Source organism: Cynocephalus volans, chromosome 8, assembly GCF_027409185.1.
Source record: "Cynocephalus volans isolate mCynVol1 chromosome 8, mCynVol1.pri, whole genome shotgun sequence".
Taxonomy (NCBI): Eukaryota; Metazoa; Chordata; class Mammalia; order Dermoptera; family Cynocephalidae; genus Cynocephalus; species Cynocephalus volans.
In genome coordinates, this window is record NC_084467.1 from 106,580,686 (window position 1) to 106,724,864 (window position 144,179).

Sequence of the window (144,179 nt, forward strand, 5' to 3'; positions counted from 1 at the left end):
CCCAAGTGGGAAACCTGTGGTATGTGTCAGTATGGCCTAAGCTATGGCACCAAACTGAAACAAAAAAGTAGATCTTCTGCATGCTGCCTTTCTTATAAGGCTGAGTGATATTTTTTTTAGTAGAAGTTAAAACAAGCAGTAACAAAGTGACCTGGGCCTGTGCTAGGCTGAAAAGGAGATCTACTGGCAGCCTTAGTCTCTGAAGTGGGACAGGTCTCACACAACTTTTCAGAAGGGTCACTTACCCATTGAGTTTCATGTTAGAGAGGGGTGAGGTATGGGATCTGAAGGAGGCTGTTAAAGGAAGAATGTGAAAGAGAGGAAAAAAGGATTCTTGTGGGGTATCTAGTATCATAAAAATCACAGATTGTGTCACATATTCTGGGAATACAGAAACCATGCAAAAAAAAAGCTGCCCCTGCAATGAGGCAGCTGTATGAAGGGCAGCAGTCTAGCACAAGTCCATCCCTTGGAAAGCCAAGGTAGCAGTGACTCTCTGCCCAACAAGGATCCTAAGAGTATGCTGTTCTTTCATTTTAGGAAAAAAGTTTCCTGTATAGTTATTCCTGCAACATCCTAAAACAGGTCTTGGTGAGTACCCACAGGCAGAGAGAATACATCTAGCTGGGGTTAGGAGGCTTCCATTAACCTTCCTCTTATATGTAGATATATATTTTTTTTTTCTTAAAATAAATTCCACAAACTCATAAAGCTCTCATCTGCAATCAATTGCAAAAGCAGAGCATCCTACTCAGAGGCTCTGAAACACACATATCAGCCTCAAAGCAAATCAGCCTTCCAGTCTCAGATAAGACTGGTTTAGTCCAGAAAGGCAAGAAAGATACTTCTCCTGAATCCTTGGAGGCAAGAAGGGATCCCTTCAGATGGGCTTGTACAGCAGAGTAGTGACATACTTCTTCTTGTAGCGATGGGTTGCACTAAGGACCATCACACTGTCCTGCAAGGGAAAACAACATATGCAGCTAATTCATGAGTTCAAGCAGTAGGCAGTTCTCCCCAGCCATCAGTCCTTCACAGTCACTCACTTTGGACAGAGACAGTTTGACAGAATAGAAAGAGGTTGCTTTGGGGGTCAAATCAGCTTCAGTTCCTATCCTGACTCCTATCATTATTCTATCTGTGGCATTGGGTAATCTACTTAATGTCTCTAATTTTATTTTTCTCATCATTACAAAAGGATAACACCTATCATTAAGGCGGCTCTGATGATCGCATGAGAATATCTGGCACAGTCAGTCCCTGACACATAAAAGGTGCTGAAGAAATATTTAGTCTCCTTCCTCACTTTCTTCCCCATTTTAAATTCTAATATTGGGCTTAAAACTAGTAAAGAAAAAAATAAAGAAATATATCCTGGCATCCATTTCTAAAAGGAAGTCTTAAATGCAATGAGAGAAAAGGGAAGTGATCCTTCTAAAAAACCATTTCCAAGCCTCGATGCAGGTCTAATTTCCATGTAATGGCAGAGATGAATTCAAAAAGTCCTCTCTGATCCACAGGGAACCTAGGAATCCCCCTCTATCCTTGAACACAGTGGAGCCCTAGATCCTCCTTAGAAAGACACTCAATCCAATGGATCAATTCCAAACAGCCTGAACAATCTGAAAGAACCGTGAACGGGTCAAAGCCAGGCTGAACCAATATAACCAAGACCTTCACCTGGGTCAGAACCAGTGAGAGCAGAGTAAGAGCTACTGTTTCCCAAGCTTTGTTACAGATCACAGATGTACCGTAGGAAGAGATAACAGCCTTGTGGGCATCAGCTGACAGCCAAGGAGCAGCTGTAGGACACAAAATTCAACCAGATCCCAAAGAACCCGAGAAAATCCAATTTAGAAACCAGTGTATCTTCCTACTTTCCCCTTTACCGTATTATCCACAATGAATGTTTCTCAGGTTAACATTTTGTGACCAGAGTACACTGATAAATGGAGACAAGGCAGATAAAAAAAATTAAACTCCAAGAAAGGTTTTATAGAAATGAAGAGCAGATGAGAGAAAGATCTACTTTGAAAAACCCAGTACAAAGATATATAGGAAAGAACATGGAATTAGGATAAGAGGACTGAACCTCCGGCCTGTGTCTGGTACTTACTGGCAATTTGACCTTCTCTGAGCCTTAGTTTCTTTATCTATAAGATAGGGATTAAAAATAATACTTATCTCACAAGGTTATTATAAAAATTAATACTATATTCTTAAATTTTATATGCTACCACATAATCTGTTAAAGTCAGCTGTATCAGTAATTTCCCTAATCTAGCTGCAGATCTAAGGAATATAAGTAGCTTAAAAAAAAATTACTGGGGCCCATTCTCGATGCACTTATTCAGAATCTCTGGGGAAGAAGCCGCTGAATCTGTATGTTCACAATCTTCCTGATCAGCCTAGTTTGATAACCACAGAGCTATGTAACTTTATTCCAATAGCCAAACCACAAAGACATGACAAAACAGAACAGAACAGACATTTTCAACCCAGAAACTGAAGCAGCACAAAAACCAAGGAGGACTCTAGAGTTGGAGGGGACAGGGCAGATCTTGTCACATTTCTCATTTACCTAATGTATAGGAAAGATGCAAGCCCTTGGCTATATATGAATGAGACGCCTGAAAGTAGCTCGATTCCACATTTAAAAAAATAGAAAGCTTAAATCACATTTAAGCATTCTTTGAACTGGAAGCTAACCCTGCTTTTTCCGCAAATGAAAACTGCTGCTATGAACTCAAACTTAAGTGGTATAAAGGTTCTATCCACCCAAAAAGAAACTGGGAAGCAAAAAAGTCCATTCAATCACAGGGCAATTGAGCTAGCCAGAACACAGATATAGAGACTGAGATTTAAAAACAGACAACCCACTAGTTAAAAAAGAAAGTTCTACAATTTGAGCATTACTCCCAGCTTCCGTTTCAATGAAATAGCATAGTAAGTAATCACTGGAGAACATCTGTCACCCTTGTCCTCTCACTTTGTGGAGTTCTGGGAAGAGTCAAGGCCATCACTTACCTTAATGGACAATGCATAGAGATGGTTCAGCATAACATGGTTGGGCTCAGGGAGTAAGGCTGGGTCACACTAAGAAAGAAAAAAAAATCACTAAACAGGATCAGATGCACAGACAGATAAGACAGTTTACTCTTCCTCAGAGCTCTTTGAGACTATGGAGAAACTCTAAACTAAAACACATTATCTCTTTTAAATAATGCACCCACCTTGGTATATTTTAAAAATACATTCACATTACAAAAAATTAGAAAAATTTTCAGTCCAAAGCAGAAACCCTAAGCCTCAAAATCTACTAATCTTCCTTAGTAGGGCTAAACAAAAATCTTGCCCATGACACATATGGAAGATTTGTGTTAAGAGGCAAAAACAATCTTAGAATTATTAACATTATTTATTATTAGACTGAATAAAAATATAAGTTGCATGCAAAAAAAACTTTTTATAATTATTTTATATATCCCCAATAATAAGTATTCCTTATCTTGTATTGGAATAGAAGTCCCAGAAATTGGTTCTAGCAATTCATAGATGGTCCTGATTTTATTAAGACCAGGAGACAACTATAAATTTTGTTATCAGCACTTGAAGAAGCCACAACTCAGCCTGGAAAAAAAAATCTGTAATGTCACTGATATGTTGTATATGTTTTATAAACTCAATATATCTTTACAATAATCCCAAACCTCTAGAATTACTGAACTTTGGCCTGAATGGTACTAGAGATCCACAGATGTCCCAGCAATACTCTCAGGATACTCACAGAAATATTAGTGTCCTTGTTAAGAATAACTTGGAGTAGGTGAGGAGGAAGGATGGGTGGAGATTTGAATCTCTCCTCAGATCGAAACACATACATTTCTTGACCATAAGGCCCTGGGGGTGAGCTGGAAAGGTCTGAAAGATATTTATGCAAATATGAGGGAAAATTGAAGAATTAGTAAGAATGTGTTGCTTTGTGTTGCTTCGCCCCCTGCAGATTTGTCACCCCACTTCCCCTGGTTGACGGAGACGCAAAGGATTACTCAAAGCCCATCTCTTCAGAGCAGTGAGAAGCCCAGAAGTGGTTAACTTCCCTCGGACCCTCCAGCAAGAGGCAACCCTTCCTTGGGAAATTAACGCCGAATTGGGGTTCTCTTCCTGCATATATTTTCCAGACCAGGAAGTTACAGGAAGAGACTTGGTGGGGTTATAGTTTAACAGCATTAGCTGGTAACTTTCAGTAAAACAAGCCAGATGACATTCCAGTAAGGCAATTAACAAAAGCTTGATTTTAGCAAACATTCCTTCACCCTCTAGCAATTTTCCAGCAAGTTAGATATCAGTCAGTAACTAATCTGTCTTTGAGCCAGCAACCTTGCTGTGCCACAATTCTTTATCTTACACCAGAGACTTATAGCCTGAGGAAAATTTCCAGTCCTCCGCAAGGTCCATATTTGAAACTGCAAGACTTTGGAAAACCAGGCCCTGTGAGGTACATTTGCTTTTTAGTATATTCCACAAGAATGCATGGGAAAATCTAGCAATACTTGGCAGTTAATATTAAATATGATAGAAGTCATAGATCATAAACTTGTGACATGTTGGGTCTACAACTGTATGGTTACCAAAGGAAAAATCCAAGTCATCCTGGACACAAGCCATGAAGTTCTTCAACATGGCAACATGATTTGGGGGACAGAAGAAGAGATGAAGGGTCAAAGACCCAGGCTCAAGGAGGAGCTACTCCATTTATCAGTTGTAAGAACTTGGACAAATCCCTTCACTATGGTCAGTTTCCTCATCCATAAAACAAAATTAATAATCTTTGCCCTATTTCACAATGATTGCAGCAAGAACAACAAAATGTACACAGTAGTCATTAGAGAAATGCAAATCAAAACCACAGTAAGACACCACTTCATACTAGGATGGCTATAATCAAAAAGACAGACAATAACGAGTGTTTGCAAAGACGTGGAGAAACTGGAACCTTCATACTATCCCCATTGCTAGCAGTAATGTAAAATAGTTCAGCCACTTTGGAAAAGTTGGAAGTTCCTCAAAAAGTTAAACATAAAGTTACCCTATGACTCAGCAATTACACTCCTGGATATATACCCAAGAGAAATGAAAACATATGTCCACACAAAAACTTGTACAGGAATTTTTATAACAGCACTATTCATAATAGCCAAAGGGTGGAAACAATTCAAATGTCTATCAACTAATGAATGAATAAACAAAATGGTATGCCCATACAATGGAATTCTATTCAGCCATAAAAAAAGCAAAGTATGATACATGTTACATATAACATGGGTTAACCCTAAAAACATGCTGAATTAAAGCCAGACACAAAAGACCACATATTATATGATTCTATTTAGATGAAATGTCTAGAATACTGAAATCCAAAAAGACAGAAAGTAGATTTGTGGTTGCCAGGAGTTGAGGGGATGAGGGAATGGAAATTGCTAATGGGTACAGGATTTCTTTTTAGGGTGATTAACACACTCTGGAATTAGATAGTGATGGTTGTACAACTCTGAATATACTAAAAATTACTGAATTGTACACTTTAAAAGGGTAAACTTTATGGTATGTAAATTATATCTCGAAAAAATGTATGCAGACAAGAACAGAAGGAAAAATACAAAAATGAAAAGAACTATATTATGATATCACTTTTTTAATTAAAAAATGTTTTTATAGTCTCTGGTAAAAAAGATTTCGATAATCAGTTTGCTATAAGAACTCAGGTTTCAGCTAAATATATGCAGCAAGAGGAAAAAAAGTAACAATAGTACTATGATATTAAACAATATCTTAAAAATATGTAGAACTTGAAACTTTTCAAAGTACTTTTGGTTATTTTGTCACGTGATCAACAAAACATCCTTGATAAGAACATAGAACAGTTTTTATTTCCTTTTCGCCAGAGAAAAATAAATACTAATTTGTTAAATGATTTGCCCAAAGTCACACACACAGCTAGATGTTAAATAAGTGCAGATTAAAACCCATCATCTGAAGATTCCTAATAAAATGTATTCTAAGCCTTACTTCAGTGGACTGGGAAACTGGGTGAAAAAGGGAAGACAGAAATATCAAAGGTATGCTAATCTCTCTTTATAATTTATGATTACATGTCTATTAGTCATTGGTTGCTTTGTCAGAATCATATAATGCAAAAATTTAGTAAAAAGTAGCCTCATAATTTAATTCAGTATTTTTAAACCTTTTAAAATCACTGCCCAGCCTCCAGTCAAGAAGAATGTCCAGCTTAACTTTCTGAGCTTATATAATGAATAATATTTTCAAAATTTTCCTAAACAGGTAATTATTATACTATTGATAATTCTTTTAGAAACTGCACAAGCCACCCTTGTGCTCTGAGATTCTAATATGCTCCACTTAAAGAACTGCACCTCCTCAGCTGATAATCACTGACTGTCTAAGCATCTGATTTTACTGTTAGGAACTCTGAATCTCAAATGTTGAGGAACTTGTCCATGACGGCAAAATTAGCTAGCAGAGTCAGGTTTTGAACTCACAAGAGAGAAGTGTGCTAACCCGTAATACAGTGCATAGTTCTTTAGACAGTCATAGCTCTTACTATAAAGTAACAAAAGAAAATAAAATATAGTAACAAAACAGTAACTATGAATGTGGTTAACAAAACATTCTTCTGGTTCTATAGCAAATGTAAGTAGAGATGAAGTCCTTGGAAAAAATAATAAGGAAACAAAAATGTACAGGTCTTCTCCTCTACCAAGGAATTTTTTCTTTTAACCAAAACCTTGCAAAATTTAAATTACATACAAAACAATTGTGGGTTTTGTTTTGTTTTGTTTTGTTTTAAACTCCTTTTCCCTCAAGGACTGCCCCACTTTTAGGGCCTCATAAAACTGTAGAAATGCCATCTGAGTTCTCAAACTGGCAGGATTAAGCTGAAGCAGCTTAACAAGACAAAGCAGGCACCACTAGTCTACACTGGGTGATACCACCAAAGGTCAATGGAAAACCTGAAATATTACTAAAAATAGCTTTTCAAACTACAGGCTGTAGCTCATTAGTGGATTACAAAAGGTAAAATAGAAAAGAGAGTGCATCACACATGTAATAAAGGCAAATATTGTACCATGAGGCCTGTGTTACTGGTGTGTGTGTGTGTGTGTGTGTGTGTGTGTGTGTGTGTGTGTGTGTGTGTGTGTGTGTGTGTGTGTGTGTGTGTGTGTGTGTGTGTGTGTGTGTGTGTGTGTGTGTGTGTGTGTGTGTGTGTGTGTGTGTGTGTGTGTGTGTGTGTGTGTGTGTGTGTGTGTGTGTGTGTGTGTCTGGTTAAAAAAATTTGAAATAGAATACACCAGACTGAGATGTTTTTTGCCCAAAGAAGTTAAACTAAATGTTTACATTAGAAATATATATAGGATTCAGAAGGAACAAGCATTATAAGAAAGATAGCAAGAAAGAGCAAATACTATAAAATGACCTCGATAAGATGTCTCAGAGCTCTCCATAGAATCCAGCTTTAAAGCATCAAACACCTCAAAATCAGATTTCTTGACATGGATCAAATTGTTAATCGTGCCAAGCTGACTGGTAACCACAGGCTGAAACAGAGAATAGAAAAAATTACTGAATCCCCTTTTCAAATCTGTCTCTTCCATCCAACCCTATTCTTTTTGTAAAAGTTAAAAATGATCATACTCCATCTTTTATCAAGAGAAAAATTCAGTGTGGGGGAGCTGCTGCCCATCAATCCTGACAGCAATGACAGCTAAAATGAATCTGCTAAGTCAGTGGCTACCCTCGGAGATCAAGGCCTTACCTCTGAGGGATCATGAACCCACTGTCCATCCACAAAGAACTTGTATTGGTGCTCTCCCTCAGGGAGGTCCAGGATGGCAACAAAGTCATTATGGCTACAGAAGAAAACAGAAAGTCAAACAGCAAATTCCCTTTAGAGGACAGAATGTAAAAACCAAGTGGCAATTGCAGTATCATACCAATGATCTCCCATATTCCTAAGCCACTTTATCCCTTAACATAAAAAATAATTTATAAATCCATTCTCCTTTCCTATATCACCTTAGACATGTATTTGCAAACCCGTCCCAACAACTTTAATTCTTAACCAATATCTGTAAAAGAATAATGAAGACATTAATCTCCCAAAATGATTCACCTTAGTACAACTATTTTGCTCACAGAATAGATTCCTCACAAGTATAAATAAGATAACAGGTAGGTTCAGGATACAGAAGTGCCTCGAGGTACTCTTTCCATATTTTGGTGAGCCATTTCTGGGAAATGACCTACCATACAAAGGGCATTCTGACAACCAGTTAAATAATTCATTATTCCTTTGCATGCAACAAATAACATTGCCATCTAGAACTTTACATATCTTTTGCTTTTAGCGCAGAAATCAGAGCAATAGGACTCAGCCAGTTACAGAAAACTTCCCACCAGCATAGAAGGACTTGTATAACACAGTCCTAAAGAATGCACCCACAAAGCTGTTGTAAGTCCCTCTGAGGCAGTGATAGTCTAAATGGGAAAATATCTCTGAGTTGCAATGAAGTTTAAAAATAAGTCACAGATATGGTAAGTGGTCACAGAAAAGTAAACCAGCCTGTTCTAGACAGAGTCCCTAGCAGGCACAAAAAAGTAAACCAGCCTGGTCTCTCTTCTGAGAAGGGAAATCAGGTCTCTATTCCTGGACTCTGAAGACCCAACCAAGTCACTTGTCTTCACCTCTTAATCAGTGGAATCTTGGTGCTCCAATTGTTGAAGGACCCAGAGATGAAGACCTCCTTGCCTCCTTCAGACCAGCGGATAACAGTGGGCCGGGCCTGTTGTGTGGGCTTTACAGAGTCCTCCAAATCCTGCTGCCATGATACAAACTCCTTGTCCCCAGGGAGCTGTAAGAAGGAGTAGGTCATCCCTAGAATAAATTGTGACCCAAGAATTCTTAAAAGGTCACTCTCCTCCCTAGGGTAAAGAGAGGTGCTTAGGCTTGGGCTAAGGACATAAACCCTAAAATTAGCAACTAAATCAGATTTTGAACAAACTGCAGAAACAGAACTCATGTAGGACTAAAAATGTTCAAATGGCTTATGCTTACGTGCTGACTAAATCACAGCCTAACTGCTGAGTCTGTGTACATTACTCACTTGCTCAGAGCCTTAGGACCTCCCTTAAAATTAAAAAATAAAAAAAACCTAACTTCCTACTACCAGATTAACTCAAAGGCAAGCAATTATAATACACTTGTGAGTGCCTCTTAAAAGAAAAATGTGAAAATAAAGTATGGTATAAAAGATAAGTTAGCCATATATTTTTCCACAGGCAAATACGAACAACTCTCAATCATCAGCTGTAATCAAAGTTAGAGATAACAAAATCCATACATAATTCATAAACTCTATTTTAGGTAATAGGTTACAAACATAAGGGACATTAAAAATTCAAAAACCAGATCAATGATTTCTTAAAATTTGAGAAGTGGTTATAAAATCTTACTTGCTTATCTATGCCAGGTTATAATTATTATTTCAGGAGTAGGGATGAAAATACTGGATCCTCAAAGAGAAAGAGACCAAAAACACAGCTTCCTTGAACAAGAGCAGTTCCATTATCAAAGGAGGTTTGTAAGATTCTGAAAAAATTAACTCCTTAGTTAAGTTTCTTTTCATCTCCATCCTTTAGACCAGAAGTTGGCAAACTACAGCCAGTGGGTCAGATGCTTTTATAAAGTTTTATTGGAAAATAGTTACGCTTATTTGTTTATCTTTTACAGCTGCTTTCATGCTACCATGGCAGAAATGAGTAATTGCGCAGTCCACAAAATCTAAAATATTTACCTGACCATTTACAGAAAAAGTTTGCTGACCCCTGCTTTAGATTAGCTTGTGACTTCGGTAAATAGGTAAATAAGAAAGTACAGTATTAAGTGAAAATATTGCCAAATAAAATAATGTGAGTTAAAAACAAACAAGAAAACGTATTCATTTGGGCTTTCTTTTCAAAATGATTGAGGTAGTTTGCCTTCCATACTGTCTCTCAATTATTTTTCAAAACTACAGCATGAGACATCAGTAGCAGCAAAATCCAAAGTAAATGGAGAAAGAATTGAAGAGACTTTCACATTATATAAAGAATTGGCTTAAGAGAAAAGCTTGGTCTCCATATTCTCAAGGCAATGCACTCCTGCCTGACTGGCTACATTAGAATTACAGGACTTTTCACATATGCCTAAGAATAACCCTCAAATTCTGATTCAGACATAGGGTTCAGGAATCTATTTTTGAAAAGCTTCCCAGGTGATAATACTGTGTAATACTGTGATTATGTTAAAATAAACACAGAAACAAACAAACAAACAAACAAAAAACCTCATCTTTAGAAGTACATCATAAAATGTTACAGATAAAATAATATTTAACATAATGTCTGGAATTTGCTTCAAAATAATTGGAGTGGGGAGCCATGGGTCAGGATATAGATGACACATGTTCATTCATGATTTGATCGTTGTTTAAACTGGGTGACAGGTACATAGAGTTCATTATACTGTTCTCTCTACTTTGTAAATATTTCCAATTTTCCATAAAATAAACAAATCCCAGGTGATTCTAATGTGCAAATAGGATTGAGAACCTTTGAACTAGTCCACTGATGAAGGCTAGCATTGGAAGCAATGTAGGCCCCACGGTCACTGTTTCTATTAGTCACTGTTATGACTTAGGATTTTCAGTTTAGAATTTGAAAGCTATAAACTATTAATATGCCTAGCTTTGGAGGAAAGCCCTTCTGATTATGACATGTCATTTCTGTGGTAGGAATGAACACAGCTGAGTAGCAGAAAGACTGTTTACTCCAAGTTAAATAGTCAGCCAAACCCCTAGGACAAGAGGCAAAACAAGAATTAGAACTACAGTTTGAAGATGTTTAAATAAAATATTGAGGGAAGAGAAAGAAGATAGATTGGAAGCTATAAATTTTCAGATTTGAATAAGACTAAGAATTATCTGCACCAATTTTCTTATTTCACAAATGGCAAAATTGAGATGAGGGAAAGAATGATTCAAAATAGGTCCTGTTCAGACAGAGCAACCTGACTTTTACTCAGGACACCAATTACTGCAAGTCACAGTTTGACAAATACTCTTAAATCCTGAGTCATCAATGTAGGAGAAGGGTAAAAATACAATGAGGCAGATCACCTTCAGACAGCTTTGAAGAACTAAATTCAGATGGCTGGGTAGACAGCCCAAATGATGAGGAAGAAGTCCTGAAGTAGGAGAAGGAAGAAAGGAATGGAGAAGAAACCCCGAGAAATGCTCCTTTCGATCACTTTCACTTCTCTCTCTGTGATCACTTTCTAAGGTAGGAGTCAAGAAAATAAACAAACCATGGAATTCAAATTTCATGTGCTACGAATGTGTCAAATAATTATCTGCTCTTCTAATGTCTCAGTTTAGTGGGCAGTAATGAAGTGATAAGAAACATCAAACACACCCCAATCTCCTCAATCCCTCCATTTTTCAATTTCACCTCAGTCAGCCTACAATGGAGGAATTAAATGTATTTAATGCTGACAGCTCTAAAAGGGATAAGAAACATTAGGATGGTAATCACATTGCTGTCAGCTCCATCTGTCTTTTCTGTCTAGTGAACACAAATTGCCATATTCTTGAAAGTCCTTGAAATGGAGAGCAAGGTCTTCAGGGCATCTGTGGGTGGTTGTTTTCAGCCACGGCAACATTTTGAAGTAACCACTGAGAAGTGTAGAAATTCTGGAATCATTTGCTCTCCCACGGGAGAAGCAGCTGGGCGTGAAAGAAGCACAGCCTCAACCACCACAACTATCAAGTACGGGACAAAAACTGAGCAGCCCACCAAAATGATGTCCTGCATTAATCCTCAAGACTAGGAGCAAGTATTCAAGTAAGCAAGTGGTCGCTGCTCACAGCTATGACAAAGGGGAAAACGATCCTGGAAGGGCAAAAATGATACTGAAATACATATAAATTTTCAGGAAAAAGAAATTATTTTAGTCACCTCTGGACAAATGTGAGAAACTGCCGCCTACAGCCAGCGCCTCAGGCAAACTACCCTCTGAAGTTTACCACCAGGGCTTACAACCTATAAATTCAGCAAGTCTTTAGAAGAGCGCAGCTGGGCGCGTTAGGAGAACGGGGTACGAATAAGGTGTCTACTGTTCCCACCCTAAAAATGTGGGCAACAGATTAATCAGAACACCAGGAAAACAAGAACTTCGCCTCTTTCTCCTATTTTGAGGCAGCGCCGCAAGAAGAATTAACATCCAACACCTCCATCCCCGGAAAATCGCTTTAATTCAAAAAACCGTAACCCAGTTCGCTGCGATGAGAAAGCCAAGCAAAGAAGGAGGAGCCGGGAAACCAAGCCCGCCGCAGCATCGCCAACAACCGGGGGCGTGCGGACGCCTACCTTGGAGTCGGGCAGGCTGAAGACGCTGGGGTCGTCGGTGCTCCCCACCATGATCTTGTGCTCCTTGCCCGGGGCATGGCCTCCAGCGCCCTCGGCGCGGGCAGCCTTGCCGCCGTGCCGCTCCCCGGACACCCGGTCGCTGGTGGTGTTTCCCATGGCTGCAGCTCGAGTCGGGGGCCACCTGTCGCGGGGAACGACAGCGGGTGGGGAACACCCCAGCGACCACGTCAGCGGCGCCTCCGGCCCCGCCCCTGCGCTTGGGAAGGGAATCCCGGCACCAGGGAAGCCGAGCCCCGGGGAGACCCCCCAGTCCCCCCTGGCCCGCAGGAACGCCCGCAAATCTCCAGGCCCCCTCGCCGTCCCCTGCCCAGGAAACCCGCAGGCGGGAACTCCCGCGCATCCCCGCCCTCCCTGCCCGGGGGCGCCCCCGCCCCAGTCACCTCTGGCAATAGGTTTCCTCCTCCCCGGGCCCCTGGCGGTAGGGCTGTTCTGCGGATAAAGTTACTAATAAAGTTGTTGAAATTGAAGCCTCGCCCCAGGCGAGCAATCCGGGTTTCCTCCTAAAATGGCTACGAGGCCTGGGGCACGGGTCCCGCCCTGTGCACGTTCCCTGCGGCCGCCGGCCTCTCTAGCCGCCGCGCCGCCTCGATGGTGAGCAGTCGCGCGCGGCCTCCAGCGCCAGGCGGGGGCGCTCGGCAGGGCCCAGTCGTTGGAACGTTGAGTTCCTGATCTTTCCCTGCGGAGGGGGATCGGAGCCGCCTGTCTGGGCTCCGTACTCGGTCCCCGGAGGAAGGCATCGCTTTCTTCCCGGCCTCCTCGCCCGCTCTCAGGTGCTTGAAAACTTTCTCTGGGCGGCGTCATTGTGATTGGCCACCCAGAGAATGGGTTCCTATGGGGAATAAAAAAGGGACTTCCAACTCAGGGCGGACGGAAATAGTGTAATTGCTGGAGGCCAAAACTCTGCTGTGCGGAGCGTCAAGGAAAGAGCAGTCGGCCCCACTGGGGTCCCGAGGAATGGAGTGATTAGGGGATAGACCTTGACAAGTTAGTAAAATGTAGCCTAGGAGAAGAAGAATGCTCTCTAGGCCAAGAGACAGCATGTGCAATGAGTATCCCCAGAAGAAATAAAATTCAAGAAACAGCAACAACAAAAACATCTAAAGGAACACTAAAGGTATAAAAAGGGCAAAGACAGCCCTAGGGTTGGGAGGAATCCAGGTTTTTGTTATATTAATGGGACTTCTAAGGTATTTATGAATTCTTATATGCCTGTCTCGTTCTCTGCTGTCACTCAAATGTGTTACACAGACTAGCAGCATTGGCATCGGCTGGGAGCTTGTTAGAAATGCAGAATCTGAGGCCCCGTCCCCGAGGTACAGAATCAGAATCTGCATTTTAACAAGGTCACATTCAAGTATGAGAATGTGATCTGTGACAGCTGGCAGAGAGCAGATGCAGATTTGATTCCTTTTCATATTCTGTACCTTGTACAGAGTAAGTTTTCAATAAACATATGGAGGAATGAAGGGTACGTGAATACTATTTACTACGTGAATGCTGTTTACTACGTTTCTAACAAGGTATGCTACTTAGGCTTAAACGCATCCAGTGATGGGGAACCCTAAGTCACACAGGCCACTCTTTCTGAGTGAGCAACTCTATTTGTTGAAAAGTTCGTTTTATATTATGAAGTTGAAAATTAAATTTAAAAATTTAAATTAAATTAAGAGTTTAAAATTTAAACTCTTAAATTTAAAAAATCCACTGCTCCCCTGTTCGTTGCTGTACTCCTTATAAATTCATTCTCTGGCTCTTAACCAAAGACAATATACAAAAAAAAGGTAAAATTTTATGGCAACCTCTAGCTCAATCCTCCAAAATCTTGACTGCCTGGGTACCTCCTCTTTGGTTATCCCTTCCTTTTCCCCTCCACCCCAACAACCAGTTCCAACCTCCTTGCAATAAGATTCTGAAGCAAGGCCCTTGAAGGAATAATACATTAAACCCTGACATATATACTGTTCAGTTTTGTGATCCCAGGGTGATTTCTCCGTGCCGTATAATATGTCCTTTGTAAGTATCTCCTTGCAGTAGTCTAAATAGCTTCGGGGAAGCAAACTGAGTATTATATTAACCAGTAGAAAACTTGACTAGGAGAGAAATAAACTGTTTTTGTAAAGCTAAGTGGAAATGACTTTTGAATTATCTGCTTTGGGAGATTATCCATGACACTGTTCTGCTCTAACAGATATATAAGTCACTCAACAGTTAATAATAAAAGTCAACTTTAAATATTGAACTTTTTAGACACAGAACAAAAGTATTTTGACACTGTAGTTCCAATTTGTTTTTTCTTTTCTTAGATTCAGGTAAAGAAACAAGATCCTCTTTACCCGATACCAATATAATTGTTCCCTTCAGTTTTATTGCTGTCACCCCAATGCTCTATCTTTCCTTCCAGAGGGAAGGAAAAGAAGAAGGTAATAGGCAAAGTAATTGGGCGGGGGGGGGGGTTCTCCTCCTGTTACTGTATCTGCGATGTCCCTGTCACTGGTCTCAACCATTCCTCCTGATAAACAGGAAACAGTAGAAAGCATGAGAGGCCTCAGATGCAAACTTCTGTACACACTGGTAAAGGTGTCTCATTTTCTTTTAGGTGAGGATGTGGGAATGGGGGAAGAATATATTGATTTTACAGAACTGGATGACAGGTCAGATTTGGCATCTGGAGGCATATTCCCATGCCCCCTCACCAGGTTCCATTTCTCCATTTATAGTCAAGAATGGGTATAACATCTAATCTTGGTGGTTTCCATTACAGAAAACAATCTGATCTGGTTTATAAAGTTAAAAATTCATTTAACCATGTAGCCTAGTATTTCCACTCCTAGGTATTTTTATCCAAGTGATGTAAAAACAGGTTCACAAAAAAACCCATACACAAATATTTACTTGTACAAACATGTGGCTTTATTCAGATTCACCCCAATAAGGAAAAAATACAAATGTTCTTCACCTGGTGAAGCAATAATCAAAATGTGGTATAGCAATCCAGCAATCCCACTACTGAGTATATACCCAAGGGAACGGAAATTATCTCAGAGGGATAACTGCACTCCCATGTTTATGACAGCTCTACTTAAAATAGCCAGATAAGGAACCAATCTAAATGTCCATCGACAGATGATTAGATAAGGAAAATGTGGTATATATACACAATGGAACGCTACTCAGTCATAAAAAATAATGAAATTCTACCATTCCCAGCAGCATGTATGAACTTGGAGAAAATTATGTTAAGTGAAATAAGCCAGGCACAGAAAAAGAAATACTACATGTCCTCACTCATAGGCAAGAGCTAATAAATAAATAAATAACAAAGAAAAAGGAAGAACAATGACAATAATACACTGAACTTTTGGAAGGAGAGAACAGAACTGTGGGTACTAGAGGTGGGAAAGCGAGAGGGGAGATTAGCAAGAAGTTGGGTCTGGACACAAAGAATGATTATGTTTTGTAATGATGAATCTGCTAATTATCCTGATTTCATCATCACACATTGCACACAGGTATTGATATTCAACTCTGTACTCCACAAATATGTATAATCAATTATGTTTCAATAAACAAAAAAGTTAAAAGTCATCACCCTATCTGATTTTAAGTTAAATACAAAAAATACAAAAATACTTAAAATACAAAAATAACTTCCATAGCCTGATTCAATAAATCTTATATTTTCAAAAAATTAACCATGTAATTCTCTATACATGTTATCAAGACAAAAGAAATAAAAACATGATTTTGATATATGCAGAAAAGCACTTGCAAAATTGAAAACTTTTTCATGATTGAAAAAAAACCCCACAAAACACTCAGCATGCTAAGAATAGAAGGCAGCACTTTCTACCATATTAAAGCAGGTAACATTATCCTGAATGGTAAAAGATGAAATGCTTTTCAATTAAAACAGGGAAAAAGGAAGAATGTCTGCTGTCACTCCTTTCTTCAGCATGTTCAAGTTAAAAATTATGGAGTTTAATCTCTAAGAAAGTTTTATTTGGGAATAGGACATTGCAATGGAAATACATGTGCCATATTAAACTGTGTGCATATTCAGGTAGATGAAGGAAGACAAAGGATTTTAAAGGCAAAAGAGAAAAGTATATATAATTAGTTTTGAGACAAAGTAAGCATTAGTTACAGGGGCTTATCACAGGAGTTGATGCCAGTTCATTAGTGGGAATGGTGTCAGGCAAATGTACACCATTCTTGCACATCTGGCTACCTGTCCTTATGACTCATGTAGCAAACTGCAGTTTGGAAAGTTCTTGACAAAAGTTTTTGTTAACAATCATTTGTACATAAGAGAGTCTTTGTAATAGTTTCATATCACAGGCATGTATGCATGAGTGCCCTCCCTTCTCGGCCTCCTGGCTTTACTTATTTTTTTGTTAAGAGTTTATGCACATGACTCTATTTTGATTCTGACAACTTTCAGATTTCCCTCTTTTGACCAAGTTCTCATTTCTAAAAGCATCACTAATCAATCATTTTGTAATTAGGTTTTAATTATCCCTCAGTGCCAGAATGGACTTGTACTGGTTGTCAATCTGTTCCATTGGTGGGGATGGCCAGCAATTTTGATTCAGTGTAAAAACTACTTTTAGGACACATGCCAGGAGCACACCAGAGGACCTCAGCAGCTGTGAGCAGTCCCTACCTGACAGACAAAAAGAGTGTGACCAGGGACCTCAGGAGCTGAGGACAGCCCCACCACAACTGAACAATAAATGCTGGAGTGGTTGCAGAGAAAAAGGAACTCTCATACATTGTTGGTGGGACTGCAAAATGGTGCAGCCTCTATGGAAAATGGTATGGAGGTTCCTCAAACAATTGCAGATAGATCTACCATATGACCCAGCTATCCCACTGCTGGGAATATACCTAGAGGAATGGAAATCATCAAGTCAAAGGTATACCTGTTCCCCAATGTTCATCGCAGCACTCTTTACAATAGCCAAGAGTTGGAACCAGCCCAAATGTCCATCATCAGATGAGTGGATACAGAAAATGTGGTATATCTACACAATGGAATACTACTCAGCTATAAAAAAGAATGAAATACTGCCATTTGCAACAACATGGATGGACCTCGAGAGAATTATATTAAGTGAAACAAGTCAGGCACAGAAAGAGAAATACCACATGTTCTCACTTATTGGTGGAGCTAAAAATAAATAAGTAAATTCACACACACACACACAAAACCGGGGGGGGAGAAGACACAACAATTACAATTCCTTGAAGTTGACATGACAAGCATACAGAAAGGACATTGTTGGGTGGGAGAGGGGAGAGGGAGGAGAGAAGGAGGTTTCGGTAATGGGCCACAATAATCAACCACATTGTATATCAACAAAATAAAATTTATAATCATTAAAAATAAAAAAAGAAACCACTGCTGTGTGGGTGGCCTACCACAACCACCATTACAGCCACTGCTGCCACAAGGGAGCTCAAAGCCACAGTAGCAGCCAAAATGACCATATCAGCTACTGCCACAGTGCAAGTGGCTTGCCGACCACTCGACTGTGTTGATTCAAGGAGGGTCACTAGCAGAGCTTGGGGAAAGAGGTGAGCAATTGTAGACCCTCGGCCAAGTGGTCCAAGCCACAGGGGAAATATGCTGACAAACAGAGTAGCACACCTGGGGTGGGAGGTACATGTGCAGCCCACACAATGACATTGATCATGGGAGAGACATACTTGGAACCCCCAAGAGTGCAGAAACCCAGGATACTCAAATAGAGTAAGGAAGAAAATTCCCAGTCATCACCAAACCATCCCCCAACCGGGGGAAGCAAGGATATAGGAGGAACATTGGCATGTAGGAAAGAAGAAAGAAAAATCCCACCCAGTGTCACCCCATTCAAACTAAGGAGCTCAGGTACACCCCAGTGCACCCATCAGGGTCACAGGATGCTAGACAGGTTGACAACAAGCTTACCCAGGGTCACCCACCCCAGCCAAAGTGCAACATGGCACACAGGTGCTTCTTCCAAGAACTCAAGAGCTCACCAACATCCTTGATGAACCAACAGAGTGTAACTAACGTCAGCTGAAAAACACTAAGTGCCCCAGTGCCTAGACCACAGAGGCACTCACATACAACTCTGACACTGAATACCATGGAAGAACCCACATGGAGACTGCACTACTGTGTGTACCAGAACCAATACTAAAACCTATTCAATGGTCAGTATAAAATACATCTACAGGAAGAAGTCTCTATCCTCAAAGCCCACTCCAGAGTAATAGAAGCAGCAATTGCTCTACCAGATGACCAGATATCAATGTAGAGATAATAGAAATTCAAAAACAAACAAAAAAAACACAAAAATATGACACAACCAATGGAATACAATAATTCTCATATACAAGACCCCATGGAGCAGGAAACCCTTGTAATGACTGAAAAGGAATTCTGAGCAACAATCTTAAGGAAACTCAATGAGATACAGGAAGACTCAGACAACACACACACACACACACACAAAAAAAAAAAAAAAAAAAAAATGAGGAAAACTACCCAGGATATGAAGGAAGAAATTTACAAAGAGAATAGTAACATTAAAAAAGAATGTAGCAGAATTCCTTGAACTGAAGGATTCATTCAGTGAATTGAAAAACATAACCAGGAGCTTAAGCAGCATGTTAGAACTAGTAGAAGAAAGAATTTCTGATCTTGAAGACAGTCTTTTGAAATACCCTAAGATGGAAAAAAAATAAAAATAAAAAAATGAAGAAAATCTGAGAGAACTAGCAGATTACCTTAAGCATGCAAACATCCAAATCAGGGGTGGTCTGGAAGGGGAGGAGAAAGGAAAAGGCATTGAAAACCTATTCAGTGAAATAATAGCAGAAAACTTCTCATGTATAGGGAGAGACAACAACCTTCAGATCAAGAAGGCTCAAAGATCCCCAAACAAATTTAATCTAAGAAGATCTTATCTGAGACACATTATAATCTAACTGGCAAAACTCAAAGACAAAGAGAGAATCTTAAAAACAGCAAAAGAACAGTGTCAAGTCAAATATATGGGAGTCCTGACCAGACTAACAGCAGATTTCTCAACAGAAGCTGTACAGGTCAGCGAGAATGAGATGATGTATTCAAAATACTAAAAGACAAAACTGCCAGGCAAGAATATTATACCCAGCAAGTCTATCCTTCAGAAATGAGGGAGACATAGTGTATTTCCCACACAAACAAAAACTGCAGGAGTTCACCACAACATGACGAGCCCTACAAGAAATCCTCAAGGGAGTCCTACATCTGGAATTTGAAAAATGATAATCAGTTCCATGAATACACAAGAAAAAACAAAACCCACTTGTAGAAAAAAAATGCAAATGACGAAGAGAAAGAAATTATGTCTTACCACCTCAAGAAAACAACAAACACCAAAGACAAAAAGCAAAGAGGGAAGAAAGGAACAAAAGATATCTGAAACATACAAAAATTGATAAAATGTCAGGAGTAAGACAGTACCTTTCAATAACGACCCTAAATGTAAATAGATTAAATTCCCCACTCATAAGACACCAACTGACTGATTGGATTAAAAAGTCAAACTCAACTGTGTTATCTTCAAGAGAATCACCTCACCTGTAATGACACACACAGACTAATAGTGAAGGTATGGAAAAAGATATATCTCAAAAATAGAAAGAAAAAGAGCAGGAGTAGCTATTCTTATATTGGATAAAATAGACTTTAAACCAAAAACCATAAAAAGAGACAAAGAAGGCCATTATATAATGATAAAAGGATCTATCAAACAAGAAGACATAATAATCATAAATATATATGCACCCAACACCAGAGCACCAAGATATATAAAGCAAACACTATTAGACCTAAAGAAAGACATAGACCCCAATACAGTAGTAGTAGGAGACCTGAACACCTCTCTCTCACCATTGGACAGATAATCTAGGCAACAAATCAACAGAGAAACAGTATATAAACCATACTTTAGACCAAATGGACTTGGCAGATATCTACAGAACATTTCATCCAACAAGTACAGAATATACATTCTTCCCACAAGCACACAGAACATTCTCCAGAATAGATCACCTGTTAGGTAACAAATCAAATCTCAACAAATTTTTAAAAATTGAAATTATTTCAAGTATCTTTTCAGACTACAATAGAATAAAACTAGAAGTCAATAACAAGCAAAACTCTGGAAACTTTACAAATATATGGAAATTAAACAACATGCTAATGGATGATGTATGGGTCCAAGAAGAAATTAAACAGGAAATCAAACAATTTCTTCAAACTAATGAAAATAAAGGCACATCATACCAAAACTTGTAGGATACTGCAAAGGCAGTACTAAAAGGAAAGCTTATTGTACTTAAATCAAAAGAATAGAAAGACTTCAAATAAATAACCTAATGCTACACCTCAAAGAACTAGAAAAACAAGAACAATACAATCCTAAAATTAGTAGATGGAAAGAAATAATTAACATGGTATTGGAAGTACTAGCCAGAGCAACCAGGCAAGAGAAAGAAATAAAGGACATCCAGATTGGAAAAGATAAAGTCAGACTGTTCCTGTTTGCAGATGACATGATCCTATATATAGAAAAACCTAAAGACTGCACAAAAAACTCTGAGAGCTGATAAACAATTTCAGTAAAGTTGCAGAATACAAGATCAACATGCAAAAATCACTATTGTTTGTATGCTCCAACAATTAACTTGCAGAAAAAAACATTAAGAAAGTAAGCCTATTTACAATACTCACCAAAAAAAAAAAAAAAAAAAAAAAACCTTAGGAAGAAATTTAACCAGGGAGGTGAAAGATCTGAACCACACGAACTACAAATCACTGCTGAAAGAAATTATAGAGGACACAAAAAGATGGAAAGACATTCCATGTTCTTGGATTGGAAGAATTAATATTGTGAAAATGTCCATATTACCCAAGCAATCTGCAGATTCAGTGCAATCCCCACCAAAACACCAATGACATTCTTCACAGAAATAGAAAAAACAATCCTAACATTCGTGTGGAACAACAAAGACACCACATAGCCAAAGCAATCCTGAGCAAAAAAAATAAAGCCATAGGCATAACACTACCTGACTTCAAATTATACAAGAAATCTATATTAACCAAAATAGCATGGTACTAGCATAAAAACAGACCAATGGAACAGAGCAGAGAACCCTGAAATCAACCCACATACTTAAAGCCAACTGATCTTTGACAAAGGCACCAAGAACATACATCGGGGAAAAGACTGCCTCTTCAATAAATGGTGCTAGAAAAACTGGACATTCATATATAGAAGAATAAATCTAGAGCCATACCTCTCACCAGATATCAAAATCAACTCAAAATGGATTAAAGAATTAAATATAATACCTAAAACTATAAAACTCCTAAAAGAAAACATAGGGGAAACACTTCAAGAAGTAGGACTGGGCAAAGACTTTATGAATAAGACCCCAAAAGTACAAGCAACAAAAGTAAAAATTTAAAAGTGGGATTATATCAAACTAAAAAGCTTCTGAATAGCAAAAGTAACAATCGACAGAGCAAAAGGTAACCTACACAATGGGAGAAAATATTCACAAATTATGCATCTGACAAGGAATTAATATCCCGAACATACAAGAACTCAAACAACCTAATAGTTAAAAAAATAAGTAACCCAATTTTTATAAAAGGGCAAAGGAGCTGAATAGGCATTTCTCACAGGAAGATATATAAATGGCCAAAACACGTGAAAAAATGTTCACCATAATGAAGCATCAGGGGAATGCAAATCAAAACCACATTGAGATATCATCTCACCCCAGTTAGACTGGCCATTATCAAAAAGACAGAATAACAAATGTTGGTGAGGATGTCGGGACTGTAATTATTACAGCCATTATGGAAAATAGTACACAGTTTCCTCAAAAAACTACAGCTAGAACTGCCCACTGCTGGGTATATACCCAAAGGAATGGAAATCATCATGTTAAAGGGATAGCTCCACTCCCATGTTTACTGCAGCTCTATTTACAACAGACAAGAGCTGGAACCAACCTAAATGTCCACTGATGGATGACTGGATAGAGAAAATGTGGTATATATACAGAATGGAATACTACTCTGCCATAAAAAAGAATAAAATTCTACCATTCACAGCAACATGGATGAACTTAGAGAAAATTATGTTAAGTGAAATAAGTCAGGCACAAAAAGAGAAACACTGCATGTCCTCAGTCATAGATGGAAGCTAAAATAATAAACAGATAAATAAAAAAGAAAGAACAATCACATTAATTCTTTGACCTTTCAAAAGGAGAGAACAGAACTGAGGCTCTGGAGGTGGGAAAGGGGGAGGGGAGATGAGCGTTGGTGAGAAATTGGTAAAGGACCACAAAAAACGATTACATTGTAAAACGTTGAATACACTAGTTATCCAGATTTGAGTATCACATATCACACACAGGTATTGATATTCAATGCTGTACCTCACCGATATGTACAATCAATTATGTTTCAATAAATTGAAAAAATAAATATTACTTCAAACAAACAAACAAAAAACTCCTTTTAGGCATACTTTAGCAACAAGGAGTTTTTGAAGGTGTACTCCCAGGCTAAGTCTGCCTGAAATTCATTAAGTTCAATTTTGTCAGTTCTGAAGGGGTTGGCCATCACTTTGAAGCACTGGGCCAGCATTACTCTCTCAGAAGTTATACTTCTGCCAAAATTTAACAAGTGAAACATACAAAGTTTAAAAAGAAAAAAATACAAAGTAAAATTAATAGTAGTTTGACCATCTCAGTTGCTATAATGATGTTGAGTTATAAACCCAGGCTTAAGGGCAACCAATTGAATAAATTACATGAATATCCTGCCAAGTGAAAAAGGCAGACATTAAGCGGGCAAGAGTCTCTTTGTGATATGGAGTCTTGTTCTCACATCTTAGGACAAGCTGTCTGCAGAGTGAAAACATCAACTTCTTGTCCTGGATTGCAGTTTGAATGTCTCTGGTTATGGCATCCAGCAGTTTGGTAAACTTTCTGTATATCCCATACATCAGGCACAAGACTTGTCCCTTAAAATTCATCTAGTTTCTTCATATAGGGCTTTAGAAACAGAGCAGTTTCCAATTTTAGAAATTTTATAGAAGAGAGTTGAATTGGAGAAATCTAGAAAAAAATTAGGATCTAGTCCAGTGTACAGGTAGATAAAAATTTAAATACAATATGCAGAGCTACAACCTAATGGAAGATGTATTATAGCTTCTCTTTAGAAGCATGACTTTTTTTTTCCCCCCTCTATACTGATCATGTAGGGATCTTATATTAAAAAACTTCTTGAAGCTAGGAAAGCCAAACTAAAGCAGATTTTATATTTTACCTACAGTTCCCAGGCCTGCCAGCTAATGACAGTTTTATTTACTCACTGTAACAATAGGACCCTTGAAATCAGGCATTTTATACACATTTTAAAATATGATATTTCAGTCAAAGCCCTGGTAATTTAACCAATGCTTCCAATTATATCCTGTTATAAAGAGAGGGAAAATTCTTACTGAATTTATGTAAATAACCATATTGCCATAAAAAATTATGAGAATACTCTATATAAATAGTTTTTGAACTTTGAATGAATCAGGTAGGGAGAAAAAGCAAATGCTTCCATCTTTGTACGCAAAAGGATATTTTACCAAATTGCTGTAAATTGTAGATAACTTAAGAAAGAAAGTTTCCTAAAATCTGGAAATGAACATTTAAGTAAAGAACCAACAGTGTTTTAAATAAAATTCACAAAAATATTATCTTTATCAGTTATTCAACCTACTGTAATTAATTTTTGTTCTACTTTATCTTGATTAGCAGTTTTATGAACCCATCAATTTTTTTACTAGAGTTCTACAAACTGTTAATTTTCTCCTTTTAAGAGTGCTTGTCAAATTCTTTTCCATGAATGTGATTGCAGATGCCTTTAGGAAAAATCAAAACTGTGGATGACAAAAACCTAGAATAGCTGTATTTATAAGATGATAAAAGCTCATTATAATCAGCAATTAACAAGGAAATTTGATTATTTCTATTGCATACAGCATTATAACAGAACATCCAGAATCATGACTGACAGAGTCACATCAGGTCCTCAGATTTTATAAATTTTATGTCATCTTTAGAATGCTTACATTAATAACGTATCTTTACAAATATAACTTTAAAGAAGATTTAATGTAATAACCAAAATATGACTGAAAACATACTAGATTTTAAGAATTTATATAATTTTGTGCTATTCATACCAACAACATACCATAAATGTAACTGGAAGAAGATCTAGTATCATTTATCATTTGACGATATTTCCCATACATTTAGTCAGATGAGCCTAATCATTTAATATTCCTACAAGATGAGAAATACATCCTTTGAGGCTCTCCAGGGGCTCAACTGAAAAATCTTAAAGATGTAACTTAAGAATATTGATATTGGGGAAGCCTGTCGAGGATGCCAAAAGAGTTAAAATATTTGATCAAAACAGTATCATGAGTCACTGTGACATAATAGTCATTTATTTAACCAGAGTGATAATCAAAGGCTTCAAAAGCAATTCTGAAATTTACATGGATAAAAAACTTCTACCCTTTCAAAGCTCACTTTTCCCAAGTAATCAATAAAGACAAGGAAGTTATCTTGATAAAACGCAAACGCTTTGCTTATTTTAATACTAAAGCTCAATATTTAGAAAGACTTTCAAGTAATTGCCTTTTAATTGTAGCCAACTTAATCACATACAAAATTTCTTTCATAAATTTACTCCTCACAACCCTTTACGACTTACTCAGACCTTCAACAACGTGCATTAGACCTACTGCTTAGTCCTTTACTTCCTTTCCTAAATAATCAGTCATCTTACTTTAGGACAAAAATTTATTATACAAGATTCTTTCTCATACAAAATTCTTCTCTTTCTCTTTAACCTTTGTTACCAAAAATACATCTTCATACCCATAACTTTCTTCACATCTCTTTCTCTCTTACTGACTGGCTTCTTTCTATCTTGTTTTTATTTTCTTCCTAAATTTACTTTTTAAAACAACCTTAAATAACCTCTGAATTTATGCAAAATTATTCTTATTTAGAATAAAGAATGCATTTTTATGTCTGTCATAATTTTCTCATCAAAAACATCTTATTTTTTGGTATATTTTCTATACCGAATTATGTATATTAATTAGATTTTTAACTCTTAATAACCTTAATTTTTATTGAAAACCTAGGAAGCAAGCAATTTTAAACTTCTGTCACATAGCAGTATTTCATACGTGACAACCATTTCATACTTCTAAAAATATATTTTCCCATAACCTTAAATTTGTGTGGGTATTAATAGACACAAATGTATTTAGCCTTTTAATAAAATTTAAACGCCAAGAACAAACTTATATTTATGTTAAGCCCATATGTATTTCAGTTTTTTTTCTTATTTTGAAAAGACTCAGACATTTAATATGTATCTATTGTTTAACATAACTTTAAGATTTTTAATTACACGAAAAATTCGTTTATAGACATTTCTCCCATTTACATTTACCTAATTTATTTATTTTTAAAAATTATATCTAGATTACTTTAAAAAGTTGAGATATTAGAAAAGGACACTTGTCATTTTAAGTTATTTCTATGTTAACCATTTTATAGCCTGTGAATATCAGGTATTCACCTGAGTAAGAACTTTAAAGTTAAACTTGTAAGTATCCTGTCCATAACTCAGAAGATACAGTCGTTTTCATTAGACCAACAATATTAATCTCACTTATTTAAAGAATTACATAATGAAAGATACTTCTGTTTTAATCAGTTTATAGTTTTATAACCTTAAAACATCTGGCATAGACAAATATAATTGTGTGTGACTAGTAAACCCAAGTAAAAATGTACGTTGACAGTTATGAAGATGTTTCTGTTTTTATTTTATCAACAAATTAATTTTTTTTTGCAAGAAAACTGCCTCGACTTGATTCTTCCATTCTTTTATATTTTCCCCAGTCAAGTCCTATTAGCATTTAGTATTTTAGTATTTCTCAGTTCCTTTTGTTTTTATTAAGAACATTTTATTTTATTTTTATTGAAACATAATTGATTGTACATAATTGTGAGATAAAAAGTTGAATATCAAAAAAAAAAAAAAAGTTGAATATCAATACCCACATGCAAATATGATGCTTATATCAGGATAATTAGTATATTCAACATCACGCAATGTAATCATTTTTTGTGGCCTTTACCAATTTCTCACTAATCCTCCACCTCCTTTCCTGCCTCTGATGGCCTCAGTTTCATTCTCTCCTTTGAAAGTTTAGCAAATTCTTGATTGCTGTATCTTTCTTTTTTTATTTCTTTATTTTTTTTTAGCTCCATCTTAAGAGTAAAGGCATGTGGTATTTCTCTTTCTGTGCGTTGCTTATTTCATTTAACATAATTTTCTTCAAGTTCATCCATGTTGCTGAGAATGGTAGGATTTCATTCTTTTTATGGCAGAGTAGTATTCCATTGTGTAAATATACCACATTTTCTTTAGCCAGTGATCCATCAGTGGACATTTAGGTTGGTTCCAACTCTTGGATATTGTAAATAGAGCTTCAATTTTATCAACTAATTTAAAACCAGCTTATTTATGAGATATTTACATAATTCACATGAACTAAAACATTTGGGTTAATTGCTATACGTTTTACATGTGTGCTCACTTATCTAAGCCAGATTACTGAATAGAAAAAAATTTTTTAAGGGATTTTTGGTCTATTACACAAGAGTTTATGGTGTAGACACAATGCTATGGGTCAAATGTGTCCCCCAAAAGTTCATGTTTTGGAAACTGATCACCACTGTAACAGTGTTAAGAAGGTGGGAAATGCAATTATGGTATTTGAAATGTGGTACCTTTGAGAGGTGATTGGATAGTGAGGACAGTGCCCTCATGAATTGATTAATCCATTCATGAAGTAACGAATTATCATGGCTGTGGTTGTGATGGCTTTATGAAGAGAGCAAGTGACAAGATTAGCTCTCTTGCTCAGGCCATTCTTGCCACAAGACACCATGTATCACTGTAGAATCACCATCAAGAAGACCATCACCAGATGCGCCCCCTAGGCTGTGGGCTTCCCAGCCTCCAGAAATGTGTGAAATAAATTCTATTTCTTTATAAATTACCCAGTTTCAGGAATTCTTTTATAAGCAATAGAAAACAGAATAATACACAACATATTACATGTACATACGTATAAACACACCTAAACAGATACCAGTATACATACACAGAAAAGACCTCTAGCTTTTAATTTAAGTTTTTAGTCTTCAGATAGTAATGCAAACCTACCAGTTTATAGAAGACAGTTGGATCCAAATTACATTTTTGACAAAAAAGGCACCTGTTCACGTGGCTAAATATTATTTGCCAGATAGGTAATCTCATTAAGGTTGTTGGACCTTTTTGGGTAAAGCAGTTTTTATATAGATTTTTCAAATTTAGATTATTTTTTACATAGATTTATAAAGATTTTGGGTAAAGTAATTTTTATAGCAGTTTGATTTTTATTTTAAAGAAAAACTTTTTACCCTTTTTTTCTTTTTAGTTTCAAATGAGTTTAGGGTTAAATTTTTAATGTTTATATTTTATCAAATACCATGTAGTTAGGAGGTTGAGAAATAAAGATGTGGAAATCACAGTGTAGAGCTTGGCAGTAGGATCCTTTTGTCCTTGGGTAGACACTGGGTTATCCCCAGAAGGTCATGACCACAGCAGCATGTCCTGTTTCCCACTGAGGCAGGTGCGTCTATCTTTTCTCACGGTGTGAAGACTGCAAAGAAATCCTTGAGTTAGTGCTGGGGGAGAAGCCAGAGTTTGAGGAGGAGCTGGCAGAGTAGTGAATGCTAGCTGAGAAGCTCAGGTAAGGGGGCTCTGTGTGAGGCAGGCAGGTAGGAAGGTGTATCAATCTCTCAAGTAGGGCAGCTCCGCTGAGAGAACAAAGAGTGATCTTGAGCCAGAAAAATGGCAGAAATCTACATAAGAGGCACATGTCTCAAATGTTCTACAAGAACATTAATATGCAAATTATAGACTCAGTGTTATCTTCCTTTTATCTTTTTAAAGCGAATAATTTATTGAGGTGAACTGCACATAACATAAAATTAATCAAAATAAAGTGAACAGCTCAGTGGCATTTAGTATAGTCTCAATGTTGTATAATCACTCCCTCCTTAACATGTAATCACAATTACATCACGATTGACTTAGCTCGTCATCCTTCATTCAAAAGAATGCTGTCTTCTTGACCCTGTCAATATTTTATTCTTTTGTTTTTTCAGTAAACACTAGCTGCACCTGTCCATACTCCTGTGTCTTGCTTTCTGTCCAGTCACTGCACAATACACTATGTGTGATATTATATGGAAATGGCCATGGCCAAAGTGAGGAACTTACAGGGCATCTTTATAAAGATGATTTAGGAAGACACCTGGCTTTGCTTAGAAAAGAAAAAGATGAGGGGAATGTCAAGAAATCTAACAGGAGCACTTTCTGATATGGAGATCTTTGTTTTACCTTCCTTCTCTTTGGTGACCACAGGCAGGTCACCAAACGTGCTGAATTTCAGCTTGGGGAACTTCTTGGGAATATTCTAAGAACTATCTGTAAAAGCCCATACAATTTATTTTCAGCTCTTTGCATTGCTAAATTTTCTGTCTCTCCCATCCTAAGGAATATAATATCCTAATTAAAGATCAAGCCTAAGACCTGACACAGTTAAGGCAAATGTTACCAGAGGGAAGAGGCATCTCATTTCCACTCATTCAGCATCTCAAGGACCTCCTCACCCACAATGACAATGACAACTATCAGGGGCAGGGCCTCTTAGAGCAACTGGCTGATGGGCACAGGCTGGCAGAGCACCTTGCCCACAAACTGAGTGCAGGTAAGTTGGCCCCGTGCCCTGTTTACACAAAGTCCCAGGCTTATGAAAGACTCCATACTTCCACACCTCCACAAATGACAGTTTTACCAGCAGTATCCATCCAGCTTTAAAGGATAGGAAGCAACTTATTAGAGTGAAAAGAGCCCTGGACTGAGAAAGGAAGTTTCCCGGGCTCTATTTTCAAGCACTGTCTTTACTGTCTGTGGGCAAGTGATTGATTTGTCCTTCCTGAGTTTCTGTTTCATCATACATAAAATGGGTCAAATAATGTGTGTCATGGTAGATATAGCAATCAAGTTTGGGAACATATACAAATGTATTTCAAACTATGATAAAGCCCCTTACTGTGTGGTGTTGGATAAAGTACTTAACATTGTAAAACCTGGTAGTAAGAAAGTTGTTCAGACCAGAACACTTTCCATGGAGAGAATTTCCCTGGATAACACAGCACAGCAGAAGCCAACCTGGAGGGCCTGTGAAGTCCCCAATGTATGGAGGGATGTAGGACAAGGTTGTCTGTCCTCTCCTTAGATATGAAGCAGGTTCTGTGCAAGAGCTGTGAATGGTTGTATAGCCTGTGCCTAGGAATCAGATTTGTACTAGGATGGAGGATACAGCTGCAGAAGTCCAGAGAAAAGCTGGACAAGCATTCAGTCATATGGGGAACAAAAGATACTTTTAATTTTTCCCAGTTTCAGGCTGAGCCTGCCATGGTGGAGATCCACCAGATCAAAGACACATTGTCTGATACATCAGAAAACCATGCGAGGGCATTATTTTGAAGACAAAACATGAGGACACTCAGTACAGTACTGACTCACACATAGCTACTTATGTCTCCATGCACATATAGACCACCGTGTAGCAGGTGAAGTGGGAAATATCTGAGCTGACATTTCTGATTTTATTTGCATAAAATCATGAAGACAAAGAGGTTGAACAAATACCAGAAACACTTGCCTGAGGTGACAATGAATAATCAGAAACTAGTAAAGGATGGGTAAAATATGCAAAAGGTCTCATACAGAACAGAAAATGAGGGCAAGGTAGTTTCAGATTCCAGATTCAAGGATCAACAAAACTGCAGATTGTATTGATTTAATTCACTCACCCAACAATGAAATAGCCCTGCTAGCAGGTTGTGCATTGTCTTTGTGGTACGTGTAAGTACGACCTAAGCTGAACACACCAGCCTTAGGGGTTTCCTCTGCACACAGAGAACACCTGCTCCCTCCTGTAGTGAAAACCAGGAGATGCATATCTGCTTTCTACGCAGTTGTCTTAGGTTCTTGTTAGGAAAGGTAACTAGCAAAGAACTAGTAACAAGCACAGGAATTAGTTAGGAAGTAACTAGCAAAGTTAAACTTCAAGAAAAGTACCTAGACAAGAAAATATTTACTTTTCATGTCACAACGTTAAATGAAAGAGGACTAGAAGGAACAGTATCTCTGGAGTCTATAGTGACTCAAGAACGTGGATTCACTGACCGCAGTATGTGAAATTCAGCACGACTTAGACACACGGTGTAGCAGCTGTTTTGGTTCTCATGTGTGCTGTGTGTCATGACTGCACCATACAGGCATAGGTGAGTCTCCTTCCTCATCAGCTCCCATCTGGCCAGTGCAATGAGCATCAGATGCTTTATTTCCCTCCCACCCACAGGACAGCCATACTCTTCCAGAGAGAGGAGTATTGTTTGTTCCCTGTTAAAAGGGACTGCCCCTTTGCTCTCTGTGACCACTCCCTTATGCCTCCCATCAAAACTACCTAGGACTCCCTGGTGTCTAATTTCTCTTGGTTTAATCTTATGGCTTTCCTATCCCACCTGGCTCATCAGCAAGCTGCAAAAGTTTGAAGAGAAGAAAGTCCAGCAGTACTCAATAGAAGTTTTTCTTACCAGTTTAATTTGCCATGACTTAACTCCTCCTGGTATTGCCAAATCAATAGTGGAGGGAGAGGAATTTGACTCTGCTCTGAATGTAGACAGGGAACACACTCATTCTAAAGGGGACGAAGTTCTAAATATTCTCCCAGTTAGCTTCTATATTCTTTGTACCCCACTTCTCTGTCTAGGCTGAGAAAGGCCATCTCTGAAGACAGGGCCTATAGACACATATTGGACAGTTTCAATCAGGAACCAGGAAGAAGTATTAAATACAGACAAAGTGGAGCATGGAGCTTCTCTCTCTTCCTCAGCCCAGGACACACATAGGCTGTACTTGCTCTAGTGTCAGGTCAGTGTACCCAAAACAGGTGTGAAACACTTACATCCACCTCTGCAACACCTTACAGCATCTGCTTGTCAGGACTCCTGATTTAGATCAAATGTCTCTTCCTATCTACAGTGTTCTAATTTTTATACCTGAAACATATCCTTGAATTTATACTCTTTTCCAAGGTCATTGGCAGCCTTGTCTCCATCTTTGTAGCTCTTTTTTCTCTGGTTTCACATCTCTTAGACCAAGTCTCTGTCTCCTCTATGTTGCCCTTTCTTAGCCACATAGTCCACTGAAAACCAGGATGTGAACACCTCCACCATTACCTTGGAAGCAGAGCCGATCCCTGACATTCCCCCAACCAGGAATGGCCAATGTTTCTATGTAGCACCAAAAATTCTTTTGATTCAGGGGTTTATAGATTCCATCCATCAGTCTTGTCTGGTGTATAAATTCCTCTAAATCATAAACAAGCATGACTCATGATGAGACAGTCCAATATTGCAGCAACACTTGTAGGAAGTAGCTACACCAACTGTTATGGAACAGTTCTGTATCTTGATTTTAGTGGTGTTATCAAAACGCACTGAACTGTACACTAAAAAGGGTGAGTTTTACTGGATAAAATCATACTTAAATAAAAAAAGGAAAGCAATTTACTACTATTAACAAATCAGCTTTAGCAAGAGAAAAGATACAAGTTTATACGCAATCACTTCTCAGCCTGTTTGGATGAGATTAAGTGTAGTATCTGCTCTTACCAGTTTAGCACCTGGCATGCCCTCTATTTGAGGCTGCTATAGTGAGTGAATTTTGGGAACAAAGGGATGGAGTATGGAGTTCACTCTGTCCACTCCATGCAGTCATCTGGTGTTGCCCCTCAGGGGTGGCTATCAGTTACTGCCCCGAGTGCCTAAGAGAAAGGTCTCAATCCATCTCCTTGCTCCCCAAACCCACTTCCTATTTAGTCCTCAGGTAAGGGAGTGTATCAGATATTATACTGGTAAGTGCAGATACTACAATTTAAAAACAAAAACAAAAACAAGTTTATACACAAAAGAGGCTACTCAACCATAGGCAATTTAATTATTTTTAAAACAAATATCATTAATTTTATTTTTAATTTCTAATAGTTTTTATACAGGCTGAGAAGTAGTAGTGAAGGTGATACATTTTGCCCTCTCAAAGGAAGAAAAACCCAATTCAAAGATACAGAATTTTCCCCATATATTATCATAATTCTTTCATATCCAAAAGGATTTGCATATAAATTATATCATGTGATCCTCAAAACTGCCCTGTGAGGGTAGGCAGAACAGATGATAGATCACATACTATTGTATAAATGAGGCTCAGATTAAATATTTGACCAGTATTTCTTGAAATGATATGTATAGTCCATTTAGTTCAACAAACCTTGATTGAGGGCCTAATACTTGTTGGGCATATCTTAAGCAGCCCCTGCTTTAGAGGAACTCACAGTCTTGAAATCTCTAAGGAGACCACCAGGACTCTATGATCTATAGTGACACTTATGACTAAACTTTCACTGAAAATTTCATTAGTAATGTCGTTAATAGCACAAACCCTTTATGATGAAAATAGCACTTTCCGCCTATGATCTTCCTCCCCCAAACCCATAACCCCAGCCTCATCATGAGAAAAAATATCAAACAATCACAAGTTAAAGGAAATCACTTAAACTGCTTAATTAGTACTCCTCAAAACTGTCAAGGTCATCAAAACGAAGGAAAGTCTAGAGGCACCTAGTGATGATTAAATGTAATATGGTATCCTGGATGGGATCCTATGACAGAAAAAGAACATTAGGTTTAAACTAAACAAATCAGAATAAAGTATGGATCTTAATTTTTAAGAAAGTGTCAAGTTCCTGAGAGACAACAAAAGACTGAGGAACTGACAAAGATTAGAGGAGGCTAAGGAGACGTAACAACTAAATGCAATATGGGATTCTGAATTTGATCCCAAAATAGAAAAAGTAAATTAGTGGAAAAACTCGTGAGATTTGAATAAAGCCTGTTTATTTAATAGTATTGCATCAATGTTAATTTTCTTATTTTGATAATTGTCATAGTATTAAATGAATGTTATCATTAGGGAGCCTGGGTAAATGGTATATGAAAACTCTATTATCTTTGCAACTTTTCTGAAAGACTGAATCATTTCAAAATAAAAAGTTTTAAAAATTACTAAAGTAATAAAAATAATAAAGCCCATGAGGAAGTTTGGTGCCAAAAGCTACAATCAGAAGACTCTTCAAATGAAAGAATTGCCCAAGAAAATAGAGAAAAAAAGACTCTGAAAAGAGCTTTAAAATAAGTTTATTTAAAATCCTGAAGGAGGGACAGGTGCTAGTTTAAACACACCCCAGCTCCACACCACTCCTCATTCCTACCCACATAATTTTTACAAGTCAAAGCTGTTGGTACTGGAAGATACAGGAGTACAATGGAGACCTCGGGATCAGTTGGAGGCATGACAGAGCACGTACAGGTCTACCTCTCCTTTTAGGGAAATCATTGGTTCTCAGACTTTCCCTGCATCAGAATTACCTAGAAGGTCAATTATACAGATAGCTAGGCCATGTGCCAAGAGTTTCTGATTCAGTGAGTCTGGGGAGGGGCCTGAGAATTTCTATCAAGTGCCAGATAATGCTGATATTTCTGGTTCAAGGACCACATTTTGAGAAACACTGGGTTAGGCAAGAGTCTGGAGACTAGTATTGGAGATCCCTGGTAAAAAGGCATTGTGCAGAAAGGAGTTACCTGTCTCTTAGATCCATAATAATGCTTCCCATACTTGAAAAATAAAGTAATCAATCAAAACCAACCAGGATATGGGGGAACAAATTTCTCATACAAAACATTTCCAAATAATTTATGTAGATACTTCCCCCTCAAGGACGTACAGCGTAACTGCAGGCCTGTGACTACTTATCTGTAGAAAGGCCAGCTTGCAGGTTTGGCCCATGGGTGGTCTCTGGGAACTTAGATTTGGGGTGGTTTCTTACCACCCTAACTGATAAGAGTGGTTCGCTGTGTCTAAACTGTTCATGTAAACAATGTGGTTTATGCTGAACACCTGCTTTCCTTCTGGGACATTTTGTTGCTTTATCTCCCATGGATTTGTCACCCCTTTTCCCCTGGGTGACGGAGCCACAAAGGATTACTCAAAGCCCATCTCTTCTGAGCGGTGAGAAGCCCCAAAGTGGTTAATCTCCCGGAACCCTCAAGAGAGAGGCATTCCTTTCATTTGGGAAATTAACAATGAATTGGGGTTCTCTTCCCGCATTTATTCTCCAGACCAGGAAGTTACAGGAAGAGAACATAGGTGGGCTTATAGTTTAACAATATAGGCTGGTAACATTCAGTAAAACAAGCCAGATGACATTCCATAAGACAATTTAAGTGATCCACCAACGAAAGCTTGATCTTAGCAAACATTCCTTCTCTCTACAGAAGCTTCCCAGTATCTTTACATATCAATCAGTAACTTGTCTGTCTTTGAACCAGCAGCCTTGCTGTGTTACAATTCTTTATCTTACAACAGAGACTATATAGCCTGGGGAAAATTTTCTGGTTTTTGCAAGGTCAACATTTTATATGCACTTTTAAGAATTAGACCAAACCTGAAAGTACAAGAAACTAGGCCCTGTGAAATATATTTGCTTTACAGTATACTCTACATCTCCCCCATTTTATTTGTTTAAAAGAAAAAGCAAAAGCGATAGATCAGGTTTTTACAGTTAAGACAAAAAGCATTTTGCTAAAGTAAAGTTAGTATCATTTAGCAGGCAAGTCCTTTAGGTGAGGACTGATGATGTCATCGTCTCCCAGAGCTGTTGCAGCGGCATCATTCCAGGTGCTGTGAATTGAGGTGTAATTACCAGTTGTTGAAACTCTGGAGGGATACTGCTCCATAAGATTGAGTCCAGAGAGTTCGTCAGTGTTCACCTGTCCAGGACATTACTGTTTTTAAAGCATCTAGTCTTTTGTAGAATTTTTTTTTTTTGTCTTTTTCGTGACCGGCACTCAGCCAGTGAGTGCACCGGCCATTCCTATATAGGATCCGAACCCGCAGCGGGAGCGTCGTTGTGCTCCCAGCGCTGCACTCTCCTGAGTGCGCCACGGGCTCGGCCCGCCTTTTGTAAAATTTTTGATTAATTACAAATATTTTGTTTAAGAATAGGATGTTTCACCCAAGTTACAAACACCCTCCTTAAGGCCGAGAAAATTTAGAGAACTGCTTTTGTAGAGAAGATGTTATTTCCCCCTTATGATTAGTTATAGATAGCTTAAGAGAGAGAGAGAGAGTTTTCTTAAATCTGGAAAACAAAACATTTAGAGAACCAGCAGTGTTTCAAAGTAAGGAAATTGCAAAAACCCATAATTCTTTTTAATTAGTTCACTAATTAACTTTTGTTGTTTTGACCTTTATGAACAATTTTACAAACCCATCAGTTTCTTCATTAGAATTTTGGAAATTTAGTTTAAAGGTATGAACTCAAAGTTTGTCAGGAAACTACTTATCAGAGTTTTTTTATGAAATATTTGAAGGCATAACATTTTAAAATTATAATTGAACCAAGATTATGACTGGTAGCATTTATATCAAGACCCAGATTTTCAAGAACCTTACAAGATTTTGGTACACATATTAATAACATTTTAGTTCTGACAATGCTTTCTCATATAGTTCAATTTATTAAATAAGCCAATTAGTTTTTTTTTTTTTTTTTTTTTCTTTTTTGTGACCGGTAAGGGGATCACATCCCTTGGCTTGGTATCGTCCACACTGCGCTCAGCCAGTGAGTGCAGTAGCCATCCCTATGTAGGATCCGAACCTGCGGCGGGAGTGCTGCTGCGCTGCCAGCGCTGCACTCTCCCGAGTGAGCCACAGGGTCGGCCCAATAAGCCAATTAGTTTTGATATATCTTTTATAAATCCTTTGAGAAGCTCCAGGGCCCTTTGAACTCCTCAAAGTTAGTTTAAGTTAAAATGTTGAGCTTTCAGAATTTGGTTTTGGAAAGTTTTGTTAAATAATAAAAGGCTTAAAACATTTAGTTGAATAAGATCACAAATTACTACAAAAAATAAAACCAAAGTGACAAAGGGTTTTAAAGGCAGAGAGCACAAGAACTTATCATGAAATAAGTTTTATTTATTTATTTATTTTTAATGGTAAGGGGACCACAACCCTTGGCACGGTGTGGTCCGCACCACGCTAATCCAGTGAGCTCACTGGCCATCCCTATATAGGATCCGAACCCGCAGCCTCGGCGCTACCAGCGCCACACTTTCCCGAGTGAACCATGGGGCGGGCCTGAATAAGTTTTTTAAACCAATTATCTAAAGGACAAAGAAAATCTTTTAAAACTTTGTATTATGAGCAGTTAAGTGAAAAGACCCTTAGTAACCCTGTTTTATTAGCAAACCCAGTTAGCAATGTGTGCTGATAAGAACATTTTTACATATACAGATTAGTAAATAGACGTCCATTTGTCAGACCAGATTACACAAGCCCAGTTTGAGTTTTAGCTATTTTAACCAAATAAATACTTATGGTTTTTCAGCCAAAAAACTTGGTGTATTAAATTTATACCCCTATCAGTTAATGTTTACTAGGGCCTATGTGATATTGGGCAGAGGTTTTCTGTTTTTTCACTAGCCATTTTGGGTCCCAGGTTTCCACGTGGCATTTAGTACCAAGTGGAATCCATAGAGGCCAAGGGCAGTATTCACAAAGATAATGTCTAAAAGATATTGTTTCTCCCAGATGGCCAGGAGGCAGAGCTGAGATAACGAGGAGACATATTGACCTAGAGACAGATTTAGGCAAAATGTTTAAATCAAATTTTGAAAATATATTTATTTTGTCAAAACTTTAGAAAATTTAAGTCATGTGAACTTGAAAAATATGCTTATTTATTTAATGAGCACGCATTAATTATAAGCCAATTTGGTACCATGTAGACACACGAATACACACACAGACATGAACATATAGACATAACATACAGCTTACATACGCATATATGCAGACATAAACAAGAACAAACAAGGATCTTATAGGTTTTGTTTAAAATGTAATAAAAAAGCTCACTAGTAAAAAGGACAGTCAGGTTTAGATTGTGACCCTGTTTTAAAGAAAGCAAGGTAACAAATTTACATTGTAAAGCAAAGTATGCAAGCCTTTTCAAGAAGATGCAGAGAAAATTTTCTTCCTTTTAAGAAAATAGCATAGAATTTTACCATAGGATTTTGTGAAGAAATACATAGATGAGACTAGAAGAGAATTTAGAAGTCTGTTTAAGATAACCAGCTGGATGCCATAAAATTTGAGACCATCTAGTTAAACAGGTAGATTTTAGTCTAGTTTTTGTTTCTTAAACGGGTTATTGAACTTAAGAGCTGAGCCACCAATCAGAGATGAAACCATTTGACTCTTGAGGTTTTTAGGAGAAGAGCAGTAGACCCAAAAGGGGTCTGGTTGGTGCCATGACTGCTTTTCTTCATAAAACTCGAGTCTTCAGCAAAAAAGAGTAGCACATGCAGTTAAGAAAAGAACCACTGCTTTTAAGAGAGGAGAGAAGCACTGCGCAGATAAGAAAGAAAAACATTCTCAAACAATACTAACACTGTAAAGAAATATTAGCTTCTTTTACTTTAGATTGTCCAATTTAAAGTTTTCTCAGTAACTGGCAAAGATTAAGTTTTATCCTTTTGGGGCGACATAAACATGTCTTAGTTTTTTGTTAAGGTCTTGAATAGGTCTCAGAGCGACTTGACAGAGATTCCTAGTTGTTAGGTGGGAAGCCTTAACAAGACCCATTGCATAATTAACCAGTGACCAATTTGTTCCCAAATTTTTATGTTAAGGCTCCCTTCCTTGAGGTATCAAGGACATGGTTGTTTAATATCCACTAACAGTTTACAAGCTGCTGTTCAGTTACTTACAGCCTGCTGCTTTAAGGAGACATTGGAGTGGTAATGTATGTTCAGTCTCCCCTTTTGTCAACAAATTATCCATATTTTAAATGTAAAGAGAAGGGAAAAATACCTTCAGGGTTGAAAAGACCTAACTTTGACCTGCCACAGGTGTGCAATCGCTAACTGAAAGCCACCTGTGCTCCCTTACTGGGATGCATCTCCCTTTAATGGGACTTCCTTGCCGGGATGAGTCAGACGTCCTTTTCCTCTCCAGTGCCTGGCAGGTCAGTCTCTGATCCATGGAGAACTTCCTCACATGGGGCACCATTTTGTTGCTTTGCCTCCCATGGATTTGTCACCCCTTTTCCCCTCGGTGATGGAGCCACAAATGATTACTCAAAGCCCATCTCTTCTGAGCAGTGAGAAGCCCCAAGTGGTTAATCTCCCGGAACCCTCAAGAGAAGGCATTCCTTTCATTTGGGAAATTAACAACGAATTGGGGTTCTCTTCCTGCATTTATTCTCCAGACCAGGAAGTTATAGGAAGAGAACATAGGTGGGGTTATAGTTCAACAATATAGGCTGGTAGCATTCAGTAAAACAAGCCAGATGACATTCCATAAGACAATTTAAGTGATCCACCAACGAAAGCTTGATCTTAGCAAACATTCCTTCTCTCTACAGAAGCTTCCCAGTATCTTTACATATCAATCAGTAACTTGTCTGTCTTTGAACCAGCAACCTTGCAGTGTTACAATTCATTATCTTACACCAGAGACTATAGCCTGGGGAAAATTTTGTTTTTTGCAAGGTCAACATTTTATTTGTACTTTTAAGAAGTTAGACTAAACCTGAAAGTACAAGAAACTAGGCCCTGTGAAATATATTTGCTTCATAATATACTCCACAAAATTTGATATGTGCTAAACAGATGTGAGTAGCTCCCACTAAAAACTTGGGGCCCTGAATGGAGAGATGTGAATGTTTTCTGATTGCTTCCATTTTCTTAGAGAAAAAAAAGAAGCAAAGTGATTAACTAGCTGTGAGGAGAGTGGACAAAGTGTTTGAGGCTTGAGCAGGTAGGAGGTGGGAAATAATCAAGTAGGAGAGTGAGAAAGAGAACTGACTAAAAAAAATGAGTATGATTGGCAGGTAGCACTGAAGGTCCACTTATGTTTGGTGGTTACGAATTTAAGACAAGCCAAGTCACCATAGTGGTATTTTTCTCTTGCCATGTTTAGCTCTTTTGGTGCAGGCACTTAACCAAAGTGAAGTTTAGCCTAGCAAATATGGAGGAGGGCAACAAAGGAGTTGAGAGTGCATGGTAGGGTGTGATTATAGTGTTGGAATGCAGATTTTAAACCAGGTGAACTGGGAAATAAAGACAGCTGGTTGATGGAGGGCCTAGTGGATTCAAAGAACTATTGGAGTTGGAGTACCAGAGTGAATGACCTGAAAGGTAAGAGATGGTTTCGGAGAGTAGAATTCCTGAAATTGAGATCTTAGTGGTGTTGCAGTTATTAGTAATGCCAGTGTCTTAGATATGACCATGGGTGTAGGTAGATGAGGTGAGGTAGATCTTAAAATCATTGGAGTAAGAAGGTCATAGATAGCAGAGAGTATTAGAAGTCTCCCTCAACATTCATTCTCTCTTCCTCCTTAATAACAGAACCTTGATTTTTAGCTGGGCACATTGCCTCTCTATACATGTAGACACATTTCCTAGCCTCCCTGATAGCTACATATATGTGACTAAGTTCTTCCAATGAGAATTAAGTGAACATGTTATATGGAATTTCTGTTAAATCCCCTTATAATAAGAGGGATGTACCCTTCTTTTTACATTTCTCCTTCCTTCTGTGTAGAATATCCATATAATGGCTGGAGCTCCAGCAGCTATCTTGGATCATGAGGTAGAAGCCTCATGCTGATGATGATAGTGGAGCAGAAATAAGAGTAAGAGAGCTGTTTATCATCTCAGGACTGTCTACCTCCAGTTTTTTTTTTTAATATAAAAGGGAAATAAACCTTAATCTTTTTAAATCTATTGTTATTTGGGGTTTGTCTATTAGAGTAGCTGAACCTAATCCTAACTAATACATTGTATTGGTGAAAGTATTATCTACACAGATGTCAAAGTCAACTACAGGAGCAATTATGTATTGGTGAAAGTATTATCTACACAGATGTCAAAGTCAACTACAGGAGCAATTATGTATATAGCAAGAGGCAGAGAGCTTGGTGCTAAAATCTTCACTGAATAAAGGGGAGTAAACAGGTCTGTAAATAACTTCAACCAGGAGAGGTAGTAGGTGCTTCAAAGAAGATAAGGACTTAAAGAAAACAAGGAGAAACAGCAATGAGGATCAAAGTAGCATGAGGATCAAGGAAGACATATACCCCTCCTTCTTTCTGGTAAGAGCCTGCCTTTTCAAGTCCTGTGTTTGAATGAGGAAATAAGTTATAGACAGGACATACTGTTTGTGTTTCAAACCACAAAAGAACATTAGAGATAACATACTGACTCAGATCAGTGATCTATTCCAGAATATTTTCTAGAAGAACATGCTTGCCCCAAAGACATTTCAAAATATTAAGCACCCCTTAATCTCCTTTAATCACTTTTTATAAAAGTATTACTCACTATTTGATTTAATCCTTTAAAAACTCAATCATATTTTTACCTCCCATGTTGAATTTATTCATTCAATTAAGTAATCATTAATTTACTGAGGTCTTACTATGTTCCAGACACTACAGTAGGCACTAGGAACACACAGATTAATTACAAAGTGTCTTCCTCTGTGAAGTTTACTAGTTCAGTTTACTAGATGAGAGAACCAATTCTTATAGTGTGATAAGGATATTCATCAAATATAATTAAGGTACATATCAGGTATAATGAGAGCAAAGGAAGCTCACCTATTTCTTATTGGGAGTCAGGAAGATATTACTGGAAGAGATAACAGATTAACTGAATCTTGAAGATGATATAGGTATTACCCAAAGTGACTAATAGTGAGAATTTGTCAAGAGGACAGTACGAGAATGTGTACAGAACCATGAAAAAACACAGCACTTTTAGGAATTCCAAGTAGGCAGTCTGGAGGACATTTATATACTATATTACTATTAACAAAAGTAATAGAACACAGACCCAATATTAAGTAAAATAACCTTTTTTGTGAATGTATTTGCAATTAACTTACTATAAATTTTGCTAATGGGAACTGTCGGGCCTTAAAAACTAATGCCACCTTAAGTGACATTACAAGCGGCGCCATTATGGGCCCACAAAAGCGTATTAATGTGGCAGCCTAAGATGGTGCTGGGAGGAATTAGGGTGGGAGTGTCTGTGGGAACCTTGCCTTAGCCCTTATTGGCCAAATACGTGCTTCTGCGCTTGTGAACACTGCGTGATTGCAATAGCTAGGCATTGAGACAGGATGCATGCTCTCATAACATTTAAGCTGATTGGAGGATGTAAAAACCTCCCTTCCCCATTTGCCTTTAAAAGCAAGTGCTTGTGTGATAATAAACAGAACTGCTAGACAGAACCCCCACCGCGTCTGAGTGTCCTTTAACAGGCTGGTTGGGGCCCGCAGCTGTGCTCACCTCTCTTCACAGCTCTCTTCCCCTGTCTCCTTCCAACGGGGATTGGGGATCGGAGGGAAAGAGGAATCTGGGCAATTCGCTCGCCCACCAGAAGGAACATCAAGGGAGAGACTGATAGCGAGGCAAGGGCTGTTCGGGGTAGGCCGGCGGTGGACCCGACAGGGAACTACTGTCTTAATTTCTAGAAGAAAGAACTTATCTAAGTGATTTCAAGAAGTTGTGTCTTTTGACCTTATATCACCATTTCCCCCCTCTACAATTAGAGTCTATACTTATTCAGCAAAAGAAACAAAATTGCTATAGTAAGTTATATTATGCGTTATTAGAACAACTTAATTTGTAATCATGGAAAAATAGAGTAATTTAAATGAATGGCACTAGCCAATATGCTTCCTCCTCTGAGAAATTCCACTAGACCATAGCTCTGGATCAAATCCTGAACCAAAAGAACACATTTTTTGTTTTGTTTTTCTTTTTTAAATAATTTTTTATTTTAGAATAGTTTTAGATTTAAGAAAAGTCGCAAAGATAGTACAGAGTTCCCATATACTCCACACCTAATTTTCCTTATTGTTAATATCTTACTGTGGTACATTTGTTACAACTAATAAACCAATACTGGTATGTTATTATTAACCAAAATGCATACTTTATTAATATTGCCTTAATTTTTACTTACTGTTATTTTTCTACTTCAGGATCCCATCCAAGATACTACATCACATTTAGATGTCATGTCTTCTTAACCTTCTCTATATATTGGCAGTTTCTCAGATTTTCCTTGATTTTGATGACCTTGATAATTTTGAGGTGATCAGGTATTTTTTAGAATATTTCTCAACTTGGGTTTACATGAAGTTTTTCTCATGGTTAGACTGTGTTATGGTTTGGGGAGAAATACTACAGAGGTAAAGTGACGATCTCATCACATCTTATCAAGCGTACATACTATCAACATGATGTCTCACTGTTGGTGTTAACTTTGATCGCCTAGCTGAGGTAGTGTTTGTCAGATTTCTCCACTGAAAAGTTATTTCCCCCCTTTCCATACTGTACTCTGTGGAAGGAAGTCACTCTATGCAGCCCACACTTAGGAAGTAAGGAGTTATGTTCCATATCCTCAAGGAAAGAGTATATATGTAAATTATTTGGAATTCTTCTTTATAGGAGATTTGTCTATTCCATGCTATTTATTGATTATTCAGTCATTTATTTATATCATTATGGACTCATGGGTATTTTTAAAATATTTTATGTTATAATCCAATACTAGGTTGTTAATTTTATTGTTCAAATTATTCTAGCTTTGGCCATTGGGACTACTTTCAGATAACTCCTGTGTCCCTTTGACATATAAAACTTAGTTTGCTTTTTTGAGCACTTCCTTATGATATGGTGCTACAAGAATACATTTTTTTGGTAATCAAATTTAATATAATTGGGAAAATGATATAAACGTAATATAATTACAATATGGTATATCAAATATTAGAACACATCCATCAGTAACTAGGGCTTTGTGTCTTGAGTTGCTTTGAATTCAATTTCCTATTCATATCTTCCTTTTAGCTTGGTTTAGAAATTAACCAATGATTTTTTTAAATAAAAATAAGTAGAATGAGAGAGTCAATAAATTTAGAATTACAAACTTTTTATTTTAAAGAAGATACTTATTGCTGATAACTAGGAGTTATATTATCAAAGGACTGTTAATTCAACAAATTTACATGCTAAAAGAGAGGCAAATTTATATTTTAAAAGAAGAAAATCAAAAAGAAACAAGAGACCTTAATTTACTTTTGAACTAGAGTAATCTGCAGATTGAAAAATGCTAGGTCCATTTTACTAGATGACAAATCCCCAATATCACAAGGGTTAGGAAAGGAAAAAGACCTAAGAAGTAATACCAGTTCTCAATTCTCTGACTCTCAAAAGGCATTTCCACAGGTAAATTAGAGGAAATGGAAGGCAGTTGTCCATACAGTTACATGATTAGGAAGAAGTTGTAGTTCTCACCTTTCTGGCTCTCTTACACATGTTTGTATTAGGCAAGATGATAATTTCTAATGTTGTTCTTTCAGTTGTGCAAATTTGTTTATTTCGGGTGTTAAGTAAGAGGCAGCAATCCAAAAACATACCAACATATTGCACAACAGCTATTTATGAACATACACCTCACTGGTACTTCCAGTACCTCTCTTCATGAGTTGAGCATGTCTGACAGCTGACACTTAGTTAATTTTGCCATGAAACAAGAACAGAGCAAAAGTTCTACAGATAAGTAAATAGAGTCATCAGCAGCACTGAGATGTAAACCCAAGTCCCTACTTTCCATTTCATTTGCTTTGTTTTTTAGAACTATACTGTATGACATAAGAAAAACTGCTATACACAGAATGCCCCTACGTTTAGTTAATATCAATTCTAATTTAATACACAAATTACCCCTTCAAATACTTGTTGCTTAGACTCCATGTAAGGGAGGGGGAAAGGGAGAAAGTTAGAATCAGGGGAGACAAATCACATTTATAGACCACACTACCACAGTTGGCAGCTACTTATATTTTGTAAGATATTCTGTTGAATCCTAATATGGGAACTAAGAGATAAAAAATAGCAGAGCTAATTTAAAAATCCCAAACTTCTCAACCAAGGTGAAGCTATTGGCAGATGTTAGACTATTAGAATGACCTACAAAACATATAAAGTTGAAGGTAGTTTCTATACTGAGAAAATGAAGACATGTTGCTTAGGAAAATGAGTAAAAATGACCAGGTATCAGGTACACTAGTGAATAGCAAGTGAAATAAAATGTCTTAAGGATCTATATGTCTTATCTCAGATACTAATATGGATTGTGCTTCCCAAGTTTTATACATTAGTAGCTTGTTCTCCACTGTGACTGTTAAGATGGTGGGAAATTGTATTAAGGTAATTGAAAGGTGGGGCCTTGAAGAGGTGATTGGACTTGAAGAGTGTGAGGACTATGCCTAGTGACTGGATTAATCCATTCACTGAGTAATAAGTTGATGGATTAGTGGTGGTCATGGGCCTGGTTTGGGGGGTTTTAAAAGGAGAATGCATGAGGAGCTCTCTGTCTGTTCCACCAACTTCTTCCATGTGAAACTCCTGTGTTACTACCAAGGAGGACCCTCACCAGATGTGTTCCCCGGACTTTGGACTTCCCAGCCTCCAAACCTGTAAGCAATAAATTTTGTTTTCTTATAAATTACCCAGTTCCAGATATTTTGTTATAAGCCACAGAAATGGACTAATACAGATACGTACAACTACTATAAGACCATTATTTATCTTATCTCTCAGGATACATACATTTGGTTATAATATTTTTTTAAAAAATTGAACTCCTAATAGAAAACCAAATCTCATCAGAAGAAGAGTTACACAGAGTTAGCCATTTCTTATACAGATGCTAACTTATGCTCCCTACTATAATATTTGATAACAACTGCAAGCATTTATTTAGCAGATATCAAGAACTCTGCTAAGGATATGCAAAGATGACTAAAAGTGTACCTAAGCTCACAGTCTAGGGATTACTGGAAGGAAAAAGTGATGGGTCATGAGAAGAAGGACATGAGTCAATACAAACAAAAAACTGGGATTTCACTGTAGGAAAAATAGGAAAGAGGATTAATGCTTTTGAAAGACAAAAGTAGATTTCTATATGAAGCTGAGAGTCATTCAATCTTGTCAGATTCCGAAGGCATCTCCAGATCAAGCTTTCCAAGGTAAGCCATGGCAATGATAATGGGACAGCTAAAAATAAGCCATAGTTACAGCAAAGAAAACAACAGCCAGAATAAACCTGCCCATTGTCATTATTGAAGTTGTGGAATTACTTTTTTCAATTACTCTTGTCTTCAAAGGCTTCCTAATCCGATCATCTGTGGTGAGGATAGCTTTACGAGCCCCATCCCACTTTCCGGGGCCCTGCAAACGATACTGGATTGGAGTACAGGGTCCCAATAATACATGTAATGCCAACTTTGGGTCAGTGAATGCGAGAGACAGCAGATTGGGCCTGACCCCCAGCAAATCAGCAATCTCTTCCATGGTATCTATATAGTCTCCCTGAATGGTATGGCGTTGGCTGTCCACGTACCTGCAGTAGAAAAGACAGAAGTCATGGCCTCTCAACAATTTAATCAATCAATCAGTCAATCAATGCTTTCTGAGTGTCTGCTATTGGCTCAATATTGAGCTAGGTGCTATGGAAAATAGAGAAGAAAGATAAGACATTTGTCACTGTCCTTAAGGACCTTATAATCTGCTAGGGGAGTTAAGACAGATGTACATGAAGTAGGGAGAATATAAGACTTTTGGTAAATCATGTGGTTTTAGACTGCTAAGTAGAAATATAGAGAGGGGATAGTTAAAAGAAAGCTATAATAGTGAGGTCCTTGAAGGATGTGGAAGATATAGATAAGATGAAAGTCAGATGAATAGTAGAGTGAAAGAATAAAGCAGAGTGCAGGGCATGGAATATGAGCATAGACGTATGTGGAAATTACCCGTTGTGGGAAACAATGGATATAGAAAGGCAAATAGAGCAGATCCAGATACAAAGGACTCTAATGTTATGAGAAAGAGAGAACCCCCCAAAAATTCTCAAGTAATTTTCAATTATTTTATGAGGGCAGTGGTGGTGGGGTCTACAGAGCAGGACTTCCCAAGGCCAATGTTAAATTGGAATCCTGAAAGGACACAGGAGTATGACATGCCACAAGAGGAAATGGCCCTTCAAATGGGGCTGGATGGAATGATTATACCAAGTGCAGATTTGAAGAGCTAAAAGGATTTTTTAGAGGGAAAACATGGTTAACAATGATGTCCGTGGGATTTGGAGAGCTAATGGGCAACTTTCACTTTTTACTTTCTATAATGAAAATAAAAGAAAGAACAGTAGGATGGAAAGGAAGTAAGAGAAAAGCTAAGTCAAGCTAATTGAGATTGAGAAATCCAAAAACAAGGACAGGAAAAAACGACAGAAAATAAATTTGAGGTAGAACTGTTGAGATGGAGTTCCAGAGGATCCAATAGATAGTCAAGTAGGAATTTACTGAAATGGGATTAGGGTTTAGAAGAGAAGATAAGACAGGACAGAATTTGAGAGCTTGCTCTTATGAACATTATGTTGGCTCAAGGATTGGTAAGTGTGCATTTATTTATCATGAGCTATAGTATTCATGAAACCTTCACTAAGAGGTTTGCTAGTCCCTGCCTTGTCTTGTAGGATTATTATGAGGATTAAGTAAACTCAGGCATATAAAGTACTCAATATTTATACACAGTCAGCCCTCAATAAAGATTAAATTATATCCTTGGGGACTGCTCAAAGTTAGAAGGTGGTCAGACAAAAATAAGTCAAAGGAAAGAGAGGAGGAAAGTTGAAATAAGATAGTTTAGTGCCAGAAAAGAAAGGAAAGAAAGCACTCTTCCAAGAAGGAAGAGATGTTTAAAAGTGCCACATGGTGCCAGCGCCTCGGAGCCCACCCGGGGACCAGAGGTATGGAGAAGGGGACCAGACACACCCCACAACCAAGCACACCACCAGCACCAAGGAGCATGCCAAAAACATCACCTCCATGTGAGTGGCCCACCACAGCCACCATAATAACCATGGCTGCTGCTAAAGCAGCTAGATGCCACAACCACCACGCAGATGGTCCGCCAGCCACTGGAGTGCATTGACACAAGGAGAGTCACCAGCAGAGACAAAGAAAAGAATAGGATGTCTCTCTCCACAAAGCCCATTTCAGAGTGACAGAAGAAGCATCTGCTCTACGATAATATTGGGGGACCTGATCACACCTCTCAGCAATGGACAGATCATCTAGGCATCAATTAACTGAGTAACCATTATTCTTTCAGAAGGAGAGAAGAAATCTAGGGCAATTAGAGGGGGGAGGGGGGAAAGAATGGGGGAAGGAGAGAGATTGAACAAGGGGCATAAAGAATAATTATGATTTGTAACAATGTATATGCTAGTAATATTGATTTGATCAACATATCTCAATGTTCAACCCCCAAAATATGTATAATCAATTTTGATTCAATAAATAAAATAAATTAAATTAAATTAAAAATAAAAATAAAAAATAAATAAAAGTGCCAAACTTAGTAGTGAAAGGAAGGAAAAAGAAGTCATAAATAATCTTCAAGAGAGCAGTTTCAGGAGTAAGGATGGAAGTTACAATGCAGGGGGCTTTGGAGGGAGAAAAGGATGAGAATTTAGAGCATATAATGTAGAAAATTTATTGCAGAAGTTCGGCAGTGAAAGGAAGGAGGAAAAAAGGAGATCACACGGGAAGGGTAACAGGGTTAAATAAAAAGTTCTCCTCCCTGATAGGGGAGAGTTATGCTAGTATAATCAGTTGAAGAAAACCACCTCTTTTAGGCCTGGAATGATTGTGCCTCTGGCTTTTTTGCGAAAATTTAAGAACTTCGCATCAACTTCTACTTTGTCCAAATACAAACCATCCAGTGATTGAGGTCAAATTCTGAAATTCAGATTTCTAAATTATTGTGTTCACCAAAGCACCAAGAAGCTGGCTGATATTACCCCCTTCCCAAATCATGTGCGCTGTTCACACCAGGAGCCGCTGGGATCTGAGCGTGCTGTGACATGATGACAGCCAGCAAAGTGGCCACTGCAAATTTGTGATTCGACCATATCCACCTCTAATTCATTGTCACTCTTCCTTCTTCTGGCAGCTCTGCTAGGACTGCAAGTAATCCTCACAAAAATAGGACACCTGATTTTCTCCACATATGCTTTTTCCTATTCCATTTCACTTTTAAGCCCTAAACATAGGTTTTCAAACACTTTTCTTGGGCTTTTCTCTCCTTTCTGATCCATAGTTAAACTACTGGTGCTATTACTCCATTCTACTGTCACAAACTATATTAAATTCCTTTTTCCTTCAAAATATAATCTAAATCCTTAAATTAACACCAGGATACTAATTATCCTGATGTGAGCATCACATATTGCACACAGGAATTGATATTCAATGTAGTACCCCACAGATATGTACAATCAGTTATGTTTCAATTAAAAAACACACAAGGAAGCTAAAGATAGTACCATATTACTCTTACTAAGAAATTAAGTAGAAAAAGGAACCATATATCTTCCTGAGGAATTTTTTTACCTTTTTTCCATTTTCTCTTGATCCTTAGTTATTTCTTCCATCATTTTACTTTTTGAGGGCAAAGTCTTTAGTCCTAAAGAGAAAAATTTAAATTTTAAATGTAAAATTACCTCAGTAGAAATAATAATCCCATTAACAATTACTATGCTATAGAGAATTCAAAGAAATACAAGATAGTTTTCTGTACTCAAGGATGTTACAATTCACTTGATCACCTTACTGTACCACCACGACAATATAATGATATTAACATCACAGCTTACTCCAGTTTACTTTGTCTTTGGAAGATATTTTTCCTACTCTGCCTTCCAACCAATATCTGCCTCCTCTCCTCTCTAACATACATAGTCTTTCAATTGGGATGTATGTACGTATGTACATGAGAAAATGATAAATGGCTTAAAAGTATATGGAAAATGTGATACAAAAAAAAGGGCAGGGGAGTGGGGGAAAACAGCGGCACTTGTACTCTATAAAAAAGAGGCTTTATATCACAGAGAGAGAACAAAGTAAAATCACAATCTCAATCACATTTCAAGCCTCATTTTAAGTCTATGGAAGATAAGCTTCACCTTCTAAACTTTTTTATTTGGTAAGAGTGGGGAGTAAGGCTAAGGGTAACTCGTAACATACAATCTTGACAGATAAATTTAAGCACCAATGTACAAACAGTTCCAGTAGTAGGAGTTTAACACCTAAGACATGGCTAGATAAAGGTAGAATTGTATAAGTCAATATAAACAACTCTAAGCTTTAAGCAATTAATTTTATGCCCAGAAATCTAGGCACTATGCCATGTAGAAAATTTCAGCCACACTTCAAGGTGTTTCTCTACAAAATTCTCGAATACAGAAATTTGGAATGGGAATATATTTTACCTAATACAAGCCTTCTCTTTACAAATACTCTAATCAAGTGGTTCTCTCACTCCTCCTTAAACATCTCTAGTCATAGGGATCTATTACTTTCTGAGGAGATGATATTTGGCTGCTCTAGTTGCTGGAACAAATCTGCCTCTATGCAAGTTGCAGCATTGGACCTAGCTCTGCCCTCTGGAGCCACAGAGTTTAATCTTAACATATGACAGCCCTTGAAATATTTGAAAACATTGAAAACAACTTCATAACTCCATTAAGTCTTCTTGTTATCAGGCTAAACAGCACAATTTTCCTATATAACTTGTTTCACATTCTCTGCCATCTTGGTTGCCCTTCTCTGGGAACATTCTGGCAACTATGTTGGTGTGTCCCTCTTAAAATATGGAACTCAGAAATTCAACACTCAGCAATAGCCTTCTGTGTCTTTCTATATGTTTTCTCATTTTAGCCATGGGAATTATTACTCGTATTCATATATAATGAGGAAACACTGAAATGCTTCATTTGATATTAATCACAGGTCTCTTAGGATGCTCAAGAGACATATTTTGAGTGTTGATTTCCAAATTACTTCTCACAGTACAATCATCAATTTTACTTCTGTTAGCTAGAAACAGTACAGAGGAAGAAATCTATTTCTTGGCTGTGAGAGGCAGCCAATCCATTTTTTAAAAAAAGAAAAATACAGATGAGATAGATAGACAAATAGAAAAAATGTACCCTTGGTGCAGTTCTCTCTTAATTCTGTTCTTGCAATGTTTCTTTGTTTAGACACATTATTTTTTATAATATTTCTTATTTCCCTTCTTCATTTCTTGCTTCCCTTCTTATATTCCCAATTTAATGGCCACAGCACCTGAGCAGATTCTTTTCTATCTCTCATCCCCAACATGCATTCTCTCACCTAATCCTTTCAAATTTACCTGTGAAATTTCACTCAAGTTTGTCTCCTCCTGCTTCTTTACATTGTGGTTACCTTGGTTTAAAGCCTTCATGATGTCCTACTTGGACTTTTACCACAGGCTCTTAACTGACCTACTTCTTATTTCACTCCTCTCTAACACATCTTCTAAATTGCACATCTGATTTGACTCCTTCTCTCCCCGTTAAAATCCTTCCATGGCTCTCTATTGCCTACATTAAATGCAAATTTCTTGCATGGAACCCAAGGTTTTCTTGATATTGCCTCTATGAATACCTCTAGCTTCATTTTCCTTAATTCCTATAACACTTTACTTTCCAGCATTCTAAACTATTTGTAGTCCCCAGAATTCAATTTGTTCTGCCATTTTTCTCTAACTTTGCATAAATACTAGTGATTTTTTTCCCTCTGTGGTCAAGATTTCCTTGTCCTTTAGTAAACTCTTATGCAGTTGTAGGAGGAATTGGGTACTTATTGTCCACTACTCCCATAGCAGCTCTTTGCATTGCTATTGGAGCACCTGTTTATGATACAGTAAATATCTGCTGAATGAATGAACACATTAAATGTCTGTTTACTTGTCTGTCTTCTTTGCTTGACTATGAGTTCCATAAAAATAGGGATTTTCTGTTTGGTCATATTTGCATCTCCAGCACCTATCAGAGGACCTGGTACATACTAAGAGGCCTGTAAATGTAAGCTGAAGACTGTTGTTGAACAGTGAGAAACTGAAGTTCAGAGATTTTTCCCAGGGTTTCAAGACAGGATGGGAAGGAAGAGAGCCTGAATTATAGTTCTATGATTGCAGGCCTTTCAGTCTGCTCTCAGGTCTAAGGCAGGTTACATTGTGTAATCCTGACTTTCTATAATCCTGACTTGCCTCTGCACATTTCAGTGTAAAGATATATTACAAGAGAAAAGAGAGATAGCTGCCATTGTGCTCTTCCACTCCAGTCCAGCTTTTTACCATGACTGGAAATTGGCTAAGGTAGTTCACAAGCTGAGATCCTCAGGTAAGAAATTTGTACTTCAGTACAGAGTTTAGAACTTTATTTGCCTCAAGACTTAACTGCTATTCATTTGAACAAACATTTATTAGATACCACCTACATGCTAGGTGCTGGTTTAGGCTTGGAATACAAAGGCAAACAAACATGACTGCTTCATTTAAAGAGATTTCAATATACTACTAAAGGAGAGAGGAAATATGCATAGGTTTTTTCTATACAAATAGGAAGTAAAGGGAGGGTGTACTAAGAAGAGTGAACAGCGTCCAAGGGTATCTGCTGTGTTTGCTGTTTAATGGGTAAGTCATCCAGTGCATCAGAAGACTGTAGGATGTATGGTAAAAAATAGTGAAACATCGCCCTGAAAATGCAGGTTGTATCCAATTTGTATAGGAATTTGAATGCCACACTGTGACGATGTCTTCTTATGATCCAGAGAATTGGTATAAGTTCACATGATTTTCAAGGAAAGAAAGCTGCTGAATGAAAGTAGAATACCCCCAAGGGCTGCAAAAGAGCAAAGAAAAACAAGGCAAAGAAGTAGGTTTAGTGTTCTAGAAAAGGGTGGAATATTTTCCTGATGACAGAACAATACTTCTGGAGAACAGAAAATGGAAAATGGGGCTTGATAGGGGAAGGACAGGCCAGGGAAGGGGACAAGCTGAGTTGGGTGGGCATAGAAGAATGGGAGAAACTAGCTAATCCTAAGGGTTTAAAATTGTCACAGGAAGGTAGAATTCAGGGATGAGAAAGGCAAGAATTAGGTAAGTAGATAGGCAGGCCATGGATAGAACAAAAAAATGCAGAGTTCCTTTTGGAAGTTTGGTAAAGCTATAGGGATTCTTCTGAAGATTTCTTCCTTCCAAGTGTTAGAAGAAAGCTGGAGCAATTAGCACTAAGCATCTGATAGCATAGGAAGCTGGGCTTTTTGCATATTCTCCCTAATATCCCCTAATCCCATAGCCATAATAATGCATACTCTTCCAAATACTCATTTTCCCTATTCCCCTCAACTGTTCACTTGGTACTGGAAGAGTGCCAGTTGCTTAAACTGGAATACTGTGGTCAGTTTTAGTGAACCTTTCTCCCCTTACTTAATTGACCCAACTGACAGATCTATTTAGTAAGACTAGATTTTAGACAACCTAATGGGTTACTTGCATTTGGTTGCTGGTCCAGTTTTCTCAAGTAGTACCTGATCTATTGGATAAGACTAAAAAGAATTGAGAAATGATAGAAATTTGGGGAAATTTAGAAAGATTTTGATCTATCAACTCTAACACTATTGCTTTCTTTTCCTCTCTCTCTGCTACCATGAACATCTTCACTAGGGTAGAGAAGGCTGAAATTTCAACAAGAAATCTGAATAGTTTTAATTAAACATTAATAATGATGGCAAATTTTATTGTAACTACTATAGAATCAAGGAATTTCTTCTTTAGAAGCCTACAGGTCCTTTGGTTTTTCTATATTGTCAGGCTTGAATCTATTCTACCTCCCTGAACAAATGATCATCCAAATTTGGCATTTTTTTCTTATTCTGCTTGGATTCCAGAGGCAGTCCATTCCATCTTGAAATGGCACTGGCTGATAGAAAAAACAGTTTTGGGGTTTTGTTTCAATGTTAAGCTGATATTGTACAACTCTCAAGATTTCACTCCTTGGTTCTGGTTTGATCCTTCGAAACTATATCAAGTAAATCTAATCCTTGTACCATGGGCCATCTCTTCAAATATATCTCATATCTCTCCCAAATTTTATTTTCTCCAGGCTAATGCTCTCTAGCTCCTTCAGTTTTACTCCAAATGGTATGTTTTCAAATCCCTTAAGCCATTCTTATCTCTCTCCTTGTTTAATGCACTTCAGCTTCATTTTAAAAATATGTCTCTGGATGTGGTCTGACCATTGTAGAGAAGAACTGTAATATTTTAGGACATTAAAAGTTTTTAATGAGGTTACATTTAATTAAACCTTTTGGATGCTCTATCCTTCTGCTGTCTCATACTGAGCCTACTATCCCAAATCCTAAATTTTTTTTCTTATGTATTCCTAGACAAAACTGAAAAGGATTGATATGGGGGGAAGTGAGGATTTGAGAAGTTGCACATTCTACATTCTGGACTAGTCTTCAAACAGGTCTTAATTTTTGGCTGAAATCGAGTCATTACTATTTCTATTTTTGACTTTCTCTGTTTTGAAAGAAGATGAAATTCTTTTACTTTACAAATATATACCAGTTTTTAAAAGCTAGATGAGTGGACTCTACTCTGGAGTGCACACCAGAATCACCTGAAGAACATTTTTCTCAAAGATCGTATGCCTGCCCCATCTCACCTCTGACTTACTAAATCAGCATTACAATGGATGGGATCAAAGCATGCCATTTGGAAACATTTCCCAGGTGATTCTGATGTATGTCCATGGTTATAAATGACTAGACTCACTCAAAAATAAATTTTCCAGTTCTAACTTTGTACTAGGCACTCTTATCATCATACAGACTGTCTCTAGCTATTTAAAAGCAAAAACGTAAATAGAAATAAATATACCACCAAGTAATTAAGTAGTCAGTTTCCATGGTCACTTACCTTTAAATACTTGAGTGGCCCAGCGTCCTTGAAGCTCTGCAATGGGCATAATGGCTCCCAAGGGCTGAATCAAGCCTATGATGGCAAGAGTTGGCCTTTCCAGGTTAGGGGGGAAGACCTTTTTATACAGGGATACCTTGTTTTTTACTACTTTGACAGAATCTTCAAGAAAAGGAAAGGCAAAGCTATAGCCTGTGGCAAAGATAACAGCATCAATGTCATCCTCCCTGGAGCCATCCTCAAATATGACAGCTGTCTCTGTGAATTCCTTCACGTTTCCTTTCACTTTCACCATGCCAGAAATTATTCGATTTGGGAGGTCATCATTTACCATTGGATGCTGACTTAGAGCTCTGTGAGTTGTGATAAAGACCAAGAGAAGGGGAAATAAGAGTGATTTTGAGACGGTGAAAGAAAAAAATAAGTACCAACTAAGTAAAATTCTGCTTTGGTGGAGGTAGTTAAACAATATGACAGTGGTTTCCCCCTTGGTCTATCCATGAAATTCGTGAAACGTCTAATTTACATCAGCTTGGCGCAGATCAGGGTGTCAGAGCAGATGTTGGACCCTGGATGGCATTGAAAGGGAAGGTGTTGGAGGAGTGAAGAAAGAAGAATTTTATTTGAGGAGTGCATGGATGATTTCTCCACTAACAATAATGTTCTGTGACATGATAAGGCCACAGGCGATGGTTTCTATCCAAATATCAAGTCTGGCAGAACTAAACTATCAACATCATTTCCAGTTTCAAAGGCCCAAGAGCTAGACTTAGAACATCATTCCAAACTGGGTAATAAATTACATGTCTGTGGCAATTTACAGTTTATAAATTGCTTTTACATGCATTAACTATTTGACTCTCCTACGAACTCCATGAAAAAGGCAGGACAGGTATAATTATCCAGGTTTTATAGATGAGGAACCTGAGGCCTGAAGAAGTTAAGTGACCTGCCCAATGTTACACAGACTAGAATTTTAAAATTTATATCAAAATAGATTTCTATGAACTTCTTGGGATACTTTGGGCCCGTTAAGTAGTATTTCCTAGGGGTGGCATAGGATAAGGGTGAAAAAAAAAAAAAAAAAAGCAGATTTTCAGTGTCTTGGATCTTTCTAATAAACAGTATTAATTCCTGAACCCTGAATCCTAAGTTAATAAGTTCTGACAATCCTCAGCCAATCATCCGCAGATAGAACTTGCCTGGCCTGAGGAATATCATACGTTCAGACGATTATCACTGGTTTGTTGTATTTAGTTATGCTTTGACTCCAGCCTTTAGGTAGATTCTGTTCTGCATTTCAACCTTACGATTTCATCTTTCTCTCCAAAGCTACTCCTTCTCACTAACAGTACCACCATAGTTGCCCAAGCCACAAAACTGTGAGCCTCATATCTGGTCACCAAGCCTTTTTTCTTTCTCTCCTTAACATCCCCAGAATAGTTTTTTTTTAAATCTATTCCCTGTCTCACTGGGACTATTACAGTTATCTTCAAGACTTCCTGTTCCATCCTCCCTCCACACCATTTTCAGAATGGTCATTCTAAAATGTGTTTATTATTATGTCACTCACTTAAAACCTTTCAATGGCTTTGGATTGTCTTCATTCTAAACTTTTTGTTTAGCAGAGCATACAAAGGTTTTCATGCCCAGTGAACCTGAAGATGTATTCAGCCACTCTTTCACCTTTGCCATATAGTCCAGCCATACCAGATTATGTGCAGGTCCCAGAGCATAATGTATTTTTTGCTGTTCAAAGACTTTATACTTAAAATTAGAATGCTGCTTCCCTACCCTATTTATTTGGCTATCTCCTTTTATTCCATATAGCCTTAATTTATTTTGCAACCACCCAAGATATGCATGCTAAAATAATTGGGTGAAAGGTTGTTGGGGAATACAGTCTCCAAATACTACCCCACTGATTAATTTCAAAGGGAAAAATATCTTTATAATGGAGAAATCCAGTGCATACCACCTTATCTGAGTGATCAAATTTAGCATAATTTCTATGGGATAAACTGACATGTGGCTCCTAATGTGATCCACCAAGAAGATTCAACATCACCTATGTGATAGATGTGCCAAAATTATTTAACCAGAATATAATAAAGGAAAAACAACTACACAAGTCCAAATTTAGAGACTTTCTACAGAACAATGCCTTGGATTCTTTTAAAAAAAAAAAAGAATAGAGAATTATTTCCAACTTAGAAATATTAAAGAGACACAATAACCAAATGCCATGGTGTGATTGACACCTGACAGGATCCTGGATTTAAAAAAAAAAAAAAAAAAAAGCTATAAAGAATATTATTGGAACAACTGGGGAAATTTTAATATGTCAGTGTATTAGATAATGTATTTTATCTAATTAAGTTAAGTTTCCCAAGTGTGATAACTGTTTTATAGTTATGTAGGAGAATAGCCCATTCCTTAGGCAAATATGCTGAAGTATTTAGGGTAAAGGGCCTTAATGACTTCAACTCACTCTCAAATGGTTCAGGAAAAAAATGAACTTATGTATGTATGTATGTTATATATGAAGGTGCTTCAAAAAGTTCATGGAAAGATTTGTGTTATCTTTCAATTCTATTTTTCCATGAACTGTCTGAAGTACCCTCATATGTGTGGATCTATCTATCTTCATAGAGGGGGAGAGAGAGAACAAATACAGCAACTGTTAATAGGTGAACCAGGTAAAAGGAATATGGGTGCTCATTGTACTATTTTGCAACTTTTCTGTAGAACTGAACATTTTCAAAAATAAAAAATTGGAGAGAAGAAAACATTTAAAGTCAATCTCTAGAAATGCTTTCACAATCTACCACCCTGGCTATGTGGGGACCCATCCTTTATACTCTCATAGCATTCAATGTATTTCTTCATCACATTCTGTCGTTTCCTTTCATTAGAGTATTTAAGGTAAGACCCATTTCTCAAGTCTGCCATTTATTAATGTTGATCTTGGTCCACTTACTTAGTTTCTCTGAGTCTCAAGTTTTATATCTGTAAAATGAGGATAAACAGTACTAACCTATAGGGCTGTTCAGAGGATCACATGAGATAATGCATATCACTTATTTAGCACTGTGGTTGTCTTATAGAAAGCCTCCAAAAGGTAAGATGCTATTATTCGTATTAGTATTGCTATTATGTCTTTTCTCTCTATCTCATGCCCATTATGATGCCTGGCTCATAACAGGTGCTCAGTGTTTGTTGGATGAATGAACAAATGATGCACTGCCCTCTACTACCATTTTGTTGTTGTTGTTGTTGTTGGGCATCATGTAAAAAGAACTGATACTTGGGGAAACGGGAAAATTTTTAATGCCAAGGAGAGTCAGAGACTGCAAACCTGTAGATCTTGGACTTCTGTGGAGGACAAGGTTTTCCTAACGTATGGGCAGAGGTACCTCTACTTTAGCCTGTGTGAATCATCCTTATCCTTGTACTTTGGCCATTACCACCCCACTCCCATCCTGGGAACATACCTGTGTTTAGGCTTCAGGCCAAACATTTCATGGTCAAACCTTTGGTTCATCTTTCTTTCCAAAAATGTGTTTAATAATGATTGACTACAAATCTTCGTCACAAAATATTTAACTCGAGAATTGAACACCACATCAAAAGGATATCCATAGTTCCCCACACGATTCAGAATCCAACTCCCTCTCCTGGTGCTAAGGAAAACCTGGAGCACGGGAGAAATTGTTTGCTTTTGTCACTCTGGCTCATAAACCTTCAAAAATAACCCCATTTTCTTCAAGATTAAGTTCAAACTCATTAGTCAGGCTTTTTAGTACCTGCATGATTTTTTTTATTTCCTGCAATTTTCCTTCCCAAACACTAAGTTTACAATGAAATTGGTGTATTCACTTTCCAAGAACATGTCTTGCACTGATCCACCACTGTATTTGTTTAATGCCATTATGCCTTCCTGAAAAGCCCTCTTCTTAATTCTCCAAAGCCTATTCATTTTTAAGATCCAGATCAAGTCTTCCTCCTCCATGAAGACACTGCTGACCATTCAGGCTGACAATTTTCTCTCCATTCTCTGAACTTCTCTAGCACTTATCACCTGTAAAACTCGTTAAAAAGTATGAAATGGTAAAGCTGAAAGCAACTGGAGATCATTTAATCCAAAACCCTCAGGCTTTTTGCCATTGACATTGTTTGTATCACTACAAAATACTCTATTATTTATCATTTATATCAATATTAAACTTTCTACACTCTTAATGTCCCTTCCAATATGTCTTCTCAAGGGTGGGAGGTATAACCTGCACATCTTTTAGTCTCCCTAACACAGCATCATCACTTCCATTTGTTGAGATTCATGACCTGTAAGTTACTGTGCTAGGTCCTTTATCTATACTTTTATTTAATCAACACAACAACCTCTTGAGGAAGGTATTATTATCCCCATTTTATGGATGAGAGGCATGGAGAGGATGAATAACTTGCCTGAGATCATACAGGTAATAAGTGGCAGAGCTGAATTTCCAACCCAGGTCCGACTGACTCCAAAGCCTGTGCTTGAGAAATGTTCCACTGATTATTTGATGGGAGAAAAATTAAGATTGCTAGTACAACAATAGGAAGCTTGTCAGTCTTTCTTTGTCCTCTGCTGGCTAAAGTACATGTCCAGATCTGATAAAGATTTGATATTCAATTACTTGACAAAAGTATCACTTTTTTTTTTTTACTACAAAACTATCTGGAGATGGTTTCCAGAGCTGCAAGATATAAAAGCACATTGCTTCGTGGTCTTTTACCTAAGCTCTCATGTAAAAAGATTACCTGTCTACAGAAGGATAAATCTTTACTTCACACATATATTCTCACTGATGGTGACTTTAAGCACTACCATAATTAAGTACTTTTACATATCACAATTGAAAGAGTATGCATGGTCTAAGGAATCATATGGTTCTGTGTGCAGGCTATATGCTTTTGACAAGTAATGTAAAAGCTCAGAACCTTAATTAAAAGGTTTTTATTTATAAAATAGTGACAATAATACATACATCACAAGGTTGTTGTGAGAATTAAATAGTGTTTTTGTAAAAGGTGTGGTGTATAGTAAACACTTAATAAATGCTTAATGGCTGTCATATTTCTTATTTCAGTTTTCCATCTATACCTTGTTTTAAGCAAACAACATATTTAAAAATCTGGATTTATAAGAAAAAAATTAAGGAAGATTATTTAATCAATATAATCTTGTATGAAATTAATCTTGTAAGAAAGGGATGTTTTCTCTTGACAAAAGCATTATACCACAAGAATTATACCAAAATTTCCTTAATACACTGAAATTTATAAGTCCATTTAAAAATGCTGATTTACAAAAAACTTCTTATAAATACAATGTAATGTATAAAGCAAAAAGTTTAAGGGTCATTTAACAAAGTTGTACCATTACGCTTCTATTTAAAAACACAGTAATAATTTGAAGCATACTGTGGAGAAGCACAGCTTAATTAAAGTTACTGAAGAACAACCAGGCATCTACCTATTGCCAATAAAGTTATGATTTAATAAAGACATGAATAATAAAATATAATAATAACATGTCTTTTTTCAGAATTTATAGTGAAGATACTTCCTTGCCAGGTCAAAATCTATGATACAAAAACCAAAACAAACAAAATGAAAATCCAAAGAGATAGAAATTGCTTTAGAGCAAATGCCACTCTGTGTTACCTAACTGTACGCAAAGGCTGGGGCAAGAAGCTTGCATGTGCCACAGTGTGGATGCTCTTTATACTGATATCCACATTGTCTTTGGAGAGATTAGATTGCTTCTTTTTTCCATTTGGGGAGTGAGAAGGAAAATTCACCCACCATCCTATGAATGAAAATTTTTAATAACCACAGTGTGCTTTCTGTTACATAAGAACATGGCACTTCTGCTGGGCAACAGAAAATGCACGCTCTTAATACTGCATTCGAACAACCTCTCCCAGCAATTATAGTTGACCCTTGAACAACCTAGAGGGGGAGGGGAGGGGAAAGTAGGGGCACCTACTTCCCATGCAGTTGAAAATCTGGGTATAACTTTCCCCACATCACTACTTAAGCAGTTAAGTAACTTAAGCAGCTAAGTACTTAAGTTCTTAAGTAGTTGGCCCTACGAAACCCATGCATACACAAAGGTGGCCCTCTGTTTATGCAGGTTCCCCTACAGTTCAAACCTATGTTGTTCAAGGGTCAACTGTTCTAGATCTTCATCAAAGCCAGAGGCACACTCTGAGAAAATGGCTGATTGGGATTATGAGCACAGTCTGTGGTCAGGAACTAATTCCTTAGCCTCACGCTAAGGAACTATAACTAGTAACTGTGCCTCCTCCATTAGCATCAATCATAATGTTGTCAACTAAGGCAATGAAACCAAGCCCTACATTTGCCAAGGGCACTGATGGGCTATGTGCAAACATCCATACTTTCTGCTGGGTCCACCTGCAGCTCCTGGATAAGAATGAAGCTAGAGTGAAGCAAAGTAAATAATTTACTTATTCAAACCTGCTTGGCTGTGTGGCTAATCTCCACAGCCAGATCCCCTCCAGAATTCCCAATGCCAATTATAATGACTCTCTTTCCAGTGAATCCCTCTGGGTTCTTATAGTCTCGACTGTGCAAGTACTGTCCTTTGAACTTCTCAATCCCTGAAAGAGAAGGGAAAATAATTATTGGGTGATAGTTTATATGATGGATATAATTTGTCAAATCACTTGGTGTCTTCGCAGAGTTTAAAGTTTAAGCGTATATTCTACATATGGTCTTCCTTTACTTAGATAGTCTCTTGCCTTTCTGAATATTTCTGCCAATTTTCTTTTCCCATAGCCTCAGAGCAGAACCTTGTGATTTCCTTATCATAAGTAGTTTACTTAACTTAGGATCTATTTGTATTTTGGATTTGTAGACTCACAAATCCAAGCTGCCTCAGAAAACCTCCATTCTCGTTTGTCTTTTCATCCCCTTAAATGCCTACTCCCATCTCAATTAGAGTATATGTGTTTTTAAATACTCTAGAGTATATACATGGTATCATTTATTTTTCAAAGTGAAAATCCAGGACAAAGACTGAAATTAAATTCTTCAAGCTTTCATTTCTTCCTTAGAAACCCAATATTTCAATTTCCTTGATTGCTGGAAAATTCCTCATTCAACCTAATGCTGATCAAGAACTCCACATTATTTCTTTTGATCCTTAGAAAAACTGAAGTGATTATAAAATTAAATAGACCTCTAATCTTCCTCTAATCTCCAAAGTTACCATTATCTCTACCCCTAAAATGGCAATATTACAAGTTACCCCAAAATGTTTCAGGGGGAACATGAAGAATTGGGTAAGCCTTATTTCATCCCAAAGTAGAAATCACTCAGACTCTCATTTCCCAGAGGTTAGGTTACAAACATGGCTCAAGGGTCTTCTTTCCCAGTAGGTTACTCACCAGGGAAACTATCCAGGGGTAGGTAAGCATTGGTGTGATGGCCAGTGCAAACCATGACTCCATTGAAGACACCCACCTCCTTCTTCCCTTCACACTCAGTGACTACCTCCCATTGGCCTGAAGTAGAGAAATCAGGCCGCTTCTTCACACTGCACACAGTGGTCTGAAAAGAAAAGTGATAGCGATGGGGGACTGTATCCACAGTCTATACAGTGAGCATCTTCCCTGACATGACTCTCCTTGCACAATGTTTCACAAAGGGCTCATGTCACAGGCCCCATCACACAATAGAGTCCATGCAGTGATATTTGATTTTCATGCTCTACAAATAAGAACTGTTTTGTTTGGGGCTATGGTCAAAATGAGAAAACTCATATGAGGCAACTGAATAAAATAAAAATAAAACAGAGCTGGCAGGCTAATGTTGTACTCTTTTCTGCTTCTAGAAAAGTGCAAATTACTACGTCTCTTGGTCCATGCCTTAACATATTGCAATATCTGAGAAGCTTGGGCTTCTCCTGTGCTTCTATGACACTCCATGCACTAAATGCCTATTCCTCGCCTGACCTGTACACATCTCAAGCCCTCTAGTGTCTTCTACCCAAAGTCCTGTTCTCACTGGCTAGCCTTAAACATGTGACTGAGCTATAGGGCTCCCTTTTCTGGTACAGTAGAAAAACATCTCAGTGGCTTTCATTTTATTTAAATGAATCTCTCCTTGGCTCCTATAAATGCTCATTTGCAAGTAACTATAAAGAAAGAGGCTGTGAGATGAGATAGTCAATGGTATAATTTTTAGCTTTTTAAAAAAATAAATAAATAATAAATATGGTTTACTTTACCCAGTCTAAGGAAACACCAAGAATATATTTCTATATGCTTCTAGGCCTATGACCATAACATCTTGATGGACTAATACAGACACCACCCCTGTATACTTTAGCCATCCCACACTGTTTATAGTTCCTCTCTATCATGTTCTTACTTTGACACTGGCTGGTACCTTTGCCAGGATCACCCTTTTATTCCTTCCTCACTTGGCAGACTCCTACTCAGCCTTCAAGACTCAGCTTGAACATTATCTCTTCTAAGAAAACCTCCCTGGAAACTGATGCCTCTTGTCCTGATGGGCTAAACATCCTCCTCTGAGCTGCAATGTATCAATGTATAGATCTCTATAGCACTTATCACCCTGTAATTCATTTTATTTATTAATTATATTTATAATAAAAATTTTCTTCATTATTCTGTAATGTTAGACTGTGAAGTTATTGATTTTTTTTTTTTTGTCTTTGCATCTTCACTGCTTAGTACAGTAACAAAATTGTTAAGTGTTGTTTAAACAAGTGAAGAAGAAGCACCACTGGGCTGTAAATGACTTACTTTGAAAATTGTTACCAAATGTTATCATTTTATTGTTGTGGTTAAGCAGAAAAAGGCATAATTTAGCAGAATGATCAGAAGGTGGAAAATTAGGGCTTTTTGCCAGCTGTCATAAATATCTATTACTTTATAGCTACTGTTAAAACTATAGAAAAATCATAGAAGACTTTAGAGTAAGAAGGAGGTATTGAAGTGATCTAGTACAATCATCTAATTTTACAAACAAGGAAATTAAGAGAAATTGAAGTTGGGGAACTTACTTGTCTAAGGTCACAAGTTAATTAGTGGTAGAGAAAGGACCAGAATTCAGGATTTTGTTCCCCAATTCAATGTTCTTCCCTGTACACCAGTTAGCTCCTTTACTTCCTCAGTAATTTCCCAATGACTACTTCACAGAGTTATTGTGATCACATAAAACAACATATTGGAAATTCAGAAAATATGAAAAAACTAAGCAGTAGTGGACAAGTTGTGCAACCAGAAGGTTTTAAAGTTCCTGTACCTATCAGTCCATTCTATAACTGGGAAAACATTTTACCTCATCTGTTTTATTGCAATCAATAGTGTAAATGAAGGCAAAGAAAATACTCTGGCGGTGGATTCCTGTGTCTGCAGACAAAATATATGAAAGAGAGACTTCGCCATAAGTATTTTTTAGGTAAGAGAGGACAAAGAATGGAGTCTTTGCCTGGATAGGGTAGATACAAATACATATCCAGCCAATCCTTAGATGTAAGCACCAGCAAATGAAGCCATATTATTCATTTACTTGACAAACAACTTCAAACACAAAGATGCCCACAAAATTCCCTACCTTGAATTGAATATACTTCAGAAGATCAAATTCTTTGGCATACATCCTGAAATACTCCATGACCTGGGAGTTGTGCATGAAGTTAGGATAATGATCTGGGATGGGGTAGTCACTGAAGCACATCATCTCCTTAGAAGTATTGATGATCACTGATTTGTAAATACTGGCCCTTCCTTCTTCAGGATTTTCCTGCAGCAAATAAGAAGCATTCATAGCAACTTGAGAATTAACTTCATAATTTATAAATAGCCAATAAGCATTTGAAGACATTTTCTGAAATAAGTGCCCATTAAAACAAATTACACACACACACACACACACACACACACACACACGCACACGCACACACACACACACACACACACACACACACACACACCTCCACATCTCCCAGTGTTTGCGACCCTGTGTAGTCACTTCCCCTTGAATCTGAATTATCTTTATGACTTGCTTTTGATCAACAGCATAAAGTTAAAATGACACTGAGTGACTTCCAAGACTAAGGCCTTGCAGCTTCTGCCCGGGTCTCACAAAGCTCACGCTGGTAGAAGCCAGCAGCCATGTAAGAAGCCCAACTACCCCGAGACCACCACACTGTGAGAAAGCCCAACTTAATCATGTTAAGAGAATGTCTGGGATAGAAAGATGTGCAGCCAGCCCCCAGAAATTCTAGGAACCTCAGCTAAAGTTCTAAACGTGTGAACAAATAGGCCATATCAGATGTTCACTCTCAGTTGTGATTTGATTGCAATCACATGAGATTCCATGTGAGAACTGCCCAGCAGAGTAATAGTCTTTTAAATATTTAAAAGGCTAGGTAAGTTTCAAGAGAATAGGTTAGTACAACATTTTCTGGAGAGCAATGTCACAGTTTGAGAACCCTTGAAACTTTCCCAGCTTTTAAAGAAATATTCACCATTGCAGACAAAGATTTGTTAAAGAATGTTAATGCCAACATTATTCATAATATAAAAAGGAAGCAAGCTAAATGCCTAACAAAATTCATTGAAATTTGAGAGCCACTGCTCTAGATCTTTGCTATCCAAAGTGTGATCTGTAGATCAGCAGCAGGGGCATCAACTGGGAGATTGTTAGAAATGCAGAATCTCAGGCCCCACTCCAGACTTACTGAATCAGAACCTGCATTTTAGCAAAATGCTCAAGTGATTCAGAAAACACTAAAACTGAGAAGCATTGCTTTAGATGACTTAAACCCCCAAGTCAGTGTTCTTTCCCCTACAACAAACTTCTTTGCTTCCTCGAAATCTTCCTAATAACTACCTCATGGAGTTGTTGTGGTGATCACATAAAATAATACAATATCTACTCAACCTATTATTCTGTCACTGAGATGTCACAAATGATGAGTTTTCAAATCTATTAGATTTTTTCCAATTGTTTTGATTATGGAAAATCGCCTTAAACAATTTGGACCCCCTCCTCCCTTTTTATTCCAGAGGTGAACAGATATTGGAATACGGGCATTACAAAACATTGTGTCCTCAAAGGAGAGCATCAGCTTTGTCCACATTTGGGATTGCTTTTCTTCCATTTCTGTTGAAGAATTATTCAGTCTAGGAATCCTACATTGATCATTCCAATTTCTCTGCCCCATAATCCAATATCTCATTTCTTTTGACTATTAATGTTTCCACAAATCTCCTTTCAAGTTTCTTCTAATCTATCCTACCTGTTACAACCAAAATGCTCTAAGGTACAGCTGTGACTATATCTCTGCCCCATTTAACATAAAGTTCCCATTTCTCAGCTTAGGATTCAAAGATCTTCATAATGTCTTGTAGTATGCTCCTTATTTCCCCAACTAGACTGTATTCCCCTTAAGTTGTACTCATGGTTTTCCACACAGCACCTAAAATTACAAATAGCACTCAGCTTAATATTAATGTTTAATAGAGTATGTCAAATAGTATTGAGAAAGGCATGTATAGAATGAGAAATAAATTTCACATAACGCATAACAAAGTAATGAAACATCAAAATTTATTTCGAAGAGTTGGATAAGATATATCCATCTCATTTCCAAAAATTCGTTCTAAGGAGAATTGCAAAATCATATAAAAACCAAATGCATAAAGATATCCATTTTTGTATTATTTAAAATAGAAATTAATTAGAAACAACTTAAAATGTCTCCAAAATAGATGAGTGGTTTAATAAGTTATAGTATTTCAACATGATGCAGAATTTATATTCCACACCACTCCATAGGTGTCCTACTAAATACAAAGCAAGTCCCATCACTCCATTGTTGAATGGCTTCTCCTGATTCCATCTGGAAGACTAAGTGCCTTATTTGAAATTTAGCACATTTCATAGTCTAGCCCAACCTACCTTTTAATCATCACTTAGTGATCTCCTTAATAAATCTCAGGTTTCTTTGTTATTAAGTTGTTTCCAAAACATTCTAAGCTCTTTCACAACTTTTATCCTTTGCACATATAACTATTTCTTCATCTGGAAAATTCCTGTCATTCAAGAGTCACATCAAATGTCACTTCTTTGGAGAAGACTTCCCTGTTTTCCCCACATATTAGATGCCCTACTCATCCTCTAAGTTCCCAAAACTCTCTGTTCATTTTGCCATAAAGGCAACTTAAACACATGATATTGTTATACATTTGTTTCCATGACTGTGAGGGACCTGGGAGCAGGGTATATGTATTATTCTTCCTCCTGTCTCTATTATCAACACAGCACCTGAAATAAAGTGGATGTTCAATATATGCTTTGAAATGAATTAATGAATTATCAAGAATGAATTTGGAGACAACAAAAAATATGACTTTAAAGTCTACATAGGAATATTAAAAATGGCCTCTGATGTAATTCTAAGTGAAAAATTAATATTACAAAATTACATTCACATGTAATCACCAAATATATAATATCATATACCCATGTGACAATTGTATACCCTTGTTTACTCATGTTTATATAATTATACATTGTATAATCTCTCCCCTGTTAAATGTATCTCTTTTTAGGATGCTTTATTTTAAATAGATAAAACTGGAAAATGGGGAAAACCAGTTGATTTAGTAAGGAGGTAATATTTTTATTTTTTCTTTTATTTTTGTTAAAATGTTGTTTTTACAAAACCCCTTCCTGATGAAAACTCTTAGCAAACTAGGAATGGAGAGAAACTTCTCCAGTTTGATAAAGAACATCTACAAAAAACCTACGGCTAACATCATACTTAATAGTGAGAAACTAGACGCTTTTCCCCTAAGATTAGGAACAAGGTAAGGATATTTTCTCTTACCACTACTATCAACATTGTACTAGAAGTCCTAGCTAGTGCAATAAGACAAGAAAAGGAAATAAAGGGTATATAGATAGGGAAGAAAGAAATAAAACTATTTTTATTTGCAAACAACATGATTCTTTATATAGAAAATCCCAAAGAATAAATATATAAATATTTAATATACAAAGAAATCCTGGAACTAATAAGTGAATACAGCAGGGTTGCAGGATACAAGGTTAATATACAAAAGTCAGTTGCTTCCCTATATACCAGAAATGAACAACTGGAATTTGAAATTTAAAAATACTTTTATAATAACACCCCCCCAAATTAAAAACTTAGGTACAAATCTAAAAAATATGTATAGGACTCATATGCATAAACTACAAAACATAGGTGAAGAAAATCAAAGGTTTAAATAAATAGAGAGATATTCTGTGTTTATAGATTGGAAGATTCAATATTGTTAAGATGTCAGTTCTTCCCAACTTGATCTATAGATGCAAAGCAATCCCAGTCAACACTCCAGGACACTATTTTATAGACATTAACAAACTGATTCTAAAGTTTGTATGGAAAAACAGAACGCATAGAATAGCCAGCTTTGTCCTTAAGTGTGAGCTGTGCACAATGACTTTCATACAAAGAGTATAGTAAGGGAAGGGAAAAAAAAAAGAGCAACTTTACAGTGGCAAAACCTGACAAACACCACTTCAAGCCAGGATATTGAGGTTAATTAACATCAATAGTGATAAGTTGTACTGACAGTATGTACCCTTGTATGATGTGATTGGAATGGCACTTTACCTCTACAGTCTTTCTCCCCAAAATCCATAACTTCAGTCTAACTAAGAGAGAAACATCAGACAAATTGCACTTGTGGAATATTCTACAAAATACCTGACCAGTAATCCTCAAAACTGTCAAAGATATCAAAAACAAATAAAGTCTAAAGAACTGTCACAGCCAAGAGGAGCTTAAGGAGACATGACTGTTAAATGTAATGTGGTATCCTGGATGGGATCCTGGAACAGAAAAAGGCAATTAGGAAAAACTGAGTAAATCTGAATGAAGTATGGACTTCAATTAATAATAATGTATCAATATTGGTTTATTAATTATGAAAAATGTATCATACTAATATAAGATGTTAGTAATAGGGGAACTGGATGTACAGTATACAGGAACTTTCTGTAAATCTAAAACTGTTCTAAAATTAAGTTCAGTTAACATGTTGTTTGTACATAAGTACTTTTTCAAAAAAATTAAAATAAATTAATAAATGGTGAGGTCATTTTGGAATTAAGATGTTTGTGGGGGGAGGCATATTCCTAACTTTGGAATTTTATTTTACTCATTCATTTATTCAACAGATATTTCCAAAGTCTCTCTGCAATAAAATACTATATTAGGTGCTAAAAAATACAAGTCCGTTTCTGTCTTTCAAGGTTCAAAGTTTAGTACAAGGAGTAGAACCACGCTTTCCACAGCAAGTCTGTTGGGGTCACTGAGTGAAATAAAACACGGATCTTACCTCTGTGACAATACTCACATATTTCTATTCTTTTTCAAGTCACTAACAAAACAAAGCATTATCTTCTGTCAAAGAAAACTGTCAAGTCCTTCCACCCATCTGATTCTTCTCTTGCTATTTTTTGGGGGAAGACTTATATAATGTATGGATTTTAAAAACCTATTCACTCACCTAAGGGTGTTTATTATTTAGTTTTATATTTTAAATGAACATTTATTAAATATGTCAGATTTTACATTACATTGTATCCATATGGTGTCTTTTTAAATATTATATACATACTTTAGAACTTTACTACATGAATGTAGCTATCAGATCAGCAGCAGCATCAACATCACCTGGGGGCTTGTTAGAAATGCAGAATCTTAGTACTACCCAGATTAATGAATCAGAATGCACATTTTAGCAAAATCTCCAGAGTTTCATGTGCACATTAAAGTTTGAGAAGCACTGCTTTGGTATGCTTTAAGGATTTAAAAAACCCAGTTTGACTAAACAATATTAAAAATTATTTTCCAGCATTAAATACTTATTAAATCCTCAGCACTGTATAAGGAATTTGTCATTCTTTCAAGCTATTTTATTTATTAGCGTATGAAAATCAAAATAAGGGCTGGCTGGTTAGCTCAATTGGTTAGAGTGTGGTGCTGATAACACAAGGTCCAGGGTCCAATCCCTATACCAGCCAGCCACAAAAAAAAAAAAAAAAAAAAAAAAAATTATCACATTAGCACCTACTTTCTACCATAAGTCTAATGTTAGTGAGGAGATCAAGAACTGATTGAAATCAATGTCTTGAAAACTTAACATATAATTATCATTAGAAAGTACTCAGCAAAATCAAGGAGGCAAGTGGCAAATTCTAATTCCTGTTTGGCAGGTGGAAGAAAGAAAGAGGGATAGAGATAGAAAAATACAAGAGGTGGTATCTGAGAAGAAAAGAAAATATATTAAACACCAGGGACCTGTCACAAGAAAGAGAAAATGGAAGCCCTGGAGTCCTCAGTGTCTTACTGGACACCTGGCAGCAATGGTGGAACTCCAAAGTGCTTGGACCAATCCTATATCTGAAACCTCCAACGAATTATAAAAAAGTTTGGGGCAGGGGGAGAGCAGGACTCCAAATGACAAGCAAGAGGGTGGTAGAGAAGCATATCTTAGAGAAAATTCTCGAGGAAACCACCATCAGTATGTAAAACATATTTAATCTGAAATGAATTGATGTTTATAGTACCTCAGGCTCCACAAGTGTATAACTGTGGAAAATGTGAGAATGAAGATCTCTAGCTCCATAACCATTCTAAGCAGCCACTCAAGACAATCTGCTTCTCAGGGATTCATCTATTGAACACAAATATGTTGGGCACCTAATATGTGCCAGGCATCATGCTTGGCACTAGAAATATAATGGTAAACCATGCAGGTGTGGCCTGTCCCAACAGAAGTCAGAGAGCATTATGATGAAACAGCTTAGATGATATTGTAATACTGTTACTAACAAATCGAAGAGCTGGATGTGCATGTTAAAACTGAGTATATGCAAGGACAAGAAAACTCAGGTACAGGTGCCCTCTGCCCTCTTCCAAGGATAGGACTTTGAACCCCTCAGAGGAAGGAAACGTTCAAAGCAAACAAGACAGCCAGATTTAATATTCTATCCAAGGACTAGGATTGTCAAGAATAACCTAATGTGAACCAGAATTCAAAAAAATATGAAAAAAAAAATAATAAGGTTAGAGAAGATTGAAGAGGGGGACTCCTGGAAGGAGTTGTAAGGAGACAATTCTAACTTATTTACCTATATTTTCTAATTCTTGAATGTTTTCTACCGTTCATTATTTTCTTACCCCCCAGGTTGTTTCCCTCTTCTTGACAGCTACTGAAGTCATCAAATGAAAATGGTGTCCGTGCCATTTTCATAGACAACAGAAAAGGAAAAACAAGTGATATCCGTGTCCATTTTTGCTACCGGCCTAGGGAAAGAGGAACCTGCGTAAAACCTGAAGCAGAGAAGAGGTCAACAGGCTGAATTCTAGCAGGTTTAATTATTGTCAAGCTCTTCATATTCCCTGACACGAGATAAAATGTATCATGCACCTAGCTGCAGGGAGGGCTTCAAGTATTGAGGGACCAAGAGATGTACCTGAAACCTCCAGAGCCCTCCGATGTCATTGGTCCTTTCAAAGCAGACAGGTTCCAAGCCTTCATCTAGGCAGCACTTGATAGACGTGAGCCCGCACACTCCTCCCCCAATCACAGCAATTCTTTGCTTGGTCATGGTCTCCAGAGATCTTCACCTGGCTAAGTCAATGTCACTTGTCCTAAAGAAAGGATAACAAGAGAGAAAGCACACATCAGTCAAAAATTTTCAAGGAAGACCTTGGCCGTGGCATCCAAATAAACGCTGTAACAAGAGGTGCCTTTGGGGAAGCCAGATTCGGCTTTCCTCTTAGCCCTAGGGAATCGCTCTGGGTGGGGCGGGGAGCCCTACGCCTGCAAGACCCAAACTGAGAACGCTCTGCTGTGGCACCGGATCTCGCTGCCCTTCCTGAAACAGCCGGCGGATCCTTCAGGAACGATCTGGAGGCTTCTCTGACTATAGGCTGTTTTCAAAGAAATATAAACCAACAATAAACAACAGCAACAGCCAATGGGGAAGGGCTGCTCCGCTCCACCTCCTTTCGGCCAATACTCTGCCCACTCATCGGCACCCATTCTTGCACTCTTCACCGGAATAAAACCTGAGCCGAAGCTGCTTTGGGCTGGTAAAACTAGTCCTACGACTTCTCTGACTTTGACCTATAGTTGCTCGCACTCTCGACTGCTCTCTCTGGAGACGGAACGACCCTCTATCTCCATCCCACCCCGCCTCTCCGCATTCATTTTTAACTTCCTGGTTTTTGCCTTAAAGTGACAAACTCCTGCTAGTGAAGGGAAACTGCCAGTAACCCCAAAGCAAGCCTTGCTCCAAACGCTTAAGTGGGGAAAACCCACCTTTCGGGAGATCTGTTAAAACAGGTGATCCCGCCCCTCTTCCACCTCCACCTCCCCACCTCACAGAGGGGATCTTTGGTTCTACACCACTGGTAGAAATTGACTCTAAAATCCCCATGCACTGAGCTGAGTGCTGAGGTACGGTGAGCAGTGGATTATGTTTCCTACTTAGAGGAGCTTATAGCTTACAGGAGGCCAAAACATAAATAGATAATTTTAATAAAATAAAAATACTTTTTAAAAGTGCCTTCCTTAATATGAGTGGTTAAAAATACAAAGATCTGCTTCTAAAATGAAACTTAAAATTTTCAAATGTAAAATCACGTAGAGCCAGCAATGTAACAGATATACAATTTCACACACCAGGTGGGAATTGGGGCCCATCCAGCCCATGGTTCTGTTTTGACAGGTGTAAAAGATTGTAGGAGGCATGGATCATGGCTGATGGCATCCATCACTGTTCACCTTCTTCTGCTTCCTGAGCCAACATAGCTCAAGATGATTCAGCGCCAGCCAGTGTCAACTTTGGGTTTCGACTTCCTGGCCTCACCCTAAAAGTATGTATTATTGGCCAATGATTATCATTTCTCAAGGCTGTAACCTGTATAGTTCAAAAGATTGAATGGAAATCAACCCAGGTAATCCTCTCAGCAACCCCATGAGTCAAGTACTATGATTACCTCCAGTTTGCAATTGGAAAGTAGAGGCACAGAGAAGCTAAGTAAGCCTCTGAAGATCACACATCGAGTAAGTGGAAAGGCAGAATTGCAAACTAGGCAGTCTGGCTTCAGGCATAGGATCTCAAACTATTGCACTGCTCCTGCATGGAATATTTTTTCTTCTTATTTAGCCACAAGTTCCTTCTTTCATTTCTCATCTCTCTACTGCATCCTTTCCTTTTTCCTAACTCCTCTCTTTACACTTCTGCATTTTACGTGAACTGCTTACCGTTGAGCTATAGCCTTATTTCAACTACTTTAAAATATGTTTAAAAATAGGCCTTTGACTTCGGTAATCATTTGGCTCCATCAGGAAGATTTCAGCCCAATATACAGTCTGAATTATGAGAATGTAGTAAACACACACATACACACAGCAAGAAACACATGGCATCAACTTTGCCTAATGGGAGAATGAAGGGGAAGAAGAATAGGATGGAGTTTTTCATATATTTCTCAGTAATAAGAAAAAAAGAGTGTTTTTACTTTTTGATGTGATTCTGTCAAAACACTCATTTATGAAAATGTCACTAATCTCTCAATGGCCACATCAAGATGACCTAATCAAATAGATCTTATTTTTTTTAAAAAAGGCCAGACACAAAGATAAATGCCACATGTTCTCACTTACATGTGGGAGCTAAAAACATAAAAATAAGTTGAACTTTTAGAAGTAGAGAGTAGAATGTGGTTGCTCAAGGCTGGGAGGGAGAGGGGGAGGGTAAAAAGGGAGAGGTTGGTTAATGAAGACAAAATTACAGCTAGAAAGGAAAAATAAGTTCTAGTGGTGGCAGTAGTGCTAGGCATATATAATTAACAATCATTTATTGTATGTTCTCAAATAGCTAGAAGAGAGGAGTCAAATGTTCTCATCACAAGAAATGATCATTTTTTGCTATAATGAATTTGCTAACTACCCTGATTTGATCATTACACATTGTATATTACATATATTAAAATATAACTCTGTACCCCATAAGTATGGAAAATCAATGTTTCAATTAAAAAATAAATTCCTAAATTAACAAAAAAGGTGATTCTCAAAAAAAAAAAAAAAAAAAAAAAGCTGCTGATTAACTTTGCTCTGGATTCTCCTCACTTTGCTCCAGAAAACCTTTAACTAGTGTCCTCACACATTACCAGCAAATAGAATGCCTTTTGTTACCAAATATCTTTCTTTCTTTCTAATGCTACTTTCACCTAGGGGGGAAAAAAAGCAGTGTTCTTTTTTTAATTACCTAAATATATCGACTTTGAGATTTCAGAAAAATTAGCTTGCCAAGACCTGTGGTAGTGGAAGGACCAAAGGATATGTAAGAACAGGACATCTCATATACAGTGATCCTGTTTTCAATTACACCGTGGTTTACTGGTTGTTGGAGAAGGCAAAAAGGGTGTTCTTTCAGTTAACAAGTCACTAGTCCACAAGGAGCCACATCTGAATCTGAAAGAGACGATTGCATGTCACCCAGAGATCCCAGAATTTGAGCTGGGTGCAGTAGCTGGATGGGATTTGGGGTTGTCTTTCTTGGGGGTAGGAATGAGCATATAAGGAGAAGGTTGAACACAGAATTTTAGTAGCCGGAAGGATGGCAGACACTACCAGCTGTTCATTAAAATCTGTTCTCTTCCTCTTATATTATAACAGGGTTGCAGCTGGGACTGGGCTGTCTAAATAGGAACTGCATTTCCCAGTCCCTGTTCCAGCTGTGTGTAGTCAGAAGACTAAGGTCTCACTAAGGGATATAAGAGGCAATTTCACCTAAACTGTTTAGAAGGAAATGACTTGCCCTGGTATTCCACTCTATCTCCTTTCCTGTAGCCTGGAAAATTAATAACCAGAGAGACCTCTGGAAGCCATGTATTGAATTGATAGTTCCACCATCAGGTTGGGTCCCTAAACGACTGGATCATCTAACCTGGACCTGCTAATCTTAGACTTTTACATGAGAGAAAACTGCTATTCTGTTTGCACCATAAAATTTTTTATTTTGCTTATTTATAGCAATTTAGCCGACCCTAATTAATATTAATATTCTTTGGACCTATAACTTTAAAAATACTGATATCTTTTATAAAAGCTTTTAGTTATAAATTTGAAATTATACTAGAATAGTATCTTTTAAAAATGAAATTCTGAAGAGAGTGTTTTAACACAACCATTTTACATTTTGTAAGCTTAATTTATAAGTGAATTCTTTCTAAATTGGATAATTTTAAAAGTACTAGAGGAGATGCCTAGTTAAAGGAAAACGGGTAAATAGATACTTGTATAAACTGATTATTAATCTCTCCCTACTGAATTAGTTTTGCAAATTCAGAATAATGTAATGATTACTTTTAAAACTTAATTAACATTTTAATTTATAATTTTATTTTAATGTTCTCTGACTTCAATCATGTCTTGTAGTTAATTACTTTTGAATTTGGCAAATGTGTTTTGTGTTGCTTTCACACAAAATGTTTTAATCCTTGACTAAAGCTTTCTCTCTGGGCTAACTGCCAATTTTCAGGTAAGTCAATTTCTTCATTGACCTGTAATTTTAATGTGTGCAAATTAATATATAACTCAACTAAGTTATTCATGCTATTAGGGAAGAGAAATATTAGGGAAGAGAGAATGATAAGAGAAAAGAGAAGTTGATAGATAACAATTACTAACTCCAAGATAATACATATGAGGCTTTTGAAGGAGTATGTGTGTATGCGTACACAGGCATGTGTAACTGTGTTTGCAATTTCTGCAAAGGTCCAACCTGGGAGGAGCTTATGAATGCTACACTCTCACCTTTACTCAGATGCTCCCCTATCTCCTAATTCCTTCTGTTAAGTCTGCATTTTGCCCAAATTCATTCAACAAATATTCCCCTTTGGAGACCACTTCTTTTAAGATGGCAGCTTTTAAAAGATTGAATGGCCTTAAATCTTGTTTGAAGGAGAGCTATCAAGGAAAGCTTCCTGACAAGCATTGGACTGTGATATAAATGAGAAATATACTTTTGCTGAATTAACATTTGGAGAGTTATTTGTTACAGTAGTAAAACCTTAATAAATCAACCCTGACTAGTAGTGCAGGAGTCACTTACAGCACAGCATATATTCTATGCCTGCTATGTGCTAGGTACTTTGTTAGGCAGAGAAAAGAGAGGGAAAATTCATATATCTAAAGGAGATGAGATAAATCATAGACATTATGGTAGGCTAAAAACACGGTCCCCAAAGATATCCATGTCCTAATCTGCAGGACTTATGAATGTTGACTTATATGACAAAAGGAACTTCGTGGGTATGATCAAGTTAGGGATCTTGCTATGAGATTATCCTGGATTATCTGAGTGGACCCTGTATAATTACATGGATCCTTAGCAGAGGGATGGTGAGGTAGATTTGACTGTAGAGATGGAAGCCTACGTGAACAACTGAAGGAAGATGCTATGCTGCTAGCTTCGAAAATGGAGCAAGGAAGGGTCCAGGAGCCAAGGAATGCAGCTCTCGAAGCTGGGAAAAGCAAGGAAACGTTCTCCTCTAGAGCCTCTGGAGGGAGCACAGCCCTACAAATGCTATGATTTTAGCCCAAAAGAACCCATTTTGGACATTTTGGTCTTCAGAAATGTAAGAGAATAAATTTGTATCATTTTAAGCCACTAAGTTTGTGGTAATTTTCACAGCAGCCATAAGAAACTAATACAGATCCGGTAAGTACTTGCACAAGATGGAGATATAGGGATTTGTTCAGAAGTTAACCAATGTGGAAGGCACCTTCTATTGATCAGCTCATTTGAGACATTAGTCACGCAGCCATGGTGATTGTGCTTCCTGTGGAACCTGTATTGAATGCCATGCTCGCACAGAAGCAATGGAAAACCTTGCCCTTCGTGATTTTCAAGGAGGATTGGAAAGAAACACAGAATATAAACACACAAAAATGACTTAAAGATACTTAAAGATACAACATAAAAAACAAGAGGGAAACCCCCAATAAAGAAATGATTGGGTTCTAAAAAGTTAGTTTTAATCAATATTTGAAAACCAAAATACATTTTTCCATAGAAACAATATCATATTCCATGGTTAAAGCATCACAAAAGTCATAAAAACCTGTTAAATCTCTAAAATAGCACAAAGGAAAATCAGTTTAAATTAAAATCTGGGACGCATAGGAAATGAAAGTTCTGTGGTAATGGCTCCAAATTATTCACAGTAACAGAGATGATCACTCAAATCCAGTGAGTCTGGGGCACCTGTCCCCTCATTCTGTTACTGGACCCAATGGGTCCATTTCTTTCTGAGCGTAATCAATGAATGCAACTGAGGCCAGAAGTCTGGTTAGGAAAGTTTATTACTTGTTACAAGCAAGGAGAATACTGGGGATTGCTTCCAAAGCAGTGTTTCCCCGAAAGAAGGGTTACAGTTTCTTTTATTGAGGATAAATATGAATACGCATGAGCTTCATTGAAGTCATCACATGTAGAGGTGGTCATCACCATGCTTGCTCATGCATCCATGCTATGCTAATAAGTAATCATGGGTGGAGAATTCACTATTGTAATGAACAAAGTTCACTCTAGGTTCAGAATTTTAGCCCTTACTTGGTGGGTTTGGTCTTAATTGGTTTCCGCTGGTTCTTTGGTCACCAGCTTCTCTTCTCAGTTCCCTGGGACTGGCTATTCTTATAATTAACCCTTATCAGTCCCCTCCTACTCTGTTTCTTTAGGCTAACAATTCCATCCTCGTGCAAAGAATTCTTCTGGCATGCACATAAGTTGCATGGGAGGCTTGAGCTAGGGTGGTGACAGTGGAGATAAGAAGATGATTCTGATATATTTTGGAGAGAGAATGACTGCAATGATATGTGTGTGGAGGTGCCATCACAAAGTTCTCTTGTGCTGTTTCCAGCCAATACCCACCTCGAGAGGTAACCATTAGTCATTAGTCTTATTTTTATGACCATAAATTAGTTTTGTTTGTTATAGATATTCATATAAATAGAATTATACAGTAAGTACTCCCCATGCTTGGCATTATTATACAACTTAGTGTTTTTAAGGCTTATCCAAGTAGTTGCATGTATTGGTTCTTCTTTTTTATTGCATGAATACTACAATTTGTTTATCCATTCCCCTGCTGATGAACATTTGGATTATATCCTCTTTTTGGTTATTATGAATAAGGCTTTCTATTCTTGTACAAGTCTTCTTTGTGGACATATGCTCTCATTTCTCTTGGGTGCCTAGGAATAAAATTGCCAAGTCGTAGGGTAGGTGTTATGTTTAAGTTCAGTTGAAGCTGTCAAAAAGTTTTCCAAAGAGTCCGTACCATTTTTCTCTCCCATCAGCAATATATAGAAGTTTCAGTGCTCCACATACTTTCTTTTTTTTTTTATATATACTACACCACTTTTATTTTTTATTTATTTATTTTTTATTTTTACTTTTTTTCTTAATTTTATTTTGTCAACATACAATGTGGTTAATTATTGTGGCCCATTACCGAAAACACCCTCCCTCCTCGCTCTACCTCCTCCCAACCAACAATGTCCTTTCTGTTTGCTTGTCGTATCAACTTCAAGGAATTGTAGTTGTTATGTCTTCCCCCACCCTGGTTTTTTTGTGTGTGTGTGTGAATTTATTTATTTTTAGCTCCCACCAATAAGTGAGAACATGTGGTATTTCTCTTTCTGTGCCTGACTTGTTTCACTTAATATAATTCTCTCAAGGTCCATCCATGTTGTTGCAAATGGCAGTATTTCATTCGTTTTTATAGCTGAGTAGTATTCCATTGTGTAGATGTACCACATTTTCTGTATCCACTCATCTGATGATGGACATTTGGGCTGGTTCCAACTCTTGGCTATTGTAAAGAGTGCTGTGATGAACACTGGGGAACAGGTATACCTTCGACTTGATTTCCATTCCTCTGGGTATATTCCCAGCAGTGGGATAGCTGGGTCATATGGCAGATCTATCTGCAATTGTTTGAGGAACCTCCATACCATTTTCCATAGAGGCTGCACCATTTTGCAGTCCCACCAACAATGTATAAGAGTTCCTTTTTCTCCGCAACCTCACCAGCATTTATCGTTCAGAGTCTTTTGGATTTTAGCCATCCCAACTGGGGTGAGACGGTATCTCAGTGTACTTTTGATTTGCATTTCCCAGATGCTGAGTGATGTTGAGCATTTTTTCATATGTCTGTTGGCCATTTGGATATCTTCCTTAGAGAAATGCCTACTTAGCTCTTTTGCCCATTTTTTAATTGGGTTGCTTGTTTTTTTCTTGTAAAGTTGTTTGAGTTCCTTGTATATTCTGGATATTAATCCTTTGTCAGATGTATATTTTGCAAATATTTTCTCCCACTCTGTTGGTTGTCTTTTAGCTCTGTTAATTGTTTCTTTTGCTGTGCAGAAGCTTTTTAGTTTGATATAATCCCATTTGTTTATTTTTCCTTTGGTTGCCCGTGCTTTTGGGGTCATATTCATGAAGTCTGTGTCCAGTCCAATTTCCTGAAGTGTCTCTCCTATGTTTTCTTTAAGAAGTTTTATTGTTTCGGGGTGTATATTTAATTCTTTAATCCATTTTGAGTTGAGTTTAGTGTATGGTGAGAGGTATGGGTCCAGTTTCATTCGCCTGCATATTGATATCCAGTTCTCCCAGCACCATTTGCTAAAGAGGCAGTCTCTTCCCCAGTGTATAGACTTGGTGCCTTTGTCAAAGATCAGATGGCTGTAGGTGTGTGGGTTGATTTCTGGATTCTCTATTCTATTCCATTGATCAGTGTGTCTGTTTTTATGCCAGTACCATACTGTTTTGGTTATTATAGCTTTGTAGTATAGTTTAAAGTCAGGTAGTGTTATGCCTCCTGCTTTACTTTTTTTTGCTCAGCGTTGCTTTGGCTATGCGTGGTCTTTTGTTATTCCATATAAATATCTGGATAGTTCTTTCCATTTCTGAGAAAAATGTCTTTGGAATTTTGATGGGGATTGCATTGAATTTGTATATCACTTTGGGTAGTATGGACATTTTCACTATGTTGATTCTTCCAATCCAAGATCATGGGATATCTTTCAATCTTCTTGTATCCTCTCTAATTTCTCTCAGCAGTGGTTTGTAGTTCTCATTATAGAGATTTTTCACCTCCTTGGTTAACTCAATTCCTAAGTATTTTATTTTTTTGGTGGCTATTGTAAATGGGCAGGCTTTCTTGATTTCTCGTTCTGCATGTTCACTATTGGATAAAATAAATGCTACTGATTTTTGTGTGTTGATTTTGTATCCTGCTACTGTGCTGAAATCATTTATCAATTCCAACAGTTTTTTTGTAGAGGTTTTAGGCTGTTCGATATATAGGATCATGTCATCTGCAAACAGGGACAGTTTGACTTCATCTTTTCCAATCTGGATGCCCTTTATTTCCTTCTCTTCTCTGATTGCTCTGGCTAGTACTTCCAACACTATGTTGAATAGGAGTGGTGAGAGTGGGCATCCTTGTCTGGTTCCTGTTCTTAAAGGAAAAGCTTTCAGCTTTTCCCCATTCAGGATGATATTGGCGGTGGGTTTATCATATATGGCTTTAATTATTTTGAGATACTTTCTGTCTATACCTAACTTATAGAGGGTCTTTGTCATGAATGAGTGTTGAATTTTATCAAATGCTTTTTCAGCATCTATAGAGATGATCATATGGTCCTTGTGTTTGATTTTATTAATATGGTGTATCACAGTTACTGATTTGCATATGTTGAACCAACCTTGCATCCCTGGGATGAATCCCACTTGATCGTGGTGAATAATTTTACGTATGTGTTGTTGTATTCTGTTTGCTAGTATTTTAGTGAGGATTTTTGCATCTATATTCATCAAGGATATCGGCCTGTAGTTTTCTTTTTTGGTTATATCTTTACCTGGTTTTGGTATCAGGATGATGTTTGCTTCATAGAATGAGTTTGGGAGGTTTGCGTCTGTTTCAATCTTTTGGAATAGCTTGTAAAGAATAGATGTTAATTCCTCTTTGAATGTTTGGTAAAATTCTGCTGTGAATCCATCTGGTCCTGGGCTTTTCTTTGTTGGGAGCTTTCTGATAACAGCTTCAATCTCCTTTATTGTTACTGGTCTGTTCAGATTTTCTACATCTTCATGGCTCAGTTTTGGGAGCTTGTGTGTGTCCAGAAATTTATCCATTTCCTCCAGATTTTCAAATTTGTTGGCGTATAGTTGTTTATAGTAGTCTCGAATGATTCCTTGTATTTCAGATGAATCGTTGTAATATCACCTTTTTCATTTCTAATTTTTGTTATTTGAATCTACTCTCTTCTTTTTCTTGTTAGCCATGCTAATGGTTTGTCAATTTTATTTATCTTTTCAAAAAACCAACTTTTTGATTCATTGATCTTTTGTATTGTTTTTTGGGTTTCAATTTCATTCAGTTCTGCTCTGATCTTAATGATTTCTTTCCGTCTGCTGATTTTAGGTTTGGATTGTTCTTGTTTTTCTAGATCTTTAAGGTGAAGTGTTAGGTTGTTCACTTGCCGTCTTTCCATTCTTCTGAGGTGAGCATTTAATGCAATAAATTTCCCCCTTAACACTGCTTTTGCAGTATCCCACAGGTTTTGGTATGATGTATCATTATTTTCATTAGTTTCAATAAATTTTTTGATTTCCTGCTTGATTTCTTCTTGGACCCATATGTCATTAAGTAGCATGCTGTTTAATTTCCATGTGTTTGTATAGTTTTCAGAATTTCATTTGTTATTGATTTCTAATTTTAATCCATTATGGTCTGAGAAAATACATGGGATAATTCCAATTTTTTTGAATTTGTTGAGACTTGATTGGTGAACTAATATGTGATCTCTCCTGGAGAATGATCCATGTGCTGATGAGAAGAATGAATATTCTGAGGTTGTTGGATAGAATGTTCTGTAGATATCTGCCAATTCCAATTGGTCTAGAGTCTTGTTTAGATCTTGTGTTTCTCTACTGATTCTTTGCCTAGATGATCTGTCCAATATTCACAGTGAGGTGTTCAGGTCTCCTGCTATTATGGTATTAGTGTCTATTTCCTTCTTTAGGTCTAATAGGGTTTGTTTTATAAATCTGGCTGCTCCAACATTGGGCGCATACATATCTATGATTGTTATGTCTTCTTGATGGATCAGTCCTTTTATCATTAAGTAGTGTCCCTCATTGTCTCTTTTTATGGTTTTTAGTTTAAAGTCTATTTTGTCAGATATAAGAATAGCTACTCCAGCTCATTTTTCTTTTCTCTTTGCATGGTAAATCTTTTTCGATCCTTTCACTCTTAGTCTATGTGAGTCTTTATGGGTGAGGTGGGTCTCTTGAAGGCAGCATATAGTTGGGTCCTCCTTTTTAATCCAGTCAGCCAGTCTGTGTCTTTTGTTTGGGGAATTTAAGCCTTTTACATTAAGAGTTGTTATTGAAAAGTGTTGATTTATTCCTAGCATTTTATTGATTGTTGTTTGGTTGTCTTAGGTGTCTTTTGTTCCTTGCTTTCTGATTTACTGTTTGTTTTCTGTGTTTGTTGGTTCGTTAGGTAGTAGATAGCATTTTTGTATGTTTGTTTTCTCTTCCTGAGTGCCATTTTTATTATACTAGTGGGTTTAGATTTTTCTTGGGTTTTTATGGCAGTGGTAGTTATTTTTCAGGAACCAAACCCAGTTCTCCCTTGAGAATTTCTTGTAAGGGTGGTCGTGTGGTGGTGAACTCTCGCAGTTTTTGTTTGTCTGAGAAATATACTATTTGCCCTTCATTTCGGAAGGATAGCCTTGCAGGGTAGAGTATTCTTGGCTGACAATCTCTGTCTTTTAGTATTTTGAATGTATCATCCCATTCCTTTCTGGCTTTTAGGGTTTGTGATGAAAAGTCTGATGTTAGCCTGATTGGGGCTCCCTTATAGGTGATTTGACGCTTCTCTCTTGCAGCTTTTAAGATTCTCTCTTTGTCTCTGAGTTTTGCCAGTTTGACTATAACATGTCTTGGAGAAGACCTATTTGGGTTGAATACGTTTGGAGATCGTTGAGCTTCCTGGATCTGAAGATCTGTGATTTTTCCTATACCTGGGAAGTTTTCTGCCACTATTTTGTTGAATATGTTTTCAATGCAATCTCCTTTTTCCTCCCCTTCTGGAATACCCATGACTCAGATATTGGAGTGCTTAAGGTTGTCTGATATCTCTTTCACATTTTCTTCAATGCCTTTGATTATTTTTTCTTTTCTTTTGTCTGCTTGTGTTATTTCAAACAGCCCATCTTCAAGTTCAGAGGTTCTCTCTTCAACTTCGACAAGCCTGCTGGTTAAACTCTCCATTGTGTTTTTTATTTCGCTGAATAACTTCTTCAGTTCGGCAAGTTCTGCTACATTTTTTTTCTGGACATTGATTTCATTGTACATTTCCTCTTTCAGGTCCTGTATACTTTTCCTCATTTCATTATGATGTCTAGCTGAGTTTTCTTGTATCTCATTCAGTTTCCTTAGAATTACTCGAAATTCCTTGTCAGTCATTTCAAGGGCTTCTTGTTCTATAGGATCTAGAGCTTGAGATTTATTATCTTTGGGTGGTGTACTTTCTTGATTTTTCATATTTCTTTTATCTTTTCTTTGGTGTTTATTCATTGTGGCCGGGGGTTTCACAGTCCACGGGTTTGACACTATTGTCTGACTAAGATGTTGCTGGGGTTGCCAATTTGGTATGGCTACCTCAGTGACTACTCAGTTGGCCACTAGTGCCTTGTACGTGTGGTTGCCTCGGGTCTTGGGCCTCTCCAGGGAGCCACCTCTCTGGTCAGCTTGGACTCTGCCAGGCTGCTGGGTGACGGGGCAGTACTGCAGGGTGTTGCTCCTGCCGCTGCCACTTCCCCCGCTGCTGCTGCTGGCACCGCTGATTCTAGGACAGCTGCATCTGGCATGGGCCTCAGGCTGCTTCTCCTGTTCTCCTTCTCGGTGGTTCAAGGGCACCCTTCTTTCATTTCCGGAGGCTGAGAAGTCCAGAGTCCAGGGAACACATCTGATGACAGCCTTGGTGGTGGTGGCTAGCTTCAGAGTCTGGGAAGCGCAAAGTCCAGGAAACACACATGGTGAGGGCCTGGGTCTTGGTGGTGGCTAGTTTCTGAGGCTCAGAAGTCCAAAGTCCATCTGGTGGTGCAACAGTGACTCAGGGGTATACTACAATATCAGAGTTGCTGAATCACACGTTCCTACCCAGCTCTGCTTATCTCTTTAGTTAGGTGCATGCACTCCAGGAAACCAGTCTTCCCACTCCTCATTGCTGAGGTCCTTCTTTAAGGTGACCATTTTTTAAGCTAGTTTCAGAGGCTGGGAAGTCCAAAGTCCAAGGAACACATCAGGTGAGGGTCTTCTTTGGCGGTGGCTTTACAGCAGTGCAGGGGTCTCACATGGCAGAAAATGGTGGACCAGAGATAGAGAGAGTCTACATCCTTTCAACACTTGTTATTGTCAACCATTTTTGTGGATATGAAGTGTTATTTCACTGTGTTTTGATTTGGATTTATCTGATAACTAATAATGTTGAACCTCTTTCCATTTGATTTCTTGGACATTTGTATATCTTCTTTGTGAAGTGTTTGTGCTAATCTTTTGCACCCCCACCCCCCTTTTTTTAAAAGTGGTTGTCTTCTTATTATTGAATTTTAAGAGTTCTTTATATAATCTGGTTACAAGTCCTTTGCAGACATGTGTATTTTGAATATTTTGTCATAGTCTGTGACTTAACTTTTCACTTTCTTAATTGTATCTTTTGATAAGCAGTTTTAAATTTTGATGAAGTCTATTTTATCAATTTTTTCTTTTATGGTTAGTGCTTTTTTTTGATTCCTTGTAAGTAATCTTTGCCTACTTTATGTTCATATAGATAGTCTTCTGTATGTCCTTCTAGAAGATTTATAATTTTAGCTTTCACATTTAGATCTAAGATATATTTAAAATCAATTTTTAGGAATGCTGTGAGAGTAAGGGTCAATGTTCATTTTTTTTCCTTCTGGATATTGAGTTCTCTTGATATTTATTCTAAGACTTGTTTTTCCCCTTGAATTGCATTGGTGTCTTTGTCATAGGTCAAATAACTGTTATATGTGGGGGCCTATATCTGGATTCTCTATTCTGTTGCATTGATCTGTTTGTTTATACTTATGCCTATACCATACTGTATTAATTACTTATCTTTATAGTAAAATTTGAAATTTGGTAGTATAAATACTATATCTTTGTTCTTATTTTAAAGATAATCTTGGCTATTCTGGGTTTTTCATGAATACTTGTAAATTTTAAAATCAGCCTATCAAATTTCTACCAAAAAAAAAGCCTTCTGGGATTTCAATCAGGATTGTATTGAATACATAGATCAATTTGGGAAGAACTGGCATTTTAGCAATTAATCTTTCAATCCTTGAGGTAGACAAGTTCTCCTTTTATTAGGTCTTCTTTGATTTGTCTCTGTGATGTTTTGTAATTTTCAGTGTAGATTCTTGCACATTTTATTTAGTCTTGTATATTTTATTTTTTAAATCCCATTGTAAATAGTATTGTTTTAAGTTTTTCATTATTCAATTGTTTGTTGCAAGTATAAAAAAATACAATTGGCATTCACATATTGACTTTGTATCACATGACCTTGCTAAATTCGTATATTACACCCAGTAGTTTGTAGATTTCTTGGATTCTCTATGTACACAATCATGTCACTTATAAAGACGGTTTTACTATTTCCTTTCCAATCTTTAAGCTTTTAAAAATCTTTTTCCCTCTCTTTATTGTACTGGTTGGGACCTCCAATACTATGTTGAATAGGAATAGTGATAATAAACATCCTTGTCTTGCTAGGGGAAAGCATTCGCTAGTTGACCCTTAAGTGTGATGTTATTTGTTTGTTTTTGATAAATAACCTTATCAAATTGAAAAACTTTCCCTCTATTCTTAGTCGACTAAGAGTTTTTATTACTAATAGCTGCTGAATTTTAGAAAATATTTTTCCTGCATTTTTTTTTACAAAGATCATTTTATTAAAATTATATATTTGTTGTTGTTAAGCTAACTACTTTTTTCTGGAATAAATTCAGATGACCATGATGTGTTATACATCTTTATGTTACCGTACTTGATTTGTTAACATTTCATTTAGGATTTTTTTCTCTCTCTGTTATAAAGAGATATTGCTCTGTATTTTTTTTTTTTTTTTTGGTAGTGTCTTTGGATAGATTTTGATATCCAGTGTAGCCATCTGGGTAGTGTTTCTGTTTTTGGAATGTTTTCAATTATGGATTTAATTTCTTTAAAGCGTACAGAACTATTTCTATTTCTATCTAAACTATCAAAATTTCTATTTCTGCTTGTGCCAGTTTCTGTAAGTTGTGTTTTTCTAGAAGGTCACCTGTTTCATCGAGATTGTCAAACTTATTGGCATAAAGTTATTCATAACATCTTCATATTATCCTTTTACTGTGTATCGTATCTGTAGTGATGTTGTTTTTGTCATTCCTGATGTTAGCAATTTCTGTTTTCTCTCTCATTCTTTTTTGCTTTTCCTTGATAAACTTAATCAATTGTTTTTAATTAATCAATTTTATTGCTCTTTTTAAAGAACCATCTTTTGGCTTCATTGGCATTCTTTGTTTTATATTTATTTTCTATCTCATCAATTTCTAATTTTATTTTCTTCATTCCACCTTCTTTGGATTGCATTTGCTCTTTTCTTCCTACCTTGCTGAGATAGATACTTAGTAGAATTTCCATCTCATAACTGCTATAACTGTAATTTACAAATTTTGATGCGTTGAATTTTCACGACTTTCCTTTCAAAATATTTTCTAATTTTTATTGTCTTTGATGCATGGATTATTTAGAAGTATGTTACTCGATTTCCAAATAATTTGGTATTTTCTGGATATCTTATGCTGATTTCCAGTATAATTTTATTGTGGTTAGCAAACATATTTTGTGTGATTTTAATCCTTTGATATTGATTAAGACTTGTTTTTTGGCTCAGCATGTGATAGATATTGTTGAATTTTTCATATGTACTTGAAAAGACTGTATAACCTGCACTTGTTTGGTATAGTGTTCTATAAGTGTCAATTAGGTTAAGTTATTGATATTTGTTCAAATGTTCTACATCCTTAATACTGTTTTGTCTGCTTGTTCTATTAATTACCAAAGAAGGATATTAAAATCTCCAACTATGATTCTAAATTTGTCTGTTTCTCTTTCAGTCCTGCCAATTATTTTCTTGATAGATTTTGAAGTTACATCATTAGGAGAGTATGTGCATACACATTTAGGGTTATTACGTCTTCCTTCTATTAAATTGATTTCTTAATGGGTAGGCTGGTTAGCTCACTTGGGAGTGCGCAGTGCTGGTAGCACCAAGGTCACAGGTTCGGATCCCTGCACCAGCCAGCAAATTTTTAAAAAGTTGATTTTTTAATTATTATGAATTTCCTTCATTTCTTCTATTCCTTATTTCTTAAAATCTACTTTGGCTGTGTTAATATAGCCATACCTGCTTGCATATGGTTACTGTTTGCATGGACTATCTTTCCCATCATTTTACTTCCAATTTATCAGTTAATTATATTAAGGTGCATCTCTTGTAGGCAACATATTGTTGGATTTTTTAAAAAATAGTCTGACAATCTTTTTTCTTTTAAAAGAGTAATTAGCGCATTTAAATTTATTGTGATCACTCATATGGCTAGCTTTAAGTATACCATGTTTGTTTTTTAATTTGTTCCTCTGTTCCTTGTTTCTTTGCTCCTCCTTTGTTGCTTTCTTTCAGATTAATCAATTGCTTTTAGTTTTCCATCTTTCCTCTTGTCTTTTTAGATATATTTCTTGTATGTTTTAGTAGTTATTCTAATGATTACATTTATGCATCCTTAACTTACTGCTGTCTATCCTGAATTAGTATTTTACCATCCCACAAACAATGTAAGAGCCTTATAACAGTATAATTTTAATTTTATTTATCTCTGCTGAAATTTGTGTTACTACTGTTGTATAGTTTACTGCAACATATTATGAACCTTACAATACATTGATGGTATTGTTGTTTTAAACAGTAGTTTGTTTTTTTAAAAAGGGTTAGAGGTGAAAATTTTAAGAATGCCATGTACATCACATCAAAATATCAAATGCCTGGGAATAAACTTACCAAAGATGTACAAGTCCTCTATGAAGAAAGTATGTTGGGGGAAGGGATATTGGAAGAAATTAAAGAGATCTAAATTAATGGAGTGGGGTAACATGTTTATGAGTTATAAGAGTCAATGTTGTAAAGATGTCAATTCATTGCGATTTGATCTTCAGATTTAATGCAATGCCAATCAAAATCCCAACAGGTAGGCGCATGCGCACGTGTGTGTGTGTAAAGCTAATTTTATAATCTTCATCAAGACAGTTGGAAGAGAAGGACAAGGTGGAGGACTTGCTGTATTAAGCTACGTTGTGTGGTATTAATGTAAGAATAGTCGAATAGATGAATGGGACACTAGAGAGAACCCAGAAACTGATTCGTGCACATAAGAACATTTAATTTATGATAAAGCTGTCACTGCAAAGTAGTGGGAAAAAAATAGGTTTTTCAATAAATGGTTCTGGGTGGAAAAAAACCCCTTGATCCTTATATAATACCTTACATAAAAATTATTTCTTGTTTGATTATAGACATAAATGCACTGGAAATCTGTGACAGCCTCCACCCAGATTTCAGAGGATGTAGGGAAAAACCTGGGGACCCAGGCAGAGACCTGCTGCAGGGGCAGAGCCGCCACAGAGGCCATATCCTAGAGCAACGCGGAGCAGAAAAGTAGGATAGGGACAGAGAGCCCCCACCAGGGTAATGTCTAATAAGGCCAAGGCAGCGGGGCTGCTGCCAGGGCCACAGGCAACAAGCAACACTGGCCTGGAAAAGCTGCAGGCACAAGCACAGCCCAGCAGGCTGACCCGGCAGAGCTGTGGGGGTGGGGCCACCCCAGGCTCTGGGGGCCAGATACCCCACTGTGCCCAGTATGCAGGACTTGGAGTCAAAGAAGATTGTTGCTTTAAGATTTAATGTCTGTTCTGCTGGGTTTCGGACTTGTTTGGGGCCTGTTTCTCCTTTCTTCTGGTCTGTTCCTCCCTTTTGGAATGGGAATGTGTACCCAATGTCTGTTCCACCATTGTATCTTGACAGTAGATAAATTTGCTTTTGATTTTTACAGGTTGACAGCTGTAAGGAGTTTGGCCTTTGGTCTCAGGTGAGAGTTTTAAGTTGGTGCTGGAACAAGCTAAGACTTTTGGGACTGTGGGGATGGAATGATTATATTTTGTATGTGAAAGTGACATGAGTTTTGGGAAGCCAGGGGCAGAATGATAGAGTTTGGATGTGTTGTCCCCGAAAAAACTCATGCAGAAATCTGATCCCCAATGTGGCAGTGTTGGGAGCTGTTTGAGTCATGGAGGCAGATCCCTCATGAATGGATTAATGCTCTCCCTGGGGATGGGGGTAGTGAGGGTAGTGAGTGAGTTGGGGGTGAGGGTAGTGAGTGAGTTTTTGCTTTATTAGTTCCTGCCAGAGCTGGTTGTTTAAAAGACCTGGCACCTCCCCTCTTTTTCTCTCTTTCTTCCTCTCTCTTGCTTCCTCTCTCACCATGTGATTTGCTTGTGCCTACTGTTTTCTGTCATGAGTAGAAGCAGTCTGAAGCCCAAACAAGATGCAGCTGTTCCAGAATTGTGAGCCAAATAAACCTCTTTTCTTTATAAATTACCCAGTCTCAGGTATTCTTAGAAGAAAATGCAGGAGGAAATCTTCATGACCTTAGGTGAGGCAAAGATTTCTCAGTATAAAACTAAAAGCACAGTCCATAAAAGACCAAATTGATAAATTGGACTTGGTCAAAAGTCCATAAGGTAGTTGAGAGGAGGAAGGAACGTAACACATGTACAGTGTCTAGCACGTGCCTGGAATGTAGTTAGAGCTCAATAAGTATTAGTTGTCATTAACTGTAAAAAAAAAAATTTATTGTTTTTTTTTTTTTGAACAGTAAGGGGATGCAACCTTTGGCACGGTGCGGTCCGCACCACGCTCAGCCAGTGAGTGCACTGACCACCCCTATATAGGATCCGAACCCATGGTCTTGGCGCTCCCAGCGCTGCACTCTCCCGAGTGAGCCACAGGGCCAGCCCCAAAAATTTATTGTTTATTTTTTTATAAATTTATTTTTAATTGGCAAATAATAATTGTGTACATTTATGGTATAATAATAAAAAATTTTAAATAACTTCATAAATGTTCATCAAGATGAGAAAGGACTCTATTGTTATGGGACACCCATACTATGAATTACTACTATATACATATAAATGAATTTTATGTATGAATTCATATATATGAATATGTATGAATTTACTATAAACATATATATGTACACAGACACTTTTTTTTAAATGAGGTAAATTTATACTGACATGGAATGTTGCTTTGCCCCCCTCAGATTTGTCACCCCTCTTCCCCTGGGTGACAATGCTGCAAAGGATTACTCAAAGCCCATCTCTTCTGAGCAGTGAGAAGCCCTGAAGTGGTTAATCTCCCAGAACCCTCAAGAGCAAGGCATTCCTTCCATTTGGGAAATTAACCATGAATTGGGGTTCTCTTCCTGCATTTATCTTCCAGACCTGGAAGTTACAGGAAGAGACATAGGTGGGCTTAAAGTTCTAACAAGTTTAACAATAGAAGCTGGTAACATTCAGGAAAAACAAGTCAGATGACATTCCATTAGGCAATTGAGTGATCCACCAACAAAAGCTTGATCTTAGCAAACATTCTCTTCTTAGAGCAATTTCCCAGTGTCTTTACATATCAATCAGTAATCTGTCTGTCTTTGAGCCAGCATCCTTGCTGTGTTAAAACTCTTTATCTTACAACAGAGACTCAATAGCCTGGGGAAAGTTTCCTATTTTTTGTAAGGTCAATATTTGAAACTGCAAGGCTTTAGAAAACCAGGCCCTGTGAAGTACATATGCTTTATGCATATTCTACAATGGAAAGATTAAAAAAGATTTTAATCAGCAAAGCCCTTATTTGGTTTGTACAGTTTTTATGGCAGAGGGTAGAAAGAATCGAAGCGAGCACATTTAAAGCTTCAACTCATACACCAGAGTATATCACACTCACTTGTATTCCACTGACCAAAGCAAATCACATGGGCCGTGCCTATTGGGAGGCACTGGAAGTCACATGGCTAGGGTGTGGATGTACAATCAACTTATAGAGGAGAAAGTGGACAGTTGGGAACAGTAATACAAGCTATTAAAGCTGGCTATCAATGACCCCACCTTTGAGTAGATATACCATGCTGTGTGTGTGTGTGCACACATGTGTGTGTTTATATTAAGGACTCATGTATATGGGCCACACATATAGAAAAATATTATGCTTGTGGACTCCACCAAACAAATGAGATTACAATGAAACCTTGATAATGAGGGATAACTCCCAGTTTTTTGAGTCTCCAATGGTGAAATGCAGATACTTGGGTGATCCCCAGGCCCATTCCCAACTAGAGCTTTTTGGTCCTTCACAATACCCTGGACATTCAAATTTGTGTTTAGTTTCTTATTAAAAAAATCATTTCATTTAATTTTTACAACAGCACTATAAGATAGCTACTATTATCCTCATTATAAATTCCTAGGTGTCAAGGGCCTTTTAGAAGCACTATCTGATTGTTAAATCCCTCTGGATTATTTGTACCTGCCATTTTTTAGCAGTTCTGGGGGATGGAGGTGGGGGAGCTATCTCGCATCAGTCTTAACTGTGCCTCAGGGATACAGATATGTGTGTAACAGGTATGCTCATTTTTCAAATCTAAGACCTAGGCTTTGTAAGGTTAGGGCAGAAGATGGCCTTGGCTTCTTATCAATCAGAGAGGAGGAAGGTCACAGGGAGTTCTTAGGATTGTAGTCTCTGGTAGTTATATCACATTGTCTAAAGATATTTCTGTGTAGGCAGAATCATGAGAAACATTTTGGCCTCATTTGGTTTTATTGTTGAGATAACCTGCTCCTTACATGGAAATATGTCACAAAAGTCAAATTTCCAGAGTTGGTAAAATCAAAAGCTTACACGTGAATTTCATAAATGTTATGCTGGCTGGAAACAAAGAGTAAAATCACATGTGACTAATTTGATGGTAAGACATGACAGTCAAAAGGCATTTAATTAAAAAGTAAAATATCTTTCTGCATCTATTGAGATGGGGAAAAAAAAACAAATACTGTCCTGTCAAAGAAAAGACCAGGGGGCAAAGTCTGTTGCACAGCTATGTATAATCTCTAGACTATGTCCTCAAAGATTTACTTGATAATATTCTCGTGTTGTGACCTTATCTTTGTCATTAAAGGGGAGTGGCAATCTCTGAAGTGATTGGGCAACAGTCCTATAAAACAGACTTATTTTGTTGCTATACCTAAATGTGCACTCTATTTGGTATATTTTCCCTGGTTCTTCAGGTTCTAAATTTATTATGTTTTATTTGATGCCAAACATGTACAATTACATCAAACGTCAACATGCAGTTTTTCCTTTCTTGGTAGAAAGAAAACCCAAGTCTCTTTCATCCTAGTTCAGTGATTTTGTCGCTCTAGAGTACTGACCTAATTTTAACCTAAGCCCAAAGGTCCAAATTCATATACTCAAGAAGAGGTCTGAAGTAATTTTCACCTGCAGACACAGATTTTATCCAAGCCCCACATCTCACTCACTAGATACTGCCAGCTGGTGTTCTGAAGTTACCCAACAGAGCGAGAACATAATGGACAGTGAACACAACTTGTTCACCAACCTGTGCTTGATCATGCTTGTTTTGGGAGGGTTTGCAGATGTTCAATCATGCTTGTGTTGTTAGGGTTTGCAGATGCTAAGGGTTCCCAATGGTGTGATTTGGTTACCATTAATCTTATCAGGTTGCTGTTGCCAGAAGATGTATCCTTTCTGTGGAGGAATAAAACAGAGAATCAGTGTGAGCCTCATGTTTGCATAACCAGAGCAATGAATGAAAAAAGAGTTGAGCTAGACTTTATTTTGGCAGTTAATGTTGACTCACTGGAAAACATTGGACAAGTTTCCTGAACTTTCTGTGCCTTTGTTTGCCAATCTGTAAAATGTCCTCTCTCTATCTCAAGGTTATATTAATCATAGGTCCTAGATTTTAGAACTGCTCCACAGACACCTCATTCAAATATTCAATGATACTTATTGAGAGCATACTATGTGCCAGGTACTGTTGTAAGTATAAATCCAACACACTCTAAAGGGGAGTTCATCATCTTTCCTCCCTCAAACCAGCTTTGATCTCTTATATTCTCAGTCTCAGTGGTGGCATCAACATCCACCCAGTTATCCAGGGATGAAATCCCTGGGAGTCAACCTTGACTTTGTTCTCTCCCTCAGCCCTATATCCAATAAATGGCCACGTCTCCTCAAGTGTACCCCCTCCCCACTAATTTTTAGAATCTATTACTCCCTTGGTAATCCTGCCTCAGTGTCTTTGCACTCATGGTCTCTGTGCTTTGAACACTTCCCGTGATTTCACAATGCTGGCTTCTTATCATTCCGACTAGCTCAAATGTCATCTGTTTAGTGACACCCTCTTCAACACATTCTGTGCAGAACTGCTCCCCAGTCCCACTCTCAATCTCATTACCCTGTTTTACTGTCTTACCAGTACTGCCTAATAACTTACTTGTATCCCCTCACCCCTTTTTTTTTTGTATTTCTCTATCACTAGAATCTAAGCTCCATAAGTGCAAGGGACCTTATCTGTCCTGTTCACCTCTATTCTAGACACTGGGGATATGGCCAGTAAATTCACTCTTTATTGTACTCATATGGCAAAAATCCAACCCTGATGCTATGAATTGAATTGTGTCCCCCAAGGGTCCATGTATTAATCTCCACAGTAACAGTGTTGAGGTTGGGAAATACTATTTTGGTAATTGAAAGGTGGAGCCTTTAAGAGGTGATTAGATTGTGAGAACCATGCCCTTGTGAACACTGATCCATTTGTGGAGTAATAAGTCAGTTTAATGGGTGGTAATAGGAATGTTTCTGATGGCCTTATAAGGACAGCCAGTGAGCAAGTAAGCAGGTTGGCTTTCTCTTGCTCAAGCCATTTGCCATGTGACACCCTGCATTGCTGTGAAGAGTCACCACTCACCTACAAGACCCTCACCAGATGTGTTTTCTGGTCTTTGGACTTCCCAATCTACAAAAATGTAAGAAATAAATTTTATTTCTTTATAAATTACCCAGTTTCAGGTATTGTTATAAGCAACAGAAACAGACGAATACACTTGGTAAAATCTAATTCTCTGTCTTCCCTACATGCACCCACCACACACCATGCTGATTGGTCTCATGACTGTAAATGACCTCAAATGGCCCTCGTGGCAACTTGGCAGTGCTACCATATTCCTCCAAATCAATTCATTCTCCATTCCCCTAGACACTAATTTCAGACCTTTCCCTCATCAAACCTCCAAACCCTGTTTCCCCTTCTTCAGCCTCATCTGATGATATTGTTTCTTATTTAGACAATGGAAACGATCAGTAGAGATCTTGCAGGTGCTCTCACCACCATGTCTGTCCATATACTGTGCCTTCCACTTGTTCAAGTGGATGAACCATCCATGCCATTCCCTCTACTTGTGCATTAGATCCCACCTCCTCTCACTCAAGGACAGCACTCCTGTATCATCGGTTTTTCCCTTTACTGGATCATTCCCATCAATGTTCAACATGCTCTAACATCACTCATCTTAAACAAAACAACTTCTCTTGACCCCATATCCACTTTCATTTCCTACTCCCAGTTTTCTGCTCTCTTTTATAATGAAACTCTTTGCAAAAGTGCAAGGCATTCTGTCTTCACTTTCTCTCCTCTCATTTTCTTTTTAAAAAAATTTTTTGCTTTATATATTTATTTTTATTATTCCTATATTTATCATTACACAATGTAATCATTTTTGTGGCCCTTGACCAACTTGAGTATGTACAATTCTTTTTTTTAAATTTTAATTTATCAATACACAATGTAGTAGATTTTTGTGTCCCTTTATCAATTTCTCCTTTTCCCCCCTCATTCTCTTCCCCTCCCCCCAATCAACATCATGAGTTATGGGCAATTCTGAGTATGCTACTAGTTCATGTCTTCTCCCACTGATCTCCGAAATACCCAATGAAAACAAACCAAGGTTGAGAACTGCTTCTCTACAGAATAAAATTGAGTAAAACTGCTAAAGTTTGCTACATATCATACGAACATTCTACCTTAAGTTTACAACTATTAATCTTTCAAAAGTCAGCCCACCATAAATATTGCATAGAAAAAAAATCTTAAATATATACATCTAAATATGAGATTAAAGCCAGAAAGAATATAAACAAGTGGGGGGAAGGCACGAAAGATGGTAATGACATTTGGAAAAGATTAAAACTAAAATGTCCTGCATTCAGCAAAATTTTTGAGTATAAACTACGTCCAAAGCTGTATGCAAGAAGTTTGTATTAGCTTAGTGGAAAGATGATGATGTAAGATTTGAGACACATTTTAGACCTAGACTTAATAGGAATTGGCGACTAATTTGCTTTTTTTGTTTTTTGTTTTCTGTTTTTTTATTGAATCATAATTGATTATACATATTTTGGGGATTCAATGTTGACATGTGTTGATCAAGTCAATATTACTAGTATGTATATTGTTACAAATCATACTTATTCTTTATGCCCCTTGTCCAATCTCCCCCTATCCCTCTCTCCTTCTCCCCTCCCACCACTGATAACCCTAGATTTCTTCTCTTCCTCTGGAAGAGTAATGGTTACTCTGTTGATTTGTTGCCTAGATGATCTGTCCAATGCTGAGAGGTGTGATCAGATCCCCCAATATTATCATAGAGCAGATGCTTCTTCTGTCACTCTGGAATGGGCTTTGTGGAGAGAGACATCCTATTCTTTTCTTTGGTCCCTGCTGGTGACTCTCCTCATGTCAATGCACTCCAGTGGCTGGAGGACCATCTGAGTGGTGGTTGTGATGTCTAGCCACTTCTGCAGTAGCCATGGTTACTGTGGTAGCTGTGGTGGGACACCCACATGGAGGTGATGTTTTTGGCATGCTCCTTGGGGCTGGTGGTGTGCCTAGTTGTGGGGGGAATCCAGTCCCTGGCTCAATGCCCGGGGCCCTCATTTTCTTTTTTAATCCACTCCAGTCAGGCTTTTGACTCCATCAATACCCAGAAATTGTTCTTGCCAAGATCGTAAGTGACCATCATATTGCCCAATCCAGGGGTTATTTCTCTATCTTATCCCTATTCAGCCTCAGCTGCATTTGACACAATCACTCCCTTCCTCTTGAAATGGCTCTTCCTTTGGCCTCAGGGGTACCGTGCTCTTAGTTCTCATGCTATCTCATTGGCTCCTCTTCTTAGTCCCTTTTGCAGCTTCTTCCGCATCTTCTCGAAATCTAAATATTAGTTGCTCAAGGCTTAGTCTCTTTTATAGTTCCAGTCATACTCTAGGGCATCCCATCCAGTCCCAAAGCTTAAGTACCGGCCTAAAATTATGACCTCCATATTTATATATTCCAAACTATCTCCTGAACTCCAGACTAGTTTACCAATTACCTACTCAAAATCTCTACTTGGGTATCTAATAACCATCTCATGCTACTCTGTCTGAAAATGAATGCTTTCTTTCTTTTTTTTTTTCCAAAAATGAATTCTTGATATTCCCTAAACCTCCTCATTCTCAGTATCTCTCCCTCCATATGGCAATTCCATTCTACTAATTGCTCAGGCAAACTCCCTGAAATCATCCTTTATTCTTCTATTCTTCCCAGATGCTCAATCAGTGAATGCTATAGGCTCTGTCTTTTCAATATATCCAGTATCTGACCACTACTCACCACTCCACTGCCACCGTGCTGGCCCCAAATTATCATCTCCTGGCCAGACTATTGCAATAGTCTCCTAACTGCCCTCCTCTACAGACTCTTTTCATACAGCATCTAAGAGTAAAACTTTTATACATGTAACCTTACTAGCAGACTCGGAGTTTCTCAGCTACCTTTCTTAGATGTGTTTTAGATGGCACACTCAATACACCTACAATCTACTTAGCTTATAGTTAGGACCCTATCTCTTGTATTCTGTTAAAACAAATGTACTTTGAGTTAAAAATAGTAAACTCTCTTTTGTTTAAGTGGCAGGTGGTTGATATTGATGCTTTAACAGATAAGTCTACCTATAGAGTCTGGAGGGGAAGAAATAAGTAGACCATGGAGCCTAGAATGGAAAAACCATTCAGGAGCAGCCACATAGGACAGAGGGCACTCTAGAGAAGCCACCAAAGGATACAAATCTATCCTAAGGTTTTCAGAAAACACCCAAAGGGGAAAGCTGCTGTACAAAATCAATGTAGCCCCATTATAGAACTCTGTTCTACTTTTGTCTTAGCATTGATCACTACTTTATTTTTATTTGTTTATTACCTGTCTCCTCCTTTTAAAATACAAACTCCAGGAGATTAGTGCCCTCTATCTCCAGTGCCATAATTAGTGCTTGGCACGCAGTAGCTGACTCAATCAGTATTTACAGAATAACTCAAGACACAAAATTATCTTTATGAAATCCTACTTTGAGTTTTTAGGAAAAAATTAACCTGAAGTCATCCCTTTTGTAGCTTACAACAAATTTCTCTCTTTTATTTTAGGGGGAGGTGTGTGTGTGGGGGGGGGTTTGCAACTTTAATATGAGTTTACTGAAGAGGGAGGCAATCCTATTAACCTAATGGGAATAGTATTCTGACGACAATACCCAGAGAATTAACGTGCTTTCTGTTTCAGTTTTGACAATTACCATTCCAAGTCGAAGTATCTTCACTGTTGTGGCGACAAATATAGTCCCTGTTTATAGGGTCATTGTGTGAGTTAAGTGAGAAAATATATGTAAATCTCTTAGGCAGCACCTAGAACTACATCAACAAATGCAGCTATTATGTTGTTATTATCCTAACGTTTATATTAATGGTATAGTACACCATAAATCCACTCGAAGCTGATGTTGAGTCATGGTAATTCCTAACAACACATTGCTTCAATCTGCTCCCCACAATTCACTTGAGATTCACTGAGGCAATGACGTCTTTCGTGATTTTAATTTCCTACCATTAAGAGTCTCCTAACTTTGACTTATAGGTAATAGGGAATCAATAAGGGGATTTCAGGGTCTAAATCAATTTATCTCTAGCGTTAACTGAACTGAGCACGCTATTCTTTACAATCTTACTATGAATCGCTGGAGGACAGGATCGAAGTCTTACTGAATTCTATACCCCCTAGAGTCCATATGAGTATCTGGCACACGACAGTCAATTTTGATTAAATAATAAATGAATGACTAGCATTTCAGGCACTCAGTCGCCTTGTGCGCGCATAAGCACAGTCAGAGGCACAATTCATGAGAAGCAGCAGCAGCAGCACTCCGGCACTGCAAGAATAACCGAGCAGGCTGAGGGGCAACCGCGATCACTCGGTCTGGTGCAGAAACCAGCTCCGGGCGCGCCCTCTGCGGGCGGCGGCGTCTGCGCGCGGCGCGTCGCCAAGGAGAAGCGCGCCGGGCCGCGCGGGGCGGAGCCTCTCCCAGCCCCATGGAGCGCGCGAGAGCCACGACCCTCCAGGGCGACATGCCCGGCTTCTTACTGGCCCTTCAGACTGAGGGCAGAGCCCAGGCGGCGCGGGCGCGGGTGCAGGAGCAGGATTTACGGCAGTGGGGGCTGACAGGTGAGTGGGCGTCGGGCGAACTTTCGCCCAGGCTGGCCAACTCGTCAGTACCGGCCTCTCCCAGGCCGGGGGCGCCCCGGGTGGGCCGTCACGTGGTTGTTCACCTGCCGGCGCCAGGGCCTTCCCTTCCCCTGGCCGTGGGCTGGCGGACGCGGAGTGAATGAGGTTGGGCCGGGGAGCCAGGCCTGGCCGAGGCAAACAGGCGTGGGAGGGGAAAGCAGGGGCCATCGGCGCAGAGTGCGGGCCTCGGAAGTGCAGGGGGACGTCCTGGCGCCCCTACGATGTGGGCTGAAAGTTTCTGTTCCGGGAGATTTGGAGGCCTGGCCTGGGGCGGGTTATCGGTTGCTTGGGTAAACTATCAGAACTCGTCTCCCAGCTGCAGTTTTCTTCTCCGTTTACTTTGCACGCGCAGTAATTTGATAATTCCCCACTGGTAAATTCTCCCTCAATGCTGTATTTTGAAAACTGCGGCCAAGCAGTTTGTCTGCTCCTTACCGCACCTAACATCGATTTTATTTACACTGACTGGCCCTTAGCGTCTTGCAAAACGTGAAGCCTGCAGTCCCCTGAGGTCTGTCGGCAGCCGGGCTGACCTTCCTTCCGGCAGACCCAGAGGCCCAGCTCTGTTTCTGGGCTGCTGACTCCACTGAACCTCTCCGAACCTCGTGTTCCTGTTTACAAAATGGGGAAAGTGGTGCATGTCTTAACTGTGTGATCAAATCGTGCATCTGTAATAGTAATATAGTCTTTTAGTCATTATTTATTGAATGCTGCTGAGAGCGTACTGTTCGGCGCTGGATACAGACGTGAGCGAAACAAATATGGGCCCTGCCCACCTGGAGTTCTAGACTAGAGGATGGGAGTGCTTTTAAAAGTATTAGCAAGTATTTATTGAACTCATACTGTGTGCTGAGTACCACGAAAGTGAAGTGTTTTTATTCTCGGAATGAAACAAAGGGTCAGGTCTATGTTCAGCTTAGAAAAGGGATGGATGAAGATAAATGGAGAGGATAAAGACATGAAAGAGGAAAACCTCTCTGTCTAGACCGGTCACTTGAGTCTAGAAGAATGTAGATCTGTGGCTGTAAGGAGTGTGAATCCAATTTAAGCATGAATTTATGGACAGGTCTTTATATGTTTGACATATCTTGGTTAACTTTTATATGTTTGTGTGTTTGCCTACTTCCCTGCAAATGTTTTTGGGAATGGTCTTTAAGAACCTGTGTGAGAGAGGGCTCCGAAATGTGTGCACATTGATATTCAGCTGTAAATACACGAGGAAAAATGTTCAAATGGATATGTGTTGTTGTAGTGAAAATGAGTGGACAAAAGGTTGCAAGCTCAAGTGGTTGGGATAGAGGAAGTAAATGCAGAAGTAAATAGGCACATGTGGAAGCTCAGTGGGGAAATGGATAAACTGGGAGTGGAGGGAAAGAAAGAAAAATAGAAAATAGGTATAGTCAAAGGAATAACTACTGGATATTATAATTTGTATTCCTATTTCTATTGGCCAGAATAAATTGACATTCCGAGAAACTATTCTTTGTGAGGTGGTTAAAAATTTCTTACTGATTTTCTTCTCTACTGATTACAGAAGCATCACGTTTTCTTTGTAAAATATTTAGGGAAATAGCCTATGTATAAAGAAAAGAAATTTTAATCTCCATATCCTATGACCATTAATATGTTCTCTATCCTGCCAGTCTTTGGACTACGTGAATTTGTGTCCATGTGTATGTAATTTCCTTTTTTTAGAGGGGCGGGGGGCATAAAAGTCATAATTTTTTTCTTATCATTTAGTCTTTTCAACATCATTTTTAATGGTTACAGAATATTTCAGTATTTCGATGTACCAAAGTTTAGCCAGCCCCTCCTCTTAGGTATTTATTTAGGTTCTTACTTTTTTTGCTATTGAAAGTAATACTAATACTAGTAAATATCCTTATAACCAAATATTATTACAGCTATAGATTTTAATTCCTCAAAGGTAGCATTTCTAGAACAAAGAATATGCAAAATTTTTGCTCATTTGTCCATATCCTCAACAACACTGGTATGTTCTAATTCAAAAAGTTAAAAATGCTATTTTATTGTTTAATTTAATGTTTATTTGGTTATTAGTATTGATGGACATTTGGATATTCATCTTTGGGTCACAGAGGTGGAATATACAGACTTACTACTTCTTGATGTTTGGCTTGTCATCTGCCTGAGTGGTGGGCGAGAGAATCTACATCCTAGAGGTTAGAAAACAGAAGACTGTATTTCCTAGACTCCCCTGTAGTTCTGTTGTGCATGTGACTTGGCTTTAGTTGAGTAGATGACTATGGGAGATTTGGAAGGGGAAAGTGAGAGAGACCACAGATAGTTTGGGAGGAATTTGGGTTTAGTGCTTCCCTCTTGGCTACTGCTCATAGGTCTTGGGTAGTGTATGGAGCATCCATTTTGCTGGCATGGATTGTGGCTGAGCTGGTAGGTTCCTGTAGCTGACAGTTGTGTACGTGGCCTGCTGGTTGGTTCCTGTCTTTCTGGTCATGAAGGTAGGTGCTCACTTAGTGGACCAGTTCCATGGTGCTGATTTGGCAGTTGTATCCGGAGGCTACACCTCTAGCCCTTTCAACAATTTTATGGTGATCTGTTTCCCTATATTAAATCTTTTTCTGCCTAAACTAGCTAGGGTAATTTCCGGTGTTTTGCAGTTGTCTCCTAAGTGTTAAATAGTGTTATCTTTGGGGATATAATTTCATATCAATTTTTAAAATAAACATTTTATTTTATGATAATTATAAATTCACATGCAATTGTAAGAAATAATACAGTGAGATCCCCTGTACTCTTTACCCAGTTTCCCCCAACGGTAACATCGTGCAAAACTATATAGGCTACCACAACCAGTATATTGACATTGATATAGTCGAGATGCAGAAAATTTCCATCAACTCAAGGATCCCATCAGTTGCCTTGTGATAGCTACACTCACTTGCCTCCCACTCTACCACTTCATTAACCCCTGGCAACCACTAACCTGTTCTCCTTTTCTTTAATTTTGTCATTTTGGGGGGGGGGAATGTGTGTGTGTGTGTGTGTGTGTGTGTGTGTGTGTGTGTGTGTGTGTGTGTGTATAAATAGAATCATACAGTATGTAACATTTGGGGATTAGCTTTTTTCACTCAGCATAATTCTCTGGAGATTCATTCAGGTTGTTGTATCTATCAATGGTTTGTTTCTTTTTATAGTTGAATGGTATTCCCCAGTATGGGTTTGCCACGTTTTGTTTAACCATTCACCCACTGAAGGATATCTCGGTCATTTGTAGTTTTTGGCTATTGCATAAAAATATATGATAAGCATCTGTGTACAGGTTTTGGGTAATAATAAATCCTCATTTCTCTGTGATAAATGCCTAGGTGTGCTGTAATTGGGTCATGTGGTAGTTGTATGTTTAATTTTTAAAGAAACTGACAAACTGTTTCCAGAGTGGCTGTACCATTTTACATTCTCATCAGCCATGTATGAGTGATCTGGTTTCTGTGCATCCTTGCCAGCATTTGGTGGTGTCACTTTTAAAATTTTGACTGTTTTAATATGTGTATAGTAATATCTCATTGTGGTTTTAATATCAGTTTCCTTTTTGGTTAATGATCATCTTTGATGAAATGTCTCTTCATATCTTTTGCTCATTTCTTAACTGGATTGTTTGTTTTGTTTTTTCACTGTTGAGTTTTGAGAGTTCTTTTTATATTCTGTATGCTAGTATTTTCTCAGATATGTGACTTGCAAAAGGTTTAAATTTTGCCTAAATGTATCAATTTATCAATTTTTCCTGTTATGGATGGTTTATTTGTTGTGGTTTTTTGGTGTCAAGTATAAGAACTCATTGCCTAGATCTAGATCCTAAAGAATTTCTGTGGTTTTTTTTTTTTTTTTTTAAGTTTTATAGTTTTATGTTTAAGTCCATGATCTATTTTGAGTTTGGTTTTGTCCCATAAATTTTGATGTGCTGCATTTTCGTTTTCATTTAGTTCAGTGTATTTATTTTCCTTGCAATTTCCTCTTTGATGGATTATTTAAAAGTGTGTTGTTTAGTTTCCAAGTATTTGGAGATTTTCTTATGTTTCTGTCAATAATTTCTAATTTGGTTCCATTATGGTCAGAGAACATACTTTGTACAATTTCACTTCTTTTAAACTTGTGGAGGTTTGTTTTATGGCCCTGAATGTGTTATATGTATGTTCCATGGCACTTGAAAAGAATGTGATTTCTGCTGTTGTTGGGTGTCAGCAGGGCTGCATTCCTTGCTGGAGGCTTTAGGGGGGAGTATATTTTCTTGTCCTTCCTACATCCAGAGGCTGCCCTCATTTCTTGACTCCTGGCCCCTTTCCTCCATCTTCAAAACCAGCAACACTGCATCTCTTTGACCCTTCTTCTGTAGTCATCTGCCTCTCTAACCACAGCTGGTAAAGGTTCTCCTCTTCTAAAGAATCGTGGAATTAGATTGGGCCCACCCAGATAATCCAGGATAATTCAGGATAATCTCCCCATCTGAAGACCCTTAACATTAATTATATCCATGGAGTCTCTTTTGCTATGTAACGTAGTATACTCACTTATTCTGGGATCAGGACTCGGACATCTTTGTGAGGGCCTCTATTGTGCCTACCACTCCATTCTTTTATTTTTGACCGATCTATATAATTATATTTAAAGTGAGTTTCTTATAGACGATAAATAATTGGGTCATGTTTTTAAAACCACTCTGTAAATCTTTGTCTTTTAATTGATATATCATGTATATTTCACATAATTGTTGATATGTTAGAGCTTAAGTCTGACATTTTGTTATTTTTTATTGTTTTTAGTTTCTCTCTCTGTTTTACATTTGTTTTCTTTTTTCTTGCCTTCCTGTGGATGACTTGAACATTTTTTAGAATTTTATTTTTATTTATCTACAGTGTTTTTGAGTTTATTTCTTTGTATAGCTTTTTTAGTGGTTGTTATGGTATTACGTTATGTATAAATTTATATATTTATATAATCACAGACTACCGATACTGTCATTTTACCTATTTGAGTAAAGTATAGAAATCTTACCTCCTTTTATTTCCCTGTACCTTACTGTTTATAACATAATTGTCTTAAAAATTTCCTTTATATACCTTTAGAACCACATCAGACAATGTTATAATTTTTGCTTCAACTGTCAAACATAATTTAGAAAACTCAAGAGAAGGGAAGCCTATTGTATTTACACTTATCTTTGCTGTGTTCTCATTTCCTCCCTGATGTTCCAAGGTTCTGTTTCTTAGTATTTCCTTTCCTTCCCAAGGACTTCCATTCCTTTATTTTACTGATGACAGATTCTTTTCATTTTCCTTCATCTGAGAATGTTTTGATTTCCCTTTCATTCCTGAAGATTACTTTTGTTGGTTATAGGAGTCTGGGTTGACAGTTCTTTTATGTCAATACTTGGAAAATGTTGTGCCACTTCCTTCTGGCCTCCAAGGTTTCTGCTGAGAAGTCTTCTGTCATTCAAATAGATTTTCCCCTATAAAAGTAAAGAGGTGTTTTTCTTAGGCTGCTTTCAAAATGTTTTCTGTCTTTAGTTTTAAGCAGTTTAATAATTATATGTCTTGGTGTGCATTTCTTTGGGTTTTTCATGTTTGAGATTCACTTAGCTTCTGGAATCTGTAAGTCTTTTGCTAACTTTGGGAAGTTTTTGGCCATTATTTCTTTGAGTAGTTTTTGAGCTCTGTGCTCTTTCTCCTTTCTTTATAAGACACCAATGAACAAATGTTAGATTTTTTGTTACAGTCCTGCAGTTCCTTGAGGTTCATTTGTTATCAGCCTGTTTCCTCTCTGTTGTTCTGATCAGATAATTTCTACGTTCTGTCTTCTAGTTCACCGATTCTTTCCTCTCTTCCATTCTACTATTGATACCATCCATTGAGCTTTTAATTTTGGTTATTGTATTTTTCCATTTAAACATTTTCATTTTGTTCTTTTTTATATCTTATTTCTTTGCTGACATTTTCTTTCTTAACTGAGGCTTTCTGTTTTTTCAGTTGTTCAGGTATGTTCATAATTGCTTGTGGAAGCATTTTTGTCATTACTCCTTTAAAACCTTTGCCAGATAATTCTAACATCTTGTGTCATCTGGATGTTGGCACCTATTGATGATCTTTTTTTGTTTAGTTTAAGATGTTCCCAGTTCTTGGTATAAGGAACGATTTTTAATAGAAACCTGGACATTTTTGTATTATTATGATTATTTAAACTTTCTGTGCAACTGTCTTTGTCTGACAGTGCTCTGGCAGGGGAAGGGGGGTTGCTGCCTTGTTACTGCCAGGTGGAGGTAGAAGTCCAGGCTCCCCTTCTCAGCCTCTTGACACCTGGGGATAGGGAAAGGGCTCCTCCTTATTGCTTAGTAAGGAGGGAAGTTCTGACTCCCTGTGTGGTCTCCACAGCACTGCAGGGGAGGGCAGAGGGGGAGGGCCTGGTTACTAGTGGTTGAGGATAAAAATCCAGGCTCCCTACTTGGCCATCTCTGACACCATCCTGGTTAGGGTTTTGGGTACCTCCGTTTAGCCGTGGGTGGAAATCTGCACTCTCCATTCGGCTTTGCTGGTGTCGGTGTGGGTGGAGCTACATATTTTTTTCCCCATGGTGTTTGGCTAAAATAGAGCAGTTATTGTCTAAAAGTTTTCTGTCATGCTAGGCTGCCACTTTCTAGCAGAAAAGGGCTTTTGTTGTTTTTTGTTTTGTTTTGTATTTGTTTAAGTGTATACCAGTTGGTGTTTTCTGCTTTCTTGACCTCCCAGTCTGGGATATATGAAGCAAAAAGAAACCCAAGGGAATTTACTACCCTGTCATTCCTTGGGTCCCCAGGTCCCCAGGTCCCCAGCCAGTCTGCTTCTTGAGTCCATCTTTCAGAGTCTTCTTATGTTTGTTTTATATATAATGTTCAGGGGTTTTAGTTGTGGGAATAAGGGGAATTAATATAATCCATCTCTCTGGAAACAGAAGTCTCTACATTTCACATTTTAATATTCATTGATTATCTGAATTTTCTACTCTGTAAAATGAGATAATACCTACTGCATAGGATTGGCATAAGAGTTAAATGAGATAATTTATGTAAAGTGTTTGCTACTGTCCCTGGTACTTAATAAATTCTTAATAAAAATAACTTGTTAATTTTTTAAATGTGCTATAATTCTTATGTACTGTATAGATTTTTTTAAGTCATGAGTTAAGCCAGAAAGTTATGTTTTTGTTAATAGTTCTTATGTAAAGTATGGTTAGGGTCTTCCCCCTTCTTAAGATTTGTTTGCTGTTCTCTGAAACTGGATTTTTTTTTTTCCCAAGGAAAAGAGAAAAGAGAGGCAGCAGAAGCCCCCTGTGGGTTTCAGACATTGTCTGCCACCCTTGTGCACTGTTAAACACCCTTTATGAAACATCATTTTCATTTTTAACAATACTACTTTCTGCTGAAGCATAATTTAATGTAGTCCTGTCTCAGTCTTTCCTTTAGCACTGATGGCAAATTTAAATGGGTGCAGTTAAGCCAGCAGACACATATACAGTCCATGTGTTTGTTGTTAACTTGCATCAGTAATGCTGCATTTCCAAGAATGGACACTGGCATGAGGCACAGGCAGCATAGAGGCCAAATCCCAAGCTGACTTATATCTGTCAAGTGGATCAGGTAACAATGACAGGCTATTTTAGAGCTTTGAATATAATGGTGAGTAAGTCTGCTGGAAAAGTAGCTTGGAAGTCAGTAAATGTTTACCTATCCATAACTTCTCAGCAAAAGATACAGCCAGTACGGTTTGGTGTCATGGGAATTTAGGCCATGTTCTTCATTCAAAGTCTTAGAACATTGCCTGTGTATATGTTGAAATGTCTGCTTTTCAGACTTGCTGTATCTTTTCTTTCTAGGGATTCATCTACGCTCTTATCAACTGGAGGGAGTCAACTGGCTAGCCCAGCGCTTCCACTGTCAAAATGGCTGCATCCTGGGAGATGAGATGGGCCTGGGTAAGACCTGCCAGGTATGTTACTATGGAATGACCACTGCCCACCTCCACTGGCATACCTCCTGACAACTCATTACCATCTTTAGCTGCTAGCTACAATATGTATTTTTATACTAGGAGGGGAAATGCCTGAATCTTTATTAAGAGCTCATAACCTTGGAATTGATTTTTCTAGTTGTAGGGATGGTTTGGAGTTCTGTCACTACCCTTATCTTATCTGGCCTTTGACATATCTGTGAGAAGACATGCCTGAGTTAGAATTGCAGTTAAGGGTCCTGGACACAGGTTTTTTCCCAGTGTAAAGCAAATATACCTGTCTGGGGATCAGACTGACTTTGACCTCATTAGCATTACTTTATGTAGTTAACTGGATCACTTCTAATATTAATCTTCCTTCCTCAGCAGGGGTGGGTTTACTTCCCATTTCTCTACCATGCTAGAGAAGTGCAGAGTTAGTACCCAATGTTTTTCAAAATGACTTGGCCATCTAATGGCCTTAAAAGGAGGTAGGATAGAGTCTAGAGACCTGTAGAATCAGATAGGCCTCCTTGAGCATTGTTAAGCAGGTAGTATATTGAAATCAGTGCTTCTGGTAGGGTGATTTCCAGTACTGCCCTGGGTTGACCATGTCAATAGTGGGCTTGCATTGATGAAAAGTCTGGTCACAGACACCCCTTGGATTTATTACACAGGGTTTACTTATCTATGAGATACCCAAGAAAGCCAGTGCATCAGGGTACATAGCACAGGCAATTTGATCAGAAACCATGGAGATAAAAGTTTCCAAATCTCATTGAAAACACAGAATGAGCAATGCTGTCATCAGCTCTTTCAGAAGCTCAACTGCCCCCTCCAAGGCTAACCTTGTATACATAAACATCAAGCCTGTTGCACACAGGCTAGTCTATATATTGGAGACTACTTTATTTAAGCCAGGTGTACCTCATCAGGGTTGCAGTTGTTCAGAATACAGTATGACCTCTGAGTTGGGTACACTGAGGTATCTCATTTATTATCCTTGGCTTGCTCAGGCAAACAGATCTGGTCCTAGTACATTCCGAATTGACAGCTTTGGAACTAAAACAAGATCAGTCTACCAGAATCTCTGGAAGCCAGGCCAACAGGCTCTTGGACCAGTAAAGGGCCCTCCCTGCAGCCTCCTTTGCCTCGGTCACTGGAATTGCCCAACTGACTTCATTCAGAGCGAGCAAATCCCATTTGTCCTTTGCTGTCCCCCAGGGTGTTTGCATAGTTCCCCTTTAAGCTTCCTCAAAATATACCATCTCCAAATTTGCTTTGTTAAAATTTTATTTAGAATTTTTACATCTATGTTCACGAGGGATATTTGTCTATAATTTCCTTTCCTTGTAATGTCCTTGTCTGGTTTTAGTATTGGGGTAAAGCTGGCTTCATAGAATGAGCTAAGAAATATTCCCCCCTCCAGTTTTTTGGGAGAGTGTATGTAAATTGGTATCACTTCTTCCTTAAATCTTTGGTAGAATGCACTAGTGACTCCAAATTTGTTTTGTAGACAGAACTGGTTTATGGTAATAAATAATAAAGTTTCCCTAAATTACATTATCAGAGAAAGCTAAACAGAGTGGTTTTAATATCCAGTAAATCACTTATTAGAGGCTTGCTCTGGGCACAGTTTGGGATGAGAAGCCGTAGTTAATTTAAAAAAAAAAATTATTTCCATTATAAAATTAATATAATCACATTTAAAAAATTAACTGCCACCCTATAATCACAGCAGTCTAAACACAACCATGAATAGCAATGTATGTTTTGCATGACTGAATTATTGCACATACAGTTTGCATTTTGTTTGCATATTGTTTCATTTTATTCTTCACAATCATTATTATCAACTGGCTGCATAATATTCTATTAAGAGAATTTTTCATAATTTATTTAAATATTCTACAGATGAGGAATGGTGAATTCCCTCCTTTTTTGTGCTATTTAAATTAATCTTCAGGTGAACGTCTTTGAGCAATATAGCTTTCTCATGAATTTGAATTATATCCTTAGAATAGATTTTTCTTAGAAATAGCTCAGCATTTGGGGACAGAGGCTCCTCAAACATATTTGTTTTACAAAAGTGTGTTATTTTCCCTGTATATCATAGCAACTTTCAAGTCAGAATTATGTACTGGCATCTCCCAAAGTATGCCCATTTGGCTTTACAAAGATTTTCATTTTATATCCATACTTAAGCTTATGAGGATTATTCATTGTCTGTTGTCCTCATTAGAATGTGTGCTCGGGAGAGCAAGGAGTTCTGTCTGTTTTGTTCACTGTTGTATGACCAGAACTTAGATCAGTTCCTAGCAAGTAGAAGGCACCCATAAATACACATGGAAGGAAAGAAAACAGTAGGGGAAGGAAAAAGGAAGTTAGGAAAGAAGGAAACATCGTCACTCTGGAGAGCCTGGAGCAGCGGAGGGCCACCACATGATTGGTTATTTTTACAGTCATATCTTGGCACATCTGGCCTTATGTTTTCAGAGTATTCCTGATCTTGTCCATCATTTGCATTGTTTTCGCTGATATCGTTTTTCCTGACTCTTTTTTCTCTCTGCATTAGAGTTTCAGTTACCTAAATATTGAGCCTCATTACTTGTTAACTGTAATTGAGTGCCATACATTTCTTTGGCAAGTATATTGAGGCTTACATGATTTCACTCTAGGAAAGGATTACTTTCCTAATGTGTGGAAGATTATACATTATTTCTTTGTAAAGCAAGTCTTACATAAGAGTTCGTATCCCCTACAGGGTTGTGGGAACTTTGTGGTTGTTTGTCATTGGGAAACGTGATCAAAACTGCCTTCTTTTTCTGTGTTCCAGACTATTGCTCTCTTCATTTACTTGGCAGGAAGATTAAATGATGAAGGACCATTTCTGATTCTTTGTCCCTTGTCTATTGTGAGGAACTGGAAAGAAGAGATGGAGAGGTACAGATTAGATGTAGCTGAAATGTTATTGTTTATATTTATTAAGATTTTTTTTTCTGGATGATGTATAAAATGTGATAAAACAACATGTTGTCAGAATCAGTGAGCTGATTTATTCCAGAAAACTCTGGACTGAAGCAGTGTAAGTAGACAAACTGAGGATCTGATGAGGGAGGGTCTAATGGATGTTATTTTTACTGTTTGGCAGTCTTTAAAGGTCAGTACTCATTTTTAGTAAATTTTGCTGAACTAAAGGAGAAACCATCTTTTTCATAGTGACATAGGAAGTAACTAACATGGAAAAATAATTTTATTTTTAGAATCAGCACAAGACCCTCTTAGATCTAACCCTTCTACCTATTCACACAAGAACTTGCCTTGAGGTTCAGCCATTACCCTAGATAAGATTCAGAGCCCTAAGACCCTTTCTGGTTGCAGGGCCTCATGAAGTCTGCACACTGCAATCCTTCTATGAAATGTAGTTTTTCATATATGCACACCCTGTCCTATGGCTCTAGTATTTGTGTTTATCTCCCTCTTTTCTTGGATTCAGATTTGCTCCAGGTCTTTCCTGTGTAACATATGCAGGCAACAAGGAGGAAAGAGCCCACCTTCAGCAAAACCTAAAACAGAAGTCATGTTTTCATGTGCTACTGACTACCTATGAGGTATCCATTTGTTTCTCTACAGCAAGAACTCCTAACCTGGTACCTTAGAAGTTGTAGAATCTACTGAAGTCATATTTAATTTTTTTTGAGAGCACCAATTTTTCTGGGAAAAAAGTCTACCTTCATCAGGTTCTCAAGGAGGGGCTGTGAACCAAAGAAGTGAAGGATCATTGTGCTTCACGTTAGTTAGCTCTCTTTCCCTCTCTTTCCTGGTGGATCAAGGGAGAAGCCTTCCTAGGAAGGTGGCACTTGACCTGCCTCTTGACTGACAAACAGGAGAAGGCAGGCAGGGAGGGGAAAGGGTTTTGTGGACTGAGGTGTCATATGTGTTACTGGAGGATAGGAGTGGAGGACACTTCTTATTACAGTCTCATTTTAAGTCCTTGTTCTTCAAGCTGAGAATGTCTGGGTCACTGAAACAAGACCTTTCACTTAATCATTGCCTCTCTTCTATTTGTAAGATACCACTATTTAGTAATTATGCTCAGAACAGTTTTTACTTAGTGAACAAATAAGACTTAGATAAATCCTGTAGTTTAAGAGAGTTAACAGAAAAGAAACTAGCTGATTAATATCAGAGTTAATCAATACAACCTCTGTAACTAGTCTTCCTTAATTTTTCAGATTTGCCTGAAAGATGCATCATTTCTGAAATCGTGAGTATGTTACACTACTTCAGAAACTGTGTTGAAAGCATCTTGAAAGTCATGTCTTTCCTTCATATTTTTGTACTTTGTCTCTTTCCTGGTATGTCTGGTCTCATTTCCTGGTATGTCCTCCATGAGTCCTATTTATGGATGGGCAGCATGGCAGGAGTCCTGTGTTCCAGCCCTCTACTCATTAGCTGTGTGTCCTTAGGTTAGTTACTTAATCTCGATGAACTTCAGCCTCTTCATCTATTAAATGGGGATAATTAAGTTACTTATCTTGGATGGCAATTGTGAAAATTAAATGAGATTAAATACACATGATTGGTGGTTAATAGATATTTGGTTTTTTACATTGCAACTTGCACAGGCACCTTTCAGGACTGTTTGGAGATTTTACTCTAATATGAGGGGTCTTCAGAAAGTTCATGAGTGTTTACAGTGTCCTTTTATGAGTAATTTGACCTACTTCCTTTCACTGAGCCAAAATCCACCTCCCTGTAGTCTGTTCCACTGAACAAGCATTTATTGGATACCTATGTGTATAAAAACCTAAGTGTCTAGTCCTTCACAAGGGAATAGGACCTAATCTGTTTTGAATGCTAATTCAAACAGAGCCAAGCACTATTATAAAGACACTTCCCTGTCTCATGACCACCATCTAACTTCATCTGGACGCTTAATCCTTGAAGTTCTTAAAGGTATCCCCTGCTCGTGCTACTCAGCACTCTTTGGCTTCCCGCATTCTCTTGGGATCCCCAGTTCTCCCTCCCCTTGTACCACTCTCATAGGTGAATGGTAATGGGTATCTCTGTTACTCCACCTGTCCTCTAGATTTTCTCTGTAGCCTCAGAGGAAGAGGATTTCCTCCTTGTAAGGCCAACTTCTGCTCAAGAGCTTTCTCTAATTTGTGAGGATTTTTTTCCCCATACCCATTATCTTTCCAGTATTCTGTTTTCCTGTATATACATTTAGTTTTCTAAATATAAAAATAACATAATAGGATTCTACAATGTTTACAAACAAAATAAAAAGCTAAAAATCTTATAACTTTCACTTTATCATTTTTGCATGGTTTTCATATTTATAAAAAAAGGATATACAATATTTATATCTTTTAGTTATCATAGACCTTTTTTATTGCAACATAATCATGTTTATTGTTTACAGTGTTATATAATATTTCATCACCTATTATTGGATATTTAGTTTATTTTCAGGTTTTTGTTGTCTTAAATAGTGCAGCTTGGAATATATACATGCATATATCTTTTTCATATTTTGAATTTCTTTTTGGTGTGGCTTCCCGGTACTGTCTTTCAAAGGTATGCTTTTATGACTTAAACTTCTTGAGTAATTGCTGTTATAACCTATTATTGCTGTTATTGCCTATTACAAAACATGCTCTGGCAACAGCCATCAATGACTGCCATGTTAACAAATCCAGTGCATGTATCTTCCTGGCCATCTCTGTAACATTTAATCCTATTTACCACTACTCCATTTTAAAATAACACTTCTTTAGCTACTATGACACCACTGTCTCTTGGTTTTTCTTTTGGGTTTGAATCTCACTTCTACCTTTATGACCAAGTCACCTAACCTTTCTGAGCTTTAGTCTCCTCATTGGTAAAATGAGCACAATTATGTCTACTTACCGTATTCTTTTGGGCTAAATAACATACAAAGCCTTGAGCTCGGTGTCTGAGCACATACTAAGAGGTCACAAATGTTTTCTTTTCCTTTCTGTCTTCACCTCCTTCCTTTCTGCACAGGCCTTTCCAATCTTGGGGAAAGTTTTTTCTTAATTTTACTACCTTATCCAGATATTTCCTTATGTACATGGCAGCCCCTCAGATAGGAAGGTAATTAGGCTATATTTCTAATTAGAATGGGCTTACTGTTAGTCTTTCTAACAAGTCACAGCTTCGTAGTAAGATTTTTGATTATGAGATATGTGTTTGAGTTATACAACACTGAAAGGTTGGATTTTCCCTCACAGCTTCCCTTGGAGTGTCCTTGTCGTGGATGAAGCTCACAGGTTGAAAAACCAAAGCTCCCTGCTGCATAAGACACTTTCAGAGGTAAACTCACCAAAATTAAGCAGAAGGTACAGAGATTTCCCTTATACCCCCTTCCCCCACATGCACGGCCTCTTATCAACATCCCCACCAGAGTGGTACATTTGTTACAACTGATGACCCTACACTGACACATCATTATCACTCCAAGTTCAATACATTAGGGTTCATTCTTGGTGGTGTACATTCTATGGATTTTTACAAATGTATAATGACGTACATCTGCCATTATATTATACAGGGTAGTTTCACTGCCCTAAGAGTCCTCTGTGCTCCACCCATCCAACCCTCCCTCCCGCCATAACTCTCTTTTAAAAAAATATCAGTGTAGTCCTATATACAGTCAATTAAATTAAAATATTTTTTTCAACCAACCAGATTTCTGCAGGGCTAAATGAACATTTTATGTGTGACAGAAGTCTTAATATGGCCAAACTTCCCCTTCTTCTTGTCATCTATATAGGAGATAATGTTTACTAAAACCTGGTTCTCAAATGAGTAAGATCCTACCCCAATAAAATACATTGTATTTTTAGAAAGTTTCAACTGTCTTTTGATCATCTTGAAGGGGGAAATTTCTTTTTAAAAATAATCTTATTGTAATTCTTCTGTCTGCAGAAGAATTTGTAGAGACAGCAGATATATTGGACATATACCCCTCCCCCAGTTTGCCTGTTTAAAAAAAATTGACAGTTCACATAGAGTCATGAAGACACCAGTTTCATGCAGTTGACCATTACCTCAGTCCTTCTTGTCTTTGTCATACTTTTGAGTATGATACACTTGCTCTCATTCACTTCTCTTGATCGCTTGCATTATTCAGGCAAAGTAATGAGAAATGTCATTGTGCCTAGATTTGCCCTTTTTTCTGAGGAGCCAGTAGAATGTGAAGTAACCTTCTTGTTGACCTGGTAAAGGCTTGTTCATACATGAGACCACACATGTTAATTTCTGTGATGATAATTGAAGTTTGGTCCCTATCCTATAATAAATTAATAAATAAATTTAGAGGTCATTTGGAGGAAAGTCTTAGATTTGATTTTAGTATTTACTGGCCTAAAAGTTGCAGTTTTTAGAGTTTTAATGCAGTTATGATCATTTTTTATTATTAGCCCAGTCTCGAAGATTGCTGTCCCCTGGCAGTGCCCCCTCCATTCTCTGGTGTCCTTTGCCTTCTTTGTAGGGACTTTTAACAGTGTCTCTTTCCTGGGAGGTTATTATTGTCTTAGTACATTTTGTGTTGCTATAACAGAACACCAGACTGGGTCAATTATAATGAACAGAAATTTATTTCTCACAGTTCTGGAAGCTGGGTAGTCCAAGATCAAGGTGCCAGTCATATATGAGGGCCTTCTTACTGTGTCTTCACACGGTAGAAGGTAGAAGAGCAAGAGGGAGCAGAAGAGCAAGATAGCCAAACACTGCATGAAGCGTCTTCTATACGGGCCTTAATCCTATTCACAAGGAGGAGCCCTCATGGCCTAATCACCTCGTAAAGGCCTAACCTCTTAATACTATCACATTGGCAACTCCTGAATTTTGGAGGGGTCACCTTCAAACCATAGTAGTGGTCACATACTGGTGTCTAACTTTATAAAAGACTGCTTCAAAATCTACCATGCCAGTTTACTAATTTACAATGGGAGGAGAGAAGCAGGAATAATAAAAGAACCCTGGATTTGGAGTGGGGAAACCAAGTCCTGCTGCTGGCCCCAAAGCCTTTTCTTGTTATTCTTAAGGAAACTAAGGCTCAGAAGGATTAAGTGAGGAAATTATTCCGGGAATGTTCTCGGTGTTGTTGGTGTTCTCATCTGTTGCTCAAAATTTAAAGGATTCCTTTCCATTTGGGGCTGTATATAGCACTGTGTCCAGAAACATCCAGAAGTCTTGATGTTTTGTATATGATGCACCATAAAGTTTTCCAAAAGGACATTCTTTTGGTATAGATCTTCTTGCTTCTTGCTTGTAGTGGTGGGGCCTGATGCTATAGCTTTGGGCTTCTCAAACAGCATGGATATATGCATTGTATTTCTGACACTTCAGTAGACTTTTCCACTTAGGCAGTAAACACAGTTTGACTCCTCACATAGACTGAATAACAATAACTGTTGAATACTCATGTAGCACTTCAGAGTTCACAAAGTGATATTACTTACATCCTTATAATAGTATCTTCTTCAGAGAATTATTAATCACATCTTAGAGTTGAAACTGAAGAGATATTATTTCCTGTATCAAACAGCTAGTATACAGCTGGAACCTGATTCCATGTCCCCTTGGTCATTCCATGAATTCATGCCTCTTTCTGTATGGGGAAAGGTTATGGTGGGTAACTCAGTCTTGGCTTCTATGGATTTTTAATTTTATTTATTTATGTATTTGAGTTCTCAGTAGTCTTCAGTCTCCTGTTGACTGGAACACCCATCCAGAACAGCCTCCAAGAGCTCTATTCCCTCCTCAGTTTTGTGGAGCCTGATCTCTTTTCCAAGGAGCAGGTGGAAGATTTTGTTCAGCGGTACCAGGATATTGAGAAAGAGTCTGAGTCAGGCAAGTTGCCTTCCTACAAATCATCCCCAAGGTATCTTGGTACAGAAACTGCCCTAGTGCATAGTGGCTATAGATAGAAAAGAAAGAATCAGTAACCAGAGGACACCTTCCAGGGAGATGAAGAGCCATAAATGTAAAGTAGATGTTAGATCCCTCATGTTGTTTCCAGTTGTCTGCTATTCTTGACTCTTTTATTTGTGACATTAGGGCTTATTTGGTTCATTTTTGGAAGTAGAAAGTGCCTGCTGATTTGCAGACTTTTTTTTCCAACTTGTTATTTCTATAAAGATTTTGTTAACTTTCCATGCCACTTCCTGAGGCAGAAAAGTATATTGCTGCTATAATCCCAATCTACCGTTCAGCATTCTGTAGCACTGGTGTTTCTTTTGACACTGCACTGAAACCAAAAGTCTGGTATAGATGGGAGATGGAAAGGAAGGAGAGAAGCCTTCCTCATTCATACAGCTGGCAGTTGTAGTCTTCTTCCTCTTGTACCTTTGCCCCTCTGCCTTGTAGAATTATCCGTGTATCCCTATGATAATTATCCTAGGATGATTATTCAAAACAAATGGTAGGCATGCCAACTAGTGAGTATGTATGTGTTAGGTAAGTATGAGTTGGCGGGACTTCTCACAGCAAACTTCCCCATACCACAGGCTGAAGATTATCTGAAGAACCTGCTCTGATTACTCCCATGCTTACAGCGACCCAGTCAAATATTACATGGGACATACTTAAAAAAAGTTATTCATTGTTTATCTGAAAATCAGTTTCAACTGGGTACCTGTATTTTTATTTGCTTTTTCTAGCAACGCTACACATAGAATAATTCTAATTTTGGCTAGTTTTTGAAGTTCAAGACAGCTGGGGAAGGAACAAGGGATTTGAATTCAAAAGAACCAAATTTGAATGCTGGCAACATTCACATCCAGCTGTAAGACTTTGGATAAGTTGCTTAATTTCTCTGAGCCTCACTTAACTCAGCTATAAAAATGGGGACAGTGTTACTTACTTGCCCTGCATTTCTAAGCTGTTATGCTGATCAATGAGAGTAAATGCAAAAATATCCTGGAAACAAAAGAACTTTATGCAAATGAGGTTATTAGTAAGAATCAAGTTCTTTGAGAATCCTAGTTCATGGGTTAAGAGCCAGTAAGATTCCAGGAGTTGGGAAGAACTCAGTGAAGGAAGAAATACTATGAAAAATTACCATATTGGTGTAGAACATAGAATTAGCATGAAAATGAGAAACAAAAATAAATTGCTGTATGTTCTCTACTAGTTCGATTCCTTGGTCCTACTTTTGTCCCACACTTCTCTATATTCTTACACAGCAAGTGAACTACACAAACTCTTGCAGCCGTTTCTGCTGAGGCGAGTGAAGGCAGAGGTAGCTACAGAGCTTCCCAAGAAGACAGAAGTCGTGATGTACCACGGCATGTCAGCACTGCAGAAAAAATACTACAAGGCCATTCTGATGAAAGATCTAGGTAATCAGAGGGCACTTGTCCATTTAGAAACTAAATGAGGTGATTTTCATGCAGGGAAATATTTTATTCCCTGAACTCGCTTTGTATAACAAGAATATGGATTGGGATTTTGTATTCTTTTTTTTTTTTTGTCTTTTTCGTGACCGGCACTCAGCCAGTGAGTGCACTGGCCATTCCTATATAGGATCCGAACCTGAGGCGGGAGCGTCGCTGTGCTCCCAGCGCCGCACTCTCCCGAGCGCACCATGGGCTCGGCCCGGGATTTTGTATTCTGAATAATATTCAGGTCAGCTACAGTGAGGCTGTGGCAGAGTATCTTAAATGTAACAATGTAACTCAGATTTCATTGGTTGTTGTAGTTGCGAAATTTCCTTTTCCCTCTTATTCAGTTTTTCTTGTCTGTAACTAAGCAAACATTCCTAAGGGTCACCGTCATGCCTTTTATTCTTCTACCCTGCCAGATATTTAACAGATTACAAAACATTTTTGTTGAATCAAATTCACTGGGAGGAATTGGGAGTGGGAAGGGAAAGATAGGAGTAGAACAATCTCTCAAGTTTCTTTTCCTTTTTTTTTTTTTTGTCCCTTGACTCCATAACAACAGTTAAAGAAGGAAATTTAAAATTTTGAAAAAGGGTAACAAAGTACTCCTGAGTTCAATTTATAGTTTAGGTTTCATTCTTAAAACAAAAAATGATGGTTAAGAAAATTTCATATGGATGCTGTTTATTCTTAATGCAATTTAGTGAAATTTGGGAGGTCGATATAGATTTGAAAGATATATTATTGAAATAAGTAAGGTTATTTATGGAAACTTAGGGTTCTTGTTTTTTGTTTTTCCTTTGGCTCAGTAGTCCATCTCTCCCTTTTTTAAAAAATTTCAGATGCATTTGAAAATGAGATGGCAAAGAAAGTTAAACTTCAGAACATCTTGTCCCAACTTCGGAAGTGTGTGGATCACCCGTATTTGTTTGATGGTGAGGCTGTGCGCTTTATCCCCATATTACTTTTTGTAACATTTCTATGTCCAAAAATCACAGCAGAATTCTTCAAAAGAATCGCCTGTAGTTACTGTGTCTACTTTATTTATTCTCATTTTCCCTATATTGATGTTATGTAATACATTTATATTCAAATTTCCTCAGTTGTGCCCCTAGGATCCCTTATGGCCGTGTTTTTTTTTTTTTTCAAATCCGTGATCCTGTCATAGATTCTGCATTGCATTTGTCATGCCTCTTTATTCGCCTATAATCTAGAAACATTCTTCAGGTTTTTTTTTTTTTTTTTTTTTTTGGCCTTTTTCTGTCTTTCGTGATATGAAGAATCAAGGCCAGTGTTATCGATGGTGTAATTATCTGGGTTTATCAGGTTATTTCTTCACTATTAGATTTTCCACTCAGTCAGCCTTGCATCACCACTGTTCCAAGTTCACCGGTGACCTCCATGTTGCCCAACCAATGGTCACATGTCAGTTCACATTTCAGTTAACCTCTCAGAAACCTTTGACACATTTGGTTACTTCTTTCTTGAAGTGCTTTCTTCTCTTGGCTTCTGGGGTAACCCTTCTCTTGCTTCTCCGCCTGCCTTACGTCTGCTCCTCCTCAGGGTCCTTTGCTGCTTCCCTTCATCTGGCAGACTTCTGTAAATTTCCCTCTAGGCACTACGTTAGCTGCATTCTATAAATTTTGATGTGTAGTGTTTCCATTTTCGTTCAAATTGAGGCTTTTTTGATTTATTGATTGGTAGCCCTTGGAGCAATTCCAGGACTTCTGTGGCCATGAAGGCTCCAGTATAGATGGGATCAATGCGGAGATTCTGCTGCAGTCATGTTAAGGGAGTCTTTGCCAGGTAGTGCTATAAACTGTTCACAGGTTTCACAGAATCTTAATTAGGTGCATATCAGAACTTTTTTTTTTTTTTTTTTTTTTTTTAGAACTTTTTTTAAGAGGGAGGGGACATTGGGAAAATGTAGGTTTTGAAAGAAGCCCTCCAGGTTATCCGACTGCTACCCATACCTTGGGAATCACTAGTTTATACATCTACGCCTATTTCCTGATTCATTTTCTAAAGTGAGAGCCTCAAGATTTCAATTTTGGGTTTCCTTGACCTTTAGCATCTCCCCATGCCTCAGTTTCCTAAAGAGTGGGTTAGTTCTTTAAATAAATGTTTATAGGCTTGTTGAATGTGCCAGGCTCTGTGATTGGTGTCAAGCAGCACTGAGACCATTGTGCAAACAATTATAAAATGCCTCAAAGAGAGATGAGACGTGAGCCCATTATCAATTGGAAGGAGCTGGCCTCTCTTGCTGCATGCAGTCTAACTACCTACCAACTTCTCTACTCAAGGAGTCTGCCCTGTCACATGACTGGGAATGGCTTCTTTCTTTTCCAGGTGTGGAGCCTGAGCCTTTTGAAATTGGAGACCACCTGATTGAGGCTAGTGGGAAACTCCACCTGCTGGATAAGCTGCTGGCATTTCTATATTCTAGGTAGGTAGTAGGTTCACATTTTCTGCTTTGAGTTAGTGACTGTTAAGACCTGAATAATGAGGAAGTCACTGATTTCATGAGACTGAGTCCAGATTTCTATTGTTCAAGACCCTGATTTGTTTTCTACCTTCTCTGTGACTACCCCAATTCCATCCCATCCCAACCCACCCCACAATCATTCTTTCTTTTCCTGAATTCCTACAGCACTTAAAATCCTAATCTAGCACTTGGCAATGCACCACCTTAATCTGTTATCTGGTTAATTGGGGTATGTTAACCATATCTCCAACTATATTATTTGGCTCCACAAGGACAGAGATAACAACAAGCATTTTTTTTATAATTGCTTACTGTACCTTGCATTGAATTGGCACGTAATAAGGGCTCATTTATTTTTGTTGACCTGTGGGGTTTGATTTGAACCCAGGAGGAATTTGGGGGGAACCCTTTTCCAGAGAGATGAGTTGGACATCAGAAATCCAGGTTCAGTTAGTGTTCAGTGGCCTAGTGTCCAGCTTGTACCTGATCCTCCTGGTCACCAGAGGGAAAGAAGTGTCTAGGAAAATCCCAGATTCCCAAGGATTTCAAAGTTGTTCTTTTGGGATGGCTGCCCCACACATGGCCTGAACTAACCTAAAACTTTAGGTTTTGCAAAATTGCTTGACCTTAGGAATGTGCAAGTTAAATAATTGCGTAAGTGTGTTAGAGTTGGATGATGACTCATAAATACCTTCTGTCCAACTTTTTCATTCCACTGATCCAGGAAGTTTTTGTGACTTATTCAAAGTCTACACAGCCAGTAAATGGCAGAGATGAGATTAGAATTGAGGTCCTCAACTTCAAGTTTGATATTTTTTCCACCCATTTGGGGCTAGAGTCTTGAAGGAGTTCTCTGTAATTGTTCCTCTTACAGTTATTTGGAGCTCAGATTATTTTTCATAATGAGAATATTTTGACAGCACTGTGCTTCTTGATACAAATTTAACATAATGGCTGGTAACAAGGGGCTATAGGCTTGACTTCACTCTTGACTTAATCCATCATTGTGCCTGCTTCTTTCTTCTCTCCTCTCCCTATGTGTAAGTTTTCTCATGTATCATGAGAGATGAGACATCACCTGCCTCTTGCTTCTCTAAAGTGATGCTTCTCAGACTTTTCAACCAATATAACTATAGATGAGAGGGTTACGCCCCCACGTAGGGAGTAACTGTAGGTGGCTGACCATAAACTTCAGGGCCTCCAGTTTTAGAGGGTTTTTTTGTGCATTTGAATTTTGCATTTTACTCTTCACATATCTATATTTATTTTGCTATTAAAATGAAAGCTTATATTTCTTTTCATTGAGTAAATGGACATTCCAGAAATAGATGCCTTGATTATTACAGGGCTTCTTATACCCTCTGGTGCATTGACACATGCTCCTGGGAATATCTCTACTCTAGTTTGAACACTACTACTCTGAAGGATACTGCATGGGGAGGTATATTCTTGTACAAAGTGTTTAGAGTTTCTGAGAAAGTCTCTGTAAATTTTATGACATTTATATTTCTACTTCAATATTTCATTTATTTATAAAATTGTAGTCTTTGGTAACTTTTGCCTGAGGGAAACTCACATTAAATACTACTAGAATTGGCAGTTTTTCTTTTTCTTTTTTTTTTGCCAGGGGCCATCGGGTTTTACTTTTCTCCCAAATGACCCAGATGTTGGATATTCTCCAAGACTATATGGATTACAGAGGTGACAGCCCTTGGCCAGTACATTATCTAAGCCTTTTATAGATTTAACTATCAGATAGGTCTATGAAGAGTCATATGGATGTGGGAATATTACAAAGGAAAGCAGTGCAGGAACATTATTCAGACCTAAAAGGAGATTAAAAGTAAAGAGAGTGGAGAGTGGTGTGTGAAGTCAGGTATTAATAGGGCAGAGACACATGGGCAGAAATAAACGCTCATGTTCCCATGTTACGTGGTTTAAAATTATGGGCACTGGAGCAAATGTTGTGGAAATTTTAAGTGTTTTTGAAAATGTATGATAAATAGTTTCAGTGACTAGAACTTTCAGTGACCTGCAACATTCAACTTAACAGTTAAGCACTTATTCCAGATTAATTAAAAAAAAGATGAATATTGAAATTACAGAGATCCCACGAATCAAGTAGGAGAAAGGAAAGATCAATTTTTCCTTTATAGACAATAGGGAATATGAGTTATTACCTGGGAACTCTGTTTAATATATAATAAAATTTATGTGGAGTGATGGGAAAAGGCTGTAACACTGGTTGATCTTGGGCCCAGTGGTGAAGAAGTATCAGCTCCAGACCTTACAATTTAAAAAATTAGTCCAGAAGGGGTCTCTCAGATCCACTTGATGCCTCCTAAGTACTGCAGTATACCTGGTCCAGTGGACACATGCAGAAACAAAAAATGCCATTGGCACATTGAGGAATCCCCAGATGCACAAACACATCTTGAGCTTATAACATCCCTACCCAACATGGGTGCTTGGTGACAGGTGGAGAACCCTAAAGCTTCATTGAAAGGCAGGTGCTGGGCTATCAGGCAGACTCACTCACCTGCTCCCAAGTGCTTGTCTTACTGCTTGTATAAATAAGAATTGTGTCTCAGCAAAATTAGGAACTATCACACAGTGTGGACATTCAGGGTTGTCTGGGAATAGTCAGAACTGAGTATTAACTCCATAAATGCCAAAGACTTCAACTGTATGTATTTAAAAAAAACCCGAGGACTATGCTATGGTAAGTTCTTTGTAAAATAATGAATTGTCCCCCTAAATTTAGATTTTTCCCATGAGATTTGCTTAAAATAGGGGGCATACCTGTACATTGAAAGAGACAAAAGTGGCATTTGGTTTGGGGCTGACTTAATTTTTTATTCCCCAAAGAGTACTTAAAAAGGGTTAAGATTTTTCTGTTTTCTTCCTCTGTGTAAAGGGTACAGCTATGAGCGTGTGGATGGTTCCGTGAGAGGAGAAGAGAGACACCTGGCTATTAAGAACTTTGGACAGCAACCTATTTTTATTTTTCTCCTTAGTACCAGGGCAGGTAGGTCACATAGGCATTGATGAAAGCAGATAAATAAGGAGTGATACAGTACTTTTACATCCCAACCATTAGTACATTTTTCTTTAATTCTCTGAAAGGTGAGATTATTACCAAGCAGTGTGAAAAAAAAAAAAAAAGGGTAATTGAAGTAGCTGACATATTTTATTAAGGTACTGGACTTCTAGCATGGTGCTCTTGTCCATCCAACCTGTCCAAGCTATCATCTCATCAAAGAAGTAAGCCTGAAACCTTGGGTTGTTGGAGAGTAATTCTAACTCGCTTTGATCATTGACCTGGGAATGTCCTGAAAGATTTCTATAATTTCATGGAAAGTTTTATTCACATTTATTGGAGGCAGCACTCCTTCCCAACCATTGGGAAATAAGTTAACAACCTGTCTTCTAGTTGCAGTTTCTCCTTAAGTACCTCTGGAATAATGTTGTAAAATCTTAACAAAAACCTAGTTGTTTAAAAATGTTATTATAATGAAATTGCCAGCTTTTTAGAATTATTTATGTCTTATCTATATATGACTTAAATCATAAGTACAAATATGACATTGGTAGTGCTTTACCAGTTACAGAGTGCTTTCCTATACTTTTAAATAATTTGAAATCAGTTCTTAGAGATGAAATTATTCTCATGTCCCAGAGCAAGCAGCCCTTGAATTAGTTTTGAACTCATAGAATCTTAGTTGCATTATCTTATTTTTTGTAGACTTAAATCTTGATGGAATACATGCAGGAACCCAAAAGTAATGTGTGTCCTCTATTAAAGAGAAATCAGTCTCTGTACAAAAAGAATTTGGCTTTATGTAGAAAGCTTTATTAAGTGCCATGTTCTATAAGGGTATATAAAAGAAGTGTTAGATATAATCCTTGTCTCTAAGGAGATTATTTCACGTGTATGTCCTATTTCCCTAACAAAATTAATAATACAAGATATAATCAGATTCATTTGGCCTCACTCTTTTCTAAGATCATAGACCACACCCTGCATCTCAGCTGTTTATTCATGTGATCGGTTGTCTCAGGGATAGCCTTAGGAGAAACTGGAAGGATCAAAGTGAACACATAATAAGTGATGGGAAAACAATTCCATTTATGCTTTTTTTTTTTTTTTTTTTTTTTTTTTTTTTGTGACTGGTACGGGGATCGCAACCCTTGGCTTGGTGTCTCCCGCACCGTGCTCAGCCACTGAGCGCACCGGCCATCCCTATATAGGATCCGAACTTGTGGCCTTGGCACTCCCAGCGCCGCACTCTCCCGAGTGAGCCACAGGGTCGGCCCCCATTTATGCTTTAATGATTTCATCATCTTCATATTCAGAGAGCAGCATTATGTTTGAAACATCTCTGCTTTTCAATTAATCTCCTTGGAGGACTGGAGTAGATCTTTTAGGGGCTGAAGCAGTCCTGGACATTAGCCTTTTCAAAACACTATCTGTCATGTTTGACATCACATTTTTGTTGTAGTTTTGCAGCATTTTCATTTATTTAACAGGTTTCCCTCCAACTTTCAAATATTTCTGTGATTGAGTCATATTGCCACCAGGTGGCAGTGATAGCTCATGAATGTTCCCAAACAAATATGGATATAGCTTATTTATCAAAATATTACCACTTAGTGACGAAGAAGAGCTGAACTTAGATAACATTAATCCAAGAAGAAGATAATTTTTCTTGTTTCTTTTTTGGCGGCTGACCAGTACAGAGATCCAAACCCTTGACCTTGGTGTTATCAGCACCACGCTATCTAGCTGAGCTAACCAGTCAGCCCAAAAAGAAGACAGTTTTTATGGAGCACCTTTTTAAATAAAATAAGAGGCTGGGAGGTATTTTAGTATAGTGGATAAAAGTACAGGCTCTGGAGCCAGACCATGTGGGACTGAATCCTGGCTTTTTCACCTTCTAGCTGTGTAACCTCAGATAAGTCTCATAACCTTTCTGTGCTTCCATTTCAACATCTATAAAGTGGTGATAAGGGTTAAAAGAGTTAATATATGTAAAGTGTCTAGAACAATGCCTGGCAAGTAGTAAGCAAAGCACAAGTGTAGCTATCATTATTATTAGGTATAATTTAGCATCTCAGTAATAAGTCATTATCATCTCTTTATTTCCACTTTAATTTTAGATGAAGACTTTAATTAGAATAATTAGAATGTTTCTGCCTGACTTGTCTTGAGATGTAGCTTAGAGTCAGTAGTCCTTCTCGAAAGTTAGTCCTTAATTGAAGTTCTTGGAACAAGCCCTTTCAGGCTTGCTTGTTTCAGCAACAAGCTCCAACAACCCTGGCAAGAGGGAGCCCATTTGGTACTTGTTTTCACATTAATCAAAGAGAAGGCTATAATTTGCCTTCATGGTTCTCTTAACTCCTGTAACCCAAGGTACCTCCTCAACCTTTTTCTTACAGCCCTGAGGAAAGATCAGAACTCATTTCATGGAGTGTTCCTGTCTTGCCATGGGTTCTGTTACATTCTCTTTGATTAATGTGAAACAAGTATGGAAAATACTTGCTAAAGTTTTCTCCAGTCAGAGGGAGGTAGTTTCCCACTTTGCTTAGGAGTGTAATATCACTTTCTCTTCTAATTAACTTGTGTCAGGGATCTTACTACCTAGTTGTAACTTGCAATTCACGTGAAGTGCTTTTCTCTTAATGCCCACAGCAGACCTCTCTCCTATTTAGAGCTGTTTTCTGAAAAATCATGTGTCCTTTTTGACAGGCTGTTCTAGCAAAATCCAATCAAGCTTTTTAAACAGAAGAGATGTAAAATGGCTTCACGGCACTAACTTAAGTATTCACATTTGCTACTTACCCCTGTTCCCTTCATTCTGTTACATTCAGTAATTAAATTTTGCCAAGCCAGGCAATATTTCCAAGTCAGGTAGCACTTCCAGCCACTACAGGGTCCTGGAGTTCGGGATGGGGGTGTCCATTTGAAGGATGAAACCGATTGTTTTGACCAATTTCAGTTTATCAGCGTGACCCACTCTAGCACTGTGTGTTTATTTTCTAGTTCCTTGTCTGTGTGCTGCTGATTGCATTTCTTTTGGCATTGTTTTCAGGTGGAGTTGGCATGAACTTAACAGCAGCAGATACAGTTATTTTTGTTGACAGTGATTTTAATCCACAGAATGACTTGCAAGCAGCTGCCAGGGCTCACCGAATTGGCCAGAACAAGTGAGTGATACAAGCACCAGCGTTTTTCCATTTCCTTGGCTTGCTCAGCAGCAATTCTGGGTTGGGGAGGAAGGTAAAGAATGTAGTCTTGGTGACAGTCCAATTGGGAGTCAAGAAACTACTAGGCTTTAGCCAAGCTTTGCTGTTGACACCTAGCATTGCCCTGGGTGGGTCACATTATCAGTCCACACTTTGTTAAAAAGAGCAAAATCAAATTGTGAAAAGGTTAGAAAGAACCTTGAGAAGTTATTTAATTCATCTTTTTTCAGTTAGGGTTTAACTCAGTTTAAAGATGGGCGTATGGAGTTATGGAGCTAAGCTAAAATGATAGGTAATACCTGAGGATAATTTAGATCCACCAGAGGTTTTTCCTTGACCACAGACAAGGAATCCCAGTTACGGGCACCTCATCATCCTTTCCTTGACTCGTGGAAAGGTTCAGAAAGAATTTGAGGCCAGATCTTTGTAAGAGATGCTCAGGTCCAAAATAAACAGTCTCCTATTAATTGTGCCCTGAACATGGTATTGGGTTTTGTTTCCTTTTCGGTGTATTTACCTTGCATGCCTTTGCCCAGCTTTGCAGCCTCTTATATCACACTACTCTCGTTCAACTTATGTGCAGGTCTGTCAAAGTCATTCGGCTGATTGGCCGAGACACTGTGGAGGAAATAGTATATAGGAAAGCAGCCTCCAAACTGCAGCTCACCAGCATGATCGTAGAAGGAGGCCACTTTACTCTGGGAGCTCAGAAACCTTCGGCCGATGCTGACCTCCAGGTATAATAGATTGTTCTTCACTTTAGAATGTATCATGATTTTTAGTCAGTGCTCTCTGTGGTTGAGAATGTAAGTGAAAAGAACTAGTGTTAACCACCCACTCTCCCCAGCTACACATTTGTTCCCTGGCCTAATTCATGCCTGCCATAGTATCTACTGCATGCAAGGTTTGCTGTAGGATTTGAAGATGGATATGATACATAAAGGCAGTAGAACATGGAATAAAGGGGATGGGCTTTGAGCGATCTAACTTGCATTCATATCCAAGCCTCATCACTTATTGGCTTTGTGGCTTTGAGCAGATGTCTTAACCTCTTGCATCTACTCTGCTTTTGCTTTTCTAAAAATGAGGATACCACTAGTTACTTCAGAGGGCTGTTAAGAGAATTAGATAAAGAACTCAGCGTAATCAATAACAATTAATTCCATGCCTGCTTCTTAATCCCAGACCCTTTGATCAGCAACTTACATTACTTCGTACTCAGAGGAGGGCGAAAGAGATCAGGAATTCAAAATTATGCCATAGGAAAAAGGGGTGAAAGAACTAGAGTAGTTTGCTTAAAGAAGAGAATATTGGATGGGAGTCAAATGCTGGTTTGGAAAATTTTAGCAAAAGCTGTCTTTTGGAGAGGACTTAGAGTTATTCTACAGCAGCTCTTGGGTTAAAATTAGAACCCGTATTATAATATATTATGGATCCTTTGCTTTTGCCCCAGGGATGAGGGGCTGGATTCAGAGAGACCAACTCTTAGGATACTAGAAAGATCCAGGCATGAAGTGAGTAGTAAACGTCTGACAAGGGCAGTAGCTGTGGGAGGGTCTGGTGTGGGGAATACTGCAGAAGAAACGACATGAGTTTAGAGGTGGGTAGCTAGGGAAACAGAAAATTCAAAGATGGTTGTAAGGTTTTAAACCTGGATGATGAGGAGAATAGAAATTAGGAAGATAGGAAGTAGGGCAGAATTTTAGGAAGATAAAGATAATTCAGACTTTAGTCCACAGAGTTTTGCAGCAAAAATACAACATAAACATAAACCTTTGTTAGAGGAAGACTCAGAGACAAAAGAAAAGAATTTCATTAGCAGAAATTTGCAAGAGAGACCAGCCTTTAGAAGAACTAGCTTATCATATAAAAAATACAAAAGTTATTTAAAAGGTGAAAAAGTACTATAAGCAGGGTTACCAATTTTACAATTAGTCTGAGCATGGGTTAAAAACCAGCAGTCTTCTCACCTGGTTAGCATATCCACAAAGGCTGCTGGGCACACTGGGAAACACGTAGACATCCCCCATGCCATGGGGCCAAATACTAGTGAGAACATAGACTACTGGCTGTTTGAGAGGGGTTTTGTCAGACTTTCTACCTAGCTTATGGTTATTGGAAAGTTATGTTCTGGTTCTAATGTTTGAATTATCTCTTCCTCATCCAGACTATGTGAGTTATTTGTGGTTGCCAAAAACATAAGCCCAATGCCCTTGTCTCAAAGGAAAGCAGGGGATTTTTTTTTTTTTTAAATACAAAATAACCAGTAGTAAAAGATGTGGTTCTGGTTTGTTAAATGTAAGCAGTGTGGAGTTCTGAAGTCCTGAAAGAGGGAAGCAGGTTCATTATCCTGCAGGGAGAACACAATAGAAACAGAAGGCAGATGTAGATGTGGTGAACATTAATTGAGTGCTTACTGTGTGCTATCTATAGTCTGAGGTGCTCTTTTCCAATTGTTTTGGTGAATAATAACAACAGAACAAGGTAGGCACTATCTTCCCTTAAGTAATTTGCCCAAGGTCATTCAGATTTAGAACTTCAATCCAAGCACACTCTACCTCCAATCACATGCCTTTAATTACTGTAATACATTGCTTCTCATAGAAGCACATGTAGTTAGTTCCTTAATGACTAACACACATCGCAAGTGAGTGATAATGAGGGAAAGTCAGGAGGCAGGCATCAATACAAAGGGCTTGAAGGGAGAATCCAGTGTGGATTAATTCTTATCCTAAATAGTTGGGTTTCTTCTATTTTTGGTACCAGCTGCCAAAGCCATTTGTCTTGGTCATGTATACTAAGGTTAAACATAAATACGAGGGTGCTTCAAAAAGTTCATAGAAAGATTTGTATTATCTTTTAATTCAGTTTTCCACGAACTTTTTGAAGTAACCTCTAGTATATCCAGTTGTGTTCATGCTTGGAAGTAGCAAGTAAAAACCAGGAAAAATTAAGCTTTTTGGGTGGTTCCTACAGCCATGGGGAATAGGCCGAGGTTAGGTACCCTCGAGAGGGATAAGGGAAGAGAAGCGGGATAGTGCAGTGCCAGAGGAATATCCAGAAAGATTCAAATTGAGAAATGGCCTTGGGGTCTGGTGATCAGGAGTTGTCACTGGTCTTTGCGAAGGTGGTTTCCATAGAGCACTGTGTGACAAAGGAAAGGAGTCAGTTTATGGTAGAGGTAAAATACCCAGTGTAGCCTTTCCTTTCTAAGAAGTTTGGCAGTGAAGAGGTAGGAGCGTAGCCAACAGGGTCTCTGACTTGTCATGTGGCTGCTGGGAATGCCTGTGAAAAAGTCAGTGAGAGGTGCTATAGAAAATGTATGAGATTACTGTTCTTCAAAAAAAAAAAAAAAAGAAAAGAAATTGGAGCCTTAAATTTTTAATTGTTGTTATGGAGAACTGTCTTACTCAATAGCTCTAATCATCATTTATTACCTCTCTGCTTACCCATCATCCAGCTATTGAAATGCCCTGGTTGGTATCATCTTCAATGGAGAGAGGAGAAAGGCTGTCTGTCCGTCAGGGAAGGAATGTGCCTGGTGTCATCAAGCCACTTAGCAAATCACCAGTATGCTGACATTTGTTTTCATGAGAACTAACTGGCCTTTTTTGTTTTGTTCATTCAAGTTGAGTGAGATACTCAAATTTGGTTTGGATAAATTGCTGTCCTCTGAGGGGAGTACCATAGATGAAATAGACCTGGAGTCCATCCTGGGAGAAACAGAAGATGGCCAGTGGATCTCCGATGCCTTGCCTGCAGCAGGAGAAGGGAGCAGAGAGCAGGAGGAAGGAAGTGAGTTGGGGGTTACAGCAGAGCAGATGGCACAGCTGCCCCAAGCTGGAAAATCCTGGATACTGCTCCCTGGGACATCTTCTCCCTATGCAGCCCTGATGTCACCCTGGGCACACTGTTTAAGACTTGCTTTGTCTAAGAGTTCTTCCCAGATGAACTAGAAATTTGTCTGGCTATTTCCTTTGTAGCTGAACTTTAAACCAAAATCATGATGTTAATGCTTTGGTAGTATCAATCTCAAGGATTTGAATTTGCACCTTTCCTCCCTTGGTTGCAAGCATCTTCTTTTTTTTTTTTTTTTGTCTTTTTCGTGACCGGCACTCAGCCAGTGAGTGCACCGGCCATTCCTATATAGGATCCGAACCCGCGGCGGGAGCGTCGCCGCGCTGCCAGCGCAGCACGCTACCGAGTGCGCCACAGGCTCGGCCCGCAAGCATCTTCTTTGTTGATTAGTAAAACCTGTTATCCATAGTATGGTGCTTTGCAAATAGCGATTCCTCTTCTAAATAGTAGAATGATTTCTTTTTAAATTACAGCTAATATTGACTGAGCATTTTCTGTGTGTTCATCAATAGCGTAGACAGTGTCTTTAAGCCTGTTTCCATCTACTCTGCGATACCCTATGAGGTGTAGGAAATGATTTTGTCTTTCTCTTAGTTTTTTTTTGGTCAACTTTTGTCTTTTTTCCCCCTTTCCTATTCTGAATGTTTGAATTTTTGATTCGAAGTATTTTTTCATACACTAGCTTTGTGTGGATGTTCCCTGACATCTCATGGTTATTTTGAAATGACTTTCTTTTCCTGTACCAGCGGCAATGAGGATTACGGCTTCAGATGACAGGCTTCCTAAGTCTTATTAGGCTTCTTGATTCACGAGTACCTTCTTCAGCTGATGCAGAGAACTGCAGCTTCTTTACTAGATGGTGCCTCCTTGTTTTGGTGAGGAGTGGGGTTGGCATGACCTCTGATTTTGTGATTCTCTTTTGTTTCTGTAGGAAAGTGAATTTCCATCACTTGCTTTCTTCTTTCCCTTTACCGCAAAACTGTCAAGGGGTATCTTCCCCTTCTAACTAGTCTTTCTCCCCATGAAACAGTGCCTTCCCAAATTTCTGGCTGCATGTATTGTCTAGTCCCTTCCTTTCAGTCCCTTTGTAGCCACTGCTCTGATCCATCCACCAGGTCTCAGACCTGTCCTCATTATTTTCCCATTTAGAGTATGACCTTCTTATTCGGGGGCAAATTGTATCTGATGCTGCCAGAACCCCACTGCCCTCTCTTCTGTGCCGTCTCTGCCTGACTCTCCACTCTAGTGTGGCCTTTGGAGCTGGTTCACCTGGCTTTGAATGTTCATTTCTCTCCTTATCTGAAAATTGAAGTTTATAGTATTTTCTGATTCTTAGTTTTATAGTGGGCATGTGTTAGGGGTGGTTTTGTTATCTTTGTTGATCTACATGATTTTTATAGGATACGTGGAGAAATTGGGATTTAGGCAGCTGGCTTATTTTACAGGACACTGCTCTTTGACTTTTCTCATATTTTATCTAAAATTCTTTACAGTAGTCTCCCATTTATATTCTTCAAGAACTCTTTCTTGTCCTCTGCTTGTTGTTTTAATTGTATCCTGTTCTCATTTCAAGGACATAGTAACCTCTCTGAGGACATTTATTATAGCTTTTTAAAATGTATTCCAGGGAGGATAGTTATTTTATCTTTTTAAAAAGTCTTCCTCTGCCTGCTGCATTGTCTCTTTTCTCCAATCGTTTCTCCTTCTTTCTCTTCTTTTTTTTCAAATATACTTATGTATTTTTTAACATTGGCTGGTAAGATTATATGTATTTATTGTGTACAACATGATGCCTGGAAGCACATCCACAGTGTGGAATGGTTAAATCTAGCTAATTAACCGTGAGAGGTGACGCATATGTCATCGTTTGGTTATCCATTTTGAGGACACTTCACTTCCACTCTCCTAACATTTCTCTATAGAGAAATGGTGACATTAACTATAGTCACCATCATTCCTCTACTTTTTTGGAAATTTGTTTTGGAATCTCTTCTGGGTATTTTTCCTGAAATGTCTAGTGTCCTCTGGCTGTCTGGTCACATGTGCCGGGGAGGGGCAGCTCTGTCATGCACAGGTGTATGGGCCTGTGGGCCTTATTCCAGCATTCTCCATTGGGGAGCCAGCTGAGGGAGTCTTCCCAGATGTCCATATTTGAAGTCTTTTCACTGGGCCACTCATTTTCTCTGTAGACGACTTCTCTAATATTTCTCTTAGAAGAGGTAGGGGTTGGAGAAAACCTGGTTACTCAGATGGAATCACATTTAAAAAACAGGCCAAGTCAAGAATTCATGGCACTCGCATTACTTGATATGCAGATCTCCTCTCAGATCTCCCCCACCTTGTGGTACGCTGCACTTGTGGGTCATAGGCTTTTGGAGGATTGAGAGGGTCTCTCGTCTCACAGTCACCCCTTAGCCAGGCACCTGCGTTTTGCTTACACAGCTCTTCTTTATCTGTTGTTATCCCTCCAACCACTTCTCATTTGCCAAAGTTATTGAACTATTTCATCCATTATTGCTTCATACCTCTTTTTTTAAATTCCTTTTTTGTCATTAGTTGTTTCAGTTAAAGAGAAGAAATAGACGCATGTGATCATATTTTAAAGTTATATTTTGATTACGTTAAATACCAAAGCTTGCACCCATTTCTGCACACCTAGATTAATTTCAGCTTATTTTCCTAATGTTTACCAGAACAAAATAAAATTGTGCTGTTTTCCAAAAAGATCATTACATTTCTCAGTCAGTCCAACTGCCTGAAGAAATTATTTTTTTTCAGGCCAACTGCCAGAAAAAATTCTCCAGTTGTAATAAAATTTGGAATTTTCTCTTTGATTTTTGGGTATAGATTCCCTCTATGGTAGGTGGTTCTACTAGTAGGACACTAGGCTTGTGTGGGCTTCAACCTCCTATTGGCTGGAGAGCAAAGACAGGAGCACAATTAAAAATAATATAGACGAATACAAAAGACTAGTAATTAAAACAGCCCCAATTAAAATTAAACTTAAAACAGGGTTGCTTTATCTTGAATGCCAGAGTTTCTTAAAAGCGTGTTTATAACTTGAGAATTGCATGTGGTGTGAAGCTGCATATGTTGATCATACTTGACACTTCTCAGTTCTTTTTCTTTTTTTCCACTTGTTGATAGAGCACCTCATTGAAAGCCCCTGCTGATTTAATTAGCAAATGCCATTAGAATTACAGTTGGTTAGATTTGGGTACAAGTGTGAAGCAATTGGTCTCTTGAGAAGGAAAATGTTTTGCTTTCATACTCTCTAGGGAAAACTTACTTATAGCTGATATCATAATGCTGTGAAAATACATTATTTGGTAACATGTGCTATTAAATGTGCTTCACTTTTGAATCATTATCTCACCTTTCTGTGATTGCTAGTCTTGACTGGTCATGACTTCTCTTTATCACTTGACCTTGGCAGATTACCCAGTCTCATTGAGCTTTTGCGTTCTCATCTGTAAAATGGTGCTATTAATGTTTCCTTTACTCTTTTACATACTTGCAAAAATCAAATGTGATAATAGATGCGAAAGTGCTCTGATAATTTTAAGTACAATTCAAAATTACACTATTGTCCTTATTGTTATTACCATAATTATTTGCTAGCCCGTTATCCCTCCAACTTTCTATAGACACAGTAATATACTGAAAAGAGCACATTGGCCTTAGAGTCAGAAAATCCTGCCTTCATCATTTATTAGCAGTGAGAATTGGGAAGTCCCTTACTCCCTGTGTGAGCCTCAATTTCCCCTTTTATAAATGGGGTTAGTTATACCAGGATTATAGGGAGGATCATGACAATGCTTCATGAGATCTGTAAAGAATATTGTAAATCCAAGCAATCATTTTTGTGATTTTTCATTTTCTCATAGATTTGTTACTTGTTCCTTTTAATATTACAGAAAAGGCAGAAAAAGAAAAGGAGTATTAACTGTGTTTGGAATAGAAAAGTATAGATTTTATTAGGTGATCCTATTGTCAGTGAGATTTGTGCTGCAGAATGGTTGTGGAATGAATGAGTGATGAGTGATCAAGACTCAGCAGGGTGGATGGATCCAGCAGACATCTAAGGATGGACCAAAAGGGCTTTAAGCCATGCTCTCTTCTTTGAAAAGCAAATGTATGGGATCCCCACGTAGAACCCGAACTCATCAGTGTCAGTGGAATGGGAAATGAAGTACCTTCATTACAACATGGTCTTAGCCCATTTGGAATACAGGCTGTTCTCTTATTCACCCTCGTTATTGCTTTGGATGGCACTAATCCTTTTTGTTTTTTTAGTATCTAACATTTCTCTCTTTGTGTTTTGTGTTCTTAGAAAACCATATGTACTTATTTGAAGGTAAAGATTATTCTAAAGAGCCTAGTAAGGAAGACAGAAAATCATTTGAACACCTGGTGAATCTTCAGAAAACCCTTTTGGAGAAAACAAGTCAAGAGGGCCGGTCACTCCGAAATAAAGGCAGTGTAAGAACTATTACTTTATGTAAAGGAAGAAATTCTTCCAAACCATCACCCTCACAGAACAAAAAATGATATTGGGATCATTTTTTTCTCTTAGCATGATTTGTTAAGAAATAAATAAATGTTTGTTGAAATGTAAGTATACTTACCTGTACCCTGGTATAAAAACTATGTAAAAAGTTGGCATAAAAAATCTTAACAAGGAGAGTATACTATACAGTTTAATGCAGGTGAAAGCACCCTGACTATCTAAGCCACCCCTAAAGGGATCACTATATTACACTAAAATACCATGTCCTGCTGTGGATAATTGTGGCCCTTTGTCATTAAGAGAGAATGGCAATCATAAATGATGTATGTTATGATTGCAGTGGTTGGCACTTGATAGGTGCTCATTAAATGCTAGTGATCGTAAAGATAATCATGATGTTGCAGTATTCTGTTTAAAAAAGAATTATTATATGTTATAGAAAGATTTCCATTAAAAATGATTAAACTTAAAGAGGCATCCTGCAGGATATGCTTTCAATCAAGGAAAAAAAGTTACTTTTCTGAAGTATCTTATTCCTAATGCAATGGATTGAAATGACTGTACCAACCATGCCGATACTCTGGTTAAGTTTATAGCACAATATCCTGGTCACCGAGTCTATGAGATGTGTAATATGCACAATCAGTTGAAGAGTCTTGTCACCAGTTCCCACCACACATGGTGGCATGAGATGCGATGTTTCGTGGAATATTAAGCATGTTGCTTCTATACAGGGTGTGCTGTAGGGGTGAATGAACTCACGGAGGAACAGGCAGTTCCTTACCTTCCTGGTTATGCATCTTGTTCTTCCTACAGGTTCTTATTCCAGGCCTTGTGGAGGGGTCTACCAAAAGGAAGCGGATTCTGAGCCCAGAAGAGCTGGAGGACAGACAGAAGAAAAGACAAGAAGCAGCAGCCAAGAGAAAGAGACTACTAGAGGAAAAGAAGAGGCAGAAGGAAGAAGCTGAATATGAGAAAAAGTATGTCTGTATTATTAACCAAGCTGAGGGTCACAGTTGGTAAAGGAGCCACAGGTGTACCTGAGACCCCAGTGGAAGAACACTTTAGAAATACGGAAAACTTCTGTAAAGCTGGTGGTTCCTACTGTTAACAGAATACCTTTTTAAAGATTAAACTTTAACTTTAATATTAGTCTACTTAAGTAAAAAGTTCTAAGTGCCTAAGGCAGAGAAGATGCATTCTGTTGAAACAATAAAATTTTATTATAACTGTCTGACAAAGAGTAGATTATTTGAATAGTCCCTTTTAGTCATGTTCTTAAAAACAGGGACATTTGGTGGATGCTCATTATTGAAGTGTAGTCAGGAGGCAGCTAGGCTAATCAGTAAGACTTGTTTATTTACAAATAAGCAGAAATCTTCAAACAGGGTGAGTTTCTAATTGCCGTTATTGTTTGTGAACAGCAGTACAAAATGTGTTCCAAGGGAAATTGTGAGAGGCGGGTTAATTTCCTTTTCTCTCTGGCCTGTTGTGGAAGGATGGCCTGGTGGGAGTCCAACAATTACCAGTCCTTCTGCCTGCCCTCGGAGGAGAGCGAGCCAGAGGATGCAGAGGACGGGGAGGATGCGACTTCTGCAGAGTTGTGCTGTGAACACCCAGACTCCACCTCCATCAATTACGTCAGCGGTGACGTCACCCACCCCCAGGCTGGCGCGGAGGACGCCCTCGTTGTGCACTGCGTGGGTACGAGAAGTGGTGTGGACCGGGGGTGGGTGCCTCGGTCTTTACAGTGCCAAGAACTGGGGAGGATGAGGCAGAGCTCTGATTTACGGGGGATGGTCCCAGTGTAGAATCGTGTGGTTCAAAAAGCGTGAATTTTAGCATCAGGAGACGTGGATTTGACTCTTGGCTCTTTTACCTAGCTGAGTTACGCAACCTCTCTGAGCCTCAACTTCTTATCCATTTAATGGGATGCTGTCTGCCTTATCCTCTGCACGAGGTTTTTAAGAGGGTGAGATGAGGAAACACTTAGACAAAGGAATCCTTTGAGGAAAAGCAAAACTCCAAGCATGTTCCCTCTCGAGACTATTACTTCCTCTGCCTGGAACCCTCTTTCCCCAAGTAGCCACATCAGGCATTGTTCAAATGCCTGCTTCTCAAAGAGGTCTTCCTTGACTTCTCATATAAAGCAGACCCCATCTCCACCTCTGTTATTCTCTGTCCTCTTTCTACTCTATTTTCCTTTATTATGCAAATCACCACCTGGCATATAACATGTATTCATTTGTTTGACTGTCTCATTGAATGAGAAAATAAGGTTTTTAGGAGCAGGAAAATTTTGTCTGCTGCTATATATCCCTGGTGCCTAGAGCAATGCCTGACTTGTAATAAATGCTAACAGGTGTTTGCAGTGTGAAGAAAGGCATGACCGTAAAGTGGGAGTTGTGTGCTGCTGTGTTGCCAGTGCTTCACCTCACTCCGTATCATGTTCCGTCTACTTTCCATCCTTCCTCACCTCCAGTGGTTACAGATGCACCACAGAGCTTTTGCTCATTCAGAACGCTAATTTTTGAGCTGCTTTCCTATTATGATGGCCAGGTGTATCTTCCAGAAAACCTAAACTTATTTGGGAAGTCCAACCTATGATGTCCTGAGGTGATCATACATTTTTTTCTTTCCTTTGAGAAGTCATTCTTCCACAAGCCTATTTTGTGTCCCTTTGTTTTTCTAAATTGTGGACTGGACTTTGCCTCCTATAGATGAAAATGTTTTCTTTCTTCTGTCAGATGACTCTGGCCACTGGGGAAGAGGAGGTTTATTCACAGCTCTGGAAAAACGATCAACTGAGCCAAGAAAAATATATGAGCTGGCTGGGAGAATGAAAGGTAAGACACACAGCAGAGGGAAGGGTGAGGGGGGAATAAGACAGGAGAGGACACTAAGATAGTATCATGTGGGTTAAAAAGCTCTAGCTAAGGAGTCAGAAGAACTGGTTGGGGACTGAACTCTGTCATCAATAAGTTGGTGGTTATGTGACTTTGAGGCAGTCCCTTACCTTCCTGTGCCTGTTTTTTCATCTGTAATTTGCAAATAACACTTGTTCTGCCTACCTTATGGGACTACAGGGAGGGTAATGAATGTACAAGTATTTTGAAAACTGTCAGTCCTGCATGCATGTTTTTAGAAAAAAGTATTGGAATGAGGATCATTTCATTGTTTAACCAACTCACCCCGTCTTCATAAGGGAATATCTCATGAAAATGTCAGAGACCTGTGAGAGAGAAATCAGACACATCATTAAAATGCTAACAGGAGTTCAGGTTTGTTGCTGAGGGGAAGTAGGGTGTATCATGAGGCCAGCACAGCCTGCAGTACAACACTCCCTGGAAACAGCAATTTGGGGCCAGAGGAGCTTGGAAGGCTGAATGGTGTTGTCCCTTGGCATAGAAAAGGGAAAGGGGCACTGCCTTTTACATGCAGAAATCACAGTGGTAAAAGGAGTAAAATTATTAACGTGATTATTTCCTGGGGTTGTTGAGAGGTTAAAGGACCTTGTCCAATAGAGAAGGGCCCCCCAGATTTTTTAGAGATTGGTTTTTCCTAATTCTTCTGCCCAGTCTTCTAGGATACAAAGGGATATAAGGACTTGGAGTAAATACTCTTATTAGTAAAACAAATTACTGAAAGAAGGGTTTAATGTGTGTTGAAATAGTCAGCCCAAATTTAGATTCAGATTGGGCAGCTGGAAAAGCAGAGAATCCAGGAAAGGCCAGAGCTAGAGGTGCAGACTGAAGAGTCCCTGTTTGAGTCCTTGCTAGAAACCAAGCGAGAGATAAGATGGAGACACGAGAGGGCAAAGAACAGAGCATGGAAAACACCTCCACTTAGGAGCTGAGGCAGGAGGAAGAGACAGAAGGAATTGTCAGAAAAATAAGGAAACCTTCAGAGTGTGGTATTTTGAGGGACAAGGGAGGAGAGGATGTCAAACAGGCAAAGTGGTCCACAGCGTCAGACTCTGAAGTGAGGTGAGAATGGGGAAAGCTGCTGGATTTGACCCAAGGTCCATCACATGACCTTGGAGCACTTTGAGTAGAGTGTGAAGACTAAAACCTGGTTGCACAGACTTAAGGCAAAAGTGGTCAGTAAAGAAATGGAGATGGGAGTGTGCAGCTTGATCTGATGAAGGAATGAAATGAGGTGCAGCAGAGTACATGAAACTGGGCTAGAATTCCCAGGGAAGGCATCACGGAGGTGGTGAAAGTTACCTTGGGCCTGAAAAGATGGGTTGAATTTGAATTGGTTGAGAGAAATGGCAAGAGGATCCCTCACCTTGTCTCGTTCATTTTGGTATCCCCACAACACCTACCATTTGCAGTGCATGGATACTGAAGAACCCAAGCAGTTACATAGTGCAGGTGTTTGAAGGACGGTGCATAGGCCAGGCAGGCCAGAGGAGAGGACTCAGGTCGAGGAATAGAGAAGAGTTAGATTTTAAAGGCAGGTGTGGAGCACATCATAGAAGAGAATTGGGGAAATAGGCTTGTCCAGGGAGATGCCATTCTAAGCAGGACCTTATTTAATGGGTAATGGCTATCATTTGGGAGAGTTGATCAGAAGAACGGGATAGCATAGCCAGTGTTTTAGAATGACTTAAAAGATAGGAGTGTGCAGGATATTCATCACTTTTGTTTAAACAAAAAGTTCAAACTAGGTTATGTAAAGCTATAGAATTAGGGCCGGCCCCGTGGCTCACTCGCGAGAGTGCGGTGCTGGTAGCACCAGGCTGCAGGTTCGGATCCTATGTAGGGATGGCTGATGCGCTCACTGGCTGAGCATGGTGCAGAAAACACTGTGCCGAGGGTTGCGATCCCCTTATCAGTCAAAAAAAAAAAAAAAGAACTAAATTAGCACGTTTATCTGGAGCATCAGTTTTATTTTATTTGGAAGGTAGGAAAATAGACCTATATAGTAGAATGCAGTATTTAAATGACTTAAGACAAACAGAGACCTCCAAAGGAATTTCAAGCTCATAATGCTTCTCCCTGCAGCCCCCCACATTCCTCTGGGTTTTGTTCACTCTTCGATTTCTACAGGAGTACCTTGTTGGTAACGTTTGAGGAGCACTGAGTTAAGAGATCACAAAAATTCAGGAGTGAAGCAGGAGAGTACCTGGCCAAGGTGGTGACTGAAGGCAGGAGAGTGAGAAAGGGCTACTATGAAGGATTCTGAAGGAAGGTGGGGTTCAGAACCTAATTGGATTTGGGAAAGGCATTGTATAAGGAGGATTCAGATTAGACCCTTCAGTGGTCTCAGCCCTAAGTGAACTTAATGTTCTTTGTATTGCTTTTTTATTTTACCGCAGACTTGAGTTTGGGAGGTGTCCTTTTATTTCCTATTGATGATAAAGAGTCGAGAAACAAAGGGCAAGATTTGGTAAGTGAAAAAAACTACATCTGATAGCAGAACTAAACTCTGGCTCACATACATCAGCTTCTCTGGAAACCTCTCCTGCCCCCATTGGCCTCTACGGTAGTATATTCGTTTGCTGGGGCTGCCATATACAGTAACACATACTGGGTGGCACAAACAACAGAAATTTATTTCCTCACAGTTCTGGAGGCTAGAAGTCCAAGATCAAGGTGTCAGCAGGTTTGGTGTCTCCTGGGGCTTCTCTCCTCAGCTTGTAGATGGCCACATTCTCGCTGTGTCCTTGTATGGTCTTTCCTCTCTGCCTGCACATCCCTTGTGTCTTTCGGTGTGTCCAAATTTCTCTTCTAAGGACACCAGATTGGATTAGGCCCCACCCTAACAACCTCATTTTAACTTCATTACCTTTTTAAAGACCTTCATTTTGAGGGTGCAGGCTTCAATATATGAGTTTGGGGGAATACAGTTCAGCCCATAACAAGCAGCTGGGGCCACCCCCTCCAGTGCACGTCCTCTCTCCCCTCCATCTGTCAGTCCCTGGAGCTCTGTCCTCTACTTCCTTGTTCCCTCCACCCGCCCAGATGGCCGGCCCCTCCTCAGCAGGGGGATGCTTATTTTGTCTTTTTATCCTCAGTACCCCACACAGTACTAGTTCATAGGAAATGTACAGTAAACATTTACTGAATGAATAAGCAAACATGGCTCAAAACTCTGAGGGTATCCTCATTTCTTATATAAAAAGTTCTGTAACATTGTGTTTTTTAGCCAGCCATAAGCAGAGGAGAAGAACCAATCCATATTTCCTCTGCCCACATCAGAATCCTCCTTTTGCATCTTAAGTATGTCTCATTGCCTGTCATTTGGAATCCCTGTAATGAATTTTATTTATCACACCTACGTTACTTTCTTCAGGGCCTGAACTCATATCCAAATTTTGAGTGAAATATTATTGACTTAGAAAAGAAGAAATTTAGAAACCAGGCTGAAAAAAAGGCTCATTGTCTTGAGGTTGGCAGTCTGTGTGGCTAACAGCAGAGTGATTTCTGTTTGTTTAGTCATTCATTCAGTAATTTCTAAAATGCTAGAAAAAAAATTAGAACACCACAATGTCTATACCTAAGAAGCTAAGAACCCACTGAATCAAGAAAACTGTTTACAGTGAGAAGAACAGCATGTCTCTGGTGTGACTGTAGTGATATTAGTCCCAGAAGCTCCCTTGACACTCTCCAGCTCTACCCCACTTAGGTTAGGACAGGGTGGGCCACATTTGGCATTTTGTCCTCATGGGAGTTGTTCGAACAGAGATGGAATGACTGCTTGTCCTGCGGGCTGTGCAGCTGACTTAAGCATCGGTTACAGGCCTGGAATACAATCCTTCTTACTTCTAAAATTCTGAAAAATTCTTTCTTTACCCTTGAGAGCATTTAGAAAGTATATGTTTTGGACTCTGGTTTTAACGTATCTTAAAAAGAAGAAAAGCCTCTGTAAAGTTACCACAAAATAAGACAGAACAATTGTGATGGGCGTGGAGTCACACATTTAGTAGGACGCTGCTGATCAGGCAGAGCATGCAAAGAGATGGAAGCAAAGCCCAGGTGACCTGCAAAGGGCTGTGTCCCCTTCATGAGCAGGTCACTTAGTTGACAGTGTCACCGTCTCATGTTACATCACTTAATGGTGGTTCTTCCCAGCTAGCTTTGATTGTGGCTCAGCACCGTGATCGTGCCAATGTGCTGTCTGGCATTAAGATGACAGCCCTAGAAGAGGGCCTGAAGAAGATATTTATAGCAGCAAAGAAAAAGAAAGGTAAGCTCTCCACCCGTGCTCAGAAATAGATGAATTTCTGTTTCTAGGCACGTGATGTGACTTTTGGAGGAATGTGGGAAATGTCAAGACCCCATTCAATATGCATGGTAAAGATAAACGACAGAAGTAACAACCACATCTTCTTGTATGTGTGTGACCCTTTTTCCTTTCCAGATCACTTTTTTATTCTTTATCTGTGTGGACCATCTCCATCCACTGGGTATTTTTTGTCACAAATTTTACAGATGAGGAAGCAGAGGACTAGAGATGAAGTAACTTGGTCATGTGCAGTTGGGAAATGAGGTTTATTATATCTCCCCTTGGAGAGTCACAGTCTACAATGACAAATAGTTCTCTACTGAAAAAAGTTTAGTTTGTTTCCAAACCCTGTGTTTCTCAGAGTTTGTTGAATTGTTTGGCTTGTTAGAGAATCTGTGTATTTTAATTATGACTTCACCAGTCATATTCTATTTCCTTTGTACCTACTTATTTCCAGAACCCATGGGTCCTGTGTTCAATGGAATAATATATTTTCTACCTATTACAATTCTTCCACAGAATATTTTTGATATTGTAATTATATGCTTTGAATGGGACAGCCAATAAATATTTTCTCCTGTGTATATTTTATACCGATCAATGAATTTTTGCTAAGTAAAGACATCATGATCTATACTTTTCTTTTTAATAGCAAGTGTTCATCTTCCACGCATCGGACACGCCACGAAAGGTTTTAATTGGTATGGTACTGAGCGACTTATTCGGAAACATTTGGCTGCAAAAGGCATCCCAACTTACATGTATCCTTTTGTGCTCTTAATAGCATGTTCTACCCACTCAAGAGAGAAACTGTTGCGTTTGTGGCATTACTATTTAACCCAAGGCCAGGTTGTCCTTGCCACATTCTTCACTCTGTCCCTCTTCAATGAGACAAACACCAAAAAGCACTTTCTAACTTGTATGAATCCAATATATGAATATACAGCCAAGGAGATAAATACACCCACGTATTCACAGATGGCAGCAGATAGATTAAAAGATATACAAAGGGAGGAGTTAATTGAACAGTTGCCGTTTGGAAACATATTATATCTTGTTCACATCATCACTTCTCTAGAGATCCTTCCAGTTTGTGGACCAAGGCCTAATTCTAAAAACTTCACTCTGTTCACTAAAATAAACAACTAAGCAAACAAATAGGTGAACTATTTTATTTCTGAACTTTGATACATTCTTGAAAGGCAGTGTGGAATTCATTTTGACCAGTAAGTTCTAATCTACGTTAGCTAGAGTAGTATTTTCTTCTAATGACCTCCTTGCTATATTAAGTTAGCATTGTTTGAACTATTATACTGAATTCAAAATCATTAGAAGAAGCTGAATTGACCCCCTAGTGCTATAATCATACAGAAACTTCACCTTTTTTCTTAGATATTTACTGAAATTAATTCACTCAGTGATGGTCTTCAAGATATTTTTACATCACTACAAAATCTTAGTAGAAAAGGCATGTTTTACAGGCTTGCACAATTCAAGCAGTATCAGAAAGGTTTTAGTACATCAGATAACAACGGTAATACTTAGAACTAACAATATTGGAAGTATTTATGATATGGTGAAAGGGAATTAAGGTATACTACCTCTGGAGTGGTTATTTCAATAATTCCTCAACTAGAGAATTAATAGTTTAGTTAAAGTTGATTTTAGAGTGATAAAATATATCTTCCTTGATCATCCTTGTCAGATATTACTTTCCTAGAAGCAAGAGTGCTGTCCTTCATCCACAGTCCTCCTCCTTCTCAAGACAAATGGGGCCTTAACCAGTGGCCCAGCATCAGATCCAGTCTTCAGCAACTAGCTAATAAGACGTTTGCCCAGGGCTACTGATATATAGAGTATTTCAAAGAGGAATCTGGTGGGCCTCTGAGATGGTCTATTTTCTGAATTCTAACTTTATTTTCCTGAATGTGTTACTCCGGTACCTGCAGTACAGGGACGCACAACTCATTTGGGGAAGCCCTTTGGCCTCAGTTTACACAGCTATTTGCATAATAAATTTTCTACCTCTAATAGTGGTATTGCTTTCTTTTCCCTGTATCTAGTTTTCTTCCCCTCCACCAGGCTGGTTTCTTTACAGAGGGAAAGTCTGTATGGATTAAGGAGATATGAAAGGTAACGGAACAGAGCGGCTCTGGGAGATGGAAGCACCTTCAGCCTTCTCAGTTGAGAAGACAGGCCTTGGGGGCAGAGGCCAAGAAGTGAGATTCTTGATCCAGGCAAGTGCAGCGCCTCCTGCCCTTCTATCTGCACTGCTCAGCATCAGGATCTGGAAGAAAACACTGGTTTAGAGGCCTGTCAAATGTGACTTCAGAAAAACCAGAGGATCTCCTTTCCTACCCACCAAATCCAGTTTAGCTTCAAGAAATAAGGGAATTAAGAAGATGGCACAAAGCCAGCACAGAATGGCTGGTGGTATTGGGGAGGGCAGGGGACCAAGAACTGCCGGAGGAGGAGTCATGTGGGGAATACTGTGTAACTC

General features: G+C 38.2%; 3 protein-coding genes and 1 non-coding gene across 9 annotated transcripts in view; 2 read left to right on the plus strand and 2 right to left on the minus strand.

The window, feature by feature from the left end:
- PRKAB2 (protein kinase AMP-activated non-catalytic subunit beta 2) overlaps positions 1–13,029 on the minus strand; it is a 16,763-nt gene extending 3,734 nt beyond the window's left edge. Inside the window, exons 1-8 of the mRNA XM_063104621.1 lie at positions 12,924–13,029; positions 12,484–12,664; positions 8,764–8,930; positions 7,835–7,928; positions 7,496–7,616; positions 3,788–3,921; positions 3,028–3,096; positions 1–958 (exon numbers count right to left, since the gene is read on the minus strand). The exon at positions 1–958 is cut by the window's left edge and continues 3,734 nt beyond it. Of these exons, the coding sequence (XP_062960691.1) occupies positions 881–958; positions 3,028–3,096; positions 3,788–3,921; positions 7,496–7,616; positions 7,835–7,928; positions 8,764–8,930; positions 12,484–12,639 (819 nt within the window). The 5' untranslated portion in view covers positions 12,640–12,664; positions 12,924–13,029 and the 3' untranslated portion in view covers positions 1–880. The remainder of the gene's footprint in view (positions 959–3,027; positions 3,097–3,787; positions 3,922–7,495; positions 7,617–7,834; positions 7,929–8,763; positions 8,931–12,483; positions 12,665–12,923) is intronic.
- Positions 13,030–23,621: 10,592 nt separating this feature from the next.
- On the minus strand, positions 23,622–71,922 carry FMO5 (flavin containing dimethylaniline monoxygenase 5). 6 transcript variants are annotated; one of them, XM_063106038.1, is made up of 9 exons: positions 71,817–71,916; positions 71,469–71,646; positions 64,524–64,712; positions 62,327–62,489; positions 61,395–61,537; positions 58,361–58,560; positions 54,867–55,219; positions 49,472–49,544; positions 23,622–23,655 (listed from the first exon to the last, which is right to left on the minus strand). In XM_063106038.1, exons 2-9 carry the CDS (start codon positions 71,601–71,603, stop codon positions 23,646–23,648), a joined length of 1,266 nt encoding a protein of 421 aa, XP_062962108.1. In that variant the 5' UTR covers positions 71,604–71,646; positions 71,817–71,916; the 3' UTR covers positions 23,622–23,645. The 6 variants fall into 6 exon arrangements, with proteins under 6 accessions (XP_062962108.1, XP_062962109.1, XP_062962106.1 ...); XM_063106039.1 differs by lacking the exon at positions 23,622–23,655 and adding an exon at positions 42,396–42,474; XM_063106036.1 differs by lacking the exon at positions 23,622–23,655 and adding an exon at positions 44,007–46,419 and having other exon boundaries at positions 71,856–71,922.
- Positions 32,441–32,627, plus strand: LOC134385441 (U2 spliceosomal RNA). The gene has a single exon (XR_010024405.1). It is a non-coding gene; the product is annotated as a U2 spliceosomal RNA (small nuclear RNA).
- A 26,809-nt stretch (positions 71,923–98,731) lies between the features above and the next one.
- Positions 98,732–143,696, plus strand: CHD1L (chromodomain helicase DNA binding protein 1 like). The gene is made up of 23 exons (XM_063106225.1): positions 98,732–98,875; positions 106,817–106,929; positions 109,766–109,872; positions 110,426–110,540; positions 111,165–111,196; positions 113,190–113,271; positions 115,653–115,815; positions 117,150–117,305; positions 118,190–118,282; positions 119,697–119,793; positions 121,460–121,533; positions 122,750–122,860; positions 125,925–126,039; positions 126,662–126,815; positions 129,708–129,873; positions 134,270–134,418; positions 135,263–135,426; positions 135,945–136,150; positions 137,194–137,292; positions 139,770–139,840; positions 141,526–141,640; positions 142,332–142,440; positions 143,385–143,696. The coding sequence occupies exons 1-23, from the start codon at positions 98,743–98,745 to the stop codon at positions 143,458–143,460; spliced, it is 2,700 nt and encodes an 899-aa protein (XP_062962295.1). The 5' UTR covers positions 98,732–98,742; the 3' UTR covers positions 143,461–143,696.
- The last annotated feature ends 483 nt before the right edge of the window (positions 143,697–144,179 follow it).

Excerpts from the sequence above, each read along its gene's own strand:
- FMO5 (XM_063106036.1), bottom strand. The coding sequence starts at position 71,603 with ATGACCAAGCAAAGAATTGCTGTGATTGGGGGAGGAGTGTGCGGGCTC. Across the intron at positions 61,538-62,326 it reads ACCCCTGGATAGTTTCCCTG|GGATTGAGAAGTTCAAAGGA; the intron begins GTGAGTAACCTA and ends CTTCTCTTTCAG. Across the intron at positions 58,561-61,394 it reads TTAGCCACACAGCCAAGCAG|GTTTTCCTTAGCACCAGGAG; the intron begins GTTTGAATAAGT and ends CCCGTGCTCCAG.
- CHD1L (XM_063106225.1), top strand. The coding sequence starts at position 98,743 with ATGGAGCGCGCGAGAGCCACGACCCTCCAGGGCGACATGCCCGGCTTC. Across the intron at positions 111,197-113,189 it reads GATGCATCATTTCTGAAATC|CTTCCCTTGGAGTGTCCTTG; the intron begins GTGAGTATGTTA and ends TTTCCCTCACAG. Across the intron at positions 126,816-129,707 it reads CGGCCGATGCTGACCTCCAG|TTGAGTGAGATACTCAAATT; the intron begins GTATAATAGATT and ends TGTTCATTCAAG.